General features: G+C 53.6%; 1 protein-coding gene across 4 annotated transcripts; it reads right to left on the reverse strand.

Moving 5' to 3' along the window:
• Positions 1 to 16,183: 16,183 nt before the first annotated feature.
• On the reverse strand, positions 16,184 to 100,805 carry LINGO1 (leucine rich repeat and Ig domain containing 1). Of its 4 annotated transcripts, none has more exons than XM_059879331.1 (3): positions 100,642 to 100,731; positions 85,640 to 85,737; positions 16,184 to 19,073 (listed from the first exon to the last, which is right to left on the reverse strand). In XM_059879331.1, the coding sequence occupies exon 3, from the start codon at positions 19,059 to 19,061 to the stop codon at positions 17,217 to 17,219; it is 1,845 nt and encodes a 614-aa protein (XP_059735314.1). In that variant the 5' UTR covers positions 19,062 to 19,073; positions 85,640 to 85,737; positions 100,642 to 100,731; the 3' UTR covers positions 16,184 to 17,216. The 4 variants fall into 4 exon arrangements, with proteins under 4 accessions (XP_059735314.1, XP_059735315.1, XP_024837807.1 ...); XM_059879332.1 differs by lacking the exons at positions 85,640 to 85,737; positions 100,642 to 100,731 and adding exons at positions 34,371 to 34,470; positions 34,670 to 35,242; XM_024982039.2 differs by lacking the exon at positions 85,640 to 85,737 and having other exon boundaries at positions 100,642 to 100,805.
• Positions 100,806 to 142,626: the final 41,821 nt, after the last annotated feature.

A 142,626-nucleotide genomic window follows, 5' to 3' on the forward strand; every position in this document is an offset into this window, starting at 1 on the left:
GTGTCTGACTCTTTGCAACCCTATGGACCTTAGCCCACCAGGCTCCTCTGCCCATGGGATTTTCCAAGCAAGAATACTGGAGTGGGTTGCCATTTCCTCCTCCAGGGGATCTTCCTGACTCAGGGATCGAACCATCTCCTGCTTTGGCAGGTGAGTTCTTTGCTACTAGCGCCACCTGGGAAGCCCTGCAGAGTGGGAATAAGTCTCAATTCAAATGCCTCCAGGGGTTGTGCTGAAGGTCAAATCCAAGGAATAGCCATCATGTGGACTGGATTCCCTTGGAAGTTTAAGATGGGTCTTTAAGAGTCAGAGGTTGCTCAAGACTCTCAGTCAAGATCCCAGAGAAGCAGGGCTGCATATTAACTCCTTTCACAGGCTCGAAACCAGTGGTCCAGAAAAGTGGAGAGATTTGACCAAGATTACACTTGTAGGTTTCTAAGCCCTGTGGCCTTGCCCTGGTCAACTTTAGGACCCTGCACAGGGCTGCTCTCCCCAGCCTAGGCACTTATGCTGTTTCCTGTCACTCCATCAGGGCTTTCTGAGCCATTTGTTTTTATTGTCTGTATGTTGGGTGGCCTGCAAGAGGGACTGGCGTCTGCCTGTGAGTATAAAACTGACAAGAGGCGCTGGCGGAGTGTGGAAACTGTCAGCAGAGCAGCCGCCTGTGAAATTAACATGATATCGAAAGCGTCAATGTTTATTTACTGGAAATATCTGGACAGGATGCAAAACAGGCCTGCAGCTGCTGCCTCAAGGGTGAGGATGAGGGTCACCTGGCTTGTCCCTTCTTGCCAGCTACTAGGCCCTGCTGGCAGAATCAGCTGACTCCCTGGTTGAAACTCCCATCCTCTTCTTGACTTGCTGAGGAGCACGCTCTCAGGGAGATGGTGCAGCTTCATTTAAGGTTATCCAAAAGTGATCTCCCTCCTGTCCCAGAATTCCAGAGATGGTATATCTTGGATCTGGTGAATGAGGGTGGGTCCTTGTTCCCACAGCAACCTGCCCCAAGCCCCAGCTGATTGGGCCAGGTTGAGGTCACCTGACTAAAATGTGGCCAATCACAGTGTGTCTCATGGGAATTTGAAATCGGGGCACAGAGATTAGGTTAGCAGCAGGGAACTGAGACTGGAGATTGTGTTGGCTCCAGGCAAGGGCTACCATCTCGGAGTGGGTGGTCAAGCTCAGCTAAGAGCAAGCTGATGAGTGAGGGGAAAGCTTGGTTACCGAGAATGAGGAAGAGAAAAGAGCGATATATGGAGGCGAACAGAGATGGGAGACCTCCTAGCTCCTGGTAAAGATAGACACAGACACGTGGTTTTCAGCTCAGAGTAGGGAAGCCTGTCATTTCATTGTGCATTTGTGCTTCTTCCCATTTCTCTGTAACCCGACATTCAAAGTATACTTTTGGGGGGAAAGGGCCGAAATCTCCTGAAACAGGCCCTAAGACAAGATTGAGCCTTGGACTTGTGGCAAGAAACACACCCTCAGGTAAAGTGTGGGATTAGCTAAGAAAGCATGAAGGGGAGATCAGTAGTCCACAGCATGTGGTAGCAAAGCTGCTAATTATTATAGTTATCGGGATCCAGACGTGGGGACCACTGAGAGCCAGGCTCAAGGGACCACAGAGAAAAGCAGAATCAAGAACACTCCCTCTAGCTTGCCTCTGCTCTCGGCATCCTCTGTGTCTTGGACATATGGCTCCTGGTAGCTCCCAGGCTCACATTTATGAGCCTCAACTCCAGAGAAAAACCAATATTGGCATTCTCTAGTTCTCAAATTCAAATATCCTAAGGAAGGGTTCTGATTAGCCACACTTGGGGCAAATGCCAAATTCTTGTCCACTCACACCAGCAAGGAGCTGTGGGTTGGGTACAGATTGGCCCAGCTTGTGTTGATACCCTCTGCTAAGCTGGGCCATGTCCAGGGGGCGGGTCCATAAGAAGACAGAAGTTCCTAGTCACACCACATGGTTGGGGGTGTAGGCACCTCACACAAAGCAGACAGAACAATTGAAATCCACTCCATTCTTTGAGCACAGAAATTTGGGGCATCAGTGTTAGCAGAGAGGTCTGGAGACTCCTTCTCCCATGGGCCTCAGTTCTTGGTAAGGACACAAAGAAGAATCTGAGGTCTTACCTGTTGCAAGAAAGTTTACTGAAGACAAGGAAAGAAAGAACAGAGAGAACACTTCAAGAGAGAGACGGGCCAGGCCAGGGGAGAAAATGGCCCTGGAGGGCCTGGGTATAGAGTTTTTAAGGCAAGGTCATTTGCATAATCCAGGGAGTCATTGATTGACAACTGCAGGTTATATAACAAGATGCTCTACTGTGCATGTCCTTCCCATAATTCAGTCTCAGATATATGTATTCATGTAATATCTATGAGCAGTTAATGAGTTCAGTGGCCACCAAAGGTTACTTTAGTACACGATAGTGTGAAGTGTGAGCATGTGCTACAGGGAAAGTCCTGCCAGTCGGCCAGTGGGGAATTCTTGCAGCTCTCCATCTATTTTGGAGTACTGATGGGGGCACATTTGGGGCAAGGCTGGTAAATTGCTTGGTGGGATTAGGTGGCCATCGGATGTTTAGCTGAAGGGGCTCTCACTGCTGTCTTCTAACTTCCTGCCGAACATCAGGCCTGCTCCCATCACCTACTTCTCTCCAGAGGACACGGGTCGGCATCAACTGATGACAACTGTGCAGCGTGGGACTGAAAGCCTTTTTCTACTTCCCTTTTGCTACATGCAAGTTTTCATTGCACTTAAGCTGATTTCCACGCCCTCCCCCCAACCATGATGGCATGTCAGGAGCATGGGTAGGTGGTATATTACCATTCAGCCCAGTGCTCCCAACTTGACTGGTGACAAGAATCAACAGAGCACCATCCCAGACATTTGGATTCAGTATGGCTTGACTGGGTCTGGGAATCAGAATTCTGACTTCGTCTTATCTGGAGGATGACTTGGGAAGCACTGATTTAGGCCACGCAGGGTACATGTCTCACCTGGTCTAAAATGAGACCAAAGTAGAGGGATAGATGACACCATGGTGTGGACCCACCCTGGGAAGTCTTGTGAGTGGTGGTCTGCATGCTGGCTGCACATGAGAATCCCCTGGGGAACTCGAGAATCGTATTACTCAGGCAGCACCCAGACCAATGAAGTCAGGATCTCTGAGAGCAGGATGTGTTTCTTCTTTCTTCTTTTTTTTTTTTTTTTAGTATTTATTTATTTACTTGGCTGCATTGGGTCTTAGTCGTGGCTCATGGGATTTTCGCTTCAGTGTACAGTCTTTTCTCCAGCTGGACGTGGGCTCCAGAGGATGTGGATATAGTTGCTCCTGTGGAACGTGGGATCTTAGTTCCCCGACCAGGGACTGAACACGTTGGAAGGCAAATTCTTAACCACTGGGCCACCAAGGAAGTCCCTGAGAGTGGGAGTTAAATAGCAGTTTAGTTGCTTTTAGTTTTTAAAGGTCCCCTGGTGATTTCAGTGTGCAGCCAGGGTTGAGAACCACACTGATCTAGAGAAAGTCACCATTTCACTGCACTCACACTCTTACTTACAGACCCCACCCCGCCCATAGCCTAAAAGAGGTGGCCTTCCCTATCTTCTGGCCCCACCTCAGCTGATTGGACCAACGGTGGACACCGCATGTAATCCTGGCCCATCATAGGCTCTCTTGGGAATTTAGAATTGAACGCAAAGGCTGAGTGAGTGGCCATGGAGAGCTGAGGTTGCCCTCTTAAGGGAGCTGTGCTCAGTCAGACACCCCCTGGTTGGGCAGCAGAGCAAGGAGCAGGTGACCTGAGCCACTGTGCAGCCTGAGGCTGAGCCAAGAGGAGAGAGAAGCGGTTTCCTGTGATGAATTTCCCTTACGGCAACTCCTTTATTAGACTCCCTTATGGCAATCCTGATGGCAACCCCCTTGTTAAAGAACATCTTTAAACGGACTTCTGTTCATTGCACTCAAACTGGATACCCCAGCCCAAGAGCCCTCCACCCCCCTGCAGCCTCCATGGATCCACCCTGGAGGCCCAGGCAAGGGCAGCAGCTGGCACCTACTGGGCACATGCCACAAGCAGGTACTTTCCGTGGGTTTTGTCTCCAAGCTTCCCAGCACCCCTGTAAAGTGGGAATGATTATCACTGTTCTAAGGGGAAGTGCGGTGTTGTGCCCCAGGCTGCCTGACTGATTAGTGTGGAGAGGAGACATAAAACTGGGTGTGCCAAACCACTTCCAATGCATCTCGCCGGAAGCCAGTTATGCAGAGCAGGGCAGAGTGGAGGTCTTGCTGCAATAGGGAGTGGGGGGGCTGCTGCTTGCCCTCCCCCAGAGCAGGGACAAAGCATGAGAGGAGGGGGGCTGACCACTTGAAAACAATCCCACTGGGGCTCAGGCCCTGAGTTACTGTGGGAGATCTGAGACCCAGGGATTCACAGAGGACACTCACGGTAGCTGAAGCTGTGACTGCTCTCATCACCACTGTGGCTGTTGTCACACAGGCTGCAGAGTGCTTTGTGAACCAGCTCACCCTACCCCATTCCATGTGAGTCCTCATAATGTCTGGTCCCTGTTGCTCTGATCACAATTTTAAAATATGTATTATATGAGTGATTGGCTGGCTGGAGTCTGCTCCCCCATCAGATTCTAAGCTGGGCAGGAACTTTCCTCCGAACATTCCTGGTGCCTAGCCCAGTGCCTGGTGAGAGGAGGTGCTCAATGAATATGTTGAGAATGCGGAAGAGAGAGAGTGCTCAACAGCAAGAATTATGACTCCATTTTCTAGATGGGGTGTGTGAAACCCAGAGAGGGGAAACCAAGTGGTCAGGATCAGACAGGAAGCAAGGGATGGCTAAGCTGGGCAAGGACCTGGCCCAGAACAGGGAGGGAGGCCCAAGAAGACACAGCAGAAGTGAGATTTCAGAATGGCTGTAGGCATGAACAATCCTGGACCAATGAGTGTGGGACAGATGCCAAGAAGGGCCCCATGGGACTCCTGGGCATGAGACCTTTTTGTCCCCCATTCTTTGTAGACAAGACTCCAGCAGTTTCCATGACCTTCTCTGAGTTCCAAAGGGAAGAGCAGTTGCTAATCAATCGAGGAACAGCAATGAAACCACCTGAAGCAGAGGCTCATCAACATTAGGTGACAGTCCGTCCAGGATCCTTGTTGTTGTTTAGTTGCTCAGTCGTGTCCAACTCTTTGCTACCCCATGGACTGCAGCACACCAGGCTTCCCTGTCCTTCACCATCTCCTGGAGTTTGCTCAGACTCATGTCCATTGAGTCAGTGATGCCATCCAACCATCTGTTGCCCCTTCTCCTCCTCCTCTCAATCTTGCCCAGCATCAGGGTCTTTTCCATCGAGTTGGCCCTTCACATCAAGGGCCAAAGGATTGGAACTTCAGCCTTAGCATCAGTCCTTCCAACGAATATTCAGGACTGATTTCCTTTAGGATTGACTGGTTTGATCTTCTTGCAGTCCAAGGGACTCTCAAGGGTCTTCTCCAGCATCACAGTTCAAAAACATCAGTTCTTTAGTGCTCAGCCTTCTTTATGGTCCAACTCTCATATCCATACACGACTACTGGAAAACCTGGGACCCTGCACACACCCTAATCCTATTAGCAACCCCACCCTATTGAAACTGCAGAAGAAAGAAGAATGCAAGACTGTTACTGCCTTGATCCTTATCACATACTCCTGCTTGATTATATAACTTTTCCTGACTCACCAAGGAGAGGGGTATAAGTCTTGAGGTGTGAGTCTACTGTGTTCCCCCTTTGCCTGTCAAAGTAATAAAGCCACTTTTTCCTTCTCCCCCATAATCTGTCTCCGTGTTCCTGTTTGGCATCAGTGCACAGAGAGCCAAGATCTTGGCAACAAGATATAAAAGTGATGGTGGGGTCCTGAGCGAAGCCCCTTCCTTGGACAGAGACCTCCCTGATGGGGAACCATCCCTTCCAGCAGGTGGAATGAGCAGCTCTCTTGGCAGCTCTCTCCAAGGCTGAGAAGCACAGGCCTGACCCAGAGTGAGCAGGAGGTGGGCCACAAGCTGGAGAAGGTGAAAGGCCTGCAGAACCTCACTACAAGGCCCATTAGAAAACATGCTTTTTTTTTTTTTTTTAATGTGGACCATTTTTAAAGTCTTTATTGAATTTGTTACAATATTGCTTCTGTTTTTTAATGCTTTTTGATTTTTTGGCTGCATGTGATATCTAAGCTCCCCAACCAGGGATCAAACTCACAACCTCTGCATTGGAAGGCGAAGTCTTAATCACTGGACCACCAGGGAAGTACCTATCCTTGTTTTTAATGTTCCTAAACAGAGAGAGGGAGAGAGCTGAGCTTGTCTATACAATCGGGAAAGACAACTATGATTGGTTGTCACCATGGGCTCTTAATTTCTATCCTGATGGAACAAGTCTCCCTCTTGGGCAGGGCACCCGGTATTGGAATGGGTCTGGCTGTGTGTCAGGGACAAGCCCTGCATAGCTCACCATCTGTGAGTCTCCTAGTCCATGGCCCCATGCTTGTTCTGAATGTCCTGAATGAAGGTTGGGGGCTGGAAGCTGAGTCGAGAAGGTGCCAATATATATATTGGGGAGTCCATAAGAATAATAACAGTAGAAGCAAACACTCACTGGTCACTCACTCCATGCCAGACACCATTTGAAGTGCTTTGCAGGCATGATCTAATTCAATCCTCACAAGTTACATGGGCAACCTGCCCAAAGGCACACAGCTGGCATGTGGCAGAGCCAAGATTTAGACCCAGGTCGTCTGGCGCCAGATCTCATGCTCTTAACATCCTACACTTGCCACTGTGACCAGCCTTCACCTCTTGGTATGCTTTGTGTTTCAATGTGATTCAAATATCCAGGGTATGATTTTGCCTAATCCCAGTGCTGGCAGGCCCTAGGCCAGGGGATTGATTCAGAACTGGGGATTCAGCAATGGTGATGAGCAAAGGACTGTTTGGGGAAGTGACCTATATGAGCCAAAGGTTGCCAGGGGAAAAAAAGTGGGCGTGTGTGTGTGTGTGTGTGTGTGTGTGTGTGTGTGTGCGCGCGTGCAAGCATACATGATTAGAGAAGGGTAGGGGGATAGGGAGCTTCTTAAGCAGTGGGAAGAACATTTGGGGAGGTCTGGAGGGGAAGGAACTTGTGCATTTCAGGAAAAGGAGGTCAATGCAAGCTCTTGGGAACCCTCTGGAGCGAGGTAACCATACTGGGTCCTAAAAGCTCCCCCAGAGTCTTTGAGCCAGGTCCCTTCACAAACCTCCCGGGCTGAGTCCCACAAGGCACTTCTGGCCAGGATGCTGGCCTGCCGCTCCTATCCAGGTGGCCAAGCACCACTGCGGTTTCTCTTGGGCTCGGTATCTGGGTGCCTCTGAGGAGCCCCTACCATTCCTGCCCTCAGTCTAGTCCTGCCTTCTAACCCTGTAACGAAGAGGGTCCGGGCACAAGGGTCCGAAGTGGGGGGTGGGGATAAAGGGAGGGTCCCTCGGCCAAGCTCCTCGCGGACGGCCCCTCCCAGTCCTAAGCTGGTCGCCTAGGAGACAGCTCCCGGTGCGCTCTCATTGGCCGGCCCGGCTCCGAGGGTGGGAGCGAGGCTCTGGGCTGCTTTCCGCACGTGCACGTGTGTGCGCGGGCTCACGTGTGTGTGCAGGGTGCGGGAGCCTTGAGCACCGAGCGGGTCTGAGTGCCCTGTGATCCCATGAAGGAGGGAAGCGGCGGGAGGGGGGCGTGGACCCTCGGGAGGACCCAGATAGTCAGAGCTTGATTGGTGGAGGCTCGGCCAGGGTGCACCTGTGAGCTGCGGGAGGGGGCTGTCCTGTAGATGTGTGCGTTCGTGTGAGTGCTCGGGTGAGAGGAGCCAGTGTGGTATACCAGTGTGAACAGCTATTATCAGTACCAGAGTGTACACTGAGGGTGTCTGCTTGCTTCAGGGGAAAGGCTTGTGTGTGGACACGTAAATTGCTGCCTGTGTAGGAGAGTGTATGGGTCTGTATAAATGTGAGCTCTGCCGTGTGCACGTGTGCCCACTGGAGTGCGTGTGCGTGTGTGCACGTGTGTGGCAGAGAAGTGTGCATCTCCCATGCCTCAAATCTTTCCTCCATAGGCTCTGAGACGTCGTGTCACTCTCGTGCTCAAGCGCCCACAGTAGCTCCCCACTGCCCCATGGCGCCCTACAGAACACCCACCGCAGCTTCCCCAGCCCCGCACGCTCAAGTCTGCCCTCCCTGCCCCAGGAACATGGAGAGTCACCAGGGTCAGGGCTTCTGCCCCTGGTGCAGGGAAGGCTTCAAGGGCAGCTGTGAAGTGTTCAAAGCAGATTTTTCTAAAACTAAGCCATGGGGGCCTGGAGCTGAGGGCCTTGGGACCCTCGAAAAGCTGGGACCTACCTTTTCTCTCCCCTGCTTGCTCTCTTTACAGGAATGGTAACCTTCCCTTAGGTCCCCACTGCCTGTGGGACTCCGGACTCCACAGCTGTGGGGTGTTTACAGGTGTTATTCCCTCAGCCACCTCCCTGCCCCATCCTCCCCTGCCTGCCAGTGTGTTTGGGGAACTTCCTTTTTTGGGAGGAGGGCTGGGGGCCAGCTAGGACCTGGGAGTCCATCATGGCCTCTTCAGCCCTCTGCCTCACCTCAGAACAATCTCCCATCTAGCGCACCCTTCCAGCAGTCCTTTCTACCTCTGGGCAACTGCAGGAGCCCATCAACCTTGCCATGTCCCTGTCCCTTCCAGCTGCCCTGCAGGACAAAGGAAACAGCTGTTCTCCTGGCTCCTGGCCAGCCAGGTGCCAGCCAGTGGCCGACCAGGCAGCCCTGCCTGGCACTTCGGGTGGCAGAGACTTCCACCAGTCCTTCTGTGGTCCGCCTAGACTCTCTGGCAGAGGGTCTTGTCCCACTCCTCCTGGGCTGTCCTGCCTAGATAAGCTCTGGGGGCCCATCTGGTCCAACCCTAGCTGTGCAGAAAGGAAGGTGACGCAGATGGACAGGGGCGCTCCCCAAGTGGCAAGAGACTGGTAGGCTCCCCAAGGAGGACTTCAGTTGATCTCCAGAGTATGTGTGGGGAATGGGTGCTCTGATGGCTGGGCCTCTGGGGGCCTTGGCTGTCCCAGCTCCAGACTGAGAGGCACCTGAGGAAGGCTGGGGGGACTGGGTAAGTGGGCCTGAGGTGGCCAGGGTCAGGGCAAGTGGAGGGGCCAGCAGGCCCCATGGGCCTCTGTTCCAGGTGACTGCGCAGTCGGTATGGCGCATGGCCAGGGGGATTTATGGGCCCAGGCGCAGGGCTAGGCAGTAAATGTCGTTGTGCTAGAGGGCTGTAACTCTGCTTCGCCTCAGCAGCAGTGTGGGGGCAGGGAAGTGAGACAGGGGAAACCGCTGAGTTCTGGGGGGAACCCTGAAGCTGGAAAGAAGTGGGGAGACCCAGCTGGTATTGTCCTCTCTCAGGCACTTGGGAGGGTCGGCCCAGGGACTGGTGCAAGTCTTCCCCTCCCAGTGCTGGGCACTGGACAGAGCCCAGCAGACAGACACACAGAAAGCCTCACTCTAACCCAGCTCCATGCTGCCCAGGGCAGCCGCACACCCCTTCCCAGATGGGGCTACTCCCTGTGCCCTTGGCGTGACCCGAAAGAGGCTCCAGAGCTGGCAGGCGATGGAAAGGGAGAGGGTTTACTGTGCCTGTGTCTCTCCTCTTTACGATGCTGTATTTTTTTAATGAGCTATGTAAATCTCTGCTGGTTGGAGAGTGAAAGTTACAGCCTCCAGCTGCCCCCCTCCTCTGGTGCTGGGTGCCCCTGGGGCCAGCCTGACCTTGTGCTTCCCATGGGTAAAGCTTTCTGGATGCTACGGTGGTTGCCACCCTCCAGCTCAGCTGAGTCAGAGCTGGTGCTACTACTGACTCATTTTGTGACCTTGGACCTGTCATTCCCCATCTCTGAACCTCAGTTTGCTCATCTGCAAAATGGGAGCACACACTGTGCCTTGTGAGATGCCACTTCTTAGCTGTGCAACTCTGCACAATGGCTAAGGCTCTCTGAGACTCGTGTTTCTGATCATCAAACAGGGAGACGGTCATGCTGATCACTGCTCTGGGCTCAGCTCTGGACACTAGGAGTGAAGGACCATTGAGAGGGTCAGCAGTCCTCTCACCTGCCTGGCTTTCTCTTTCCTCTGCTTCCAGCTTTATCTCCAGCTTCTTCCCCCTCCTCTGTTCCCCCAGAGCACCCTGTCACTCCATTCCCAGGCCCGGCTGTCTCCATCGTGGTGTGTCTCAGCCCAGACTGGGAGTGAGGGGGTAGGGCCAGAGTGGAGCTGGTGGGAGGTACAGGGACAGCCATGCTCTGTTCTTGCTGGGGTCACGTCCAGGGCATGACTTGGCACAGGGGTTGGGGTGTGAAGGAACTGGGAGAGGAGGGGGCTGGGGCTGAGACCCTGGAGCATCCCTCAGTCTCCATGGCCCTCAAGTCCTCAGCCTAGCCTTCCCAGACCCAGAAATCACCTGGCCTGGGCTGGAGTATAGAATGAGCCATAATAGGTTTATGAGGAGTCTGTAAATCCCTTTAAAGGCTAAGCAATCAGTTCCCTGAGGCAGTCAGAGCCAGGGCTTAGCTACATGGCCACTTATCTCAGACTCCTGCCCTGTAGTCTCCAGTTGCCTGGCAGGTACCAGGGCCAAATTGCTGGGCCTTATGTATCATGCTCTCATCTCAGGAGCCCACAGAGATGTCTAGTTGACTGGGAGCCAGAAGGCAGAACTGATCAGCAGAAGCTTTGATCGTGACCCCCTCCCATGTACTCACCCACCTGTGCCAAAGCACACTCTCCCTCACAAATCATTCCTATCCCACAAAGGAAAGGGGCTGGAGGAGGCGATGGGACTGTACCCACTTCACAGATGAGAAGCCTGAGTCTAGAGTGGCTCAAAGTAGAGACCTGCTTTCTTTTGCCATGAAGTACTTGTGCCCTTGAGTACTTGAGTATGAATCCCGGCTTTGTCACCTACCTGGTGGTAAACCCCAGGACCGCTTTTCCTCCTTGAGCCTCAGTGTTCTCATCCAAAAGGCAGCACATGGGAACATTCTCATGAAAGGATAAAATAAGAAATGTGGGTAAAATGTCTGACCTGGTGCCTGGCACAGGCCTTGAGAAACAACAGCTCTTACTATGATTGCTGTATTACCACTGGTGTCCCCGCCACCTGCTTCTGTTTGAAAGCACAACCCACCAGGGGCAGCAAACTTAGGCTCAAGTCCTGGCTCCTACTTACCAGCTGTAGATCCATCTATAGGTCTGTAGCCATCACTAAGCCCCCTGTGCTCAGTTGCTTCAGTCATGTCCGACTCTTTGTGATCCTATGGACTGTAGCACACCAAGCTCCTCTGTCCATGGGATTCTCTATGGACACCAGAGTGGGTTGCCATGCCCTCTTCCAGGAGATCTTCCCAATCCAGCGATCAAACCTGCGTCTCCTGTGTCTCCTGCCTTGCAGGCAGATTCTTTACTGCTGAACTACCCAGGGAAGCCCCCTAAGTCCCCTGCTCCTGGGTAAACTTGTAGAGAGATCTGTGCACCAGTGAGTGGTTCCTGAAAGGGAAAAGGCACCGTTTTCCATGGAGGTTCCTGGGGAGGATGACTTCCATCGGTGGCTACATTGACCCTCGCATCCAGCATGCCCTTTCACCATGTGACTCTGCAGCACCTCCCACCCCTGAATCTAGGTGGGCCTTGCCTTAACCAATGGAATGCAGTAAAGGTGAAGCTGTGGGACTTCTGGCCTAGGCCTCAAGAGACCCAGCACCTTCCATTTAGCCCTCCTGGAGCACTAAGCTACCACAAGGAAGTCCAGCTAGCCTACTGGAGAGACCGTGTGGAAAGAGAGAAGCCTGCCAGCCTCCGGTCCTCCTAGCCTCCCCAGATGAGACAACAGACATGGCCAGAAACCACCCTGGATCTTTCAGCCCCAGTCGGGGTTTCCTAGCTAACACCAGGCAGAGCAGAGATGAGCGGTCCTGACCAAACCTGCCCAGCTTATGAAGCTGGGAACAAATGAATGGTTGCTTGGTTTTGGAGAGCAACAACAGATAACTGATACAGTCCTTTAGCGCTTTCTGTATGGTTTTTACCCAGATTCGGTCTGGATGGGTGGAGCTCCCTGGCAGCAGTTGATTGGACAGCAGATGAGCACCTGACTCAGAGGCCGCTGAGGCATTGGCTGGCCACTGACCAATCAGATTTTTTTTTCCCCCTCTGGAGCCATGAATGAAGAGATCAGAGATCCTAGCAAGGAAGATTATGAAGGCAGCTGAAGCTGGATTTTGGAATGGGAGCTGAGGATGACTTTCAGCCCTGTACAGGCTATCATGTCATCAGGGGACACCAAATGGGGGAGAGCTGCAGTAAAGCTGATAGACCGTGGAAGCAGGTTCTGTGAAGGCCCCAATAAATCACTTCACTCCAGTTGGTCTGCTCTGACCTTGCTCCTGGGACCTCACGACCCATGACTTCAGGCCCTGAGTTCCAGGCTCAAGGTCCCCTGGGCCTCTTTAATAGCTGCCCAGGGTCTATACTGCTCCTCTGGCCACTCTTTTTCTATCCTGGGAAGTCAGGGGTGAGAGCTTAGAGTCTGCTACCACCCCCCTCACATGGGGCCCTAAGCCTCCAGTGGCAGATCAGAGGATATGACCAGGTTTGGTTTCTACCCCAACCCCACTGGAGTTCCAGCTCTTTGGAATCCCCATTGTGTTCCCCACACAGTAGTTCAACCACCACTTCTCTGCCTGTCCATAATGACATCATGCTGATAAAAGTGGTCACTATTGTACACCACACAGGTGCCACACCTGAGATGGTGCTTGAACCAAGGTCTGCCTGACTCCAAAGTCCATGCCCCAAACACCACTCTGCTGCATGATTCTAGGCAGGTTATTTTCCATCTCTAAGGGGTACACTGGGGTTGGGATTGGGTGGGGCATAGCTTTTGCTGCTCCCTCAAATACTCACCCTGCTCAATGCTATCCTTGGCCCAGTCCACTTGCTTGTCCAAGGGGAGGCTCCCAGTCTTACCACCTCTTATCTTTATGGTATGCTGTCTCTTGCTGGAAGCTGTCTCTGGTCTTGGTCTTCTGGGAAGCAGGCTAAACTCTCAGGATTCAGTATCTTCCCTTTTCCCCAGTAGCTTGGACCCAGGGTGAAACGTGAGGAGAGCAGCAAGTATCCTATAGGACTTGATGAGAAAGGACACTCTGAGCCCACACCCCCACTGGGTCTGAGGCAGACTAGGACCATGCAGTGAGTGGTATCCATTCCTACTCTTTTTCTGTCGGAGGCTGTCAGGTCATGGAGAAAGTAATCCCTCCAGCCTGACATTCCATGCTATTCCACCTAAAATCTCAGGATTTTCAGCAGTTGAGTTCAGTCTTCTTTAGGTGAAGGTCCCATGGTTCAGGAAGGGCCATGCCTAAGCCTAGGTTGCCGAGCTCCCAGCGTGGACTTTTACCAGTGTCCAGGTTCCTTTGCTTGGGCCAACCCAGTCCCTCGACCCAGAGTGCTCACATTCCCCTGAACTGACTCTCTCCCCCATCTGAAAACAACCTCACAATTTTCCCATGTCCTGAATTTCCTCAGGGGTCCAGTTCCTTCCCAATAGCCAAGACATTAGCCCTGCTCTTACCAGAACCTCGTGAGGCCCCAGGGATCCCGGAACCCCAGATGGGTTAAGTAACCATCCCCTGGCTGCCTTCTGCGTGAGGATAGTGTCCACCAGGGAATCAGGGCTGGGGTGACGGAGAGCCTGCACTCTGGTCTCTCTCTCGAGATGGATAAGGCTCCTGGGTTCTTGAGCCTCATGTGAGACCAATGGCCTCTTGTTGCATACATGCTGCCCACCATGTTCAACGACTCGTCTCCCTCCCCTTGGCTTCCCCAAAGTTGTCTCCTGCCAGATGGGGGTTGCCAGGCCTGGTCCTGAGAAGCCCTGAGCCAGGCTTAGAAGTCTGCAGCTCTAGAACTTCCAGCACTGGTCCTGTTACTGAGAAGCTGTGTGACTTTGGCCAAGCTCCCACTTTCTCTGGTCCTGGCTCATCAGCAGAGTTGGACTCAACAGTAATGATCATCCCCACCATTGGCAGTGGGTTTACTGAGTGCCAGGCACTACATAGGTGGCGCTAGTGGTAAACAACCAACCAGCCAATGCAGGAGATGCAGGAGACCCAGGTTTGATCCCTGGGTTGGGAAGATCCCCTGGAGGAGGGCATGGCAACCCACTCCAGTATTCTTGCCTGGAGATTTCCCATGGACAAATGAGCCTGGCAGGCTAGAGTCCATGGGGTTCCAAAGAGTTGGACACGACTGAAGCAACCTACCACAGCACAGGCACTACATCACTCAACAAATATACCTATGCTCCCTCATTTCACCTCCTAATGACCTGTGTAAGATTGTCTTTATGCTACAGATGAGAAGACCAAGAGGCTCAGAGGGGTTAAGAAACAATCCAAACAGCTAGTAAGTGCTAGAATAGGACCTCAAACTCAGATCTGACCTCAAACCTCAGAGTCTTATCATCACTAGTCTAGGCTGCCCCAGGTCCCCCAAGAACCAGCCACCTTTTCCGCACCAACATCCTAGGATCCTATATATAGAGAGGATCCTATTTCTTCTCAGGGATAAAACCACAGTTCAGAGGGCTTGAGGCTTCCCCAGAGCCAGGGACAGTCTAGGGTGGTGGTTGGGAGATGTGGACAGTGTACAAAGACCACACTGGCTGGGAGCCTGGAGCAGAGCTGGCTTTTGGGAATGTCTATAAATTGAATGAATGAGTGACCAAGTGTTGCCTCCATGCCAGACTCTGCTCACCCTGCCATCCCACCAGAGGCTTGGTTTAGAAGTTGCTAGGCATACCCTTGGGCTTCCCTGGTGGCTCAGATGATAAAGAATATGCCTGCAATGCAGGAGACCTGGGTTCAATCCCTGGGTTGGGAAGATGCCCTGGAGAAGGGAATGGCTACCCACTCCAGTATTCTTGCCTGGAGAATTCCATGGACAGAGGAGCCTGGCAGGCTCCAGTCCATGGGGTTGTAAAGAGTCGGACACAGCTGAACAACTTTCACCTTCACTTTCACCAGGCATGCTGCGACCTAGTTCATGCCAGCTTGGTGGTGGGGCAGGGGGTGAACCCAGGAGGAGCTCTGACTGGAGGAGCTGCATTCTAGAAGTGTCTTGTTGTAGAAGGCTGACTTGTCTATTGCTTCCCCTCACCCCCAAGTTCAGCTAAACCTGTGCCTATGGGTTCCTGCGTTGCTGGATTCTCCCCTAGTCCGAGGGTTAATCGGCAGCAGGGTCGCCCTGAGCCTACCATGGGGCGGAATCCAAGGAGTACCTGAGGAGAAAGGGGAAACTTGGAGGGGTGAAGGCAATCATCTCTGAACCTGGGGCCCCTCCCTGTCCAACAGAGGTCGGGGGGTGAGCACGTGGTCTGCAGGAGGAGCTACTGCCCCAGCTTCTCGAGCCCATGGATTCTGGGAAAGTTACAAGGTGACCTGCCTGGCTCTTCGCACTTCTGTCTCCAAGAACATCCCTTTCCAGAGATGAGGTTGGAGCACCTTGGTTTGGTGTGAATGAACAGGGCACTTCTGACTCTCCTGGTCAGCTCACATGCAGGTGGATCCCAATCCCAAACTGGGAACCCTTCAAAGCCCAGGGTAAGCTCAGAGTAAAGCCTGGTGGAAGATGAGGCAAGACTTGGGTGGTGACCTGGGTCCAGGCAGTCCTTAGGACAGCCCTAGAACTGCCTTCTCCAGCCTCAAAGCCTGGGTGCTCTACATGAGAAGTGGCATAAGCAGGCATTTGATAAATGCTTATGGAAAGAAGGCTTGGAAAGAGATGGTGTTCCCAGTCCCTGGATAGGTCCAGGTCAGTTGCAAGGGGCTTCTGGGGACCGGACACCAGAGTGGGTGGAAGTGATGATGCTCATGGGCTTAGTACTCCCACGGGGGTCTAGAGCCCCAGCCATCCAGGCAAAGCTTGTGGTCACTGCTGGGCAGCCGTCCTGGGAAAATCCTCTGGAAGCCCATGGAGGTGGCCCACCCCTGGCATGCCCCCAACCCTGACCCCATGGAGATCGCTTAGAAGCCCTGCCCCCCATAATAATGAGATAATAATAATGACCATAATGAGAACAGTCACCCACACATGTGCACAGCGCTTTACAGGTTACAAAGTGTTTCACATACATCATCTCATCAATTCCTCACAACAGCCCTGTGAGGTAGGCAGGGCGGGGAGTAGCGTTTCCATTTATACAGATGTGGAGGCTGAGGCCCAGAGAGGGTTGATGACCTGTTCGAGGCCACATAGCAAGTTGGCAATAGAGCTGGGACCAGAGTTAGGCCTCGGCGCCCGGCTCTCTCCACTGACTGCGGTATCCTCCAGAGGACCCCAGCCCCTGTCCAGAGTCTCAGCCACACCCGAGCCAGGCCCCCCTGCCCCCTGGCAGTAGTGCTGCCTGGCAGCTCGGCAGACAGGCCCTCATCCCCACTGGGCAGCCCTGTCCCCTCCACCCGCTCTCTGCAAACAGCCAGCCCAGAGCTGGGCCCAGATCCACCACCCAACCTGCTCCTGGTGACCACCCTGGCAGGGTGGGCAGGCAGGCGGGTGGGGCTGGAACCTCCTTCCCTGTTTTCCTGAGTGATCCCTCCCCACAGGGGAAGAGAAGAGAAAGGAGGAAGAGGAGGAGGAGGAAGAGAAAAAACAAGAAACTGAGTTGGAAGAGGGCCCTGGAGCAATCAGGACGTCAAAAGTTTGCATTCCGACTAGCTATAGGAAATAGCTTTTTTTTTTCTCTTTTTATTATTTCAAGTTTTCATAAAAATCCATAATTATTGAAACCCAAGTTACAGAGGAAGTTCGTAACTTTTTTTTATTGAACTATTGACTGTGCCGCATGTTGGTTTGTCAGCTTCTGACTCCAGTCTGTCAACGAGTGCCCCTGTGTAGGTGGGGTCCCCAGGCCTGGACTTCTGAGGTCCTGGTAGGAAGAGGGCAGGCGGTGAGGGCCGGCGGGGGCAGCAGGGGACGGGGTGGGAGGGAGAAAAAGTGTGTGTGCAGAGGGGTCAGGAGGAGGTGGGAAGGACTGGGGAGCCCGCGGAGGGCGGCCAGGCCCCTCCCCCTGCCCAGCGCGCCCTGGGGTCCCTGCACCCCCGCCCCATCCTCAGATCATCTTCATGTTGAACTTGCGAGGCGCGTCAGCGGAGCTGATGCCTGCGTCCGACTTGCGGGGCACATACTCAATCTCGATGTTGTGCTTTGTGTTGCCCTTGCCCCGGCTCCAGAGAAACAGCAGCACCAGACAGAAGAGGACGACGCCCAGGAAGGAGATGAAGCCCATGGTGGTGGCGATGATGAGGGTCTTGATGTCGAAGGGGAAAGGCACGGTGGCGCGGGTGCTGTTGGCCTCTCCCTCGCCCGGCTGGTTGGAGATGAAGGCGAAGGTCTTGTTGGGCTGATGGGGCCAATCCGGCGAGTAGCTGCGCACATGCAGGTGGGCAGGCATGGAGTCGTTGCCGCCCGCGTTGGCCGCGATGCACAGGTACGTGCCGTTGTCCTGTACCTGGGCGTAGCGCACCTCCAGCGTGCCGTCGGGGAAGACCGTGAGCCGCCCGTTGCTCTTGGCCGAGACCAGGTGCTTGCGCGGCGAGAGCCAGAGGATGGCGGGCGGCGGGTCCCCATCCGCCCGGCACACGAACTGCACCGTGTGGCCCTCGTCCACGAACACCTGCTGGGCCTTGCGGTCCCGGATGCGGGCGCGGCGGCAGGTGAAGTAATTGGGCAGGAGCACGTCGGGGAAGTCCTTGAACTCCTTGCCCTGGACGAACTCGGGCGTGGCACACGTGGGCTGCTGCCGGTTGAAGTTGAGCCGCCAGCGGCGCCGGAACACCCACAGGAGCCGGCAGTCGCAGGCCAGCGGGTTGGAGTCCAGGATGAGGGTCTCCAGGTTGCCCACCGAGTGGAAAGCCGACTCCTCCAGCGTGGTCAGCTGGTTTCCGGAGACGTTGAGCACGCGCAGGTAGTTGAGGCCGCGGAAGGCATAGGGCTCCACCACGGCCAGCTGCCCGCCCACCAGCTGGATCTCCTGCAGCCTGAGCAGCTCATGCAACATGGAGCCCTCGATGGTGCTGATGGGGTTGTAGGAGAGGTTGAGGAAGCGGAGATAGACCAGGTGGCGCACGGCCAGGTAGGGCACAGCGGTCAGGTTGCAGTGCGTGATGGACAGGGACGTCAGGTTGAGGCCGTAGAGACAGTTGGGAGTCATGGTGTCCAGGTAGGGCCAGTGCGAGATCTCCAACACCTTGAGGCGGTACAGCCTCTTGAAGGAATAGTCCCGGATGGCGTTGATGTTGAGGTGCCGCAGCCGCAGGACGATGAGACCGTGCAGGTGGGACAGCGCCTCGGTGGGGATGGAGGTCAGATTGCATTTCTCCAGCGTCAGCTGCTCCAGGCTATTGAGGCCGCTGAAGGCTCGGTGGGAGATGTAGACGAGGTCGTTGTCGCCAACCTCCAGCGACTTGAGGTTGTACAGGTCCTGGAACATGTAGTCCAGCAGGATGACGATCTTGTTCTCGCTGATGTCCAGCTTGGTCAGGTTACTGAGGCCGGTGAATACACCCAGGGGGATGAGCTTCAGGCGGTTGCTGCGGAGCCCCAGCGTCCGGAGGTTGAAGAGGTTGTTGAAGGCGCCGGGCTCCACGGCGCTCACGATGTTCTCATTGAGCTCCAGCTCCTCCAAGTGCGGGAAGCTGGCGAACTCGTCCTGGTTGAGCGTTTTGATGCGGTTCTTGCCCAGGTCCAGCAGGCGGGTCTCGGTGGGGATGCCTTCCGGCACCGCCACGAAGCGCTTCCGGTGGCAGAGCACCGCGCGGTCCTGGGCGGAGCACTCGCAGCGGGGCGGGCAGCCCGTGGCCGAGCCTGACAGCACCGAGCCCAGCACCAGCAGGAGGATGGGCTGCCAGCAGGCCAGGAGGGGGCTGGGCATGCTCCTTGCGCCCCCCGCCAGCATCCTCTCACTCACCTGCGGCCAGGAGAAAGCACAGGACAGAGGAGGTGGTTAGAAGACAGTGTTCGTTGGTCCCCTGCCCGGAGCCCTGTGTGCCCCTGTGCCCTCCTGCCCCGTCAGGATGTCCCTGACCCAGAGAGAGACGCAGGGGTCCAGAGTGGCATATGACACCTGTCGGGGTTGTCAACACAGTGAGGTCCAGATACCCAGGCCAGAGGAACTCCTGCTGATTCCTCCTTGCCCCTTACCCTGCCCAGAGCCCTTCTAAAGGACTGTCCTACATCCCTGGGATCCAGTGGCTTCATGGAAGGGGTGAGGTCACTTCTGGTGATCCTGGAATTGGCACCCTAGGCTGTATCCACCTCCTTTTCATTTTACATTTATAGGCAATGGGACTCCCAGCATGCATCCCACCCCCCACCTGGCACCCTGAGCTTCAGCTTCCCCTGGTGCTCATCAGGGATAAAGCTAGACCTGCTGAGCTGCCCTCAGGGCTCAGAGAGGGGATCAAAGGGGCTCAAAGGCTGAGCCCTCTAGGAATGGCCAACAGAGCAGCACATGTGGGACCCAGTTGGGAAAGGGCTTTTGAGGCTACTGGGGTCCACCCTCTTGGCCTTCAGCCTGAGCATTTCCCAGCACAGAGACCATGACCCCCTCCCTATCAACAATGTGCTGACCCCAAAGCCAAGAACCCTGGGCAAACAGCATACCCAGTGGTTCCTGCCAGTGTCTACGAGTCTGCTCCCCATGGGGTTTCTGGATCAGTGGAGGGCACCCCCTTTCAGAAAGCCAGGACCCAGCCCTGAGGCCTCCCCATGGAACCTCTGCAACTCTCACAGTCCTCCAGGTCCCCATGGTGACCCACCCAGGCTCCTGAGCTCAGGATCCTGCTCTTCTTTCCTCCAGGAATGCCCCTCCCTCACCTGTGGAAACCCCATTTTCAAGGCCTAACTGAGTCCACTGCTCTGAGAAGCTTTTTCTGATGCCCAGTTGGAAGTGTACTTCCCTCCAAAGAACACACCCCACCCCCAACCAGGCTTCATCTGTCTGTCTCTCCAGGTTCCAATCACTGTCTTCTGAGTACCAGGGTCCTGTCTGATGGGGGAGCAGTCAGACCCCCAGGGCCCAGAAAGGCACAGGCAGCCCCACATTGTAGCACTGGGGATGGGAGGCTTCTTACAGTTGGGTCCCGAGGAATGTGGGGACTTGGGTGGTGGTGACTAGGGAGATCCGCTTGAGGACAGGCTGCAGGTGGTGTGAGTGAGGGGTGTGCAGGAACTCACCCCCTAGACACAATTACTCTCTCCTCATGAGTTCAGAGGCCATTTGCTCCCACTTTTGCCCAGAATGCTCCTCCCTCCTCCAATGTTCCACTCCATGGGAAATTGGCCCAGTGGAGTACTTAGGGGGTTGGGAGGACTAGTCTGGAACTCCCTGAACAAGAGGTTAGACCAGATGGTCTCTGGAGTCCAAGCCGAAGCCCTTTTGTTCATGGGGTGAAGATCCATCCCACCCAGCCTGGAACCCTTGGGGCTCTGCTGGCATCCACACAGCCCACACCCACGACCCCGAGGGGGCCTCACTGCAGGAAGGGGATGCTCTGGCAGGAAGGGGATGCTCCGGCAGAGAGGATCCCATCCCTCTGCCACCGCTCAGGGCCCTCTCCCATCCCTCCAAGCTCCTCCCCACGCCTGCCCACAGCCTCCACTTCTAAAGCTACAGGTTCTGTCACCCACACTTCAACACTTAAGGCAGCTGGGGCTTGGAGAGCTTGCGGCTGCCCCAGGACACCCAGCCAGCTGAGGAGGTAGACTGGGGACCAGGACTCTGCTCTGTCAGACTTCAGTGACACCACCCACTTCCCAGTGCTCCAGGGTCTCCCAGGACTGATAGGTGCTCCCTAGTTGTTGATCGACTAAGTGACCGATTAGCCAGAGAGGGTTCCTGGTGTCACCGACATGTTACGAAATCTGCAAGGTTTTGTTATTCTCAAGGGCTTTGTCCACCACCCCCACTTCCCTCATCCGCTCTCATTCTCTCTCCAGAGTTTTCTGCGGTTTGGCCTCTCCCACCCACTCCCATCAGGCCATTTTCCACAGTCACACACGCTCCAATGACCCACCAGAAAAGCAAACATCCTGGCAGACGATCAATAAATAATTGGGATGGCAGCTGGGGCTGGCGTGGTGTGAGCCTGGGGACCGGGAGAGGTAAATAGGACTTTTAGCACCCGGCTCAGGCTGGGCTGGTTGGGGGGGGGGGGTGGGGGTGGGGGCTGCTGGAGAGGATGCCAAAGAATGAGAATTGGGGCAGTGAGTGCACAGGGTCCGTTGAGATGTTGGTAAGACCCTCATACAGACAAGAATCCAGCACTGAAGACCCCACCGCCTTGTCTCAACCTATGCATCTCCCTCTTCTTCCACCATTCCCCCCAGTGAAGCCACCCAGGCATCCCAGCCTCATCCTGTGCATTCCTGCCTCTAAGCCAGCTCCTTTTGGAGATCTCTCCCAGCCTCGCAGCCCCAGCAGCCTTTGTGACATCCACCCCAAAGGCCATCTCCTCCATGAAGCCATCCTTGATCTACTCAATCAAAAATCATCTCTTGCCCACAACTCTGAAGCACCTTATATTTATCAGTAATGACATTATGTAACTGATGTATAACACATCTCATTCTAAAAATGATTTAGCCAATGGCCAGTAAAATGATATTACAAGATGATAAGAAGATAAAGCTAAAGGAGGCAAGCCAGTCAAGAAAGAATGCCACAAAATCCTGTGTAATGGTAAAAGGTTGGAGCTTCCTAGTGACCTGGGCCAAGAGGGAAATATGCTACAAAGCTTCAGCACTTGACACCTCTCCTGTGTCATATGTTTAACACTGGGTCAAACCCTCACGGGTGCATTTGTCCCACCTGCTAAGACAGTAAGGTGCGTGTGGGAAGATGGTGTGTCTACAGCCTCAGGCCAAGGTGTGGCACGGAAAAGATTCACTGAATGTTCTCTGGAAGGAAGTGTGTGTGCATGAGAGAGTTTTTGCAGGGGTTGAAGTCACTCTGATGAGGCTGACCCTGGAGCGGGTCCACTGAGCAAAGAGACACCTGGGGGATTCAAATGTTGGTAAAAAGCAGGTCAGCATTGCTCTGGGTGGCAGGCCCAGCAGCTACACCCACAAAGGAATGGACAGTTCCAGAAAGACAAATCCTCCGAATTGCCTCTTCCCTCACCTTTTATGTGTGACTGTCCTGGAAGTTGGGGACACTGAGGCCTAGAGGGGCTAAGACGGCTTCCCACGCTGGCACAGCACACTGGGCCTGGTCTCCCCATCTAACACCCCTGCGGGGTCCCTGTCATCAAGGGATGCTGACAGGCTGGTGTCTGAGGGGGTCACCAAACCTGCTGAGTGAGCAACATGCTGCTCCCGTCTGCCCTGGCACCATCAATCCTGCTGGTTACTCCTGCAGCGGCCCAGGAGAAGTGTTTTATATATTTTAATCAGTGTTTTATTTTGGATCCTTGCCCCCTGAAGGGCTTCCCACAAGGGCAAGAGTTTAAAAATTGGCCCAATAAATACAAAGGAAATGAACATGGAAGGCTGGCAGGTGGGCAGACAGAGGAGAGCCATGCCTGGGCCACAGCGCACAGAGCCCACAGCAGCCTGTCTGTGTCCTCCCAACCCCAGAGCGGTAGGGGCAGCCGCGCCATCAGAACTGTGCTGTAGAGGGCCGCCTGCCACTCACGTCGGGGGCAGATGTGCCCCGGCTCTCTTGCTCCCCACACCAGCCACTCCACTGAGTGTCCTGGAGGACTCCTCCCCTCTCTGCCTTTTCCCCAGCTGTGCAGCACGGGGGTGGGGGGCGAGGGGTGGATGCCAGGGTTCCCTCACAGAAGTTGGATCTTCTCCAGCTAGAAAGTCAACAACATCTTCAAACCCATGTAGGGAATGAAGAGCAGTAGGGCCTCAGACCCCAAAATGCAGCTCTATAGGGGCTGGAAGGATCTATCTGAAGGTGGCATCCCTAGCTGGGGCCTCCCATTGGGGCTGTTTCCCTGGGGCTCCCTGCTAGCTCAGCTGGTAAAGAATCCACCTGCAGTGCAGGAGACCCCATTTGATTCCTGGGTGGGGAAGATCCCCTGGAGGAGGGCATGGCAACCCACTCGAGTATTCTTGCCTGGAGAATCTGCATGGACAAAGGAGACTGGCGGGCTGCAGTCCATGGGGTTGCAGCGAGTCAAACACAAGTGAGCAACTAAGCACACATCCTGGGGCTTAGGGTTGGAGGGAGCAGCTGATGGAGACTGAAGAGGCATGGGATGACCCATGGGTGGGCTTGGAAAACCCCTGAGGGAGGTCAGGGGTCATTCTGTCTCCTAAGGCAGCATCTGAGGCCCTTGGGGGTGTGGGCATGCCACGACCACACACCCAGCCCGACCCATGGAAAATGATCAGACGCCCGCACTTAGGGAAGGGGTGGTACTAGCAGCTGCAGGCCACCTGCTACAGGCCAGGTTTAGGCTTTATCCACACCGTCTTAGAAACCCTCACCCAGCGTTCAAAGAGATATTTCTTGTCCATTTTACAAATGAGAAAGGTGGAGGCTTCCAAAAGGGAATACATCTGACTTTAACTCGGCTCCAAAGCCAGGAGGCAGCAGAGCCTCCTGTTCCTGCGGGTCAGGCTGCCTGTGCCAAGTTACCATGTGAAACAGGACTTCTTTCAGACACACAGGCCAGGCCAGAGCCAGAGGAGGAGGGGCGTGTCCCAGCAGTGCCAGGCCGAGGGAAGGCACTAGAACTTAGGTAGCTGAATACAGGTACATCTGTGTCCATGTGTCGTGTGCTTAGTCACTCAGTTGTGTTAGACCCTTTGCAACTCCATAGACTGTAACCCGCCGGGCTCCTCTGGCCCTGGGATATCCCAGGCAAGAATACTGGAGTGGGGATCTTCCCGACCCAGGGATCAAATCTGGGTCTCGTCCATTTTACCCGCTAACCCAGTGGGGTATGACCTTGCCCCTTAAATCAGACAACTTTCAGAAAATGGTATGTTGAACACACTGAATTTTTTCAGTGTTTCCCCACCATACCATTCTCCTTTGCCTGCTGCCACTGTCTATGCTACAATCTCACCGAATTTGGGGTCGACTGCAGCAAGGAGGGAAGGTTCAGTTATTTTTGGTTTACGGTATCAATATTTCATGGTGTTCCCACTCAGTGTTCCTCAGGGACCGCAGGGAAATCCCCAGCACATGCAGACATGAGATCCCTCACCACGGAGGCGCCCACTGCCTCCCCAGGATGCGTGGCCCCCTGGGTCCTCAGCCTGGCTGTGTGACCCGGGGCAGCTGTGACAGGTTGCTCCCTCACTGCGGAATGAGGCTGTTTTGTACCGTCTTGTCTTGTCCTGCCACCCTGCGTTTCTCAGGCTGGGTCTGCAGCGGGAGGGAGGAGGGAGACAGACCTGGGACAGGAAACTGAGGGCTTCAGAGAGTCTGCCTTGGGCCCCACTCAGCTCTACTCCCCTTTCCTGCGTGCGTGCTAAGTCATGTCCGACTCGGTGCAACTTCATGGACTGTAGCCTGCCAGGCTCCTCTGTCCACATATTGTCCAGGCAAGAGTACTGGAGTGGGTTGCCATGCCCTCCTCCAGGGGATCTTCCCCACCTGGGGATCAAACCTGCATATCTTACGTCTGCAGCATTAGCAGGCAGGTTCTTCCCTGGTGGCTCAGACAGTAAAGCGTCTGCCTGCAATGCTGGAGACCCAGGTTTGATCCCTGGATCGGGAAGATCTCCTGGAGAAGGAAATGGCAACCCGCTCCAGTACTCTTGCCTGGAGAATTCCATGGACGGAGGAGCCTGGTAGGCTACAGTCCATGGGGTTGCAAAGAGTTGGACACGACCGAGCGACTTCAATGTCAATGTCAATGTCTTTACCACTAGCGCCACCTGGTCAAAAGTCCTGGGCCATGAGCACATCCTGTTCCCACCACCACACCTTGAGGTGGGTCAGTTACTCAGAAAGGGACTTAGGCAGGGTCACCGAAGGTTGGAGGCAGGTCAAGGTCTAGCTTCTTTGTGACTTGCCCTGTCCCCAAATCCCTGCCTCTCTGAAGTCCCTTCTTTGCTTTCAGCTCCAGGACAGAGTAGCTGGATCCATGTCATGAAATGATAGAGCACGTTTGTGGTAAGTGTGCCTGTTCAGAGGCAGCCATGACCACGTGGCTCAAAGTAGGGTAAAGTGGGGCTGCAGTGAGGCCCGTCTGGAAAGCCCCTGAGGGCCGCACCATCCTGGAGTCTTGTCCCACAGCAGTGGTAAACCATCTGCCTATGCCTGGAGGTCTCCCGCTCAGCCTTCAGAATCCAGCTCAGGGGTGTTTCACGCCAAGCTGCTCTTTGCAAGTCCCCAGGAAGAAGGGATCACTTCCAGGAGGAGGGGGTCCCTCTGGATCTTGGGTGCCCCCACACCAGACCCTGCTGGTGTGCTGACCTCTGTCCCTTTCTCCCTCTGCTGGAGCTTCTGCTGCCCCCCCCCACTTCTGGGTCCCCCAGATGGACAGTCCACAGTGCAGGGCTGAGGCTGATACAGCTCAGGAGTGCCAGGCCCAGCTTCAAGGGACAGAGGGCCTCCTGCCCCCACCACAGCTGCTGGGCCAGCTTCCCAGGACAGCTCCCAACTCCTGGTCTCGGCTCTTTATAGAGGCCTCAGGGAGGAGGTGTCAGGCTGAAACCCAGACACATTTCTACCGGCCAAGCGCGGAGCAGAAAGGGTGGCATTTTCAGCCAAGAGAACGGTGAGGGCAAAGATGTGCAGGGTGGAGGCGACTGATGTCCTGGAACCTTTGAGAGCATCTGAGGGCTCCTAATTGCTTCTCTCCTACCCCAAATCCTGACCCAGGTCCCTGGACTCCTTTTAAAGATCCTCCATTCTGCCTTTCCAGGGCTAATCCCTGCTGAGGTGTGAATGGCTGATAATGGCTTAAGGTGTGAGCTGCTAATGGGGGGAACTTGGTCTTCCCTGGCCAGTCTAATCCTGCAGGGCTCTGCTGAGAGCCAAGGGAGGGCAAGGGTTGCCTCCCGGCACAGGGGGGTGGGGACACAGGAAACTCTGAGAGGAGGGGTGAGCACCCAGGCTGAGTTCTGGCAGGAGAAATCGGGACGACTGAGGCTGGCGGGCAGGCAGCTGAACCTCAGCTGTGCATCCGTCCATCTGTCTCCTCTGGGGCTGGTCAGCCCACCCTTTCCCTCTCCCTCTCCTCTTTCAGCTGCCACCCCCCTGGGAGAGAAAAATCAACCTGAAAGAAAATTGAGGTCATGTCCTTTGTCATGTGTAATTCTTTATTTTCCTCTAGCTCTTGGTTCCAGCAGAGTTGCTGGGCTCCCAGGATGTGTGTGTGTGTGTGTGTGTGCGTGCGTGTGTGTGTGTGTGTATGTGTGTGTGCGTGTGCGTGTGTGTGTGTGCGCGCGTGTGCAGGCACCTGGGTGGCCTGTGTGGGTGTCTGGGCCTGTAGTCTCTCCTCCCGCCACTGCCACCAGCCCCATCTCCCAGGTACGCTCCCAAAGTTGCTCACCTGGCCTCTCAGCCACGGCTGGGCTGGAGGGTGCTGCCTGGACACAGTGTGGCTGCCCGCCCATTTGCTAGGGCAGCTGCCCCTGTACGGCCCTGGGCAAACACTGTGCCACCTAAGGGAGGGACGCTCCTGCCCACCCCATCACCTACCCCTCCAAGCACAGCTGGTCTCGAGAGCTGCCAACCTTCCGGCCAGCTCGCAACCCCAGGCCATTTGTGGGATAAATTATGAATTTTAATTGTCAGAGCATCTTAGTGTTTAAAGGCTTCTATATATAGGCTTTGCCATCCTGGAGCTGCTGGCTGGGTGGGGAGGAGCCAGGGTGAGGCAGGGCCACTTCTGGGTGGGCAAACGGTCCTGGGCTCACAGGTCCCTAGCCGGGTCTCTGGCCAGGGCAACCTGCCCTACCGTGTGGTCTTGGGTGAGTCCTGGACCACTCTGGACTCTGCCTGTCCTTCCACAGGGTTGTTCCGAGGTGAGAGAGCTGGCCTGGGGGAGGCAGGAGGGAACCACTGACTCTGGGAAGCGTCCGTGTTGTCTGCTGCGGGCCTGCCTGAGTGGACAGCACTCCCGGTTGGCCCGGTGCTACCCCAGAATTGAGGAGGGGCAGGCAAGCACCCATGTGGCAGCCTGATGGGGCTCAAGGAAAGTGCAGGTCATTCACCCCCAAACCTCCCTTCCCATCTCTCTCCAGGCCTGGATGCCCACTCAGACCTTCAGGGACAGGAAGGTGCCCCTGAAGGACTTGGGCCCCCTCCACCACCCAGGCCAGGGGCCCCTTGGGAGGTGCTTAGCAGACACACCTGCCTCACCTCCCCTCAACGCCGCCCTCCTCCTCCAAGCCGGCTTTGTGGGGCACCCAGGGCCCTCTCCCAGTGCTCCAGTCTTGGAGGCTCATCTACCTTGGGAACTTCTCAGGCTGGCGCATTTCAGGCATTGGAGGTCTGAAAATCAGCCAGTCCCTCCCTGGGAGGGTCACCAGCCTTGGGTTTGAGAGAGTGGGCAGGTCACAGCCTGAGAAACCCAGGGTGGAGACGGGGGAGTGGAGGGAAGTGGTGGATCTAATTGTGGGGTCTGAGGGTCAGAGACCTCATAAAAATGATGATGATGATGATGATGACGACTAGAAAAACCCTAGGAGAGGGCTTTTGGTGTGCTGGGTATTATTCCACGTACTCTACCTATGAAAATTAACTTTCCCTCACCACAACCTGCTGAGGTAGGTCCCATTATTGTTCCCATTGTGCAGATGGAAAAGACAGAAGCCCAAGGAAGCTGTGTAACTCGCTCAAGGTCACAAAGAGGTTCTGTTGGTCCTGACCATTCTCATATACTGCCTCTCTCCAAATCAGGTTCAGGGCTGCTGAGCTACACAGTCGCAGGCAAGTGGCTTTATGTCTTGGGGCCCTAAACTCCTCATTTAGAAAAGGGAAGGGCAGGGGTGAAACTGCTCTCACAGGGCTGGGGGCAGAGAATTTGAGGAGAAGGAAGGGAAGAGACATTTATATGCAGCACATTAACTAAATGCTTTGCAGACTGACCCACCAACCCTCATCACATACCCTATGATGGAAGTACCATAAGCCCCATTTTACTGATGAGGAAACTGAGGCTCCAGGCCATTAATTCACCTGGCAAAGGTCTCTGAGCTTGTCTAATTCAAGAGGCATGACAACTCTAGAGACCATCACTCAAGTGAGGAAACTGAGGCCTGAGAGCATCAGTGACTTACAGCACCTCGCGGTTGGGATTAGGGAAGAGGCCCGGCCTCCTAACAGCGGCCACCTTCTCTCCCCAACACCTTAGCCTCTCCATTCATGGTGTGGCCGTCAGGGACATTTGAAGGTTTTCGTTTATTCTGCCCTGGAAAAGACTTAAAAACCACCCCCTAATACATCACAAACCAAGGTCCAGTGAGGTATTTATAACATGGGACAGGCAAACTATAAATAAAAACCCTTGCCTTGTCTTGGCACTGACTGTTCAAAGCCCTCTCTGTTCAACTGAATCTTGGCCAACCTCTTGCCAAAGTCTATTTTCCCAACCCAGTATATATACTAATTTCAGTATCAAGTTCTGCCTAGTCACAACTGATGCCATCACCTGGCTGTGTGTTCACGAGAAGCCCAAACTTGGGAGGGCCTGGGCATCTCTGCAAATCTCTCAGGTTGCAAAGCAGAGGGTGCAAAGGGCCCAGTGCAGGCCCATAAGGCAGAGCCAAGACCCTGCATGGAGTCACAGAGGAGGCCCATTCAGTTCAGTGCATGAGCACTAGGTTACTTCAGTCATGTCTGACTCATTGTGACCCTATGGACTGTAGCCCACCAGGTTCCTCTGTCCATGGGGATTCTCCAGAAAAGAACACTGGAGTGGGTTGCCATGCCCTCGTCCAGGGGATCTTCCCAATCCAGAAATCGAACCCCTGTCTCCTGTGGCTTCTGCATCGCAGGCAGATTCTCTACCTCTGAGCCACCAGGGAAGCCCCATTCAGCTCAGTACAACGAATCAAATGGAAGATCAGAAGGCTCAGCCTGGAAGATGTGCCTCGAGAGATAATGAGTGAGCAGACTGTCATGAGAGGTATGCAAGCAGAGACTGTGGACCAGAGACACTGTAGAAGTCTTCTCTGCTGGGCCCACACTTCAGCAGCCCCTCTTAGCTCTGAGATACCCCCACCTTCCACCCTAGTCAAGAGAGCTGACATGGCCAGGTCCCCAGCCTCATCTGCAGCCCCATGCTGGACCAGACAGAGGGAGCCTGCTGCCCAGGCCCCCACCCACTCCACTCCCAGAGCCATGAGCAGGTTCCCTGCAGAGGGAAGCAGAGGAGGTGGTAGAGAGAGATTAATTCCCCGAAATGGGAAAAAATAGAAAAACACACACACACCACACACCCTAATAACATGTAATAAGAGGTTGGAGATGAGGAACAATGCCCTGGTAATGTCACCCTGGCGGCAATCAATTTGGGTGTCACATGAAATAGGCATAATTATTCCGCCAGCCCCATCGCTCGTCTCTAACCAGCTCCAGGGGCCCGGGCCCAGGCGGGGAAAGCGGTGCGGAATCAATTGTTGGTGCACCAGGCTGGTAGAGGGAGCCGCTCCAAATTAGCTTGCCGGCCCCGCGTGGCTCAGCCCCTGAGGGCAGGCAGGGGCTTGGGGGCCTTGCAAATGCCCAGGAGCCACCTTGTTCAGCCAGCCCTCACTTGCTCAGTGGGCAGGGGCAATCAGGGAGGACTTTCCAAGGAGGTGGGAACGGAGGAACACAGATACATGAGTTCACTCCTCGGGTCACCAAACTCTTACTGAGCACTCAGCCAGGCCAAGCCCCACACCAGGTGCCAGGGGTTTATCAGGGGGCTCTGCATTGTTAAAATGATGAAGCAAACTCTCCCTCTACCTCCCAAGCTGGGACCACCCTGCCCATCCGGTGGGTGAACACAGTGCTGCTAGGATTCCTTTGGCTCTAAATCTGCAGGGACTTGAGCGCTCCCTGTTCCTCCTTCATTCTCACCCACTGGGGAGAACTCCCTGACTGTTCTTCCCCATCCCTGAGCTTGGGGTTTGTATGGACAACATCTCAATACCTGGGAAAACTGAGGTGCACAGGGAATGACTGCTTAGTGAGCATCCATTACCCACTGGCGGTTGCCTATCTCAACCCCCATTTCATACACTAGAAACTGTGAATTTCAGAAATGCAAATCAAGGCCACAACATAAAATCATTCTACACTCATTCAGTCAGTCAAATTCAAGATGTCTGGGACGTCCCTGTAAGAAGGCCTGTGCTCTGCAACAAGAGAAGCACCAGAGTGAGAAGCCCTCGCGCCGCAACGAAGAGTAGCCCCCACTCACCACAACCAGAGAAAAGCCTGCACAAAAGCAATGAAGACCCGGCGCAGCCAAAAATAAATAAAAGATTTTTTTTAAGATGTCTGGCCATATCGAGTGTGGGTGAGTGTGGGGAATAATGGGGATACTCATCTCCTGCTGGGGGAGGCATTAATGGCCCAACCAATTTGGGAAGCGCTGTGGCACATTTCCTAGTGAAGCTGACAGTGAACACGACGTGTAGTCCAGCAATTCTGCTCCTAGCTGTGTGCCCCCAGAGATGCTCTGCATGTTGTCTCAGGGAAGGGACCAGAAAGTTCACCGTGGTATTGTTTGTAAGAGCAAAAAGGGAAACAGCCCACATGCCCGTTAATAGAAGAAGGATAATATACTGAAGAATAAATGCAAATAACAGAACATTATGCACCAGTGAAAATGAATGAACTACACCTATCATTATTTGCAACAATATAGATGAAGCTTAGGCATACAACATTGTTCTTCAATGTTTTTTCTTAAAAGCAAATTCCAGAGGATGGCACAGTTTCCTGTTCCTTTTACAGAGTTCAAAAATAACTAAAACGGAACAATTTCTCTATATTAAACTATGATTTTTAAAAGGTAAGGGAATACTAAATAGATCATTTAGGGTAGTGGTTGCCAAGGGATGAGGGAGAAGAAACACACAGTAGATGTATATTGCTATTAAAGTGCTGGTGTTCAGGTTGGGAGGAGGGTCATGATATTCATTATATTAGTAGTAGTAGTAATACTAAATATATTAACTAATTAACAGGCCATGCCTGCACCAGTGAGCAAGAGTCCCAGACCAGAGGTCAGGAAGAAGGCATTCTAGATTGAGCCCCATGCTTGTAAGCTGGGGATTTGGGGGAAAGTCATTCTGCCTCTCTGGCCCTCCATTTTTTCTTAGCTATAAAATCAAATCTCTGTACCACCTACAAGGCTAAGACAGAGAGTACATCACTGATACTAGGAGTAATAGCAGTTCTGGAGAATTTACTGTGTACTCTTCTAAATGCTTTGCACATATGAACACACAGTTTTCATAATGGCCCTCTGTTATCCTCACTTTATGGATAAGGAGGCCAAGGCCCAAAAGATTAAGTATCAATAACTTGCTCAGAGTCACAGAGGTAGGCAGTGGGAGAGCTGAGATTTGAACCCAGGCATCTGCTTCCAGGGACCAAACTCAACAGCCTCACTCACGATAAAATGACATTGAAGGAACTGAATGCACACGAGGAGAGGACTGTTGTCAGAACAGCTCTACTGGGTCCACAGAGCCCAAGGATAGTCACTCAACACAGAAACAAAGGGCAGCATGCTTCAAATGCATTTGGAAATGAACTTGCCTTCCCACACTCTTTCTACCAAAAAACAGTCCCTGGTTCTAGAATCCTGCTCTTTATGTCTCTGCCAAATCTTCTATTGCCTCAAGAGATACCCAGCCCCTCTGTCTTCCTAGAGGAGCCCTGACTGCCGCAGCCCCCCAGGAACAAATCCCATCCTTCTCTGAGTACCCATGTGTACTACTGAATACCCTGCCGGGGCCTCCCCAACCCTGCCTGGGGCATCCTTGATGTCCTCCACCTCTGCCATCCACAGGCTGAAGATACTGTGTCTCCTCCAGGTGGTTTTAGCCACCAGAACCAGCTGCTCCCTGGTGCTTCCCAGAATCTTCCCTATCCTAGAGGCCAGGCAGGGGAGCCCTGGGGCTGGGTACAGGATTGCCTGGAGTGTTCAAGGCAATCCATGGGGGCCATGGGAGGGTCTAGTCCAGGGCAGAGCAGGCATCTCAACCGGGATGTGCAGAATAAATGTATGGATGAATTGGTACAATATTAGATGCAAACCAGGTACTGTGGGTGACTGGGGGAAGAGGGTCAGTGACGGGGAGCAGTCAGGGAGGCTTCCTAGAGGAGGAGCCAGGAGAAGAGAAGACCTTCTAGGTAGAAATGCTGAAGCAAGCCAGGTGATGGGGGGATATGTAAAGGGACTGTTGAGAATGGGACAGAGAGCCATCAGTAGGTAGCCATCAGGAGGCAGGAGGTCCCTGAGGAGAGCTAAACTAAGAGACCCCAGCCAGCAAAACCAAGGCTCTGGCTCTGAAACCACACACCTATGGCCTCCCTGGCCCTTCTCTAGCCCCATAGGACCCACTTCCTCAACCCCATGTCTGACACACTGCCTCACACTTCCTCGGGACCCTGTGCAAATCACTGCACTGTCTCATTTCTCAGCAGGAATGAATTTCCCCACCCTCCAGACCCTGCTCACCATTTGCTTTGGTGGCACCCAGAGAGCAGACCAGATGAACCATCACTGGTACCAGGCATCCTGTCTGGCTTTATGCTGAAAAATGACCCACCCTCACAAGACTTTTTTTTTTTTTTGGTATCCTGCTGGAATTTGGGTCTTAGGAAATAATATCTAATATAGGAAAAATGGGTACTCAGAGGCAGGGGATGGAGAAACTGATCTCTAGGATCAAAGAAGATTACTGCAAGGGTAGGGTGGTCTCTCTATTGCCCTCGGCCCACAGACTATGATGCCTTGGCCCTGAGCACCCAGCCATCCCCCCAAACCTGGCCCCTTGCACTGGGAACCCACTCTAACTCCAGGCACGGGGGAGTACTGCCGCCTTGACCAAGCCCTACCCAAAGCCCACCTTACACTTAAACTGGCAGGGAGTGGGAGAGTGGGCGGAGACAACAAGAATACCACAAGGGGACCGCCCTCGCCTTTGCTAAGCCTCCTTCCAGGAGGGGCCGCTGGGTGCTGCCCAGCGCCCCTCTCTGGGTTCCGAGGAGTTCTTGGCCTCTCCCTCCTGCCCCCTAATCCCTGCCTCCCACCTCAGGCCATGGGGAGAAGGCAGGAAGGGCAGGCAAGAGCTGTCCCAGCAGACTGGGTACTGGTGCCTTCCCAGAGGTGTGAGCACTCTGCCCCTCCTGGCCACACAAGGACAAAGGGTCTGGGAGCAGCTGACCCTCCCTTCCCGCACAGCACTCCTCGCTGGGTGTGGGGAAGCCTGGATGCCCGGGCTTATTGCTCCCTGGGCATGGGAGGCACCGGTGCTGAAGCCATCGGCACAATGACCAGCAGGGCTGAGCCGGAGCCACGGGCCAGGCAGGGCTGCGCACCCTCCGGCCCCGAGAGCACAGGAGGGCTGAGGGAGGGCCGGCTGGCAGAGAAGGGGCTTGCCCAGATGGTACTGCCCCCACCTCAGGGCTTCCTGCCCTTCCACCCTCCAAGGCAGAGCTGCTGCCAACCTCCCAGATGCCCCAACTCCCCTACCCCAACCCCAGGACCTTTGAGAACAAAGAGGAGATGCCGGTACAACCAGGGCTAGATGGAGCTGGGCTGAGACTCAGGGCAAGAGACAGGAGGGGACTGCCCACTGGGCCTGGCCCCACCCCTCTTCTACGCGGGATCCGCCTGGAGGTGCCAGGGGAGTAGGAAGCCCACAGCCCACCTTACAGAGGTGGGGAGAGAGAAGGAGTCCCCTTCCTTCTCAGCCGGGTCCTACCTGCCACCAGCTGTGCTTCAGAATGAAAAGTGGGGCAGGGGGGAAGTGAGAAGCTGGGGCTGAAGACAAAGGGGAGGCTCCTCAATGGTTCCTGGGTCCCCCTCAACCCCAACTCCCTCTCCTCCATTCCTCTAACCCCCGGTTTCCCCTCTCCTCCCCCTCACGGGCAGGAGCTGGAAAGGGGCTGCTCCTAACCATTAGGGGAGCCAGGAGGCGCCCAGCCCCGTACCCGTGAAGAAACCTGGTCCCTGACCTGCATCCACCGGCATCCACAGGGGTGCCTGGAGCAGATTTGGGCTGCCTGGGGGTGTCTGGGGTCTATGGTAAGAGGCAGTCACCCAATGCTGAGCAGGGGGCTTACCTGCCAGGACGCCCAGTGCTCAGGATGGGAGGAGGGTCAGAGGACGAGCAGGACGGGGACCCCTCCCCAGCTCCGGGGTCCCAGCTAGCCAACCTGGAATCTGTTGCGGTGGGAGGAGCGGGAAAGCTTCATTTCTGAGGCTTCAGGGGGGCGGTCAGATCTGAGACCCCGAAGCGGGTCTGGGAGACGCCAGGGTGCCCCACAGACCCAAGAGGGCACAGCCCGGGCCGACGGCGGCCCCCAGGGGCGCTCGCCGCGGGGCTGCCTACTCGGGGCTGGGCCTCGGCCGCCGGGCTCACCTGCATTTCGGGCGCGCCGTCCGTCCGCTCGGCTCGGTCACCAATCGCATGTCTTCCTTGCCGGGCCCCAGCCCCTGCCCAGCCCCCTCCTCCGTCTCCTCCTCCTTGCCCGACACCTCCGCCCGGCAGTCCGCGCGCCCTCGCGGGGCTAGCCGTCCGTCTGTCTGCCCCACGCGGGCGGGAGCCAAGCCGGGGCCGGGCAAGGGCCCGGCAGTGGGGTGGCGGGAGGCCGCGGCCCCCGCGGGCGGAAGGGCGGGTGCGCTCAGAACGCGCGACGCGGGCTCTACGAGTCTAGTTCTGCGCCCCGGGCTGGCCTGGAGCCGCCGCCGCCGCCGCCACCTCTGCCGCTGGGGCCGGGGTCGAGGCCGGGCGCGCTCCGCAGCGGGGCCGGGGCCAGGGCTGAGGCCGGCGGGCAGCGGCCGCGCATGCTGCTAGGAGCCCCGCGTCTGGAGAGGAGCCGGAGCGGCGCGGGTGGGGACTCCGCGCGCTCCGGGACCGGGACCACGACCCGCCGCCGCCGCCGCCTGCGCTGTTGCCGGCCGCCCGCTCCGGCTCCCGCGCCGGCTCCCGCCCGGGCTCCGCGCTCTGCCGCGGCGCGGGGAGGGAGCGCGAGCAGCGAGGAGCGAGCCAGGGAGGGAGGAGGGACCGAGGGAGGGAGAGAGTGAGCGGCGGGAGCCGGGCGGGGGAGGAGAAGGCGCGGCCGCAAAACCTAGGGAGGGGGGAGGTAAGGTGGGGAGCTCGGCTCCTTTCAGAGAAGGGGGCGGAGAGCGAGGAGCGCCCCGACCACCGCCCTGCTTGGATGGGGCAGCGAAACTGGCAAGGGGGAGCGAGCTAGGGACGCGTCAGCCTTGGGCTGGGGGACGGGGGTTGGGGGGGGGGGGAGTTGCGGAGGCGGGCAGCGTCCCCGTGCTCCAGCCCAGCATACGGCCGCGCCCCTCACGGTCCAGGCCAGCGGGCCCCGGGGAGTCCCATCTGTGGTCCTCTTGGGTATGTGTGCGCACCCTCGCGTGTGGCTACTTGCGTGTACTTGGGAGCGCGTGAGTGTGTTCACACGTGTTCACTGGGGTCATTGCACACTGCCATGGGGAACCGACACACGCACGTGAACCCGCAAGGTTCCCCCAGACCAGGGTTGTTTGGAGGACGGCGTGGGAAGGATCAGGCCAGGAGCCTCAGTCCTGCCTGCGCCTTGTCCCCTCTTCTCGGAATTGTCTGCGCATCCCCGGAGAACCTACATCCTGGCGGCCGGGAAGCTCTGGGAGACCCGGGAGAAGGCGCTCTAGCCCCGCGGCTCTACGAGGAGCTAGGTCTCGCGCCCTCTTTTGCAGCCTGGGTCCCCGCCCAGCCTGTCTTCCTGTCCAGCAGAGGGCAGCAGACCGCTGGGCCGCGGGCACTGCACCCAAAGACCAGCAGAGGGCAACGCCGAGCCTCAGGCTTGTCTTGGCTGTTCCCCGTACTGCTCCCCAAAGGTCCAGGGGATCCTGAGTTGAGGCGCATTCTCGAATAGGCCCAAGGAATGGGACCACTCCTCAAAGATCCAGGTCCTCCTCGACCGGCAGATACAGAGAATCGGCTGGTGGAAGTGTCTAGGGAAAGCCTGTAGAGTGGGCTACGACCCTTGGGACCTCACCTCCTTCCCCATAGATCCTGACATTCACTGCAATTACCTGTCTAGCACGGTAGGGCCACCAGTGTCCCCCTACTCCCAGCACCATCTTGCTTCTCCACTGTTCAGCCTCACACACAGCCCAGAGAGTTGCACAGACCTGTTCTAGCTAAACAGAGTTTGGGTCCTTCTCAGGCTCACGGCCACACCACAGCTCTGCAGTCCTGTCTGCAGAACGATCTGCTGTATTCCGTGTCCATCCAAATCCTAAGCCTAGCTGAAGCCCCTCCTAGCAAGTGAGGACGCTGTGCTGTGCACTCTGCATTCATCCTCCAACAACCCTGGGAGGAGGCGCTGTGGTTCCCCCTGTGACATAAAGAAGGAAACCCAGGCTCAGAGAGGTTCTGTCATTTCCGTGCGGACGAACAGCTAGTGAAGCCCGGAAAGGGAATCTGAATCGCCTTCCGGGGCTCCGAGTAAACCAGCAGGGGGCAGGCTCGGCAGAGGGACCTACAAAAGGCGGGAGGGGAAGAGAGGAAGCGACACATGAGTCGCCGCCTTCCCTTCAACAGCCCAGCAGGCGACTCCCCGGCCCCTCGACTCTGTGCCGCCTGGACCCCTGTCCCAGGCTCCCCAGCTCCCCCACCTCGGCTGTTTGTGAGTTACCCGCGAGCTCCCGCCTCCCGCGCCGCCTCCTCCCACAAGCCCGACAGGAATAGACGCGCTCTAGCTCCTGCGTAAAGGCTCTGCCAGGCACCCGGCGGGCGCTCAGACCCGCTGCGGGGCGGGGGCGGGGGCGGGGGCTATTCCTGGTGCGGCGACTGACGCAGACACCGCGCGGCCAAGGCTTCTATCCGCCCCCGACTCACCTGCTCCCCGCCTCAGTGATCTCGACGGGGAAATGGGGGAGAGCCCACCGCTCCCGCCCCACCCCGCAGGTACTGGCTGAGAAAGTTGGTGTCCTGGGATGAGGTCTTCTGGGGCCCACAATTGTCCCTCTAAACCTTGGAGGCAGCAGGGACGAAGAAAGTGCTGTATATCTCGGAGAAACTGCCCCCAAAGTCTTAGTTCTCCACGTGAACAGTATCCAAGCCTTTTACCCCTCCGTTTCGCTCAAAGAACTGACCCCTCCCAGCAGTCCTTATCTTATTTCACCAGTGGAAATGATGAGGAAGGGGAGGCTCTGGGGGGAAGTATTTAGAAAAAGACATTATTGAAGGTCTAGCCTGGACCTGGTGAGAGTACACACCCCTGGCTTTGTCACCAGAGACCCTATGGGGTAGGGGGACTGTCACTGGGAACAGGTATCTTTCCGCTCCTATCTCGTGGGGTGATCCCCAACACAGTCCTCTTAAGGACCAAGACCAGGAAGAATGTGGATTAGGAAGGCCCAGAGACCATGCCCTGTAGCTTTAGCTGAACAGTGTTCACCCGCACCTCCAAGCCTTGGTCCTTACTGGCCCACCTGCTTGGCATGCCCTATCCCTGGTTCCCACCTGCATTGCAAGACCACACTAAGACCATTTGCTTCTATTCCTCTCCTCCTCTGGCTAAAATGCCCTTAGAGGCATGAGTCCAGTCTCCTCCCTCTCTGTCCTCAGGCTAGGAGCTCCCAAGAGCAGGCCTGAGACAGCATATCTTACGGGTGGGCACACAGCAGATCTCAGCTTCGGGGTGAAAACTTGGCAAGTCCAAGTCACGCAGGAATTGATGGCTGGAAGGGGTCAGCCTGCTGATGCCTGAGTGCTCCCAGCAAAGTGGAGAAGCTGGGGATTTGTCAGGGGACTCAGGAGGAGGGGCAGGGCCTCTAACATTTATAGAGCTCCTACTGTGACCCAGGGTCTGCTGTACTTTATCTCACTTCAAGATGGAGATTGCTATCCCCATTGTACAGATGAAAAAACAGGCTCTGGGAGGGCTGGTCACTTGACCAGGTTTATTCTGTATAAGAAGTAGAGCTGGGCTTTGAAGCTTTGTGTGTGTGATGTCAGAGCACAAGCTCTGCTCTCCCCACTCTGGGAAGCTGAGCAGACAGGACCTAGTCCCCCGTGGCACAGGCAGGAATGGGTGGCACATATTGGTCTGCCAGCACGCCTGCTTTGTGCTGGTCCTGCCCACTTGCATCCCAGCAGCTCTCAGGGTTTTACGATGATGATTATTTCTGAAGGCACTTGAAATTAATGACAGCTCTAAAATGGCTGGGACAGTGGAGTCATTGCTGAGACCTCTAATTAGTAAGAAAAACGGAGGAGACCAGGAGCTGGGGAGGCAGGTGGGGGCTGGGCAAGTGGCACTGGGCATGAAGCAGGGCTGGGGAAGTGGTTTGGAGCCAGCTCCTAGCCGGAGGTCCCTGTGGAGCAGGTGGACACTGTATCCCATTTGAGGCCACAAATTTGATTCTGAGCACTCATTCATTTGCTGTGTCACCTTGGAGGGAGTCATCGCCCTCTCTGGGTGCACGTCTCCCCAATTACGCAATAAGGAGTTGACCTGGGGGGGTCTCTAAGTTTGAGGGGTTCTATGGGAAGAGTGGAATGAAGCTGTAAGAGGGGGCTCCTTGAAAGACGACCCTGAGTCCCTGGAAGGCTGAAGCCCAGAAGGTAGGGGGCCCTGTAGCCTCCAGGAGCCACCTAGAAAGCCTTCCATGTTGGGATTGCCAAGGCTGCTGGTGTAATGAAGTCCTGAAGACTCAGGCTGGAGAGAAGTGGATCAGGAAGTGGCAGAAAATCCATAGGTCAGAGCCCTGTGCTGGAGCAGCTATGGAGGGGGTGAGGGATGGGGTGACACCTGAGGGGGCTGGCAGGAAAGTTCTCTTTAGGAGGTAGGCCCGGAGCTGGGACCAGGGCTAAGACCTTCCTGCTCTCTCCTCAGCCCTTCCCTAAGAGCCAGAAGGGACTCGGGGACTCCAGGGTCCCACCTAGACACGTAACAGAAGATCTGGCTGAGGTACCTAAAAGGGAAAGGACTTACTCAAGGTCACTTGTCCAGGTGCGCCCTAGCTCTCTGTCCTGCCTGGGGCAGCTGGCACGCAGGGAACTTATTTATACAGTGGCTGGCTCTGTTGGATGAGGAGATGTGCTGGCTGACACGGAGGGACACCCACCGTGGGTAGAGGCTGAGGCCAAGACTCCAAGGGCAGGAATGTGAAAAGCCCACCCTCCCTTCCTTGGGGCATCCTCTTATTTATCATTAACAGCTTTCCTAGATCCTTAGACCTGAGACCATTTCCTTGAATCCTTTCACCCACTCCCCTTCCAAGGCAGGGCACTATGTGGCCCCCTCCTTCCAGAAGCCTGCTCTGAGCCCCTCTGTCTCCTTCTCTGAGCTGGCCTTTGTATCCTTGGGCACCTCTCTAAGCCTCAGTCCCTCCTCTGTAAGACTGGGCGGATCAGTAGGACCATTTCATGGGCTGGTGTGAGGATCTCATGACAATACGCAGATACCCAAATCCGCAGACGTCCAAGTCCCTTACAGCTGGCCTTCTGAGTCTGTGGATGCAACCTGTGGATACGGAGGACTGAATGCACACCCTGTACTTGCCGCTGGGCCTGGCACTCAGTAGGTGGTTGATAAATTTAGGTACTTTTGATAGTTATTATACATACTGTTATGGCTGTGCTTTGCCTCCTGACCCTGCAGCACGTCCTCTGTAAAGACAGGGGCCTACCTTCCTCCTGACCCTTCAGCCCATCCTCTGTAAAGACTGGTCTACCCTAAGGTTCCTTTCACATTCCCATCAGGAGAAGCCTGGGCCGAGTTCCTTATTCTCCGAGAATCAGGAACACCCTGAAAGCAGAGATTGATCTTGTGTCTCCTCCAGTTTCCTCAGAGAGCCTGAAGCCCGGATTCCAGAGAGTCTGGGGTGTGCAAATTACACTCAACTGAAATCCATTCATCAGGAAGAAGCCATGGGTTCCTCTGGAGAAGGGGGCCAAGGCATGGAGCGGGGTGGGCATGGATACTCTTGAATCCCCAATTCTCACCTCCCCTCATCTCAGGGGCCTCCATAACCCACACCTCCTTTGGAAATATTCCAGCATCGGCGACATTCACTTATCTAGAAACAATGTGGGCAGCAGCCTCCACTAGTTGGAATTGCACTGAGAATTGGGGGAGGCCAAAGCCTCCTGGGGAGCCCACAGCAGCCCACGGCAGGAGCCCACGGCAGGGATGAGGTCCTGGGACTGCCCCTCCTCAGTCTGCTGAGCTTGGCGCCTGGCTGCTGCATCCATAATGACTGAGATGCAGGAAATCTGTCTGAGGCCAGTCGGTGAAGGGGCTCGTCAGTCCACCCTGAAGTCCCTCCAGGGGAATAACTCATGTTCCTGACCTTGAAGTTAGCTCTCCTTGAGAACACAGGGAAGCCATGCACTCCATTAAACACACACACACACAAACACACACACACGATATCCAAATGATTAAATTGAGAGCAAAAACAAAAAGCAAATATAAAAAGTAGTTTGTATAAAGGGGCACTCCCTGGCTCTTTGGGAATCTAGGCTCCAGGCTTGGCAGAGCGACTTCTCCCAAGAGCCTGGGCTTGGCTGTCCCCACGGATCATGTCAGGGGGAACTCGAGCTAATGTGTGTAAACAGACAGCACTATTAGCAAATCCATTTATTAAGCACTTGTCTTGAGTTCTGTTGTGCAGGAGACTTGTTTATTAACTTAAGTCGGAACCTGTTATTAACTTAAGCCAAAGGCAGCATGGCAGCTCGGAAGACATCCAGCCCCAGAGCCAGGCAGCCTTGAGTTCTGGTCCTGGCTCTGTCTCTAATCGCTGTGTGATCCTGGGCAAGTCACTTTGCTTCTGTGAGCTTCAGCTGCCCTGTGATAGGCAGCTCCTAATGTCCCCCAATGGTCCCTGTATTCTGGTATTCCCCAGTCCTTGTGCAGTCTCCTCCCCTTGATTGTGGGCTGGACTAACTGACCCACTTCTAGTGAACAGAATATGGCCGAAGGGATGGGATGTCACTTCTGAGATTAGGTTACAGAAAGACTGTGGCTTCCATCTTGGGTACCCTCTGTCCATCACTTGCTTATTCACTATGAAAAAGGCCAGCTGCCATGTTATAGCTGTCCTGCTGAGAAGTGTAAATGGAATGAAACTGATGTCTCTAACCTAACACTCCAGGAGGGCCTGAGACTTGCCAATAGCCACACAAGTAAGCTTGAAAGCAGACCCTCCCCAAGTCCAACCTTGAGATGACTGATGCTCTGGCGGACATTGTATCCTTGTGAGAGATTGTATCCTTGTGTGTGAGAGACCTTGAGCCAGAGGTACCCAACTAAGGCTCACCTGGATTCTTGACCTACAGAAACTGTGAGAAAATAAATTATTTGTTGTTTTAAACCTCTGTGTTTTGGAATGATTTGTTATGCAGCAAGTGGAGATAACTAATACATGCTTCATCTGTCAAGTGGGCATACAAATTCCTTCCTCCCAATATGGCTGGGGGCATTGAGATAATGCAGGAAAAGTGCCTGCTGCCAATCGAGGTGAAGGATGACACAGCAACCAGGTGGTTATCTAATACAGTTGAGGAGATGCACGTTCTGTGACCCAACAATCCCCTCCTGGGTATACAGCCTGGAGAAGCACTTCACAGAAGACAAGCACAAGAATGATCCTAAGGGCAGTGTTTGTAATAGTGAAGAATCGGGAATCCCCTGAAGGCCCATTACAGGTAGCAGGCATGAACAGAGTGTGGTATACCATGAGTGGAATACTATGCAGCGTTCAAAGTGGACAAGCTAGAGCCACATGTGTCAGTGTGGGTACGCTCACAAACACAATGTTGAGGAAAGAAATCAAAGATGGTACCACTTATAGAAGGTTTAAAAACAAGCCCCAAACCCTGTAAGTGATGTATGGATACCTCTATATATTTTTAAAAGCATAAACACACACATAAGGATGATCAAGTCTGACTCCAGGGGAGTGTTACCTCCAGGGAGGAAGCCAAGGGAGGTGTAGAGTTGGCCTGAACCCCATACTGACCACTTACCATGAGCACAGTGGATCTAAGTCACTCACTGAATCCTTTCCACAACCCCATGGGGTCCATTCTATTATTCTGTCATCTTACAGAGGGGAACACTGAGGCACAAGGTCCTCAGGGAGATTTTCCTGGAGTCCAGTGGGACACCAGGACTTGGTTCCTCACTTTGTCACTAAACGGAGGGAGGCCACATTACCTCTCAGGCCTCAGTCTGTTCTGTAGCTTGGGAGAGACTTGCCCTCTGCCTCCCCCTTCCTAGGTGTGGATTGAGATGTTGGGAAAGTCTTGATTAGTCAATCTGAAATATTTGCAGAAGCCCCCATGAACCAAGTCTGGGGCTGGCTAGGAGAGACTAAAAACAAGGAGGTGTGGATAAGAGGGGGCTTCCCAGGTGGCACAGTGGTAAAGAAGCCACCTGCCAATGCAGGAGATGCAGGTTCAATCCCTGGGTCAGGAAGATTCCCTGGAGTAGGAAATGGCGACCCACTCCAGTATCCTTGCCTGGAAAATTCCATAAGCAGAGTCCCCCTAGCAGACCACAGTCCATGGAGTTGCAAAGAGTCGGATGTGACTAAGCACACATGTATGCACATGGACAAAAGGAGGTGTGAAGAATATGGTTCCATTCAACACAATTCAGTTCCGTTCAATTTTGCACAGACTTCATTCACAGACAATTGTTGAAGTTAAGGAATATTGCTTGAACACCTACAATATGCTGGGCCCTATATTAGGTGCTTTCCTAAATTAGCTCATGCAAGCCTCAACCACAACCCAGGAAGGTAGGAACTATCATCCCCATATAATCAAGGGGGTGAGCAACTTCCCCAGACCACACAGTAGAACTGGGATTATCAGGATTTGTCCTCCCTCCACCCTTGACCTGCCCTCTGTTTGGTGTTAGGGGCATAGATGGGAAGGGTCCAGGCCTCATTGCCCTCTGGGGATCCTGGCCCCGACCAGGAAGGTCTGGAGGAGTTGGGAGGAGAGAGAGATGTGTGTGGCTGGGGCAATCAGGACAGGTTTCCTGGAGGAGAGGGAGGGACAGTTGCTTCAATGGGCTCATTAATGGTGAAACAGGTGAAGGCATTCATCCGTCCATTCTCCCATTCATATCCTCAGTTAATGCTACAGCTTTCTCTGTGCACCAGAGCCCATGATCTCCTGCACAGGACAGCACAGCGCCATCTAGACTGAGGTGAGGGACGCATGGGGTGTCGTGCACACACAGAGCAGGGGCTAGGGAGGCGGGATAGATAACCAGGAGGTGGTGATAGCTGAGCTGAATTCCAAAACGTAAGGGGTCAACCGGCAGACAGAAGGTGGGGGATGGGACTCCAACAGAGAACACCAGGGGCAAAGGCAGGGCCCTGGGGCAGTGGGGACAGACAGCCGACCCCATGGAAGCCAACAATGACCAAGGCGGTTCCAGCTCAGCTGAGAAGGGGCTGGGGGGCTGAGGCCGCCACCATCTCTCTACCAGGTAGGGACAGTGTCCGCGTGCTGGGTTCTCTAACCAGCTGGGTCCCCATGCCAGCTCAGCCCTATTGGGCAGGCAGGGCCCCTCTCCAGAGGGATTAAGAGCAGGCGAGTACGAACCATAACGGTGCATGTAATTATGTGCAAAAATGAAGGAGAGCGTCTTAATAATTGATGGTGGGAGAGAGTAAATATCAGCAGAGGAACCCGGCTGTATCGCCACCCCGTCCCGTCTGGCTGGGACCCAGGGCAGCGCCTGGCCGCTAATATGCCCATAAATTATTGAAGTTATAAAGAAGAAAGCAGGTGTCATGTCGCACCCATAACAGCTTGTTAGCTAAGACTAACGAAGGGGCAGCCTGCCGCTTGGCATCGTGTGGGCTCCCCCAATGGCCTCCCTGATTGCAGAGGGAAGATGGATGACGGTGGGTGTGGAGAGAGAGGAGGAGAGACTGGCCGCCCCCTCCCTGCCCCCATCCAGCATCCTGACCCACTGTGGAGTCAGGTGGTCCTGGGAAAGAGAGGAGGCCCACAGACGTAAAGAGCCCCAAACGGGCTGTGAACTCCCCTCACTGCAATGTACAAGCAGAGGCTGGACCAAATGTCCAGAGGGCACAGAGGAGCCAGAACTCTGAGGTCCTGCACAGTCTGACACACTGAGGCTGACTGGGGTTACTGGGAAGAACCGGATGCTAGGGCCAGACACGCAGGGTTCACATCACAGGAGAGCCACCTGCTGGCTGTGTGACCTCGGACAAGTCACCCACCCTCTCTGGGCCACTTCCCATTCACACTACCTGGGTCTAGCCATGCCTGTCTTGGAGGATTGTGAGGAGGATCCTAGGAGCATATGTATGTGATACTCTGGGTGTGCATAGGAGCCCCCTCTACCTCCCTCGTCCACCCCCACCCTCACAGGGGCTTCTAATTAGATCAGGCCTAATGAGGCTTCCCTCTGCCAGGCTCTGTTTATGCTTCATTTAAGGCCTGCAGGACATTAGGAGGAAGAGAGAGACAGCTGAGGAGGGGAAAGGAGTCCAGCTGCCAGGGCTTGGCCACCCCAGGCTCCACCACACACAGGGCATCCCCGCCCCAGGGAACAGAGGAAGAAGATGGGGGATACTCTGGAGCCAGAGAGAGAGAGAGAGACCTCGGGGTGGAGAGGGGAGTGGGAGGGTAGGAGGGAGGTTGGGAAGGCAAGCATTTTGGCTCCTGGATGATAAAGAGCTTGAACCTCACTGTCTCTCAGGCTGGGAGACCTGTGGTCTCTAGAATGCTTTCCTCCAGGGGGTGCAGCCAGTCAGCCTGAGTGGGGCACTTGGGTACCCATGTTGTGGTCAGCTCTGCGAAGGGCCACACAAGACAAGAGGGCCTCCTTCCTGGGCCTAGGGAGGGTGCCCAGGAGAGGCAGCCAGATCCCCCTCCATAACCTGCATGAGACCACACAGGGAGCTAAGGGCAGGCCTGACACCTGGGCTTGGCTTCCAGCAGCAGAAATACCCCCAGGAAAGCATTCCTTCTGTCTGTGGTTTCCTTCTTCTGGGGGAAAGAAAGGAATCCTGATAGTTTCTATCAGTTATGCTTTGGGCTGGGCCTCTCCTCCAGGGGTCCCCTCTGCACCCCTTATCTGGTGCAGGACTGCTCTGTCCCACCATGGCCTTCTTTGCAGATGCATAGAGGCATCATCACTGCCCAAGGTCACACAGCAAGTCAATACTGATGCCTAGAGCCAGGCCCTCCTGCCTCTTCCCACACCTGCTGGGCTCAGCCCTGGAGGAAGTGGGAGGCTTGAACTGTCACACTGGCTGCTGGGCACTGTGCTGTGACTGTTGGGATGTGAACACTCTGACAGCCATTGTGGTGTGGGGTTCCCAGGAGCACTCCTCCTGCCTGAGGACTCCCAGCCCCAGGCACCTGCTTATCTACCTACCACCTGCCCAGTGGGATGACAGCCAGTTGGCCTGGACAGAGAGGAATGGAGACATTTTGGAGGGACGGCTCTTGGGGCTGGGTGCTCACTCAGAACCTAAGGACACCTCTCCCTACCCCTGCCAGGAGAGGGAACATCTTTTGCCCAGGATCACAAAAGTCAGATGTGGGGGAGCTGGAACATGTCTATCTGGTTTCAAAGTCTGCACCAAACTAAAAAGGCAGAGCATATAGAAGGTGCATAGAGTGGTTACAGGCTGGTGTGCACTTTTGGGGGGGGTGGGTTGATCAGGTCAGCCCCTCATGGCTCCTGGAGATCCACACTGGTCCCTCCTTGACCGCTAGAGGGTCTGTCGCTCTATCTCTGTCTCTCTCTCCATCTCTCTGGCTTACTCTCCTTCTCTCAGAGGGTCAGGGAGAGAAAGGCAGGCCAGACTCCTGGGCCAGTGACAGGTGGACCTGACCATGCCCCTTGGATGGCGCTGGGAGCTGAGGAGTGGAGAGTAGGGAGGTTGCCTGGTCTGGATCGGTGGGGGAGAATAGGGCTGTCCAGGGGGTCAGGGGAAACACAGGGCCCTGGGGGTAGGACTGAGGGCTGGGCAACCCTTGAAGGTGAGAAGGACCCTCTCTCCTCCCTTAGCTAGGTCAGACCTTGATAAGGACTGCTGGACTATCAGCAATCGTCAGGTTACACGGAGGGGAAGAGAGGCTCGTTGCGGAAGGCTGGAGGGTGGACACATAGGGAGGACAGGAGCCTCAGGTCCATGGCACCTCCTCGGGTCTCTCCTGGTGACGTGAGCTGCACCCCCTTTCCTGCCATTCTTGAGTGTGCTGTCCACCAGTCATAGCACTGACGTCAGGGAGGCTGGGCCCCTGGGAGGATGCACCCCAAGCTCCATGGTTGAGTGTTTCCATCCCAAGAGGAGCCACAGCTCTGGCCCAGAGGCAGCTAGGACCAGAGGAAGATCACAGGCAGGGATGTGAGAAACCCAGGCATCCTTTCTGAGAGTCTGGACCACCCACGGCAAGACCCCTGGGCCTTTTGCCCTCTTGTCTCCTCTCCCTCTAGTATGAGATTGGGCAAGCGGATGATGTATCTGCAAACAGGGATATGGGTGAGTGTGATGAGTGGGATAACCTTCTGGAACAAGGAGCCCTCTGGGCAGAGCACTTAGGCAAGTCCTTTCACCTGCTCCAAAGTATTGTGAGGATTTAATGACATAACCCATTCAGAGCCCTGGAATAGGACCCAGCGCCACGATCGGCCTTCAAGAGAGTGCACCGCTGTGATCATGAGTCTAGTTGGTGCGGCAATGTCTGCTCTGTGTGTGTATCCAGTTTTTTGTGCTATGGTCTTATCATCATCATTATTATAACAGTGCTATGTTGCAAATCTGTTTGTGTCATTGTTGAACGTGATGTGTCATTTCGGTCACGTATGTCAGGGTTAAGTGACCTGAACAGGACTTTTCTGCATCTCCCCATTTTCAAAGCCCCGTCAGTCCACAGATGGAAAACCCAAGTCCCCATTCAGGATTTCCAGCTGTGCTGGAGAGGAGCAAACTGTGGTCTACACCTAGATCATGTCCACCCTCTCAATCCCCTCTCTGCCCATGTTGTCCTAGAAGCCCACCTCCCCCAACTGGCTGACAAGAGCCTGAAGGGCAGATGAGTGAGGGGCGCACCCTGGTTCCAGGAGTTCCAAAAGCAGACCTGAGTACCTATCTGCCCCTTCCGGGCCTGCTACCTAATATGGCATTTCTATAACCAGTGAAATGAGGGTGGCACTGATAGACATATGAATGACACCAGGAGGGCAAGAAAGAACCCAGCACAGGAGAGGGGCCCCAAAGCACGGCTGAGGCCTGGTTGACTTCTCACTGGTCACTCCTGAAGCTGGTGGACACAATGCTGGACGGTACCCTCAATTCCTTCAGCAACATGTACAGAGGGCACTACTGTGCCCATTTCACAGATGGGGAAACTGAGGCTCAGAAACAGGAAGTGACTTGTCCTAGTCAGTGGAGCCAGGAATAGCAGCCAGGTCTGGCCCTGCTGACAGTCACAGAGGTTTGGGAATGGAAGGAGGACACTCCAGTTGGAATCTTTTCCAAGGGATAAATGATGTGGCTCAGGGCAGCCTGAGGTGGAGACATCTAGAAGGCCCCAGACAAAGGGGGGCCCCCACACTGAACCAAAGCATGGGCTCATACACTCAGATGCAGTGTGTTCACACCACCTGCTGGGGTGTGAAAACCAGCCATAAATACCTGCATTGTCGTGGTGCTCATCAGGCAAGTGGGAAGAGAGGCCTGGTGTGCCCTCAGGAAATTTCCCAGTGACTCACAGACTTGTGGACCCCCCCCTCTTGGCACACCCAGACACTCCTTGCATAAGCACATCCCCTAAAACTGGCTAGTGGGGAGCCTCCTTCTCCCCCCCGCAACACTTCCCAACTCAGGGGACTGAGGGGTCCACAGGGCTGAGCGGAGGGTTGACCCCGAGGCCTGCTCTGTCTCACTGCCTCACTCCCCAGAGGCAGCCCAAGCAGCAGGTGGGGGTGGTACTCATCACCACACATCCCGCCAGTGCCCAGCGCTCTCTCCCCACCCTTGAACTTGGCAGGGACAGCTCCACATTTAGTTAACATGCTGGAGGAGTGTGTTGGGGTGGAGGGGTACCTGCACAGCTCATGGCTAAAGATAAATGCCAGCGAGCGTCTGAAGTGTGGGAAGCGCCGTGAACAATTTCAGGCCCTCCCATCCCCCGGCAGGTTGGTCCCTCCAGCTGCCTCCCTGGCTTTGCCCACACCTGCGCTCACTACACAGCTTCCCGGTCCCCCTAGAGAGCAGGCTCCAGACCCACTTTAGAAAGGCCAGCAGCCCTCCCTTAGCCATCAATTAGCTCTGGGAAATGGAGAGTGAAGAGAAGAATAGTTCAACATCTTGCTGCTAATTCTCCCCTCGTGGCGGACATTAGCCTGTCCTCCTCAGTGGATCCCAGGAGCACAGGATCCCAAAGGCCTCCCCCGACACTTCCTCTGCTGCAGGAGCCAGGAGGCCCCAGAAGAGCCTCAGCATGGCTGACGCATGAGTGCCTGAGCAAGCCTCAGTTTCCCCATCTGCAGATTGGGGATTCTGCCAAGCCTGCCTGCTTCATGGAGGGGACAGTGACACCAGAAGGGCCTTGGGGGTGTGACGGGGCGGACACCCATCTCCTGGAGGGGCAAATGTACCTACGCCCTCCGTAGTCAGTTAAGGCACAGCTGGTTCCTGTCTCTGCTTCAGCTACACGTCAGGGAAGCGTGTGTGAACCAGGGACCCCACCCAAACACATGGCCCCCACCGCTACTCCAGCACATGCCAGTGTGCCGGCGGACCCAGCACACGTGTACACAACGGCACACCCCAACCTCCACCCCTGGTATACATGCTGGCAAACTCTGGTTCTGTCCCCATAAGGAGTCCTGCTTCCCAGCGCCCTGTTGTCATGGCAACCAAGAGAGCTGAGTCGGGGGCAGGAATGAGGAAACAGGAGCCTGGGGGAGCAGACTGGGCTGCAACTCACAATCCATGGAGAGGTCAAGGACTCCTTCCCGCCTCTCACCTCTCTCTCAGCGCTCCCAATACAGGTCACACGGCTCTGAGCACATGGAGCCCAGGCAGAAACCTGCAGTTTCCCCCACACCCCGGTGGACCAGAGCAGAGCCCAGCGGGCCATCTCTCCTGGAAAGACCAGTAAAACCTACATTCAGGGCAGGGTCTGAGGGTCAGCCCCTGGCTCAGATATCTCCCCATGCTGAGCTGCCATGACCCTTCTCCGTCTCCATCCCCACCGCCTGCGGTTCAAGCATCGGGTGTCCTCCCTGGGGTCTCTGACTCTTCTCTGTCCTCAGGGGCACCCAGGAAGGGCAGGGACTTTGACAGTCACAAGAGATGGGGCTGGGATTGGCAGGCAGCCAGGTACGATGTGCTCCTCTAAATGAGGCCCAAAAGAGAGGCAGGCCCCACCACAGATGGTGGAGAAAAACAGAAATGCCTAATACTTCCTGGGCGTTTACTCTGTGCCAGGTACCAGGGCCCTCCTGTAATCTAGGCATTCACTTATTTCCCACTCTCAACAGCTCCAAGAGGAAGGTGCTCTGAGAGAGTCTCTGTCTTACAGGTGAAGACACAGAGGCACAGAGAAGCACAGTAATTTACCCAAGGTCATAGGGAAGGAAGTGGCACCCGGGGAACATTCCAGCATAGTGTGAAGACTGGGGAAGGCTCTCAGCTGGTTGGGTGTGTGGTGGGGGACCTGGAATTCATTTGTCTAACTGCCTATTTTACAGGTACTAATGCTGAAGCTGGGAGGAACGGTTCTCTTGTAGCCTCCCTCGTGGGAGTCTAGGGCCAGGTGGGCGCCTGGCTGAGAATCAAGGCCCCTGGAGCCTCCCAGACCAGGCCTCTGCTATGCCCCCTGTGCTGTCTTGCCCCCCACAGAAGGCACTAAGAAGCCAGAGCTGAAAGGGTTCCAGTTTGTCTGCCAGGGCACAAGCCAGTGGAGAGGCAGGCCCAGCTCACGAGAGGGTCTGACACAAGATGATCAGTGATCAGAGCAGGAAGGGAGGAGAGAAGAACCCCAGGGAAGGGAGGAAATCCCAGGGGTCTCCCTGGACGAGGCAGTCTTTCAGAAGTGGTAGGATCCTGACCTTTAGAGAATGGGACAGACATTCTAGGAGGAAGGAACAGTAGGTGCAAAGGTGTAAAGGTTGGACAAGGTGTACACAAGGCCCATGGAGTAGCCACAACTGCCCAGAATGAGGTCAGAGTCAGAATATGATCAGAGGCTGAGTAGGGGCCTGGGAATTCTTCTTCAAGTCCTTCCTCCTCAGCACTGAGGGCAATGTTTAACTCATTGATGAGATGTGTCCTTTTCTAAAAGGCCAAGGGGCCCAAGGGGCTCCCTGAAATTGAGCAGGAAGACTCACAAAAAAATCCCAGTGTTAGAGATCAGAGACGGCTTCTTCCATTAGAGCCTGTGCTGGGGCGATGACAGCCTCGCTGAAGGCCATTCCAGGCAGCCTGAGACAGGCACTGGCCAAGCCTCGGTCCCCTCTCTGCTGCCATGCCCCAAGCCCTCTCTCCTTTATCTGTTTCGCCTACCACTCCCTTCCATCCCCCCCCTCCCCTCTTTCCTTGTGTCTTTCTATCATTGTTCCTTTATTTTCAGCCCTCAGCACTTTTCCTGAAAAAGAACAGCTGGGCTGCTGGAGTCACAGAGGAAATATTTTTTTGACTACTTTGCAGATTCCCCTTCTCTATGAAAACTGACGCCACCATTGCTAACTGACAGGTGGACGCTGAGATATTTATTTCCTTGTCTCCTTCTTTCCTCTCCCTCTCTGGGCTCTGTTCCGGGGTATATGGGAAAGACAGGGAAGTCACACAGCAGTGGGAGGAAAAGGGTAGTAAGGGGTAGAACTTTGGCATCAGGTGGGCAACTGGGGCCCTCAGTAGGATCGTTAATCCCATTTTACAGATGAGGAGACTGAGCCCCAAGACCACCCAGATACAACAGTAATTACAGTACTAACACTAAACACAGAGCTGGCATTTAAGGAGCACTTGCTGCGTGCCAGGTACTGTGGTAGACCTTTCGCATGCAATGAACCAATGAGGCGGATATATTACCGAGCCCATTTTACAGAGGGGAAAACTGAGGCTCACAGGGAAGTCACTAGGCCAAGGCCACAGAGCTGGACCAGTAGAGTGGAATATCCCCCCATACAACCATGCCCATGTTCATTCTGCCAGCTGCAACCCCCTGTTGCCCTCCAGATGGCTGGTAGTGGGAGAATCAAGATTTGAAACCACATTTGTCTATGTTCTCATTCCAAAGCTGGACTCTACTCCATGCTGATTGCTGTTGCCAAGAAAACATTAGACAGAAGTTCTAATCAGAGAATGACCTGGCCTGATCCTGACCCCAGTCTGATTCCTGAGGCTAAGGGGTACAGACCTCCAGACCAAGCCTGGCTCAGCCTCTGACCTGCCCTCTCTGGACCTCAGAGACCCTGCTAAGTGGGGGAGACTGGAGAGGCTGAGCTCCAGGTAGCAACACAGGAACTGGGGCCGAGGGCCCCCAGGACCATGCTGAGCGATGCATGCCTCCTTCCCAAGGGTCCCTTTGCTCATCCTCTTCTCCAAGGCTGGAGAACACAGGCAGGCCCCTGCTCCTCTGGGATTCTAATCTGCTCCCTGTGGCCAAAAGACTCAAGGAGGGGACAACAGGAACCCTGGCCTGGGCCACAAACCTGCTGGTACACACCCCAGCAGCCATCAGAATCTTGCACACACACACCCTGGGGCACCCCTGTTAAGGCCAGGAGGCCTTCAGCTCTGTATGTGTTATTGTGGGTCCTGATCTGTGCACCCTCAAGTCCAAACTTAGGGACAGTGCCTTTAAGACTCATCCAAGGAATGACGATCAGTCCTGCAAGCTAAGAAAGGCTGTTTGGATCAGAGCTGGCAGTAATATAGGAGAGCAGCCTGTGTTATCTGCAAACCCGCGGCCCTCCTTGGCCGTCCAACATAAATGTGTTTAAATAGCAACACAGATGTACATGTCAATGGGAATGTTCTAAGCTAACGTGTGGCTCGTGTAAATGTTCATGACTTCAAAATAAACATGATAGGTGGCGATGCTGTGTTCAATGCACACATCCAGTCTTCGGTAAGAGAGAGGGCTTCGTGAAAAAAACGTCTAGTTGACGTGAGATGCACGTGTGGGACCAATGGTAATGCGTGTGTTCACACAGATGGACGGTTAAGGCAGATGGAGCGATCAGAGACGGAAATCATGGTAAGAAAGGGTGGTACCGTGAGAGCAAAGCCCCGGGGCACACTGGGGAAAGGAGAGAAGGGTTCCAAGTGGGGACGAGGGTGCAGAGAGAGGCTGGGCCAGTGGACTGTAGCCCTGGGGTCAGGGTGGAGAGCCTGCTCAGCTGGGGTCCAGACGTGGCTGGGGAAGGTCTCCAGCGGAAAACAGAAGCCAAGGGAGCCAGAGTGCACTGAGGGGACCTTGGAATCCATGTGCCCAGGTGGACCCTGGACCTGGCCTGGGCTCCCACAGGCTGCCCCTCAGAGAAGAGCAATTCCCAAGACTGCTCATGACCAGGCAAGCGAAACCACTCTACTAAAGGGAGAGTGGGGAGGATAAAAGGGGGGCATCCTTCCACCACCACCCCAACTCTATCATCCCAGGAGGTCGATGACAGAAAAATAAAACTAGACTGTCAAGAAGCCTTAGTTCCAGCCCTAATCAACCACCAGGTAACACTGGTCAATGGACCTAAGATCCCAAGTCTCGGTCTTCTCACATGAAAAATGGAGGTTGACAATTTATTTAAAATATCCAAAACAGGCAAATCTACAAAGCCAGAAATTAGATTAGTTATTGGTGAGAGACAGGGGTGTCAAAGGGAGTCAACAGATTTGTGGTTTCTTTTGGTAGGCGGGGGGGGGAGGGTCAAAGATGTTCTAAATTTAGTTTGTTGTGATGGTTGCCCAACTGTATGCAATACTAAAAGATATTTAATTGTATACTTTAGATGGGTGAATTTTATAATATATGAATTATATCTCCAGAATTCACATGCAGTAGTAAATAATTCACACACAGTAATTCACACATAATTCACACACGGTAGTAAAGAATATGCCTGACAATACAGGAGACGCAAGAGACATGGGTTCAATCCCTGGGTCAGGAAGATCCCTTGGAGAAGGAAACGGCAACCCAGTTCAGTACTTTTGCCTGGAGAAATCCCATGGACAGTGGAGCCTGGTGGGCTACAGTCCATGGGGTGGTGAAGAGTCAAACATGACTGGACACACACACAAAGATAGTTTAAAATTGATTGCATAAACAAATAAATGGACAAATTATTTCTAAAAACAATGTTATACATTGAATATATTTTGTAATAAATATACTAAAGAAAAAGAAAAACAATGGAGAGTGTGAAAATACCACCTGTGTGGCTCCCACATGAGATAGGGGCTTTGCCAACTGTAAAGTGATGCGCAATGTGAGGTGGAGGAGTCCTGGTCCCTGGGGCTTTGCTGTTGATTGACAAGCACCAGGGAGGCCAGTTTAATGTTTCCATGGTGTGTAAGCATGTGCACAGCATGTACACGCATGTGTGTTTGTATGTCTTTAAGGCCTGAGGCTCTCTGAGACTCTGCCACGGGGTTTTGAAGTGAGGGGGAAGAGAAGGAAGTAAAATTTCAGGATAATCTTAAAAGCGGGAAAAAAAAATTATTACGTGTCAAAAGGAGTGGAGAGGCTTAAATGGCTCCCAGGTGGGACACAGAATAAAACAGTCTTTGCTTTTATTTTTCGATTGTCTCCACGCAGGGAAGACAGGCAGAGGGTCGTCATAGCAACCCTGGGCATCCGGCAGGGGGCGGCCTGGACTCCGCAGGTTTGTCTGGGTTGAACAGGGTGAGTCAGCTCAGCAGACCCTGGAGGATGGGGCTGGGTCCAGCCCTGTACCTGTGTCCTAGAGGCCACCAGTTCCTCCTCTTCTGGGGGCCAGCACAATGGGAAAAGGACAGACAGGAGTTGCCTCATGGTGGGGCCAGTCCAGGTTCAGCCTGGGAGCTGAATCTGAAGGTGGAGAAGTCTCAGGATGGGGATGGGATGAGATGGGTGGCTGAAGGCTTGCCGGGGCAGTAAGGGAATCCTATGTGGTAGTTACAGAGGGGAGAGGCCATGCATGGCCAACAGATGATTGAACAAGGATTGGAATAAGTGTTGGAGGGTCCACCCTGGGTGCTGGAATGGACAGGTGGCTCTGTGTGGAATGGTGTGGAAGCTGGTGGCTCTCCCAACCACCCCTGAGCCTGTGTTAATGGAGAAGTTATCATTTTAGAGGCTAGGTCTAGAGTGAATTTGGCTCCAAAGGTAAGGGTCAGACAAGAGAGAAATGGGGAGAAGAAAAATCCTGATTGGAGGGACTTCCCTGGTAGTCCAGTGGATAAGACTCTGAACTCCTAATGCAGGGAGCCTGGGTTTGATCCCTGGTCAGAGAACTAGATCCCACATACATAGCAACTAAGACCCAGTACAACTAGATAAAATTTTTTCATTAAAAATGAAAAAAAAATCCTGATTGGAAAAAAAAAGTAGCTATGGAAGATTCATGCATCTGGGTACATACAGAGGCCACTTTTAATGGAAATTTGAATTGGGGGATAGAAAGAGTCCTACATTTGTGAAAAATAGCTGGGAGTTCACTGCCCCTTTCACTGTGTATTCCTAGCACTGACATTCAAGGAACACTTTTTGAATAAATGAATGAATGGCAGAGGTCTGACTGAATGGTGTTCAGAGCACTACATGCGAGCTCTAAGGAGGCAGCTGACACCTTCTCTCTGATCATTTGCAGGCTGGTATTGAAAGTTAAGCAGCAAAAGAAACCAAGCTGACCTAAAAATGCAAATGAGGAGGTTGCTGGCCCAGGAAACCGGAGGAATCTGAGCATCACGTGGCCCAGGGCACACCCAGAGCGTCTGGCAACCTAAACTGGGAAAAAGTGGTCACCGTTCCTCTTAACGCCAAATGATAAAAACCTGCATTTGTATCAAGTGTGATTGATAAGAGTCCATTCCTACCAAGAAAGTACCACATTGTGCCAGGTGTTCAGGCTTCCTTAGGTCCTGCTTGGACTTAATAAACCACGATTCTGATACACATGCCAACCTCACAGTCTGACATCCTGGAAGTTACACTTGCCAAACAGCTTCAAATGAAGAGCAAACACATAGGCAGTGGGAAGTCTTTGATGGGTAAGCAATTCCAGCTAGTGGAAATGTAGATTCTGGGGCATGGTCAGGGCAGACCCCTTCACCCATCAACTTTTGCTGCAGTCTTGTTTCAAAGGAAAGAGGGTTTGCAATAGTTTGGGGCTTGGTATCTTTGGATCTCCGGGTTCGGTCAAGCCCTCAGGGACTCTCAACTGAAGGCTGAGCAAGGGTAGCCTTGGGAGAGAGTCCTTGGGAGACCAGCAAACCTTGAGAGACCTTTCAAGTCCAAGAAGTCAAGAAACTCCTCAGAACAAGACACCTAGAACCCATTTCCCATTCACGACAGAACCCTGCTCCCTCTACTCACCAAGGAACCGTTTCCCTGGTAAAGGCCCACATGGCTTCTGAAAAGCAGGCAGTATATACATCATGGGGTCAAAGGGCATGAGCACACCTCACGGACCAACCAGCTTTGGCCAAAACTTTTGTTTTCTCTGTGAATCAGGGACTCAGTGGGACAAACCATCCTTCAAAAAGCCACTGTGAGGACTGAATAAGACAATGAATACTCAAGAGCTTCATTCACAGTAATATGAACCAAAGAATTACTAGTATTCTTGTTGCTGTTATTGATTCACTGGGTAGAAGGGGGTCCCTTCCCACAGTCCCTGGAGATTCAGAAACCTGTCTGGGCCTTCCAGCAGCATCCCTGCTCTGAACTATGAAATCTTGGCTGACAGCTCTTCTGTCTTTCTGATCAGCCCCAACAGCTCTTGCCTGTGGCAGCAGCTGGGGAAATTGTGTGTGTGTGTGTGTTGCTAGAACATGGGGAAATCACATTTCTCCATGCAAATGTATACTCCAGATGACATCTGTCACTCACATCCACACCAGACGCACCCCACCTCTAAGCCATGTTCCTGCTGTTCTCTACCTAGAACCTGCTCCAGCTGAGTGGTTTGAGGTCCAGCTCCAATGCCTCTTTTATCAGGGAGTCCTCCTGGATTTCTCCCAGCCCAGCAGTGGTCAATGCCAGGATCTGGGAGGAGAGGACAAGAAATCAGGCTCAACCTATAGCCTGTCTGGTTTGTGCCATGATTGGTAACCAATGAGACTCCCTGGAGGGAGTGTGCCTCTGTCACACCACCTGGTCTTTGCCCGCTTACCTGCCTGTCTCTCCCTCTGACTGTGAGCTACTGCAGGGTAGGGCAGGGTCTGACTTGCTCAGTGAATATAGGGTGAGGAGAAGGGGAAGGAAAAGCCAGCTCTTTCCCCAGTATAGGGGGAAACGCTGGTTGGTAGAGAAGCTCTCAGAAACCGGATGTCAGAGGTAGGGGTTGGGACCTAAGTCAATCCCTTCATTGGAAGAGACTGAGCCAAAATGAGAAAGGGACTTGCGTAAGATCACACAGCCTTATGTGGCTGTGACTTATGTGACTTAGGACTCAAGCCCAAGTCCTAAGTCACTCTGTATGCCTACTGTCCCCGCCTTGCCCCAGGCCTTGGACTCTAGGGCCTCCAGCCAGGGAGGGTGGCACCTTTCTGTGTAATGAGGGAAGGTGCTGAGTGAGAGGAGGGGTCCTTGGCTTGGTGGGCCACCCAGACCACCCCAGGCCTTCTCCATGTCAAATGCAACATTTGTTGAACAGAATTGAATTTACTATTCGATTGTAGGAGATGTAATTTGATCTAGGTCTTATGAAGCCCTTAATAAAGTCAAGGTATTACTGTTATCTCCTGATTTTTTTTTTTTTTCATGTGTTAAGAGGCACGCCATATGCCCTGGAGAAGACACCCCTCTGCTCTGTCCTGGAAGCAAAGGTCTTCATCTTCAAGGCAGGGACTGTCCGTCAGCCCTGATGACATCAGAGGAGATGGCCAGGAAAGGAAAGGGGGTTGATTCCCTAGGAGTTGGAAGTGCAGAGGAAGACAGCTAACACTAACTAGGCACCTTCTGTTTGCCAGGGTCTCCATCCCCTGTAGCATATTGTATGCTCCTGGCATCCTTGGGGGACAGGGTCATCAGTAAGGAATGTTTGCTAAGATCTCAGTTTTCTTCTTTCAGGCATGTAGTAAGGCATTGGACTTCCCTGTTGCCTTTGAAGACGGACATGGCCATGTGACTTGCTTTGACCAATGAACTGTTAGTGGAAATTACCCATTTGGCTTTGGAGGGAGCGTCAGAGCCAGTGCCCCAGCTGGGCCATGCCTCTTCCCATTGCTATGGTATCGTGGGCACACGTGTTGAAATGGGGAAAGCTCCTTCAGCCTGGTGTCCTGAGTGACAGTTAAGAATGGACTCTCTCGCCTCCAGTTCCAGTTGCACAAGAAATGCAACTAAGATATCTTAAGTCTCTGAGATTTTTAAGGCTGTTTGTTATTGCAGCAAAACCTACCTAGCCTGACTGATACAGTGCTGCTCTGGACCAGTTTTCTAGATGAGGAAACAGAGGCTTAGTGAGGTTCAGTAACCTGCTGGGGAACCAGAGTAAGTAGTTCACTCAATCTCTATATACCTGATGCCAAGACCACACTCTTCCTAAGCTGGGGTTCTGCGTCTGCCAGGCTGGCTAGGGATGGTCAGACTCCAGTCAGTGGGGATGGGGGCCCACTGCTCAGCATCCAGGTCTCCTCATTTTCCATTCCACTGAGTGTAGTGTCCCTGTAACCCTTCTGAGTGGCCCGTTGGAATGGCCAGATTAGGGTCTTTCAGTCTGTGAGGGCTGGTGGAGGTCAGAAGCGAGAAGTTTGGGGAGGTCATGGATACAGTCCAGAGTTAGGCAGACCTGGATTCTAATCCTGGTTCTGCTACCCTAGCTGGGCGAACTTGGGCAAGATATTCTCCTTCTCTGAGCCTCAATCTTCTCAACTGTCAAGTGGGAATAATGCTACTTCCCTAGATACCGTAAGAATGAAATGAGATGCAAAGATCTTGGCACATGGTAGGACCTGCTACTTGGGCTCCATTATTACTGGAGGCAACATACAGGGCTGAGGCCGCTTCACCCTCTATCCCTGCCCTTCCTACCTCCTCAACAGGAATAAAGGCAGGCTTCCCTGCTCTGATTTCTCTTGTTATTGTTGTTGTTGTTCAGTCTCTCACTTGTGTCTGACCCCATGGACTGCAGCAGGCAGGCTTCACTGTCCTTCACTATCTCCCAGAGTTTACTTAAAGTCATGTCTATTGTCCTGTTTCCTCTAGACACATCCTAAAGGAAGTTTGCTCCATCATCTTACAGGGCCCTTCTCAGCCCCTGGGGGAGTGAAGGAGAACTCTGTGACTGCATTTACAGTCAAAGGGGAGAGGCTTTCCCAGCATCACACATCAGAAGGTGCTGGTGGAGCTGGAGTCACTGTGCTGGCCTCCTTGTTCAGTAGCCCCATTTTCCAAAGGTCTGGAGGTGGCTTTCCAAGAAGGAAGCCTGGCTGCCCAGACATGCCAGGCAGGGCTTCCAGGAAGAGGAGTTGGGGGAGAGCTGCAGATTCAGCGGAGGCAATGGTCCTACTTTAGAACTGCCCATGTGGCCCCGTTCTACCCCAGCCCCAACCTCTTCTTCAAGTTGCCATCCCAGCTTCTTTTTTAAATGAATCAATTCTAAAGGAAATCAACCCTGAATATTCATTGGAAGGACTGATGCTGAAGCTCCAATACTTTGGCTCCCTGATGTGAAGAGCCGACTCATTGGAAAAGATCCTACTGCTGGGAAAGATTGAAGGAAGGAGGAGAAGGGGATGACAGAGGATGAGATGCTTGGATGGCATTACCGACTCAATGGACATGAGCTTGAGCAAGCTCCAAGAGATAGTGAAGGGCAGGGAAGCCTAGCGTGCTACAGTCCATGGGGTCACAAAGAGTTGGACATGACTGAGCGGCTGAACAACAACACAGCCTCTTCCTGCCAGCCCACTCTTCTTGATCCAGAGAGCCCCTCAATACAGTGCTGCTTCTCCACAGCATGGCCACACTGGGTCAGGCCTCTGCTTGGGGCAGTCCCTCCTCCAGAGTCGGGACCATACGAACTCATCCCTGTGTCCCCAGTGAATGCCAGGGATCACGTCCAGAATGACCACACCAGTGGCAGCTGCCTTTAATGAGATCTGCTCTAGCCCCTGGGCTATTTGCACATCACACAAATCCTACAGGGGAGGGATTATGAGCCCATTTTACAGAATGAGGAAACTGAGGCTCAAGAAGGCTCACTCGGCAGAGGTACTACAGGCAAGAAGAGATGGATCTGGATTCACAGCCAGGTCCCCAAAGCCTGTATTAACACACTCACCCCTCACTCCCTGATCAGATGGGTGGGTGGAAACCATCCTCTCCTTTCAGCTCCCCCAACCCTCCCAAGCCTAATCTCCCACCTCCTGCCTCTGCACCATTTCCTGTTCTCCAGGCAGCCCTCCACACCTGACCAGGCAGTGTGGAGTCCACCACCACCCAAGGAGTCTGTGATGCACTCAGGTTAGACGGATGCCTGCCCCTGACCAGGAGTGGGGCCTGAGTCTTCTGCCCATGTCTGCCCCAGTGTACCTGTCCACAGGGGAAGGCTTAGCAGACAGGGATAAGGGTGAGGAACCCAGAAAGGGCCAAAGAGTTGACTTGAAAACTCGAGCCGGGCACAGGGTTCCATGTTTTAAGGACAAGGTTTACCCAAGGCCTGCACAGGGGGTCGGAGGGCACGCCAGGCCTCCTGTGGCCCAGGGACGAGCTCTGCAGGACACAGAACCCTGATCAACCGTCCGCAGGAGCTCCCACCCTCTTGCTGCTGCCTCTGTCTTACTCCATCTCTCCCTCCTTGCCTTTCCCACCCCCTTCCCCTGCCCTTTTTCCCTTCCTAAAAAACACAGAAAAAAATGGGATTCAGAAGCCTACACCGCCTGCAAAGTATGGTTCAGCCTCCCCAAAAGAGGAAATGCCAGCGTGCGGGTTCTCATGGCAACCCCAGCTCCTCCCCGCCCAGCCGCCCTATGCCCATATGGTGAGATGCGCACGGCGCTGACTCAGCTGGGCCTTGGGGTCCCGGGCCTAGGCCTCAGTGTGGTCAGTGTTGGTTTATTCGGCTGCCTTGGCCACAACCTACCCTCCTGAGCAAACAAGACCACATCCTATAGGGACTCTTTGGGGGTGCTAAGCCCTACCCAGGATGCAGGCAGGTGGGGGCAATGTTCAGGAGCTGCTTCGGCCCCGAGAATGGGAATTCTGTGATCTGATGCAGGCTTTGAATTCTGTCTTTCAACCTTCAAGGCAGAACAGAGTGGGCTGGTCAAACAGGGTCAGAGGGAGCTCCCCTGCCTCCCCTTCCCTCTGCCTTTGCTCCCCATGCCGTGGACGTTAGGATTTCCATGTCGGGTGTGGAGGATTGCAGGAAGCAGGATGACCTGGAGAGGGTTTCCTTGGTCCTAGCAGCCGTGCTCCAGCTACTTGCCCCCACCCCCTCCCAAGCCACAGCACGCCTGCTGGTCTCGGAGCTGTGGAATGAGGAACCAAGGCTTGGGCCCTTGCCATGGCTAAGCTGCCCCAGGGCGCTGTCTGCTCGTGTGTCTAGCTGTTCCCCATGCCCAGAGCAGCTCCTACCAGCCTCCTGTGTGGACTCCTAGTTTTCCAGGCCAGTTGGCATTTTCATGGCTAATGAAACGGAAGCTAGTGCCAGGCAGGCTTGGGGACAGCAGGGCTGGCGGCTGAGAAGCAAACCTTCCAGGGCCTGGCACCCACGCTGCTTCCTTTTCCAGGGCCCTGCAGGACTAGACAAGCACAGCGGGGCGGCACAGGGATGTCTAGGTCGCTGGTACTGCCTGGATCCCCACCTGACTCGGAGCAGCTTTCCAGACCTCTGTCAGCCCTAGGTCACCTTCAAAGATCCACCCTGGGTGGGTTAGGTGCAGTGGGAGTCAAGTGGGGGACCCAGGCCCCAAACCTGAGGGGAGTGAAGGTTGGGACCCGCTTAGTCTGGCTTCATGTACGTGGTTCCCTCTGCCACTGTGGGGCCATCCTCCTGGAAGCTCTAAACGCAAAACTTGCCTTCCTGTATCTTTTCATCTCTAATCTCTCTCCCTATGTCATACACATGTCTATGAGTGTCAGAGTCAGGACACCCAAAGGGGGTGCACCTGACCCTCAGGTGCACACAGGTGGGGCCTAGAGAGGATCAGAAACCGCACAAGTTCACACAGCAAGTCTGAGGTCAAGTTAGCCCTGAAATAGGGCTCCTGCCTCCCTGCTCAGGGTCTCTTGGAGTATCAAGCTGCTTTCTCTGATTCTCCCTCTCGGCTGATGGAGCAAAGGGAGGAGGGAAGGATGGATGGATGGATGGATAGGTGGATGGATGGATAGATAGATGAGTAGATGGATGGGGGGTGCTGTGGGGAGTCGGGAGCAGGGATCCAGGAACAGATGGGCTTTGAGGCTCCTCCGCAGGGGCTTGGGGGAGGGGGAGGAGGCCTAGAGAATCTGGAACTGTTACAAAGTTGCGAGTTAAAACATTCTTCACACTCCCGCCTCCTTTACTGTTCTGATGCACCAAGACGTGACAAAAATGTGTCAGATTTTTTAAAAACCACACACATACACAAATGCCAGTCCCCATCTCTGCCGCCCGCCCAAGCTTGGGCCATCTGTTCCCCGGGGGTGGGAGGGGAGTGAAGCTTGGCAGTCGGTGTCAGCATTCTGGTCACCCCCAACCCTGGGTCTGGACCAACAGCCTGGCCCAGAAATGGCCCTCCGGTAATGGCAGGACATCTAGGAAGGTGAGGGCTCGGACACTTGGCTCATCCCCAGCCATGCTGGCCCACCCTACTGCCAGACCACTGTCACCTCTGCCCACCCTGGGGTCCAGTGCACGCACAGCCCCTCACTGAGCTGGGCACTGCCCCTTCTCTCCAATTTGCTGTGTTTGTGTGCACAAGGTCTGGGAGATCCCCTCATGATGTATATAAGAAACTGAGGCCAGAGAGGAGGAGAAGCTTGCTCAGGTCCGAGTGCATCCCCTCATTCATTCATTCAATGAATGAGTGTCTTCCAACAGAAGGGTGGCGAGGATAAGAAAACAGGTGGGCTTCGTGGCAACGGCTGGAGGGGAATCAGTGAGATCAACCATCGTGATGTGTCTGGGACTGTCCTGCTTTTGGCACTAAAACTTCTGCATCCTGGAAATGCCTCGGTCCCAGGTAAACCGGGATGACTGGTCACCTGATGGCCACTTTAAGATGGGCATACGTGCGTGCGTGCGTGCATGCTCAGTCATGTCCGACTCTTTGTGACCCCCATGGACTGGGGCTCCTCCACCAGGCTCCTCTGTCCGTGGGATTTCCCAGGCAAGAATACTAGAGTGGGTTGTCATTTCCGTCTCTAGGGGATCTTCCCCACCCAGAGATCAAATCTGTGTCTCGTGTCTCTTGCAGTGGCAGGTAGATTCTTTACCACTAGCGCCACCTGGGAAGCGCTGGGCACGTATGCGCTGAGTCCAAACGTGGGGACTCGGTGTGAGGGTCTGAGACTCTGAGAAAGAAGGGGCAGGCTCTAGGGGTGGGGGAGTAAGTAGGCCCTGGAAGGGAGTAGGGGTTTTACTTGGTCACAGAGTCAAATTTTACTGTGGTCATAGAGTCAAATTAGGGAGCAGTTGGTGCACAGGTTAAAGCCTGTACGGAATTTTTTAAAAAATTCATCAAAGGAGATTTCCCTGGTGGTCTGGTGGTTAAGAATCTGCCACCAATGCAGGGAACACGGGTTCAATCCCTGGTCTAGGAAGATCCCACATGTGGGTGGGGGGGAACTAAGCCTGTGCACCTAATGCCTGTGCTCTGCAACAAGAGAGGCCACTGCAATGACAAGCCTGCGCACCTCAACGAGGAGTAGCTCCCACCTAGAGAACGCCTGCGTGCTGCAACGAAGACCCAGCACAGCCAAAAATAAATAAATGTTTAAAAAATTCATCAAAGCTGGAGACACCGGCTCGGGTATGTGAAGCTGGCAGGGACTAGATCTTGCCAGGCCTCTGAAGCTTCCCGAGGGAGTGGGGACTTTAGCCAAAGAGCATCAGGGAGCCACTGAAGGGAATGAAAAAGTGAAAAAATGTGTTAGTTGCTCAGTCGTGTCCAACTCTATGTGACCCCATGGACTGTACCAGGTTCCTCTGTCCATGGAACTCTCCAGGCAAGAATACTGACGTGGTTAGCTGTTCCCTTCTCCAGGGGATCTTCCCAACCCAGGGATCAAACTCAAGTCTCTTGCGTTGCAAAGTGGATTCTTTACCATCTGAGCCACCACAGAAGGGTATATATAATGTGGGCTTACTGTGGTCAGATTTCCAAGTAAGAAATCCAAAGGCCACAGGTTGGTCAAGCCTCTGTGGAGGGCCCCAGAACACCATCCATTGCTGTACCCACCCCCAAATATAGGAGAGTCTGGTCATCCTTCAGGGCCCAGCCCAAATGGACCTCCTCTGAGAAGTCTTCCCTGATTGCTGAGAGAAGCAGGGGCAATCATGCCCTACTCTGGTCTCCTTCAACCTGAGGATCCGCAAGTCTGGGTCCCAAGGGAGCCCTCATCACAGTGGCTACCCTGCCAGCTCCCACACTTTGTCACACTAGATCCTCAAAGCCATCTGACCAGATCCATTTCCAGGTGTGGCCACGGAGGCTCAGAGAGGGGAAGTGGTTTGTTTAAGACCATACAGCATTTGATGGTTGAGGTCAGTTCAGAACCATGTCACTTCTGTCTAAATTCAGAGCCCCTGGGGCCCTGCCCACAGCAGTGTTGTTGGCAGGGGGCTGGGGGAAAGGGGGGAAACAGAGGATGATCGGCTGTCTTCCCCTGGAGGAACACATGAGTGGTCATCACCAGGGTAAGCTGGATAGAATGGGCTGTGGGGCGTAGTAGCTGGGTATATGGGAAAAGCTGGCCACGGCTGGGAGATTTATAATGGAAGTCTCCTAGATCAATTACTGAATTACCAGGCAATCTGACCTTGAAAGCTTGCAGGCAAGAAAGGCTGGAGTAAGGTGAGGAGGTAGCCTGGGAGCAAGAGCTCAGCCTCCTCCAATAGGGGAGGGCGTGCCTGGGAGAAACAGGAGACCGCCTGGTAGAGAGGGAGAGGGGTAAGGACTGAAATGTCACCACCATCTCACGCTCGTCTGTTGAAAGTGGCGAGGTCTCTGTCAGAATGCAGTCAGCTCTCCTCGCCCCTCACTGCAGAGCTCATCAGGGCATCCTTCTAGATAGGAGGAGTCCTCAAAGTAAGTTTCTCTTCTCAGAGCCTCTGTCCCCCCACCTACAGAATGGGGATCCTGTCCCAGCTCCACTCACCTTATAGGGTTTGTCTGAAGCTCATGTTAAAAAGTCCAGCTTATAGATGGGCTCTGGGGCACGTGCAGCCTACAGTAGAGTCAAGAGTGGAGCCATGGGAGACGTGGAGGGGTTCAGAGACCATAAAGGACGTTGCATTTGGCTTCTCAGGGGGCCCTTGTGATGACCCTAGGCACCAAGGGCCCTTCTAAGGGGTGCTCTGAGGTTCCTGGGGGAAGGCTGCCAACCCTGGAGCACCAGCCTCCCAGCATCTCCTGGGAGAACCCGGAGCCCCCAGGGAGCAAAGGAGACTCTCTTGCCCTTGCAAGGTGACCCCAGGTGAATGCCTGACACAGTCTGCAGTGCAGACAACTGGACTCTCTTCCGTGTACTGAGTGGGAGGTAATCCCTGTGCAGTGGAGATGCACTGGTACTTCTCTGTACAACTGGATGGGGGTTTGGAGGCGGGAGAGGTTTGCTCCCACTCCCTCATTCTCCTCCTGCCCCTCAACACTGTTCCCTTTTCTTCCTACCAACAAGAAATTCATTTGGGTCCGTAGATTAATTATTAATAAATGGCTTTATACTGCTTTTTAATACTCATACAGTGTTAACAATAGTGCCTGACCCACAGTAAAAATTGAGTGTTAGTGATTATTATTGCTATTATTATTAATACAATTACTGTAATGCTCTTCTGTTCAAATCCAAATACCATAGGCAGGATAAACTGCTATCAGTCACTCACACCTTAGTATGAATAAGTTAAAAACCATCTTGCTAAAAAAATAAATAAATAAAAAATAAAAACCATCTTGCTTTCCTGCTCACCCATCTAAGATCAGCTTCTCTTGGGATGAGGGTAAATGTGAAGCTTGTTGGGAGGGGGGCACATAATAAGAAACACCTGGGCCTTGAGCATCAGATTTCAAGGTGAAGATGTCCAGGTCTTCCTAGCCTGGCTAGGGGAAAAAAATTGAGAGTGAGGGGTGAAAAGCCCTCAGGGGCTGAAGAGTCTGCCCCCTAGTTCTCAACTAAACAGGGCACCTGGTCTGAGAGCAGGAAGACTCACAGAGGAAGGGGTGAAATGCTGCCCAGAGCACAAGTCTCTTCCCAAAACAGGCAGGGGGGAAGATGGGGGGCTCTGAGCTGTGCCCAAGCCTGGCTGCCTGCTCACCACCACTCTGGGCACTGCAGGGGGGGATTGGGGAGATGGGGATGGGTTGGGGGGGTGATTACAGGCAACAGAGTGGAAAATGAAGCCCTTCAGATGGCAAATGAGTTTAATAGAAATGAGATGGGCAGAGGCTGTGATAAGAATGGCAATGCTGGGCAAAGGTGAGCTGATTCTCAAACAGGCCCAGCTAGGAAAACAGAGGGTGGGGGAGGTGATCAGCTTCACCCCTTGCCCTGAGGGGTGGCCAGGCTGCAGGAGGCAGGGTGCATACCCCGACACTCACCTAGAACCAAGAAGGCATAGGGACCCACAAGTGGTGGGGTGAAGTTAAAACATGAGTGACTGTGGTCAGACTTGCAGAGGAAGTTCTTGGCCAGCAAAAGGCACCAACTGGGGAGTCCAGTGTCCTAAAGACAAGTGTCTGCCTCTCTCAGAGGAGCTGGTCCCAGCTCTGCCTCAAGGCGTGAAGCAAAGCCCGCTTTGCTGAGAGTGTTAACCTGTGGGAGACCCCTTACCACGGGCAGGTCTCTGTCCCCTATGGGCAGGCACTGCCCCTCCTTATCCATAGGTCTTGGGAAGGCTTCCTTTGGGCCTCAGTGTGTGCATCTGTGAAATGGGGATAACAGTGTCCTCCCTGCCAGGCTGTACGAGAATCCGAATGAGACACAGTGCAGGTCACTGTCCGTTCCCAGCTGGGCCTCCATCCCTGAGGGCAGGGTGGAGACAAGCCCTTCCCTGGCCCAGGGGCTTAGACATCGTTTGCCAGGTGAGCTGGTGGTCACATCTTCACACCTCTCTAGATCCTGCACCCCCTCCCTGGCTGACTTCCCCACCCTCTGCTCCTTTCTTCCTCCTGCCCTTCCTGAAGCGGGCTGAGCAAGCTGGCACAGGGCAGCCCTCACCACACCCGGGCACGAGTTGGCCCTCTACCTTCACTGGGGCTCAATTTCCATCTGTACATGCTGACCCAGAGGTTCCTGTAGACACTCCAAGGGCTAATGGCTCTGGACAGGGAGAGGTTGTCCCAGATTCTGCCTCAGTCTTCATGGGTCATTTTGACCCGGGACACGGCACGCTGCCCAGCTCTCCTCCCAGCCGGATCCTGCTTGGGCATCTGAATGGAGGTGAGAGGAAGAAGGCCACGGAGGACCAGAAGCTACTTCCAGCACGATAACTATTAACCGGGCTGGCAGATTGAATTATACCTTTTCCAGTTCCTTACCCTATTGATCCGAGAGGACTCACATGTGTGAGCAGGCGTGTGCACCTAGCTCGCAGGGCTCTGGGGGCTCCAGTGCACGCGCTGAGTCAGTCAGCTTTGCAAACAGATGGTGTGCTGCCAGCTCAGGCCCTCCAGGAGGGAGCTGAGCTTGCCCCCAGCGCCCCACCCTGAGGGGTCCTGAACATGTGCTTGCGGCTTGGCCTGGCCAGGGCCACAGGGAGCAAAGGAAGGATGGGCTCCGGCGTGGAAAGAAAGGAAGAGAGATGGGACTGGCTGGGGCCCTTGGGAATGAAGGAGGAGGAAACTCCTCTCACAGTTTCTCAAGGAGGGGGCAAGTAGTCCAGGAGCCTAGATGAGGCCACAGGGACCCCAGTCTGAGAGAAAAAAAAAAAAACAGTCCTGCTCTGGGGCCCATCTGAAGAGGCCGTGCATGACCCTGCTCTCACCTCTACCTCTCAACACCCCCTGCACTCCATCCTCTCTTTCCTGACTCTCCTTAACTCCTCTCACAGCCAGGCCAGTGTTCCCCTGAGTCCCCCTGCCTGGGAGGCTTCACTCCACAAGGGGCTGGTGAGTCAAGGGAGGCCGACCACCCTCTCTGTGGCCTCAAACACAACTCCTGGAGCTCCTAAAGATGGATGGTCTCTGGTTCCATATTTCAAAAGAGGTTCTAAGTCCATGAAGCAACTCCTGAGCCGTCCTGTGCATACACATCCAATACAACAACACCAGTGACACCAGCATTTCAACAGCCAGCCCCCACATGGGACACATGTGTGCATGTGCGCTCAATGGCTTCAGTCATGTCCGACTCTTTCAAAGCCCATGGACTGTAGGTTCATCTGCTCATGGGATTCTCCAAGCAAGAATACTGCAGTGGGTTGCCATGCCCTCCTCCAGGGGATCTTTCCAACCCAGGGCTGGAACCCGCATCTCTTATGTCTCCTGCATTGGCAGGCGAGTTCTTTAACACTAGCTGCACCTAGGAAGCCCACGTGGGACACACGTGTACACTCTGAAAAAGACAAGCAGTGTAGCAGGCTCTGGGCCTGGAGGCTCTTAGATGAGCTGAAGCCCCTGCAGGCAGGCCGCTTGCTCTCTCCCCACACCTGGTAGGTTAGGAACTGGCCTCAGCGGGAAGCTGGGGGTGGCTGGGGTCCCTCCTTCCACCTGACAGCCCTTTCGAATGTCTCACCTGTGTATGCATCACATCTGGAGGCTAAGGCTGACTCAGTGGCATTAGGAAGTCCTTCCTCCATCTAGCCTAAATCAAATCAACTGTCTATCCTTTCACTCAACAGATATTCTTGGGCAGGCGCTGAGGACCCAGTGGTCATGCCTTGGCAGAAGGAAGGAAAAATCTCCCGGGTCACCTGAGAACTGTGTGCTGGGTGCACTAAGGAGGAAGCGGCCTTGGTGTCTCCAGGGGTGGAGCGGGGAGAAGGTGTCCCGAGTCCCTGGGTGACTTACACCACGGCAATTCCCAGGATCCAGTTTTCCCAGCTGAACAGGAAATCCCCCTCCATCACTCTGCACCTAGTCCCAAGAATGTCTCTCTGAGCTCAAAGGGTGTGGCAACTTAGGTCCTGTCTCAGACATTGACTAGCTGAGTCCATCCTGAAACGGCAGTAATATTCTTGGCTGTTTCTCTGTCCACTTTCTCTTGGAAACTCCTTTCTACCCCTGAGGCATCCTACTCAGACTCCAGATCCTGCAAATTGCCCCAAATTCTACCACTAGGGTCCCTCCTGTGTCAGGCATTCTCTACATGGGGTTGCGTGCATCCTCAGTTGTGTCTGACTCTTTGTGACACCCCGGACTGTAGCCTGCCAGGGTCCTCTGTCCATGGAATTCTCCATGCAAGACTTCATTGCGTGGTTGCCATTCCCTTCTCCAGGGGAGCTTCCCAACCCAGGGATTGAACCCAAGTTTCTTGTGTCTCCTGCATTGGCATGTGGATTCTTTACCACTAGTTACCTCGGAAGCCCCCTACATGGGGTTGCTATTAGATGAGCCCCAGCTCCAGCCAGGCCTCCCCGAACCACTCCTCCCCTCATCCCCAGACCCCAGGGGCTGAAGCTGGAGAGTCAGTGGGAGATGGGAGAGCTTCTGCCACCCTCCATGCAATCAGCAGAGGCTGGCAAAAATGAATGTGAGTCCCGGGGCCTGGCCAGGGAAACACGGAGGCTAGAACATGAGGTCACCTGGCAGGGAGGCCCAGGGAAGGCCCACAGGGCCTCTGGGGCAGGACTGAGACAGGCCTCGGCCTTCAGACCACAGTCTTGAGTTTGCAGAGCTGAGCATCTGCTGGGGAAGGTGGGGAGATGCCACGGAGCTCTCCCTAGGAGACTGACCCAGATTTCTCTCCCTCTCGCCCTGCCACACAGGAACACCGGGTATGAGCGTGTGTGTGTGTGTATGTGTGTGTGTCTGTGGTGTGTGTGTGTGTGTGTGTATTATTCTCAGCTCTGGCAGGCGGAGGGGTGGGAAGGGAGGAAGCTTGTTGAAAGCTCTGGGAAATGAGAGAGAAATCCTCCCCAAATCCCTTGCTCTGTCACTAATAGCTAAAATATGCTCTTGACAACAAGGTGAAAGGCCCAGAAGACTCCGGCCTGACCTTGCCCCCGGGAGCTGCTGGCGCCCCAGGCCCGGCTGTTGAGGGAGGGCCCAGGCCTTGGGTGGTCAGAGCTGAGCCTCCACGCCACCCTCTGGCCTTCCTTTCTGGGTGGTGTCCCACAGGTCCCACGGATGCTGCCCTAGAAGGCAGTGAGCTCCTCGTCATGGGGTCTGTACAAGCGGCAGCGGGCAGGTACCTACCTGTCAGGAGCCCGTGACAGGCGCTTAGAGATGGGTGGGGAGGGAGCAAACACAAAAAAGAGCTAGATGGCCCCTCCCAGTCTGAGCTGTCCCCTTGATGCCACGCCTACCCACAGTGCCTGTCCCCAAGGGATTGGACCTTAGTATCTGGGGGCAGGCCTTGTGAGGGGGAGGGCCTTGTGAAGGGGCGGGCCTTGTGAGGGGGAGGGCCTTGTGAGGGGGAGGGCCTTGTGAGGGGGAGGGCCTTGTGAGGGGGCGGGCCTTGTGAGGGGGAGGGACTCGTGAAGGGGAGGGCCTTGTGAGGGGGAGGGACTCGTGAAGGGGCGGGCCTTGTGAGGGGAAGGGCCTCGTGAAGGGGCGGGCCTTGTGAGGGGGAGGGACTCGTGAAGGGGCGGGCCTTGTGAGGGGAAGGGCCTTGTGAGGGGAAGGGCCTTGTGAGGGGGAGGGCCTTGTGAGGGGAAGGGCCTTGTGAGGGGGAGGGCCTTGTGAGGGGGAGGGCCTTGTGAGGGGAAGGGCCTTGTGAGGGGGCGGGCCTTGTGAGGGGGCGGGCCTTGTGAGGGGGAGGGCCTTGTGAAGGGGCGGGCCTTGTGAGGGGGAGGGCAGAGCTGCCCCCAGGCCTCCTAGACCCAGCCCCCGCGGGTTGGGGAGCTTTCTGGCTCGGGAGTGAGGATGAGGGTCGTGGGGGGCTGCTGGTTGTGGCCGGGGGCACTGGTGCACACATACACAGAATTATCCTGCCAGGGTCACACTCCTTCAGACACACACACATGATGTACACAGAGACCTGAGTGTACACACAGAAGCAGGCTGTACACTCAAGCATGAGCTGGTAAACCCGTAGACCCACCAAGGATATGTTTGGTTCCCTCCTGGCTATGCTGGGCCCCCTGAGGCCTGTGAGAGAAATTTTCCCCAGAGGCTACTAGGGGCTCAAGCTAAATCCTTGAAACCCTTTCCATGGTAAGACTCGAGACAGAGGCCTCCTCCTTGGCCACATTCTAGGCTCCCTACCTGACCTCTGACCTCCACAGGCCCTGCATCACCTCCTCTCCAGCCAGGCCTTCTCTGTGCCAAACAAGGAGGCCACCCTGGCTCCATCCTGAACCCTGAGAGCTGGGGTGTCTGTCCTCCTCTCCAGCCAGGCCTTCTCTGCACCAAACAAGGCTCCATCCTGAGGGCCACCCTGGCTCCATCCTGAACCCTGAGAGCTGGGGTGTCTGTCCTTGCCAAGAACCCCAACATCCCGCTGAAGCGTGTTGTTGCTGTTCAGTCGCTCAGTCATGTCCAACTCTTTGCCACCCCACAGACTGCAGCACTCCGTCCTTCACCATCTCCCAGAGTTTCCTCAAACTCATGTTCATTGAGTCAGTGATGCTGAAGGGTGAGAGAAACGCTATGCTCACCTACTGCTTGTTTGAAACCCTGGGTGTGGCCTGCCACTGTCGGGCCTCAGTCTCCCTTCTGCCCATTAGGACTGACCAGCCTGGAGGGGCTGCTGGGAGGTCTGGAGATGTACAAGGGTGGATGCCTCCATGGTCATGGGCACCCTCCAGGCCAGCCGCAGCCCAGAGCACCTAGTTCCTGAGCCCGAGGCGACCTCCCAGCATGGTCAGGGGATCCTTTGTCCTCATACACACCCTCCATCCCCTCACCACGCCTGTGTGCACCACCACCCCTGGATGCTGACCCAGTCCACGCCTCACCCTGCACCAGGACGGAAAGGAGAAACGCTGAGCCACCCTGAGGCTGGGACCATCTGCAGAAGCCCTGGCCTCCGTCCTCACGTGCCCTGCCGTACATCTCCCCAGCATCTGCAGGGGAGACAGCGTGCACCCCTCCTTCCAACAGCGAGCCCTCCTCCGTCTCCACAGCCAGGCCCACTCGGTATTTTGTAATTGAACTCCTCGCCTTTTCCTGAATCTGCCCTGCTCTCTCAGGCTCACAGCCTCCACACAGGCTGTTCCTTTGCTGTGATGACCTTCCCTCTCTGTGAAATGCTTCCCTCTCCTTAATGACTCTTTTCAAATGTTTCCTCCTCTGTGCAGCCTTCGTGCCTCAATGTGCTTATACCCCCATGACGCTCTGGCACTGCCTCCATGGGACAAGTTTCACCTTGCACTGGTCAGATGTGCCTAAGCTCTTGTCCTGACCAGGCTGTGGGCACCCCAGGGCATGGCTGGGACCTGCACTCAGCATGCTTAAGGCCCTCCAAAGGGCCTGGCATTCAGTACCCAGGACCCAGCAAGTATTTATTGAATAAATGAATGGACAATGCGAGCATGTGAACATCCTTGCCAAGGCCCAGCATAAGCTGAGACACAGCTTTGAAGGTCTCTTTCGAGGGGGGCAGATTACTTTAGGGAGTCTTGCAGTCAGACACTGGTCCCTCACTCAGCAGACACCACCAGCAGGGCATACGATGTAGGAAGCTCCATCCTCAGAGAGTGCACAGTGCCCTTGGGAGCACCAGAGAGCCTTGGAGGGGAGCCATCTGCACGACGCAGAGTTCAGAAGAGCGTGTTGTTGCCACCACTACCCTCGTTTGCCGACTATGAGCACCTGCTGCAGGGCCAAGGAAGCTATTGCCCCTGCCTGCCCTAGGAGCTCATGAAGTAGAGATGCAGGTAGAGGAAATGACTTGATGGGCTAAAACTCGAAGCAGGAGAGGGTGGCTTGGGAGCCACGCATCCTGGTTCATGCTGTCCACCACTTAGCAAGCCGTGATCTTGGGCAGCTAGCTTAATTGCCTTGCATCTCAGTTTTCCTCATCTGTAAAATGGGGATGCTATGTGTATTTATTCCATAGGGTTCCTATGAGGATCAAATGCTTACAAGCTGCTTTTAACAGTGCCTGGAACAGAATAAGTACCCAAGGAACAAGAACAGCCACTATTGTTTGTTTCATCATTAGTTAGATGGCAACCCACTCCGGTACTCTTGCCTGGCAAATCCCATGGACGGAGAAGCCTGGTGAGCTACAGTCCATGGGGTCACAAGAGTCGGACACAACTGAGCATGCATGCAGACTAGGCATGCAGAGAATGGGCAGGCTGGCAGCAATGGAGTTGGAGAGATGTCTAGGGCTGAGGAAATCAATCTGTTCAGAGGATGTTTGGTGTGGCTTTTTCTGCTCAAGGAAGCAAAGGATCTAAAGAGATCTGGGCAGAGGGACCCTGAGGGAGGTAAAGAGGGGATGGTGTCAGCGGATGGATAAGGAGGTTCCTAGGGGTCTGGGAGTCCTCACGTCAGCCCTTGTGTGACATACATAGATGAGAGGAAGTGTGCCAGGCCCTGCAGGAAGGGGTGGTGCACGCCTTGCCTAGGAGGCCAGCATAAACAGGGAGATGCAGATCTGAGTGTGGCAAGGCTCGGGGTGGAAGTAGGGGGCATTTTTCCACCTGGAGGAGAAGGGCAGAGGGCTGAGGAGCTGGTCTCCCACCTCTGGCTACCTGGGAAGTCCTCCTGGAGGCTTCCTGAGCTGTGAAGACATTAGGCTGAAGCTATAGGTAAAGGGTTCACATACAGGGAGGAGAAGCTGGTGATCTTGCTTGAAGCCCAGGTTCACTGTGCAACTTCAGGCATGTCTTTTTAGCCTCTCTGGGCCTCAGTTTCCTCATCTGCCAAATGGATACATTAATTTCCCAGGAGGTGTAAGCCACTATATCCTCCTAGCCGTCCTGGTAGGACAGGGAGGGGCGAGGGGCCATGGGGTGAAGGGGGCAACCTGGAAAATGAACTGTCTTGGGATACACAGGATAAGGAGTACTCTAACAGTCTGTGCTCAAGGAGAACAAGTGCCTGGGGAGGAGAGAAGAGCTGTCGACCTTCTGCTCAGCCCCCCTTCTCCTTCTCCCTACCTCAGACCCCCCCCACAACATCAGCCATGTCAGTGTGACATTAACTGGCTGACATAAATAAGCCAGAGCTCCTCCACTTGCCTGCCAGACTGAGCCTCAGCCGTGGAAGAATTGCTAATTACAGCCACAATAAGGAAATATCAATGTTGGACATCAATATTATTGCCTCTTGCGTCCCTTCCTGTTGATTTGAGATATCCAGGGCTGACAACATTGAATGATGACAGAGAGGAGGAGAACTCCATGTGGAGAAGGGAACACCCTTCAGTTTGATTCATTCATGAAACCAGGGCCCGTTTCCTCTGAGCAGGGTCTCCTTTACCAAGGACCAGGGCCAAAGCTGCAGGTAAAGGGTTCATACACAAGGAGGAGAAGTTAATGATCTTGCTTGAAGCCTGGGTTCACTAGGCAACTTTAGGTATGTCCTTTTGCCTCTCCAGACCTCAGTTCCTTCATCTGCCAAATGGGTACAATAATTCTAATCCTGCCTACCTTGTGCAATATGGAGGAGTGACTGAAGCGCAAAAGCAAGGCTTTAGAAGGGTGCCCTTCAGTGCAAACACAGAGGCTTCATGGGCCAGAGGAGACAAGTGAGACGAGGGTTAGAGGCTCAGGGGCCCGAACAAAGAGACAGACGTGTCCCAGTTCAACGAACTCTCAGAAGCAAAGGTGCTCCCCTGTGGCCCCACTCAGAACTCCAAACAGACAATAAGCCAGAGAAAAGAGAGGCAAAGCTTGACTCATGTGCGGCGCACCAGCTGCCACCTCTGAGCCCCTGAGCTTGGGAGGACTTCAAGGCTTTCAGTGCAATCCCAAGACCCTGAAGACTCCCAAGGTGGGTCACAGACAGAAGTCACACACAGGGTGGACTTCCACCCACCAAGAGGGTCTCCTAGGCAGCCAGCCTGGAATCAGAGAACAGGGCACAGCAGAGAAGCACCTTCAGGGACAATCCAGACAGTGGTGTGAAACGCACTGTCCGTGCCAGGGTGCATCTCAGACACAGGCGTGTGTAAGCACACACACTCAGAACACACATGCACGACCAGGTTCACCAATGAATGTGCAGAGGCTAAACAGGCAAACACACTCCATGCACACCACAGACACACACGCACGCAGCCTGTCTTAGGCGCAACACCAAGCTTCTTCCTAGTCCATGGAAACCTCTCCCTGTAGAGAAGGAAATAAAAAGCCCCATGTGGCCTTCCAGGCTCATGTGGCCTCTCAAGCTGTGGCCCAGCCAAGCAGCAGCGATTAGGTGGCTGGGAAGCGAAGCCCAGCATGGCCTGAATATTTCACGGGAGATTTTGCTTCACAGAAAATCCCTTCTTTGCTCCATGCATGTCAGGGTATAATTACCCATTAGGTAGTGGAGCAGAAACCTGGGAAGATGTGCGTGCAGCTCTGAATCTGGGCCCCTCGGTTTGCCTTGCCTGCGGGCCTGGTTCCAGCCTGGTGGGGCCCAGCCCCCCTCTCACCCGCCCCTGAGGAATGCCATTTGGGACACAGGGTGTCCTGGCTCAGGGTCACCTCTGTCCTAAGTTCTCAGCCTCTGTCCCTAGCTCAGAAAGGGACAGATCCTTTTGCCCACGCACTCCCCACCCCCAGCTCTCTCTGTAGGGGCTTAAGACTGTCTGGCTCATCTCACTCCCTCATCTTTCCCCTTCTCCTCTCAGTCCATCAAACTGTTTCAGCTCCCTGAACAAACAGAAAAGACAGAAAGGAAAACGAAAACAGAGAACAGAGAAGAATGAGAAAGAGAAGATGGAGGGGAGGTACACACTAGAGGAAGAAGAGTGGGCCCTTCTGCTGCTCCCTGGAGTTCTCATCCATCCCCTACCTCACGAAGGCTCAGCCAACAAAGGAGAGAAAGGGGAGGGGGCTTCAAAACTCCAGACTTTTGCTTCCCACAGGGAGCACTCTTCCTCACTCCTTTTCCCTAAAAAAAAGGTCCACTCAGCTTAAACTAAACTCAGGTGGCATCTCCTCCAGGAAGCCCTCCGGAGTCCTCCCTAGGTGAGGAGGCTTCCCTGGCTCCTACAGCCCCTGCGTCTCTCCATCACTGTCCTGTAGCAAGGGCTGGAAGCCTAGATGCCTACAGGGACCAGAGGGGAAATGACAGTGAGTAAAGGGGTGTAAGTCATGCAGTCAGGAGCTGGGTTAAGACTCGAGAAGGGGAGAGCTCGTGGCCTGCCTAAGGCATCAACACCAGGTCACTTTATGGCCCAGTGATTCCACTCCTGCGAGAAACCCAAGAGAATGGAAAACATGTTCCCACAAAGTCTATGACACAGATGTCCACAGTGCTAGTATTCCTAATTGCCCCCAGGTGGAAATACCTAAATGTCCATGAGCGAATGAATAAACAAAATATGGAATATCTGCAGACTGGAGTATTATTGGGCCATAAAAGGGGTTGAAATACCGACACGCACTACAACATGGATCAACTGAAACCATTCAGTTATGGGCAAGAAGCTAGTCACAGAAAGCCATCTCTTGTATGATTCTATTTATATCAAATGTCCAGAATAGGCAAATCCATAGAGACAGACAGAAGCTTAGTGGTTGCCAGGGCTTGCTGGGTGGAGACAGGAGGAATGACTGCTAATGGGTACAGGGTTTCCTTTTGGGGTGAGGAAAATGCTCCGGAATTAGTGATGATGGTTGCATAATCTTATGACTATACTAAAAAAGACTGAATTGTACACTTTAAAGTGGCCCGTTTTATGGTATGCGAATTATATCTCAATGAGAAAAAACAAATGGTTTAAAATGGAACAAAACATATCCATCAGCCACATCCCTGGCTGGGGCCTCCAGTTTTCAACTTCTAGTTTATACATCTGTCTCCTCTGCAAGAATGGGGAGTCAGCCCTACCTGAGGCCAGCCCCTCAGTGGTCCCCAGAGCTGGCATTCCACAGGCAGGCACTTGAGCCACAACAGTGACCATGGCAGCATTTGAACGCAGGCGACATTTCATGTTTCACACAACCTCCCTCAGAGGGCCCTGGTCCAGTAACTCAGGCAAGGACCCCTGAGGCCCAGGTTCAGGGTTGACTGAAGTAGGGTCACACGACAAGCTGGAGGCAGAACTTTGAAGCCAAGCCTCCCAAGCCAGCGCAGGATGATCAGGGCCGCTGGTAACCAGCCTCTGGTGGACAGAGGAAGTTGGACACAAAAGCATGGGCATTTCTGCCACTGTGTCCTGCCCAGGCCTCAGATTCAAGCCTAGCCGCCAGATCTGGGCACTGTGGTGAGCCCCTTGCTCCTCTCTCCTCTGTCAGCACCACCCCCAGGAGCCCACAGTTACTTCCCACAAGTCCCAGGCATGGCCAGCACCATGACCTAGATGTCCAGCCCTCAGAGGCCTGGACACGTAGGTTGCCAGGGGCAGAAGCTGAGCCTCTTGTAGAATGGCCTTCTGGTATGGAATGACCAACGATCCCCGGACTGAGAAGTGCTAAACTGGACAGCCCTGGGCAAAATGGGACGGGTGGCCACAGTGCCTGAGAGGTCCATCTCCTTTCTCAGGCCCAGGGCAGGCCGCAGAGTATGGGGGCTCCTTTCTTCAGAAGCCTTTCACCCCTTCCTCTCACACTCACTTTCTCCTCATCTTGGTCATCCTTCCTTCTAGAACCATCCATCAGCAGAAAGGAGCCCTCTCTCTCAGCTTCCCCTTCAGGTCCCTCAAGGGCAGCAGGTTCCTGGCACTAGCCCCATGAGCCCCTGTGTTTGTGAAGACACCCTGGGAGCCACTGACTGGGTGAACAAGAGGAGAGGCCGGGGTGAGGCCGTTTACTGCTCCTTCAGTCACGGCCTCCCTGTAAATTGTCAGCTCCCAGAGGGCAGGAACCTACCTCTTGTTCAGTTCAGATGTGCCTAGTCTAGATGACTAGGTGCCCATTTGCTGAATGAATGACTGGGTCTATTTTCCATTCCAAGCATTCCTACAGTAGGTTTGAACTGCTAAAGAAGGCTTCAGGTGGCCATGAAGGCCTCCTCCCTCTGACCCCTCATACCTCCCAGCCACCCCTTAACTCACTGACAGTCCCCATGCCTGGCACCTCCAGAGACCCCCAGCCTTCGCTCCCATAGGACACCGTTCTGGAGTCTCTCTCAGGCCTGTTCTTGGGCACCAAGCTCAGTGAAGTCTGACTTCATCACTATCTGTCCCCTTCCGTGAGGCTCTCTCCCCAGCTGAGCCCTGGAACACCTTAGGGAGGGTGTGCAGGTGAGAAGGAGGGAAGAGCTGGAGTGGGCCCAACTGCAGGTTGCCCAGGACCTGGGTCATCCTCGAGATGGAAGGGTGTCTGGGTGTCTCGGGGTCTGTCGGCAGCACCTGGGTGCGAGGCCAGGGCTAGCAGAGGAGAGGAGGGGAGGGGAGGGAGGGGAGGGGAGAGAAGGGACAAGACAGGGAGGAACAGGGGGGATGAGGGAGAAGCTACTCTCAGCCCCGGAGTCCCAGGAAGGCCGAGTCAAAGTTCAACACAGTGATGAACGCGCAGGACAGCCGGTCACACTTAGACACAAATATCCCCCAGAGATGCAGATCACCGCCCCACGGTTCAGAGTGATAAAGGGGGAGAGAAGGTCCTCCTAACCCTGTTCAGACAGTGACCTTGAGCCTGGTCACACACTGTGTGCCCACGCTGTTCATACAAGGAGCCCCAACTGTCCTCCCACACGAAGCCCAGGCCCTGGTCCCATAACTCTCCTCACGCTCTGAGCCTGAAGCCTGTTCACACGCTGAGCCTCGACCCCCCTCGCACACAGGGATCCCCCACCCTCCTCACACAAGGGGCACCAACCCTGGTCATACACTGAGCTTCGGCCCTCCTCTCACACTGAGCCCCGACATTCTTCAAGTGGAGAAACCAGACTCTGGCCACAAATGGAGCCCTGACTCGGGTCACACATTGAACCGTGGCTTTCCTCATGCATGGAGTTCTGATCCTGGTCACACAGGGACCCCCCACCCTCCTCACACAAGGAGCACCAACCCTGGTCACACGCCGAGCACGGCCCCTCACTAAAAGCTGACCCCTGAGCCTCCTCACACATGGAGCCCTGACCTTGATCACAAACTGCACTCTGACCATGGTCACACTCCAAGCTGACCGTCATCACGTGCTGAAGCCTCTACACAAATGGAGTCCCAGCCCTCCTTACACAAGGAGCACCAACCCTGGTCACACACGGAGCCCCGACACTAGTTACAAATTGAGCCCTGACCCTCCTCACACATGGAGCCCGGACCTTGTCCCACATGGAGCCCTGACCCTCGGGGCAGACTGACGCTCAAAGATACGGAGGAGGTTCCAGCAGCATCAGCCTTTCACCTCCCCCATTCCTCAGGCCTGGGTGACAGACACCGTGTCTGGGTGTCTGAGACAGAGCTCAGCTCTGAGTGACTGTTGGCAGCTGGTGCCCAAGGTGGCTCATGGTGGCTGATTTCTTGACCTTCTCAAGACCAAGACTGAGCAGGTGACAAGCTCCTCTGTGTCCAGGACACAGCATGTGTCTAGTAGACACCAGGTCCTCTAGGAGCCCCAGCCCCAGGCTTCCATGGCGAAGCTGCCATGCCCATCCCTTCCCCTCCCCAGCCCAGCAGAGCTTGCTCCCTTGCTCCTCCTCATCCCTTCCCCTCTCCACAAGGATCCAGCTCTACCTCCCTCTCTTCCAGGAAAAAGCTGTGAATTCCTAGGTAACTGTCCCCTCTGCCTTCCCCCTCCCCCCCCCTTCCCCTCTCCTTAGTGAAGTTGCTCAGTCGTGTCCGACTCTTTGCGACCCCATGGACTGTAGCCTGCTAGGCTCCTCAGTCCACGGAATTTTCCAGGCAAGAGTACTGGAGTGGGTTGCCATTTCCTTCTCCAGGGGATCTTCCCAACCCAGGGATAGAACCCAGGTCTCTCACACTACAGGCAGACGCTTTACCATCTGAGCCACCTCTTCCAGGAAAAAGCTGTGAATTTCTAGGTACCTGTCCCCTCCGCCTTCCCCCTTCCCCTCTCCTGGCCTTCCCCAGCCCACATACACATGCAACAGGCCCCCATTCAGTGTCCTCAGCTGACTGTCAGTTAATCCCTGCAGAGGTGTTAGCTGATAATTAAGACGTTAGCTGAGAACTTAACATGTGATTCCGTGCCAGGAGTATTTTGGTTTTAACAGGTTGCTCTTTGAAATGGGAAAACCTTCAAGACCCAGCCAAATGGCAGACGGGGGATGCTGGGGGGGGGGTTGGGGGGGGAGGATATTTTGTGCCTGGAGCCCTTCCAGCCTTCCTGAAACCCACTCTGTCTCACCTCCCCTGTCATGGGATGGACAGAACTCAGGCATCGGAGCTGCCTCCCAGGCTTTCTCCACCTCCTTAGAGTTGATGCCACTGGACACGTGATGAAACCTCAGTGAGCCTCAGTTGCCTCATCTATAGATGGGTTTATAGAATACCAGCCTTGCAGGACTGTAACAGCACACAGGAGGCCCTCCACCCTTCAGAGCTCCCACCATCTCCAACTTCCCTTTGCTTCTTCCTTCCACACCTCTCACCTCCTCACACTCTACCCCTAATCAATGGCCAAGTCTATTCTCTGAACCCCCTACCATCTTTCCCCAGGCCATGATCAATGGAATCAAACAGCAAGGCCTGGACAGACATGAGATTGTGGGGACACTTTTCAGATGATGGGAAAGGAGCTTCAGAGCAAAGAGAAAGGACAGCTCACTCAGTAAACAGTGTCCAAACAACCGGCTAGTCATTTGGAGGGAAACTGCTTAGATAGCTATCCTCAAACCACACCCATAGAAACATTCTGAATGAACCAGAAATTTAAATATTTTTAAATATTATGCGTGCTGCATGCTCAGTCGCTTCAGTAGTAACTGACTCTTTGCAACCCTGTTGACTGTAGCCCGCCATGAGAGCTCTGTCCATGAGATCCTCCAGGCAAGAATACTTGAGTGGGTTGCCATCTCCTCCTCCAGGGGATCTTCCCGACCCAGGGATCAAACATGCATCTCTTACATCTCCTGCATTGGCAGGTGGGTTCTTTACCACTAGCGCCACCTGAGAAGCCCCTTATATATCATAAAGAAGTAGAAAACAACATAAGACAACTTTTCAAAACTTTTCGGTGGGTAATGCCAGAAACTCTAAAGGAAAATAGTGATGGACTTGACCGCAGGACCATTTCAAACTTTTAAGGGGTTTTTAAAAAAGCTCTATAAATTGAAATGACCAAAAAACAGCCACAAAACTGTGAAAAAAATTTGCAACATATGGCAGGTAAAGGGTTAAATCTCTCATCCTCTTATAAATCAATTTGCTCTTGCAGGTCAATAAGATGCATTTCACACACTCTCCCACCAAACAAGGTTGCCTGTGACCTCCCCACGGCTAATGCATGATCAATGCTCAGTCTGCATTGTACTCGACCTCATGCTTGAAACATGCCTCGCCCTTGGCTTCCAGGATAGCATACCTGGCTTTCTTCCACCTCACTCATTGCACCTTCCCAGTCATCTTTTCGGTGCCTCCTCAGCTCCCTCACTTCAGACCAAAGGAGGCTCCAGGACCGGGCCTCTGGTCCTTCTCTTTTGTACCTCTGTGCTGCATTTAGTCGCTCGGTTGGGTCCCACTCTTTGCGACCCCAGGGACTGCAGCCTGCCAGGCTTCTCTGCCATGGGGATTCTCCAGGCAGGAATACTGGAGTGGGTTTCCATGCCCCCCTCCAAGGGATCTTCCCAACTCAGGGATCGAATCTGGTCTCCCACATTGCAGGTGGATTCTTTACCATCTGAGCCACCAGAGAAGCCCAAGAATACTGGAGTGGGCAGTCTATCGCTTCTCCAGAGGATCTTCCCAACCCGGGAATCAAACCAGGGTCTCCTGCACTGCAGGCAGATTCTTTACCAGCTGAGCTACGAGGGAAGCCCTTTGCACCTATACTTACTCCCTTCATGCTCTTATCCAATTTCATAGCTTTATGCTGATGACCATGTATTTGTATCTCCAGTTCAGACCTGGGCCCTGAACTTCACCCTCATGTCCATTTCTACTTAGATGTCTACTAGCATCTCACACTCTACCTCTCCACAGCCGGGGCCCACCTGGGCGGTGTACCAAGCCCCACACTCAGCAAGGTCCCAGGCTTAGTTTAATGCTCTACTCTCAGAACTTTGAAATTCTTAATATTATTTTTTAAACAAAAAGCCATACATTTCATTTAGCTCTGGCTCCCATACATCATGTAGCTGGTCCCGTCCATAGCCGAGCTCCTCTCCTCCCCTACATCAAACCCACTCTTAATCAACTCACTCTGCTCTGTGGATGGCAGCAGTCCCATCCTTCTCCCTACTTGGGCCAAAACCTTTGGAATCACTGTTATGGATTCAATGTTTGTGTCTCCCAAAATTCGTACTTTGGAACCCCAACTCCAAATGTGATGGCGTTTGGAGGTGGGATGTGATGTGGGTTAGATGAGGTCATGAAGGTGGGGCCCTCATGATGGGATTGGTAACCTTATAAGAAGAGGAAGAGACACCAGGGCTCAGTCTCTCCGTGTGCACACAAAAAAATCACATGAGCATACAGTGAGATGGTAGTCATCCACAAGCCAAGTAGAGGGTCCTCGCCAAGAACTGTGTCTGCCAGCACCTTGATCTTGGACTTCCCAGTCTAAAGAAGTGTGAGAAATAAATGTGTGTTGTTTAAGCCACCCAGCCTATGGTATTTGATTATGGCAGCTTAAAATGACTAAGACAGTAATCTTTGGCTCTCTCTCTCTCTCACATACACACACACACCACCTCATCCAATCTGCCAGCAAATCCTATTGGCTCTACCATTAACATATACTCAGAACCTTTTCACTTCTTCCCACTTCCATCAAGACCCCCTAGTCCAAACCCCACCATCTCTTCCCTGGATCATCACAACCGTCTACCGCCTGATCTGCCTGCATCCATTCTAGCCCCCTTCAGTAGCCGGAGCGATCTGGCTAAAATGAAATTCAGATTGTGTCATACCATTAGTCAGAACCTTCCATGTCTCCCTGATTTCCCCACTTCATTCCGAGGAAAAGCCCAGGCCTTAGGGTGCCCACCAGGCCCTGTGAGGTCTGGCTCTTGATCCCTCTCTGGTCGCACACTCCACTCTCTCCCTCCCTCACCCTGTTCCAGCCACACTGGCCTTCTCCCCGGGCCCTGAACAGGCCAGGCCTACCCCTAACTCAGGGACCCAGACATCTGTATGACTCATTCTCTCGCCTCCTACAGGTCTTTTCTTTACTGCCGTCTCCCAGCGAGGCCTTCCTGACTGCCATAACCAAGTGTCCCAACACTTCTCATCCCCACCCTGCTCGCTTTTCTTCTCATTAGCACTTAGCACTCATACACACACTAGATTTCACTTGATTATCTGTTTTTCCTTGGCTGTCTCTCCTTCACAAGAGCTTAAGTTCCACGGAGCAGGGATTTTGTTTTGTTAATTTTGTTCACTGTTAGGTCCCTAAACAAAACAGTATCCAACACGTGGTAGATGCTCAATTAATGCTTACTGAATAAAGGGACAGATGAATAGACGAATAAGCTGAGGATCTGACATGAATAAGCACTTGATAAACAGGCAAACAAACTGAAATGGCCAAAGAACACACACGAATATGCCCAATCTCATTGGTGATCAAAGAAATGTAAAATCAATCAGCTTTACCTACCAGGTTGGCCCGGATTTAAGTGTCAGGCTGGCAAGGGTGTCTTGTATGTGACAAGTCAGCACAAGTTTCTGGAAGTTGATCTGGCCTGTGGGTCAAACCTGGAAATGTGCGTGCCTTCTGACCCAGGCAGTCCACTTCCAGAAACACCCTCAAAGGACCCGTAGCACAAGTGCACACAGATGTAGGAACTGGGAGTTTCCCTGAGTGAAGTTTATAAATAACCAAACACCAGAGACAATCTAAATGGCCCCGGACAGGATTAATAATTGATAACATAACTTAAAGACTATCCATACAATGGGCGTAAAAGGAAGGGAAGAACACTAGAATGATCTGTACAATAATATTAAGTGAGAAATCAAGCGACAGGGCAGTATAACTATAGTTTTTCCTTTTAAAATATGTTTCTAAGCACATAGAAACAAATCTGGAAGGATATGATATATGGAACTAGTCAGCAGGGGCTAGCCTTGGCAAGGAAGAGATTTTGGGAAGAGCGTGAACTGCATACTTTAGATACTTCTACAGGGACTTCCCTGGTGGTCCAGTGGCTAAGACTTTGCCTTCCAATTCAGGGGATGTGGGTTTGATCCCTGGTCAGGGAGCTAAGATCCCCATGCCTCACAGCCATAAAGTAGAAAGAATACTGTAACAAATTCAATAAAGACTTTAAAAATGGTCCACATTAAAAAAATCTTAAAAAATAATCTATCTACATTCTTAGATCAATAGGTAGATATAGGGAACATATGACCTTAATAGTTGGAAAAATTATTCCACCTGAGGAGAAAACACATCCCTTGTCTCCCCAGTGCTGAAGGATGCAGAATTAGGACATTCTAAGCCCTCATTATCTGGCCCTGCCTCATCCCTGTTATCCCACCCACCTCCATCCCCAAACCCCAGCACTCTGGGTTCCAAGCTCACGAAACAATTTTCTATTCCTGGTTCCTCTCACAGCTCCACACCTGTCTCACAGCTCCGTTCACAGGCACAAAGGCCCAGCCGACCCTGCGCAGTGACCCCCTCAGCCTGAATTCTGCTGTCAGAGAGCCAGAAGGGGGAAAACAAGGACCCCAAGAGCACCCTTCACAGCCAGCCCTGCAGCCTCTAGCGGGACCCCCAGGTCTCTGCCCCAGGGATGGCTTGCAGGATCTATTTACTGTGGCCTGAGCAGGCTTGACCGCCCCTGGCTCCAGGGCTCCCTCTGTAGGCCATGGACACAGCTGCTCTGAGGGTGCCAACATGAGCCCAGCAAAGCGGGGACTGAACAGAGGAAGAGGGGGCTGGGGTTTCAGCTCCCATTAACATCGCCACATTGAATCAATAAAATCACAGGTCCCATGCAATATTTGGGACATACTTACGATGAAAAATGATCTGTTGTCTTTCTGAAGTTCACATTGAGCTGGACATCTTGTATTTTTTCTGGCAAGCCTAGCTCCCACCGCATCCCAGCTCTTGACCCCAAGCAGAAAGCCTCTACTGGGGCACCCAGGAGCAACCGAGAAATGTCCTCTCTCGGGCCCAACGCAGAGGGATTAAAAGGGATTAAAAGTGAGCAGGGCTCTTCTCGGTGCCAGAAACAGCGCCTCTGCCCTGGGGGTGTCCTGTAGACAGCAGGGACCTTCCAGAGTAAGAGCCCCCACTCACAGAAGCACACACACCAGGCGAGTGAAGACGGCAGCGCCGGCAGGGAAAAGCCAGTGACAGCAATGGATGAGAAACCTCATAGGCAAAAGCTCCCACCGCTGAAAGAGCTTGGCAGGTGTGTACCACGAAGGATCCTTAACCAGCTGCAGACAGCGATATGTGGGAGCCACACGGGGGCCTCTCCGTGTCTCGGGGATGAGGCCTGGTTTGCAGGCGTTGCTGCTGAGGCGGCCTGCCTCTTGGAGGTCTGGAACTCCTCCCCAGGAGGCCCTGAGGGGGCCTGGGGGCTTCAAACCCCACGCCATGTGCCCACCCCCCCCAATCGTCCAAACAGGGGCTCATCCACCCAGTGCCCGAGGACCCTACTCTTAGAGTCCTCCCACCCACTGCAGAGACACAACGAGGGAGAGCCTACCTCCATCTCCCCCTACCTGGGTCAGACGGCTCCGGGAGGCAAACAGCCGGGCCTCTGGGGGCCGGGGGCGTGGCAGGGGGAGCTGCGGCCCGTCCGTCTCGGTCCCAGCATGCACTGCGGGGAAGAGCAGGGAGGTGAGTGCGGACAAACACTGGGCCTCTGCAACCTGGGGGTGCCCAGCTCAGCATGCGCCCCCCGCCCCCGAGCAGATCCTGACCCTCTGCCCCCGGGGGCTCAGTGCTGCCTCCCACTTCAGCGAGGGGCCTTCTGCCACCTGTCTCCCTGCTATCTCCTGGCTCCCTCGAATAGCCCCCCAGGTCTGGCATTTGAGGCCTTGTCCAAACCCCTCACTTTTCATCATCTCACACTGTCTTCAATAGGTCAGGCCCACCTCGGCAAGTTTTGTTCACCACACACACACACACACACACACACACACACACACACACATAGACAGTTCTACCTCATTCTCTCTAAGATTCCCTCTGCCACCCAGCAACCCTTTCCCCTGCCTCCTGGAAGCTTCAACTACATGTCCTCACCCCTAGCACCTCACCCCAGCATGGCTGGCCTCTGCCCCACCATTGCACACAATACTCTCTGCCAGGATCCCCACTCGCCAGGCCAGTCCTCCTGCCCCAGCTGCTGGGCCTCTGGCCAACTGGCCTCTCCCTCCTGTATGAGGCTCCTGACCCACACTCCCCTCATTTTCACCATTCCTCCTCACACATGGCCCCCAGCTGCCATGTTCCCTCCTTTCTCCTCCCTGGACCACTCACCCACACCTGTGTTTCAGTAACCCTCTGTCCATGCCCCCCAGGGGATTCCATCATGCCTGGAGGAGAGTCGAGGCCCCTGACCTGTCTCCCGCCCTCTCCTCCCTCCCTCAGCTCCAGCTGCAAGGCCCGCCCTGCAGCACACCCCACTCCAGCTCCACACAGGCCTCGCTCCCCCTCAGCCAGGTTCAGCTCAAGGCACCTCCTCAGACAGCCTTCCTTGACCACGCTGCACAGGAACCGTTCCTTCCCCGAGTCACACTACTCTGAGTGACTAACGTGTCATTCGGTGTTCCCTATCTCAACAATCCCACGGCGAGCTTTATTTCCAGTCAGGTTAATTGAGGTACAATTTACTTGCAGTAAAATTTACCCTTTTTTAGATAAAGAATTCTAGTGAGGATGTGGAGAAAGGGGAATCCTTATGCACTGTTGGTGGGAATGGAAATTGGTGCCGCCTATGGAAAACATTACGGAGGGTCCTCAAAAAATTAAAAATAGAACTACCATGTGATTCAGCAATTCCACTTCTGGGTATATGGCCAAAGGAAATGAAAACACTATCTCAAAAAGATAGATGCACTTCTGTGTTCACTGCAGCATTATTTACAGCAGCCAGCATGTGGAGACAACATAAGTGTCCATCAGTGAATGAATGAATGAAGAAGGTATGAGATATATACATATACATCTATATGATAAAATTATTCAGTCAGAAAAAATAAGGAAATCCATTTGTGACAACATGGATGGACCTTGAAGGCATTATGCTGAGTGAAATAACTCAAAGACAAATACTGTATTGCAGAATCTAAAAAAATAGAAATAAAAAACTAAACTCTTAGGAAAAGAGATCAGACTTATGGTTACCAGAGCCAGAGGGTGGGTGGAGAAGGAATTGCAGGAAGGGGGTCAAAAGGGCTTCCCAGGTGGCACTAGTGGTAAAGAGCCTGCATGCCAATGGAGGAGACTTAAGAGACTCTGGTTCGATCCCTGGGTTGGGAAGATCCCCTGGAGGAAATGGCAACCCACTCCAGTTTGCCTGGAGAGCCCCATGGACAGGGGAGCCTGGTGGGCTACAGTCCATGGGGTTGCACAAAGTCGGACACGCCTAAAGCAACTTAGCACGGCACAGCAGGGTCAAGAGGTACAAACGTCCAGTTATAAGATAAGTACGTGCCAGGGATAAGCACAGCATGATGACTATAGTTAGCACTCTGTTACACACGAAAGTTACTAAGAAAGTAGATCCTCAGAGTTCTTATTACAAGAAGAAAACCTTTTTTCTTCTTTCTTTTCTTTCTATATATCTATATGAGATGATGGATATTGGGCGGTAATCATTTCACAATATATGTAAATTAAACCATAGTACTGTACACCTTAAATGTCTACAGTGATGTATATTGATTATTTCTAAATAAAACTGGAACAAACTTTACACTTTTTAGTGCACAGTTCTGAGCTTCGATAGCTGTATATAGCTTGTTACCACTACTGCAATTAAGATAAAAAACAATTCTATTAACCATCCATATCTGAAAGTCTCCATGAGTTGTCCCCTTTGTAGTCAACTCCCCCTATCCCTGCCTCTCATAACCACTGATCTGCTTTCTGTCTCTATAGTTTTGCCTTTTCCAAAATCTCATACAAATGGAATCACCCATATGTAACCTTCTGAGTCTGGCTTTGTTCATTTATCAAATAATGCATTTGAGATTTATCTGTGTTGTTTCTTGTACCAGAATTTCATTCTTTTTTTATTGCTGAGTAGTATTCAATTGTTTATCCATTCACCAGCTGAAGGACATTTGGATTTTTTCCAATTTGGGGTGATTATGAATAAAACCACTATAAATATTCACATACAAGTGTTTCATGAACATAAGTTGTTATTTCTCTTGGGAAAATACCCAGCAGTAGGATTCCCCGGTCATACAGTAAGCATATTTTTAACTTTATAAAAAATAGCCAGACTTTTTTCCAAAGTGACTGTGCCATTTTTCATTCCCACTGGCGACATACGAGAGTTTCAGTCACTCTGTACCCTCACCAGCAGTTACCATTGTCAACTTTGTAAAAGTCAATGTTAGAGATAAGCAGTGGTATCTCATTTTTTTGGAGGGGGTGGCTATCAAATCCAAGTTTTTGGGGGGCATTTGTAGAATTGCTTTAACTCTCATTGTCATTTTGATTTGCATTTCCCTACTGACTCATGAAGATGAGTGATTTTTTTTTAATGTACCTGACTTGTTTTAGTACCATCACTATCTGAAAGTACATCTTGATTTAATTCTGTTTATTTTCCATTTCTCCCATCATATGTGAGAGCAGGGACCGTGAGATCTACTCCTGCAATATCTGGAACGGTACCTGGTACTGGATAATGGTGATGATGCTGATGCATTTACAAAGTCCTGATCATACGCCCAGCACTATTCTGAGTGCTTGACAAATACTAACTCATTTAATCCTGACAACCGCCCTAAGAGAGTCAGATGCTATCCCCACTTTAAAGAGGAGAAAACAGAGGTAGACAGAAGTAATTAACTCAGAGCTAACAAGGCGCTGAGCAGAGCTTCAGTCTCTGGTGCGCTGGAGTCAAGAGTCTGGAGTCATGATCAATACAAGAACATGGTCCATAGCGGTCACATTTGCTGAAGGAATGAAAATGTGGAAGAAAGACAACTCAGTTCAGCGTGGCATAGACTGAATATCTGTGTCCCTTTCAAAATTCATAGTTGAACCCTAATCCCCAATGTGGTGGTATCTGGAGGTGCAGCTTTGGGGAGGTGATTAGGTCATGAGAGTGGAGCTCTCGTAAACAGGATTAGTGCCCTTATAGAAGAGACCCCCGAGAGCTCTCTTGCCCCTTGTGCCATATGGACACGTGGTGAGAAGAGGGCATCTATGAACCAGGAGGCCAGCCCTCACCAGACGCTGAGTCTGCCAGCACCTTGATCTTGGACTTCCAGCCTGCAGACTGTAAGACGTCAACTATAGTTGTTTATAAGCACCCAGTTTCTCTGGTATTTTGTTACATAGCCCAAACAAAGACACAGAGGCTCCTAGATGCTACCTCTTGGATATTTCCCCTCCAAAGGTGAATTCATTCTCACTCTCGATTCTACTTCACCTCCTAAAAAATTCATTTTATGTTGATATTGCAAGCAACCAATAGGGACAAGTGGGGTGAGGTTGAGTCAAACCTGGAGCCTGGCCGTGAAGGGCCCAGGCCTGCCAAAGGGCTTATTCCTTTACAGGGACTCTTCCTCAAAGCTTTTCCCACCACTCCCTCCCACACACTCAAGGCCTCCCCAGGCGGAGAGAATGAACAGGAAGTCATGGCCTCAGGAATTCAGAAACATCGCTCTGAGAACATCCCATAACATAAAAACCCTTTGTCCAGACTTCACTTCTCACTGCTCACTGAATGTCTGGCACATTTCCTCCATGCCCTCTCCCCAACAAAATGTCCCCACATTTCCTCGGCCCGTTTGCAGGGAGTTGAGACCATATGAGAAGTTCTAGCCAGTGGGCTGTGAACAAAAATGGTGTGTCACCTCTGCGCCAATGCATTTAGGAGCCCGTGTGCACCTCTACCATTTCCCCTCCTTTGCCACTGTGGCCAAAGAAGGCTGTGAGTTCCAGGGGGCAGCTGCCACATGGTTGAGCTTCAGCCTGGGTCCCTGTGTGACTAAATGGACCAGCTTCTGCCACCCTCTCCACTTCCCACATTGGTCATGTAATGTGAATTCATATGGTAAAAGAAGGGAGCCTTGTCACATTGAATCAGGAGTCCCCAACCTCCAGGATCTAATGCCTGGTGATCTGAGTTGGAGCTGATGGAATAACAACAGAAAGAAAGTGCACAGTAAGTGTAATGAGCTTGGATCATTCCCAAACCTTCCCCCACCCTCACCCCGGTGGGAAAATTGTTTTCCATGAAACTGGTCCCTGGTGCCAGAAAGGTTGGGACTATGGCATTAAATCACTGAGAGTTCAGAGAGAGCTTTTTAGGGCAGCACTTCACCACCTTCCCCACACCCCCACCAGCCACATGGGGGCATATGGTTTAAGAACAGGTTTGGATAGCTTTCTGGGTGACAGAACAATAGGATCCCCAAAATAACTAGGATTCCCGTGAGAGATATGACTTCAGTTCCCAAGTTGAAGGGTTCCCTATGTTTACAAGGGAAAGGGGGGCAGTTCCACAGGATCCACTAACAGGACAGTCCCCACCTGGTGAAGGGAGGTGGGAGCCGAGTCAACTGGGAGCATCTTTGCAACAGTGAGGGCCTTGGCCCACGTTCGAAGACTTGAACTTGACTTTAGAATAAAGGCTGGTACATCTTGAGTTTTATCGCTGACTCAGGCCTGGGACCAGCTCCCAGAAAGTCCCCTGAACTTCAAGCTGATTTGTCCTGGATGGACAATTTGGGGTGGGGGAAAGCGCAGGAAAACTCAACCAGGGCCCTGAAGCCACAAGCAACAGTGGGCCACAGGTTTAACTGTAGATTTATGTTTTGAACTTATTGGAACTCTACTTTGGCAATTATCACCTTAAATAGTGTGTACTCCTATGGGACAACACAGGGAACGGGGGAGGAGGCAGCCCTTCAGGATGACAGCAGGAGGCCGGTAGAGGACCTGGGGGGAAATCCCTTAGTTTATATAGGGTCCCTGTGACTTCTTGCCTTTTCCAAGAAGTGAGATTTGGCTGCCGTAAAATACACTGCCTCTGCTACTCACACTCACCCCAAATTGGTGCAATGCAGCTTCTTTGAGGCCAGTAAAAAGACTCTTCTTGAGAATGAGTGCTGGGTGCTGGTGTCAGTACTTGAATGTGTGCATCCAAAGGCCCGTAGTTTTGAACTGACGCCAGGGTAGATGAAAACTGCAGCACTGCGTGGCACCCTACGGAGATGCTGGGGTGGGCTGGGGGTGGGGACTTGGGTCAGAGGTAGGGGTGGGGTTGTTTAAAGTGAAGAAGCCCCTGGAGCAAAGGCAGGCTCTGTGGAACCTGGGGACCTGGGGACTGGGGGCTTCCAAAGGAGCAGTCGTGAAGAATCCTCTCTTGGAGGCTTTCGGGTTGGGGGCCTGCAGTTTTTGGTGTAGCTGGTCTCTGGGAAAAACTTAAGCGAGTTTTGCCATCCTTTTGGTTAAGAATAAAAGGGTGTGACTGATACAGTATAACTGAAAACTAAACCTACAAAGAAACAGGCAAGAACTGCTCCATTCTTTACCACAAGTGTTTATTTACTTGGGGGCTTATTTTGATGATGAGAAATTCATAATGATAAGTTCGGTGATTTCGGTGAGCTTTTTGGCTTAGGAGAAAATTTAAATTGGGTGCAGACCTGAGGTTTTAACCCAGTTTGCATACCTTGCCCCGGCCCTGATGGCCACAGGATTTGCTTAGACATGCTAGCGCTAAGGAACCATGCCCAGAATGTGCTGCGCTTTCTCCTTTTGTTTCCTGGAGGCAAGTTTCCTGACCAATGATGCTGAGAATTACTCATCCTGGGGTCAGGGCTCCAGTGATGGCTTGTGGTGAGAGTAGAGATTTGGCTGAGGCGGGGTTAGCTCAGCCCCCTGGCTCGAAAGTACACTCGGACATCCCCACTCAGGGACGAAGGGGTTTCAGGCTTGGACATTATGGTCTGGTACCCAGGGACCCAGGCAATGTTGGGATGGATGCACTGGCTCATGGAAAATGCCTGACTAGAACTGCTTGGGGGAGGATTCCCTGGGCACAACATGAATCGTTTTCCCCTGAATGGTTTTTGCTGACTGACTGGGCTTTAATTCACTGTCTGCTAAGGGTTTGGGGGCTGAAAACAGAGGATGAAGTTTCAAAGGCAAATAAGAGACGTTCCTGTGGGGGATGGAGGGAGAGCTGGCACACAGGAGAGAGATGGCAGGCAGAGGGAGGGTGGGGGGTGGGAGAGGGTAAAGGGCACGGACACCCCCATCTCGTCACCGTCACCACAGTCAGCCTCCCCGAGAGCTCAGCCCTCGCTGTGCTAGGTACTTCCCACTCGCTGACACATTCAGTGCCCACCAGCACCCCAGGAGATGCAGACTGTCACTGTCTGCGTTTCTTTTATTAATTTTAAAAAATATTTATTTATTTGGCTGTACCAGGTCTTAGTTGCAGCATGTGGGGTCTCCAATCTTTGTTGTGACATGTGGTATCTTTAGTTGAAGCATGTGGGATCTAGTTCCCTGGCCAGGGATCGAACCTGGGCCCCCCTGCATTGGGAGTATGGAGTCTTAGCCACTGGATCACCAGAAAGTCCCACTGCCTGCATCTTCAGGGTGGGGAAACCAAGGCACAGAGAGGGGTAGTAACTTGCCTTATTTGGAATGGGGCTACGTTTCAAACCCAGGCAGTCAGGCTGTAGCACTCATCCTAAGAGTCCCTGATGAAGCTGGGTTGGTCAGGTTAGACTTGAATGAAAGGCTCCTCAGTGCCACTGACAGGAATTCTGTCTGTGTGTGGTCGGATCCAAGTTGTCAAAAAAATCCACTTTCTGCCCCTAGCTCTGTGACTTTGAGTGAATTACTTACACAGAGACTGGCTCCTTACCTATAAAGTGTATTTCATATGACAATAGAGATTACAGAGCACGTGTGAGTGTGTGTGTGTGTGTGTATGCGTTTTGCCTTGTACAGTACTTGGTAGAGAACAAAAACTCCACAAAAAGCAGACACCACCCCCCTATTGCCTGCCATGGAGCCAGAGCACAGATATGCCCATCTTCAGAGCTTCCAACCATGTACATGGGCATGCATGTACTCACGTGTACACATGTATACATGTGTGTATACTCGTGTGCACATGTGTCCCTGTCGTGTGTATACTCATGTGCACATGTGTCCCTGTCATGTGTGTACTCATTGCACATGTGCCCCTGTCATGTGTGTACTCGTGTGTACATGTGCCCGTCATGTGTGTACTCGTGTGCACATGTGTCCCTGTCATGTGTGTACTCATGTGCACATGTGTCCCTGTCATGTATGTACTCGTGTGCACATGTGTCCCTGTCATGTGTGTGCTCGTTGCACATGTGCCCCTGTCATGTGTGTACATGTGCCCATCATGTGTATACTCATGTGCCCATATGTCCCTGTCATGTATGTACTCGTGTGCACATGTGTCCCTGTCGTGTGTATACTCATGTGCACATGTGTCCCTGTCATGTGTGTACTAATTGCACACGTGCCCCTGTCATGTGTGTACTCGTGTACACATGTGTCCCTGTCATGTGTGTACTCGTGTGCACATGTGTCCCTGCCAAGGGGAGCACTCACGTTCATGTGCACACATTTCCCTTCCTCTCCCATCCTTAACTCAGGCTGGTGGCGGCATCAGCCACGTGGTCCCCAGCCAAATACCCAGACATCACTCATGAGTCCCTTCTTCCCCTCTTCACCCTCACGTTCCCTCACCATGGTCAGCCAATGCCTGAATATTTCTCAATCGCATCTTCTCCCAGTTCTCCCTCACCCGCACCCCAGCCAGCGTGCAGTTCCCACTCCACCCACCCTCCACACAGTGGCAACCAGAATGACTTTTCCCAGTCGCAAGTTTTACCTCACCCGCACGCCACTTAAAACCCTCCCAGGAAGCCTAATCAAGCAGGATGTAAAACTTCTGCTGCTGCTGCTGCTACTAAGTCGCTTCAGTCGTGTCCGACTCTGTGCGACCCCATAGACAGCAGCCCACCAGGCTCCCCCGTCCCTGGGATTCTCCAGGCAAGAATACTGGAGTGGGTTGCCATTTCCTTCTCCAACGCATGAAAGTGAAAAGTGAAAGTGTAGTCGCTCAGTCCTGTCTGATTTCTAGTGACCCCATGGACTGCAGCCTACCAGGCTCCTCTGTCCATGGGATTTTCCAGGCAAGAGTACTGGAGTGGGTTGCCATTGCCTTCTCTGAAAACTTCTGAGTTTCACATAAAGCCCTAAAGAGAAGCCTGACAGATTTGCCTGAATAAAGATCTAAAGCTTCTCTATGGCTGGAGATACCATAAACAAAGTTAAAAAGATAAATGGCAGACTAGGGGAAATATATCCAACACACATAACAGACAAAAGTTTTAAAATCCCTAATATACTAAAAGCTCCTTCATACCCATAAGAAAAAGGCAGAAAGAAAAGAAAAATAGGCAGCGGATATGAACAGTCAATTCACAGAGAAGAAAATACAAATGGCCAATAACCACATGAAAAGCTGCTCAGCCTCGCTGGGGAGAAAGAAAGTGTGTTGAAACCACAGTGAGATGTTTTCCTGGACTGGCGAAAATTAAAAAGCTTGATAATGTTCAGTGTGGAGGGCAACTGGGGAAATGGCTCCCCGCAGATATCAAGGGTGGGAGCAAAAACTAGTCCAACCTTTTGGAAGAGCAATGTGACAGTACCTATTAAAATTTAATAAGCATACCCTGCGCCAGGGCAACTCCACGCCTAGAAGCCTATCCTACAGAAAGGCTTACATGTGTTAGCCAAGATATATATACGAGGATGTTCACTGAAGCATTATTTGCAAGAGTGAAAAATTGAAGGCAACCTAAATATCCATCAACCCAGGCCTAGTTACATAAATTTCGTTACGGCCAAACAATGGAATATTAGGCAACGATTAAAAAGAACACGGGAGATCTGTATTCCGTGACACTGACAGATGCCCACAGCACACTGGGAAATGAAAAATGGAAGTTGTAGAATAATGCACATAATATGATTCATTCCTTTTCTTTTTTTAAAGATAACACACAATAAACATGTTTATAAAGGCACAGAAAAAGTTCTAGAAGGAAGCACACCAGATCAACAACAGTGGGACCTCGGCAGAATGAGATTTAAGGGCAAAGAAGGATATTTCTTAACAGGACGCACTTCTGTATTGTTTCAGTTTTTACATGAGCAGATATTGCTTTTGTGGTTAAGAAAGAAAAAGAAAAAAAAATGCCCCATCCACAGCCGCTCAGTGGCTGTGAGACAAAGTCCAAACTCCCCAGGCGGCAGCTGAAGTCCGGGACACCGCCCTTGTGCGCCGCCAGCCCTGGGTCTCCCACACTCCCTTTCAGGTCCCCACACCAAGCCTTGGTCCCTGCAGTTCCGTCTTCCCGCAGCGTCCTTTCCTGCCTTCCACGTTTCATCTTTCAGGTGGCTCCTCACGTATCGCCACCTTCTGGAAACTCTCCCTGAACACTCCCCCACACCCTGCTTCCACTCTCCCGGCAACGGTGACAGCCAGCATCCAGGGAGCATGTGTGTGTCTGTGTCGGGGCTGTGCTGTATGCTTTACTCTGTATCGACTCCTTCGATCCTCACAACAACCCTAGGAAGGTCTGCCATCACCTTATTTAATGCATGAGGAATCTGAGGCACAGACGGGTTAACCAACTTGCTCAAAGTCACACCACCAGCAATCAACAGAGCCAGTGAGTGGCGGTGCCAGACAGAGCATGCGTGAGGCCCTCTGCCAGCACTCAGCACCCAGGACCTATACCTTCCAGGCTCCCAGACTTGCCTAGGAGTCCCGAGTTGGTAGGTGGGTGAGATGGGGGTTTGCCTTGTTCCTGCCCCCAGAACCTGGGTGGGTAAGTGTACACAGGGAAGTCTGCTGGGGCAACAAGCCAGCTCCCAACATCAACCATCCAGTGCTAAAGGAAGCAGCTGGTCTCCCCAGTGGGGAGAGCTGGGACCAGCTCAGCTGGAGGCCAGCGGACCTGGGACTGCTGAGGAATGGCATGGTTTGTGGAGGTGCAGCCCCTCCCGGGGCGAGGACCCAAGCGACTCCCTGCACACCTACTGTGAGCCAGGCCCTTAGGGGTCACGGGCCAGGGAAGCCAGGGGCCAGGAGACTGCTCTGCCCTCCACGTGCTGTGAGTCAGACACATGGAAGCCAGGAGCCAGAGAGGGGGACAGTGGGATGGTGCTCAGAGGAGCAGGGGCCTGGCTTCCGATCAGGACAAAGCAGACAGGGGTCTCTGTGAAGTGGCATCTGGGCCCAGCCTCAAAAGACGAAGGGGGATCTGGGCAGATGGAGCAGGGAAGGGAACTCCAGGGGGCTGGAACAGCTTAAGCAAGGGCTGGAGGTGGGCAAGTGTGGAGAGCTCTGGGGAAGAGTCACTGGTTTTGGCTGGAAAACAAGATAAGTAGGGAAGCAGCAGTGGATGTGGGGGTGCGAGATGCTGGGGCCCTTGGAGGGAGCAGCTGCCCACAGCAAGGAGGGGGCAATCTGAAGCACGTGGACTGCCTAGGACTGGAACCTGTCAGGCAGATCCACCTCCACTGTCAGCTCGTGACAGTGGCCTAGTTCCCCACCTCGGTGCCCTCACCTATAGAAAATCATGCAACTTCCAGGACTGGTGAGAGAATTAAACAAGACGGTGGTTTGCAGCACCTTGAACCTGGGGAGGCAGGGGAACACATCTGGTGGGGGCACCGTGCTGGAGGAGACAGAGCGGCTCGCCGGGGGCATCGGCCTTTGTGATGAGAACTGGTGTGGGCATATGCCCCTCAAGGCCCCCCAGCCCAGCAAAAGTACTCAAATACTAGCCTTGTGTTTAAAGTACAAACTCCAGACAATGTGATTTCAGACTCTCTTCTTTCTTAAAGAGATGTGAAAGGCAGAGCCTCACGATGTTGAGCAGGTCTCTACCCCTCTCGGGGCCTCAATCTCCCCATGTGGGGGGTAGGTGACAGGTTGGGTGGTTTCTCTAGGCCTGGTTATTCAGAAGGGGCTGAGCCGTGGAAGGAGGGAAATGGGCCAAGGGTGATGGCAAGGAGGTATGGAAACCCAGAGGGATGGGATTCAGAGAGAGGAGGGTCGGGGATGAAGGAAGCAGAAGACGCTCCTTCCTGGGTTAGTCCCCTAACTAGCCAAGGGCCTCCTCACACCACCTACTCCAAGGCCCACGGCCCCAGTCAGAGCCCAGGGTGTATTCACTCAGTTGTGGGTGGAGAAGCTGAAAGAAGTGGAGCTCCATCCTCCCAGGGCAAGTTCACTCCTGGGAACAGCAGAAACAGCGATGGGTGGGCCAGGAGGCAGGTAAGACCGGGGGTCATGCCCCACTGGGCTACTTCAGGCTGAGTGCCACTAGGCAAGTCCCTGCACAGTTCCATTTTCTCTTCTATGAGATGAATAAATATGCTTTCCTTGCAAATAACATTATTACCCTGGGGCCCAGCGCACCAGCAACCTGCCTCATAGGTGAGCCCTTTGGTTCACCAGGAGCTGAGGAGGACCTGGGGGAGTCTCAGCCAGCTCTGGGAGTGGGGGACAATCACTCACCCCCAGGAACCCACATGACCCCCATGGGTGCCATCCTCCTCATCGCTCACAGGGACCCCATCTTAGCCTCCCCACTGGCCCACCTACAGCACTGCCCCCGCCCACTTGCTGCCAGAAGAACTCTCTAAGTGAGGCCCACCTCAACTCTAATCACTCGGCTGTCACTGTTTGCTTGTCACTTCCCCCACCAGCCCCGTGGGCAGGAACTACATCTGATTCATCTTGGCCGTTGCAGAGTGTGGGGTCTGGCACGAGAGTCCTGCCCACAGGCAGCAGAGCTCGCAGTGGGGATGAACAAGCACGACCATTCACCCCTCCCACCCCAGCACCTGTTGCTCTACTGAATATTCATGACAGTGCTGGGTTCCACGTGGGGCTGGGGGCAGAGCTCAGTGTGGGACCACGATTCAGTCTGTCTGGGATCAGGGCTCAGTGGGGCTGGGGTCAGGGTTCAGTCTTCTGGGATCAGGGCTCAGCGCGGGGCTGGGATCAGGGTTCAGTCTGTCCAGGATCAGGGCTCAGTGGGGCTGGGGTCAAAGTTCAGTCTTCTGGGATCCGGGCTCACTGCGGGGCTGGGGTCAGGGTTCAGTCTTCTGGGATCAGGGCTCAGTGCGGGGCTGGGATCAGGGTACAGTAAAGGAAGTTTTCTGCCCTCTACCATGAAGGGCTCAGGACTTCTCCCAGCCTTACCCCCTGCTTTGAAAATAACTTCTCCTGCCCCTGGAGTTCTGGGGCCTGTCTTGAGTCCCCACCCTGCCCACGCTCTACCCAGGCAAGGCCTGACCTATGCTCCACTCCAGGCAGCCATGGAGTGGAGGCAACCCATACTCACTGTGCCCAGCCACCACCTGACTCCCACAGAAGGGGTTCAAGGTGGGAAGTGCTTCCTTGCATCCCTAACTGGCCCTCAGAAACACAGCAAGGACAGTCAGCCTTCTGGCCTGAATGCGTTCCCAAGCCAAGGAGAAGTCGTTTCGGGTTAGCTCTGGTTTTTCTATTAGCCACCCCACTGTCCCCACTCTATTAGCCTAGATGATCCAGTGCCAGTGGAGGTAAATCCAGTCTGGCTGAACATGCAGGCAAAGGTGTTGGCTGGTACGTGGCAACAAGATGTGCCACCCAAACAGTTCCTCCTGTCACAGTGCCTGAAATCCTCCTTTGTGTTCCTTGCTTGAAGTCAATCTTGTTGACCCTCCTCTGAAACCTCCATCCGGAATCAGTTTTTAGCTGGGCGTGGGGACTGCCAGATCCCTCGGCCCTGGGTGACTCATGTCTAACCCAGGTTTGGCACTCACAGGGCTCAGAAATGGGAGCTGAATCAGGGACTGACCTGAGTGCGTGTCAGAGTTTGGCAGGAGGCTGCCCGCGCCCCTCAGCACTCCCACCCACCCAGCCAAACCCTCCACTCCCTCTGCCTGCTACTCCCAAGCAGAGGGTCAAGTTGGTTTGCTGGAAAGACACATGGTTCTCATTTTAATTAATTAAAGAAAAATCTAATCACTGCATTAAACTTCTCATTACTCCACTTGAATACCCGTTAAGTAAATTTAATTACCAGAGGATTGGGTTTCCCAGCCTCTTTCATTAGCTTCTGATAAGATGGGGGAGTTGGGAGGGAAGGAGATGGGAAGCAGAACAATGCCATTCTCAACCCACAGAGGGCAAGATGGACAGTATACTGGGGCTACTGTGGTCAGGCTTTGGTGTCTCCCTGAGGACAGGCTTGGCCCTGGGCATAGGGAGACCCTCCTCCCAACTACCTCTAGAAAGGAAAAGGCCTAGAATTTGGATACAGTCAGTGCTGAATGCTTCATTTACAGCCACTCTTGGTTATTTATACCCCACCTCCTTCTAAAAGAGTTTGAGGTTGCTAAGAACAGCACAAGCTGAAAAATAACAGAAGAAATCAGAACAAGGGAAAGATGTGCAAGAGAAGAAGAGGAAGCCAAAGCCAAGGCTACTGAGCAACTACATGCCACAGCAACCCAAGCACTTATCAGAAAGGGGCCACAAACCAGCTATGAGCTTCCTAGCAGCCAAGACAAAGAGAGCAACACATTTCGGCACTAAGGTCATAACCAACAGAGTATTCATAAGGAAATGCACACCAAACCTTGGTCTTTCCATCTATAAAAAGGGCGGAGCTTGAGCATGAACTAAAGGAAATGACCATTGGCGGAAGCAGTCAGCAAAGGTTTCCTAGAGCAGGAGGGATCTAAACTAGGCCTTGAAAAAGAGGATGGGGCAGACTCCATCTTTAGTAATCATTTATTATTTGTCTTCCCCAGTCAGAGGCATCTCCTTTCTGCCAGCAGGACTCTGAGATTCCTTTGAGCTTCTCAAAGGAAGCTTCTCTCTCATTCCTGGTCACATGGTTAAGGAAGGACAGACCCTTACCCCAGCCCACCCTCATTTCCTGTGTACCCAGTTAAAGGATCAGGATTATCTTAACCCTGTCAATAGGGCCCAAGAGATTTACAGTCACCTGGGACTACAAATCCCAAGTCCCAACTCCAGGACTTTTATTTGTTCTATCAGAAAAGCAGGTTGTGTCTCTAGCCGAGACCCCAGATTTCAACCTGGTAGCCAGTAGCCCCGGAAACTGCTGGCACATCTTATGATTACATCATGTGAAAAGCTACTAGGAGGGGAGCCATCACCAAAAAAAGAGAAGCAGAGAATTACAGACAGAAAACAGTCCTGGTCACATTGTTGAAGCGACTGGATCAAGCCCTGCCTGAAGCCCAACTTACCCCTAGACACTTCAGTGTCATGAGTTGATAATCTCATTTTATTGGAATAAGATTTTTGTTACTTGCAACCAAAGGGATCCTCACAGACACAGTGTTCAGAAAGATATCCTTCCAGTTCCAGAGATGTAGAAGGCTAAGGCATTCCCAGGAGCCAGGGAATGGGCAGGGTGGGTGTGACACCTACCGTGACTGCCACTGTGCCCCACTGAGTCCTGAAGCTTGAGGAGTCACTTCGGTGCAGGCTGGGGTGAGGAATAGGCTGGGGAGTGGGTCCAGGAGCTGGGCAGGGACAGAGCCCCAAAATGCTGGCAGGAGGCAGGCTCAGTGCAACCAGGACATGGCTGTGGAGTCCCTAGAAAAGAGGAAAAGCAAGAATGAGCAGTATGGTTCACATGGGGGACATCGGGGCACAGGGCATCAGGCAGACAGTGGTCACACCTTTACCAAGGTGAGGCCGGAGTCAGCCAAGTCTATCTTCACTTCCTCACCCCTTGTATGTTGCCACTTACCCCTTTACTGCACCCTCACCTGGAGTACCTCCAGGCTGCAGAAGAGCATCTGTAGGAGCCCTTCCCTCTGAAGAGAAGGGAGGGTGGGGGAGGGGCGTGCAGGCATGGCTGGAGTCCATGTGCTGTTGCCAGAGTGTATGTGCCTGGTGGCAGGTGGAGGGCAGGGGAGCATCCCCCTCAAGACTATGGGCTTATTTCTCACAGTTCCTCTTCCAGTGAGTGCCCAGAACCGGGCCCAGGGCCTGAGGCAGCCAGAACAGGACAAAGGTGAGTGAGGCAGCTATCTTCTTTGATCACTGGTCTGGACTTCTAAGTGGCTTCCCTGGTGGCTCAGATGATAAAGAATCTGCCTGCAATGCAGGAGACCCAGGTTCAATCCCTGGGTCAGGAAGATCCCCTGGAGAAGGGAATGGTAACTTACTCCAGTATTCTATGGGCTTCCCAGGTAGCACTAGTGGTAAAGAACCCACCGGCCAATGCAGGAGACATAAGAGACAAGGGTTCAATCCCTGGGTCGGGAAAATCCCCTGGAAGACGGCATGGCAATCCACTCCAGTGTTCTTGCCTGGAGTATCCCATGGACAGAGGAGCCTGGTGGGCTACAGTCCATGGGGTCACAAAGAGTCAGACATTGCAAGTCTGATTGAAGAGTCAGATTGAAGTGACTTGGCACATGGGACTTCTAAAAGAATTCTAGAGAGGACAATGCTCAACCTAAGGGAATGAATGGTGGTGTTCCAGGCATGGGCAGAGAACAATGTAGCGCCTCTGAGTGCCTTCCCATCTGAAGAAGCAGAAACCATCTACTCTGCCTTCACACCAGCCTCCTTTGGGCACTGATCCAGCTTGGGGGGGCCACCCCTCAAGGGGGTGATAAACACAGTCTTCCCCAGCTTCTCTGAGGCCAAGTGGCACCTTTGGGGAGGGACAAAGGGTGGAGATATTTCAGACTCAGGACACTGCCTGCAGTCCTGGCCATTGGAAAGTCACTAAGCCCCTTTATCCCTTCGTGAGTCCTCTGATCTAAGGGATACTGGCTTGCTTCTTGGCTCCATAAAAAAGGCACAACAACTGAGATCCTGCGTCACAGACACTCGGCTGGCTGGGTCTCCAGAAACGTCTCTAGACCGGTGCAGTGGAATTGAGCTTTCTGCAACGATGGGTGTGTTCGATACCTGTGCTGCCTGATATGATAGCTGCCAGCCACATGTGCATGTTGAAATGTGGATACTGACACTAAGAATCTGAGTTTTCTTTCCTTTTATTCATTTATGCTATGCTATGCTAAGTGCCTTTGACTGTGTGGATCACAATAAACTGTGGAAAATTCTGAAAGAGATGGGAATACCAGACCACCTGATCTGCCTCTTGAGAAATTTGTATGCAGATCAGGAAGCAACAGTTAGAACTGGACATGGAACAACAGACTGGTTCCAAATAGGAAAAGGAGTTCGTCAAGGCTGTATATTGTCACCCTGTTTATTTAACTTATATGCAGAGTACATCATGAGAAACGCTGGGCTGGAAGAAACACAAACTGGAATCAAGATTGCCGGGAGAAATATCAATAACCTCAGATATGCAGATGACACCACCCTTATGGCAGAAAGTGAAGAGGAACTCAAAAGCCTCTTGATGAAAGTGAAAGTGGAGAGTGAAAAAGTTGGGTTAAAGCTCAACATTCAGAAAACGAAGATCATGGCATCCGGTCCCACCACTTCATGGGAAATAGATGGGGAAATAGTGGAAACAGTGTCAGACTTTATTTTTCTGGGCTCCAAAATCACTGCAGATGGTGACTGCAGCCATGAAATTAAAAGACGCTTACTCCTTGGAAGGAAAGTTATGACCAACCTAGATAGCATATTCAAAAGCAGAGACATTACTTTGCCAACAAAGGTTCGTTTAGTCAAGGCTATGGTTTTTCCTGTGGTCATGTATGGATGTGAGAGTTGGACTGTGAAGAAGGCTGAGCACCGAAGAATTGATGCTTTTGAACTGTGGTGTTGGAGAAGACTCTTGAGAGTCCCTTGGACTACAAGGAGATCCAACCAGTTCATTCTGAAGGAGATCAGCCCTGGGATTTCTTTGGAAAGAATGATGCTAAAGCTGCAACTCCAGTACTCTGGCCACCTCATTCGAAGAGTTGACTCATTGGAAAAGACTCTGATGCTGGGAGGGATTGGGGGCAGGAGGAGAAGGGGACGGCAGAGGATGAGATGGCTGGATGGCATCACTGACTCGATAGACGTGAGTCTCAGTGAACTCCGGGAGTTGGTGATGGACAGGGAGTCCTGGCGTGCTGCGATTCATGGGGTCGTAAAGAGTCGGACATGACTGAGCAACTGATCTGATCTGATGCTAAGTCACTTCAGTCGTGTCCGACTCTGTGTGACCCCATAGACGGTAGCCTACCAGGCTCCCCCGTCCCTGGGATTCTCCAGGCAAGAACACTGGAGTGGGTTGCCATTTCCTTCTCCAATGCATGAAAGTGAAAAGTGAAAGTGAAGTCGCTCAGTCGTGTCCGACTCTTAGCGATCCCATGGACTGTAGCCTACCAGGCTCCTCCGTCCATGGGATTTTCTAGGCAAGAGTACTGGAGTGGGGAGCCATTGCCTTCTCTGTTATTCATTTATATTTAAATCTAAATAGTCACATGTGGCTAGCTGCTACCATATTCGATAGTACATCTCTGGACCAACCCTTGCCTAGCCCCTGGCCCCAGTGCTATGCATGCTCAGTGGTGTTGGACTCTTTGTGACCCCATGGACTATAGCCTGCTCAGCTCTTCTGTCCATGGAATTTTCCAGGTAAGAATACAGGAGTGGGTTGCCATTTCCTAACCCAGGGGATCTTCCCAACCCAGGGGTAGAACGCGCGTATCCTGCGGCTCCTGCATTGCAGGCAGAGTCTTTCCCTCTGAGCCATTGAGGAAGCCCCCCTGGTCACAGTACCCAGAGACAACTGAGGTCCAGAGAGGAGATAGGATTTGCCCAAGGTCACACAGAGAGTGGCAAAGGCAAAATCTAGAACCTAACTCTTCGGACTCCTAGCCCCAGCTCTCGATAGCGCCCACTGCCCTTCCCATATTGGGCTCATGTTCTCCCATCCTGATCAGGCCCGTCACACAGAGTCTTGCTATCCCACAAACCGTGCTACTGCTCCCAGGACAGGGAATCAGGCCACCTTTGAAGGGATCATCTCTCCCAGCCACTGCTGCTGGCCCATCTCTCAGGCCCCTAGTCAAGCAGCCCCAAAGAATATAGCTGGGGAAATCATTCATCAGAGAGGAAGTGCTCTGGGCACAGAGCTGTTCACTGCAGGGTTATTAATAACAGCAAAATGCTGGAGGCTGCCTAAACATCCCACAATAGAGATGACGCAGTGCATCATGACACCGCTGTTTGATGGAATATTATACAACCACTAAAAATGATAAACACAGAGGCTAGTAGCAGCACAGAGCAATGTTTACCTAACAATATTGAACAAGAAAACAGAAAACGGATGAGGGTGGGGTGGGGTTGCAGTGGTGTACAGCACCCTGTGCTCACTGAGCCCACTTATATCTGTTATCCCAGCCTGCACTGCAGCATAATGACATCCAGAGTTCATACCCATTCCAGAGATGGAGGAGCTGAGGCTTCAATAAGCCACCCACAGCCCTGGCCACATGGGGAGGGAGGGCTCGAATAGGGCTTGAACTCTTGATTTCTGACTCTATGGACAGACTTCCACAGCTGTTTCTTTGTGCCATGATGGGGACGTTAACTTTTGTCCTCTCCTTTTTATTTATTAACTCATCTTATTTAACAGATACATTCTAAGTGCCTTACAAACGTGGGCTCATGTGATCTCTACAATAGCTGTAAGAGGGAGAAGTTGATACTCATTTTTTTTGATCAGGAAACTAGGGCACAGAGGTCAAGGGTCACTTCTACTTCCCACATTTCTACAAGCCTTCAGCGTTGTCTTCACAGGAGGAGGGCAAGGTGACAGGGAGGGAAGAGCTGCTGACTTGGAGCAGCAGAAACACAGGTGTATGTGTGCAAGCACACACGTGTATGTGCGTGTGTGGCCTCCCTTTCTAATTGCATGGAAATTCTTTCTTGTAGCAGTTGAAAGAAAAAAGTTCCAGAAATAAAATATTGTACCAAAAATTCTTTACAAAACAAGCACAAACACAAAGATGAAAACCTATTCAAAATTAAAGCTACTGATACATCCAAGAGACTGTGAACGCAATCTAGCCCCTGGCAGCCAAGCTCATGTCTCCAGGCTTTCCTGCCAATTTCCTGACCCCGGACTCTTCCCTCCTGCCTGGGTGAGATCCTCACCTCAGAGGGCAGCGAGGAGCGGCCCTGCGTGCGAGTGGACTTCAATAAACACCTCCCAGAGCCCTCGGCACAACACAGCAGGCCAGCAGACAGACTTCAGAGCCCGAGCTGCTGCGGCATACTGTCGCTGGCCAGGGCTGACCTCGAAAGGCCAAGTCATCCAGGCCTCTGCCTCCAGCCCCAGGCAGCCCTGTTCCACAAGTGGAACAACCGAGGCCACCCAAAAGGTAAAAGACCTCATCAGGGGTCACACTGGTACTGAACAGGGGAGCGTGTGCGTCCACGTGCCTATGCGTGCATACAACCCACACGAACATGTGTCTACCGTGTTTGCTAAGTCGCTTCAGTCGTGTCCTACTCTTTGCAACCCTGTGGACCGTAGCCCTCCAGGCTTCTCTGCCCATGGATTCTCCAGGCAAGAACACTGGAGTGGGTTGCCATGCCCTCCTCCAGGGCATTTTCCCCACCCAGGGACCGAACCCTTTTCTCTTAAGTCTCCTGCATTGGCAGGCGGGTTCTTTACCACTAGCAGGACCTGGGAAGCCCTGTGTGTCTCTCATGTGTGCGTATAATTAAAATATCCGCTGATATTCAGCTTATACACTACCACACACAATGATGATTATGTTACTAACTGCTACCATATCCACAGTGGTGTTTCTATTTCTCCTTTACATTTTTCTGTTATTTTTCATTCTCTGTCACCAGATACTTACGAGCACTTACTATGTACCAACTATATTATAGGTGCTGGAGATTAATTGGGGTGCCCCTCACAGGGATGGGGGGTACAGACGATAAGCAAATAAAGAAACAAGATAGTTCCAAAGAGTGACAAGTGCGATGAAGATAAGCCTGGGCACATGAGAGAGAGCGCCTGGGATGGGGCTCAAGGGTCCCTCGAGTGGGACGATCCGAGGAGGCCTTTCTGCAGAGGCCACATCTGAATTTACATCTGGACAATAAGAACTCAGTCAACCTAGAGCAGCAAGAATGGGGGAGCCTGGTGGGCTTCCATCTATGGGGTTGCACAGAGTCGGACACGACTGAAGCGACTTAGCAGCAGCAATCTAGAGCAGCAGGAACAGGGCAACGAACAGAGTGGGGAAGGAGACTGGTGTTTCTGAGGAGCAACAAGCTGTTTGGCTCCTAGAATGAGACGGGCAGAGGTGGGGCAACTGTGGAAAGGAGGCCACAGAGGGAGGCTGGGCCCTGAAGGCCAAGATAAAGCTTCGGCCTTCATCCCTAGTGCAATGAAGAGTCACCTGGGAAGTGCTGGGACGTCTTGCTAGTCGTGAAAAGTTCCTCTGGGCTGCCGACTGGAGACTGGATTGAAGGGGAGCAGGCCCAGGAGCAGGGGACCCGTGGGCTGGCTCTGGCACTTGCCCAAGACAGGGAGATGTGCCTTGAGCCAGGGTGAGGGAGGGACTAGACAGATTGAGGATATATGCTGTTACAAACACAGCTCATCAGCAGTTGGTTGATGAGTTGGATGTGAGGAGGTGGGGGTAAGAAAAAGGAATCAAGGATGACTCCTAGATCTTCTACCACGGACACAAACTGCTTTTACCACCAGACCCCCCACGAAAAAATTTTAAATAACCGTTAAAAAATAACAGCAGATGAGCCACCATGAAGACCGCCACCCCACACACACTGAGTCTCACACACCCCAGGGTGCATCTTTTTTTCCAAGCCCCTGCTGTGTTCTCTGGTCCTGCATGTGGCACACAGGGCGGGGAAGAGATTGGATCCCACCCTCAGGCTGGCAGGAGACAAGATTATCCAAAAAGACAGGACAGGGCAGGATGGGGGAGGGTGTAGAGGGGCTGGTCCAGAGCAGGTTTTAAAGAATATGCTGGCTGAACCTGAGAAGTTCTAGCATGGGGCATGGGACTGGGGAGGCAGGGCGCAGCATCTGGGAAAAGCATGAGTTTGAGGGTAAGACCATCCTGGGTTTAAGTCTCCGTTTCACCCCCGGCCCACTATGGGACCCTGAGTTAGTTCCTTTGCTTCTCAAGGCTCAGATCCCACAATCCTCCCATTCAACGTTGTGATGAAGACTCAGTGAAGTGATATATGTCAAGAACTGACATTTATAAATATTAGCACCTTTCCCCTTTTGTTTAAAAAGGGGCTAAAGAAATCAATTTAAGCTTAGACAGGTAAACTTACATCTATCCCAATCAAGATTCTGGAAGTGCTGCCGAGAATGCAAGGAAAGACGATGGTAAGTGTCCGAATCTCATGACCAAAGAGTCTTGTGGGATAACTGCACGTCCTCTCTTGGCTGCTCAAAAGAGTGACATGCACTCCAGCCAGCCAAAAGTGAGGCCCTCATACATCCTTGTCCATGAGACAGAAAACTATGGGCTGGACTTCTCAGTGGTTAGCTATATAACCACGTCCAAGAACGTGGGATAGTGAGGAGGACTGGCCCCTGGGATGGAATCTCACCAGCATCAGCAGGGTTGGTCCTTGGCCCTTCCTGGAACAACCTTTTTTGCCAGAGACTAGAGACTAGGATGTGGGCTTCCCCAGTGGCTCAGTTAGTAAAGAATCTGCCTGCAAGGCCGGAGACCCGGGTTTGAGCCCAGGGTCGGGAAGATCCTCTGGGGAAGGGCATGGCAACCCACTCCAGAATTCTTGTCTGGAGAGTCCCATGGACAGAGGAGCCTGGTGGACTACAGTCCGACTCACAAAGAGTCGGACATGACTGAGTGACTTTCAACTTCAGAGACTAGGATGGAGCTTCGAAGGGTAGCCTGAAAGGGTCAATTAAGTAGTCAGGATCCCCTGTTCAAAGCCCTCTACTTAGCCAGGAAGGGGCCAAAGTGGACAAGAGAGGGTTACTAGGCTCTGGCGGAGTTCTGTGAGTAGCTCCAAGAACGGCCAGGGAGTTGTGGCGTCTGTGGATCCTGGTGGCCAGGACTCGCAGGGCCTGGGTAAGCCAACCACTCCAACTCTGGAGATGGTGCAGCCATGCTCCGTCATCAGTGTACCTGTCGAGATGATTTTGGATAAAGTGAGGTCTGTGCACAGGGGCTTGACAGGAAGAGGTGGGCCTGAGCCCCATGTTCCCCGGGGAAGCCTCGAGGGCCTGGTCAGGACTTCAGGCCCCTGGCATTGGCATTTATGGGCCCAAAAAGCAGTGCTAGGCCCAGTGAGAAGATTCCAGGAAGAGAGATCTCTCTTCAGCACGAAGAGTAGTGACCTCTCTGTCCCTGGGGGCATGCAAGCAGAGGTCTGGAGAACATATATGCTGGATAGGGATTGCACTAAATGTGGGGGTTGCTTTCAGCCATGGGGTTCTTTAATTCTATTCACATGTGAATCAGGACTAGATTATGTGGATCAAAGAAGGTGTTACAGAGAGTGAAGGGAAGGCAAGATAATGCCCAGAATAATAGTTATTATTATTATTATTACTACATTATAGATCACCAAACATTCCCATCTATTCTCTAACTCGATCTTCTGCCCATCCCAGAGGCACAAAGGATGATTAACCCCATTTAGCAGACGTGGAAACTGAGGCCCAGAGAGGGAATGGCACTAGCCTGAGGTCCAACAGCACGTCAGCCCAGACTGAGGGGCCTTCCCCTCCTGAATTCCAGTGGTCATCCCACCACTCCTGCTGCAGAGGAGGGAGCAGGAATCTCCCCTCCAACCAGGGCTCCTGTCCGTTCAAGACTCCCTATCCCTGAAGGTTAGAGGCTCTCTTTGTGCACCCCCACAAAAGACCTTGGAATGGAGTCCCAGGCCAGAAGGTGTCTCCTCCCAGGTTACACGTGTCCTGCTCCCCACCCCTTTCCTCTCACTCCCCTATGGTCCTGGCACAGCCCCTTAGGTTGGTTCCTTCAGACCAGATTGAGGACCAGACACTAGGCTTTGCCCAGGAAATGAACTCAAGGGGAAGTGTCCCTCCTGCTCAGCCTTATTCTTCACCTCACACCTACACAGGCAGCTTGAGACAGGAGAACCAGAGTCCACCTTACCAGGTATCCCTCCAGAACACCTTCCCTTTTCCAAGCCAGAGGGTCAGAGAGAGGGCATCTGGGCAGGAGATGTGACGGTGTCAGTGAGTGGGGAGACTGGGACCACCGAGGCAGGAAAGCTGACACCTTCAGTACCACCCCATGCCACATCATACATCGAACCCCCGGCTACTCTTGTGAGCCAAGGAGCAGCATCTCACTTTACAGGTGATGGAATGAAGGCTCAGAGAGATTAAGAATTTGCTCAAATTCAAAATACTAAATTGAACAGAAACAGCCTGTAAGTTCTAGAGCCAGGATTTGAATCCAGGACTGGCTGGTTCTAAATACCCTGTGCTTTCCCAGGCTCCCTGCTGCCTCCACAGAAGTGCAAGGAAGCTCAAATAGGCAGCCTGGTGAGCAGATGAAAGGGGGGCAGTGGTGGCAGAGAGAGAAGACAAGACAAAGACAAGACAGAGATCAGCAGGGACAGACGAACTGACAAGCGGACTCTGCAGGGGCCAGAAGGAGGCAACTACAGAAGCCCCAATCTTGATCAATGAAAAGCCCCCAAGTGCCACCTCTGCAGCCATCTGCTGCTCCAATTTAGCTACTAGTCTTCCCTAGGTCCTCTGCAGGATGCCCAGGTCCAAGGAGCAGAAGAAAACTCCCATCCTGGGAGCACCCCATCAGTGAGGGTGTCAGGTCAGATCCCTGGGTCAAGGAGGTGGGCAGAGAAAGAGAGGGGCCAGTCTGTCCCTGGGCAAGGCCCTCAGCCCAGCTTCTGTTTGCCCATGCCAGGCTGGAGGGTCCACCTGCCCCGACCGCCCAGCAAGTACAGCATTCCTGCCGGCCCCATGCGTCTGGAGGAGCATTCTGGGCTAGCCAGGTGTTCCCGGGTCCCGCTGGCAGCCGAGCACAATTGGTCTTGTCCCCAGAGTATGCAGGGTTTAGCAACAGCCTCTCAACTGAATATTTAAGAAGAAAATTACCCCTCCTGTTTTTTTTTTTTTCCTTAAGAGAGAGAGAGAAAGGGAGGGAGCAGGAAGCCAGCAAAGGAGGGAGAGGGAAGGAGGGTGGGAGAAACCTACCGCATCACTGCAGTCAAGGTCACAGGCATCGTTGTGGGGCAGTCGCGGGCAAGGAGCCTTTAATCTGGGAGTTCAGGCCAAGGAAACTAAACGCTGGAAGCTGGAGTACATTACTGCCCTGAATGATCTGTCGGCTTCTATTAGGCTAAATATCTCTGGATAATAGGGAATTATCCTCTGAAAAGGCAAACTGCCGGCCTCTCCAGGGAGGGGGGCGCGGTGGGAACCTCTCATCGTGAGGGCTCTCCCACGGCGGTGGGGGAAGGAAAGAATAGGCCCAGCTAGGAAAGCCGCCCCCCACCCCACACCTACTCCCGGGAAAGTCACAGTCACCAGCTATGCGAAGCTTGTGGCGGGTGCCAGCACCCCACCCCCTCCTCCCCAGACTCTCCCTCCACTAAGGAGTCTGAAAAGATGCTAGATGTGGGGTCGAGGCCAGACAATCCTCCATGACAGCAGGTGACCCTGGGTGAGTCCCTGAGCCCCTCTGAACCTCTGTTTCCCCGTCTGCTAGATGGAGCTAATAATACTCACCCGAAGGCTGTGCTGTGGGGAGGATGACTGGCGCCCAGCCTGGCACAAAATGGGCACCCAGGACAATTCTGCTCACGCTGTTCTGCCCACTGGTGAGGACCTCCTCTTCCTCCCCTCCGCCTCATCCTCACTGGCCCCCACGGGGCATCACCCCCTCCTCCCCATTCTGTCCACTGTGAGGACCTCTTCATCCCCTTCTTCTCATCCTCACTGGCCCCCGCAGGGCATCACCCTCTCCGCCCCATTCTGCCCACTGTGAGGACCTCCTCTTCATCCGCTCCTTCTCATCCTCACCACCCACCATGGGGCATCACCCCCTCTGCCCCATTCTGTCCACTGTGAGGACCTCTTCATCCCCTCCTTCTCATCCTCACTGGCCCCCGCAGGGCATCACCCCCTCCACCCCATTCTGCCCACTGTGAGGACCTCTTCATCCCCTCCTTCTCATTCTCACTGGCCCCCGCGGGACACCACTCCCTCCGCCAGGAAACCCTCCCTGACCGCCCCCCCTTGGGTATCTCCTACAGCCAGAACCCCACCTCCTGGGTTTCTGGGCTGTGCCAGCTTCCAGTGGTGGTTCACACGTGGGCCCTTCACCTTCAGGGGTTCCCTCTGAACTGGAGAGTATTTCCGCCTTCCCATCCTCCCCAAGCCCTCTCACCCACATGACTGGCACTCAGGACTCTTGCTAGATGTGCAGACTAGGGCTGGAGGAAGCCAGGACCAGGCATGGAATGGGTCCATGGAAGGGCATCACTCGTGGAAACACATTCAGCACCAGGGAAGCTGAGCTAGGAAGCCAGACATTCCAGAACATGAGTCTGCAATGGCAGCCAGACCATCTGCAGGCTGGCCAGGGCACAAGGCAGGGCTCGGCCAGGTCAGAGAAGCATAGCGGTGGGACTTAGTACTGGGTTCCTGGCCCAGTACTGAGGCCCTGGAGGTGCTCAGGCCAGGAAGGGCCTTACGTGTCAAGAGGGGCATGGCTGACCTGTGCGGGGAGAGGAAAGGGTCAAATGAGTAGCTGGGTGTGGAGCAGCGATATCCTGCTGAACATCATGGGTGCTCATGTCCAAACAACACTGTCCAACTTTGTCAATTCAGTTCAGTTCAGTTGCTCAGTTGTGTCCGACTCTTTGTGACCCCATGGCCTGCAGCACGCCAGGCCTCCCTGTCCATCACCAACTCCCAGAGTTTATGAGTTGGTGAAACATGAGTCTCTGCCCATGAGTTTCACCAACTCATGTCCATTGAGTCGGTGATGCCATCCAACCATCTCATCCTCTGTCATCCCCTTCTCCTCCCGCCTTCAGTCTTTCCCAGCATTCAACTTTGTAAAGTCCTTTAAATCCACTAGTTCCTTTGATCTGCACAGCCTTCAGGTGAGGGGACAGATTGTGCAAGCATGCTAAGTTGCATCTAACTCTTTGCGACCCTGTGGACTGTAGCCCGCCAGGCTCCTCTGTCCATGGCATTCTCCAGGCAAGAATACTGGAGTGGGTTGCCATGTTCTCCTCCAGGGGATCTTCCCGACCCAGGGATTGAACCCACGTCTCTTACATCTCCTGCTTTGGCCGGCGGGTTCTTTATCACTAGCGCCACCTGGGAAGCCCGGGGGACAGTTCAGGGATTACTGTTAGCAGTTCCTTAGTTCGTTCATTCAACAAGAACTTGTGGAATGCCTGCTTTGTTCTAAGCATTGTTACGCCTCACTCAACAGAGGGGAAACTGAGGCCCAGAAGTGCTGCCCAGGAAGTTCCATGGCCCCATGGAGCGGGCGGAAGTCCAGGCTACTGTCAGTCTCCATTAGTGAGTGGGGCCACAGGGCCTCTGCTATAGCCCCGGAGACTGCAGGAGTGATTGGGGATGCCCATGGGCTGGGAGACCCAGATAGCCTCCGGAGATGGGGAAGGAAGTGGGCCAGATGCCAGACAGGAGCTGTGGAGAAGGGAAGCCCAATGGTGGGTGAAGGGGGATCATGGGCGGGAGCAGGGAGGGGCCTCAGTCTGGAGTGAAAGCACCTCTTCCTTCGAGGTGGGGTGGGAAGCCAGAAAGTATGAGGGGAAGAAGGGAAGTTCACGGTGGAGGGTGCTGATCTCTGTGGGTAAAGGCTGGGGACAGGGCGGCAGAGGCACAGGTGAGGAATGACCATCAGCCCCACCCAAGGAGAGGAAGCAGCACGCAGGCAGGGCCAGAGGGTGGGGGTCAGGGGTCAGAGTGGGCCCATCAGGAGGACCCAGAGCTGAGCTGGGTCCCCTAAGGTGTCTGAGCTCTAGGGGAGGGGCAGAGGGCAGGGAACCCCAGCAGGGAGAAACAGGCCTCATGACCGCCCTAGTGGGTGCCCCACCCAGTAGCCTCAGGCTGCCCTGTGCCCCTAGGGGACTGAGAACCTCCCTGGGGTGTGGGCTCCCAAGGGCCCAGGCATGGGAAAAGCCCAGAGCAGGCTACATGCCTCTGGATTCTCCCTGCCACTGAAGGGAGCCCCTGAGTCAGCTCAGGAATGGCTCTTCCCTCTCAGTTCCTCAAGCCAGTCCATCCACTCTGAGCTGTCGCCAGCAGGCTCCCCACTGCCCTGGGCCCTCCTCTCCTCATGGGTAAACTGAGGCAGACCTCACCTCTCAGTGGCCAGTCAGGTCAGGAGAGCACTGCCCAGTGCCCGGATGCACACACATAGGTGTGCACAGATGACTGGCCCTCCTGTCCCCGGCGGTGGAGCCTCTCTAGTCCTCATAGCATCTGCAGTGCCTCGCATGCACTCTTGCTCAGTTCACTTTTATTGCACTTTACAGCTAACCAGCTGGTAGCAGTGGAAGGAGGTCAGAATTCTGCCCACTGGACGCAGTGGGTAAGGGGCTGAGAGAAAGCAGGACAGCAGCGGGGGGACGTGGAGACACCCTGTGGAGCAGACGTGAGGATGCCCCAGAGGCCAAGGTTGCTGGGGCAGCAGAGGCCCCTGCTCTCACCACACGCATTAGCACTCCTTAATAATTCAGCAGGCAGGGGGGCCAGGGGAGGGGAGTGAGGGCGGCAGGGAGGGGGGTCCACCCAAGGGGAGAGTCCCAGGGAAAATGGGCCTCGTGGGCCCCAGGCCTCCTCATGACCCCCAAGCCTTGTGAGCTGCTCCGCCAACTCACCCTGCCCACCTCAGAAGCCAGGCCCCGCCCAACCAACAAGAGCATTGGAGAGAAACTGACACAAGTCAGAAGGAAGGAAGAGCCACTTCTGGGAGGAGGGGCAGAACCTGGAAGGCTTCGCAAAGGAGGTGGCTTTTCAACTGCTCCGGGTCTCACCTGGCTTTTCTGTGAAATAGGACTGTATACTCCTCCTCCTCTTCTTACTGCTGTAACTACTACTAGTAATAATAATGCCTTAAGTATCTGGGGTGCTCACTTGGTGCTAGGCCCAAGCGTGAACACTTTGTTCCCAGAGAGATTGAGGTGGAGCTGAGGCCAAGCCCACCCCCTCCTAGCCTCCCTTTGGCTGGACCAGCTGGTGGAGGGTTGACTGAGGTCTGAGCCTTGGGCCAGCTGGAGGGAGGTCGGTAGGCAAGATGCCAAGGTCTGCGAGTTGCCCCATGTTGTCAGCATAACTCCAAGTGAGTTGGGTGGGGGGAGGGGGTGGGGGAGGGAAACTTCCAGAGCCAGGTCAGATGCAGCAAGATCAGAGGTTATGCAATGACCATGGTGGCAGCTCAGTTTGGCCCTCCCAGTGTTTAAAACACTGGTGATGAGTACGGCCTCTACCTGCCACTTCAGCCTAACCATCTCCCACAGGACCAATCTCACCTACATGCCAGCTTCCAGAAGTTCTCTGTTCTGAAGAGGCAGGGCAGGTAAACTGCACTATGATGCTAGGCAGTAGGTATTATTGTTGCCACTTGATGAGGAAACAGGTTCCGGGAGATTATGTCCCTTGCCCAAGGTCACAGATGGGAATGGCCAAGCTGGTACTCACACCTAGGACTATTTCTAACAAACAAGGAGATGCCAAAGGCTAAAAGGCTCATGGGGCTGAAGTTGGAAGGTGTCTCAAGCACAATCAGTAGGCCTGGGAGAGGCCTTTGGGGGGTGAAGTTTTCCTGGCTCCCCTCCCAGTGGCTTCAAGCTGTCCACAACCAGGACTCAGATGGTCTGGCAGTTTGAGAAGATGAGGAGCTGAGAGGCAGGGGACGGTGAAGGAGACCTCTCATGGTGGCTTCCAGCAGCCCTCTGCCTCACCCCAACCCTGCCTGAAACATCCATCTCCCTGGTGACCTGATGTTGCCAAAAGGGCTTGAGAAGGACTTTTTTATGAGGCTGGGGTAGGGGGCAAAGGGTGTGGTTAAAGAGAGATGAAACTCAGCCCAAAGATAGAACAAGACCACCTGTGGACTAAAACTAGTAGCAGGGGATGGGAAGGGATGGTCAGGAAGGCCCAAGGGAACAGGTCTCACAGTGCCTAGACTCCCACTATTAGAGCATAATTCCTTTGAGTTCCCAGAGGTGTTTGGTTTCCATAAGGCTTTGAACCAGGGAGAGGCACCATCTAAGAATACCGGCAGTGGGGGGTAGGGCTCTGAGGTTATGGTCCCCCTCCTCTATTGATATACTGTGTTTCTTGGCACACGTGTCTTTCCCACTCTACTCCCCAGCTGCCCCATCTGTAAGATGCCCAGGCCTGAAGGCTGGGGGACACGGAAAGGGAGTGGAAACACCCTAGACAAGCAACCCCTCCCAATGCCTGTATCAACTAGACGCAGGCTCCATGCTCAACATAATCCTCTGTGGTCTTTCTTTAACCTCTCAACAAGGCTATGACTTAGATATCGGTACTCCCATTGTCTAGGGGAGCAAACTGAGGCTCACACAAGAGAAAGGGCACTCCGAGCCTCCAGGAAGAGCTTCAGACAGGTCCTACCAGTGCTGTTTTGTTCAGCACACTGGACAGCTCCCAGCCACTGCCTTCCTTCCAGGCCACCACCTGTCACCCCCACCTCTCTCTCTCACACACACACACACACTCTTAGATATGTCTGCTTTTCCCAACTCCCTCATCCTATATAAACTTCTCCTAGCTTTCCCTTACTGCTCCAGCTTAATTGATCTCTCCTGAACTCCTGGCATGGCCGTGATCTGTGCACACAGCACTGGGCCCTAGGTCAGTAGTTCTTGCTCCCTTTTACTTCTCTGACTTAAATCTCATTCTCTCAGCAGCAACCTGAGGGCAAGGAACTATCTCCCTCTCTCCTTTCTCTGCCACAGTCTGGGCACACAGAGGGAACTTGTGGAAATCCACTGACTTTGGATTGGATGTGGGTGAGAATAGGCTGATAAACTCTAGGCTCATCATTTTACTTCATTCACTGAGTTTCAGGTTCCCCAGCTGGGAAAAGAGCTGATCCTGTCCATCTCACAAACCTACTGTGGTTTACACAGAGCACAGATAAGCCATGCGAGGAGCTGCTACCCCCATGACAGTGTGACTACCTGCTGACACCCTCTTAAATACCTTCCTGGGACCTCATTCAAGTTATGGACCACTTCCCCCCATGAAATATTCCAAATGATTCATAAATAGGTGGATTCTTATCACTGAGAAAAGTCTGAGCCTAGCAGACAGGTCAGGGAAGCCCACAAAAAAACAGCTGGTACAGTGTTCGGAGTTCCACTATTAGAATTGATGCCTTTGTGGGCTCATGAGTGTCCAATTGCCATAGTGGCTTTGAGCCTGAAAGCAGAAACACCTAGGAATATTGACAGTGGAGGTGGGGTCCTGGGGTTCTGGTCCCTCTTCTCTACTAACATACTATCACTTAGTAGAAGTGTCTTCTCCTCTCTGGCCTGCAGCATGCAGTGTCCAGGCATCCAGGAGGTGAGATGGCCCTCTCTGCACCACTTCCAGGAGAAAATGCTTGCAGGAGTGACGTCAGAGGCGCTGGGAAGGACCTTCTGAAGCTCTCAAATCCAGGACCATGATGTCCAAATGCCTCCACTGGGATTGCCACACTCCTTTATCCTCCAACAAAGACCAAAGTCAAACTCTTGGTCTTTAGGGGACCCAGCAGACGCTACCCACTCCCAGGCCCAATGAGGACAGGCCTGCCTGCATGCCTTGGACCTTGGAGAAGGGTCCCCTCATTTATCCTCAGGCCCAACTGACTTATACAGGGAGCTTCAGCCTGAGAAAGGCTGAACTTACACCCCCAATCTAGATGGAAAAGAGAATAAGATTCCATGGGAAGCCTGGGCAGGAAAAGCTCTGCTGAGGCCCCTTCTCTGGACCAGGAAGGGATGCTGAGGGAAAGAGGGGAAAGAACAGAGTTCTATCCTGGCTCCACCATTTAACTAGCTGGCTGACTCCAGGATGTTGCTTTACCTCTTTGAGTTCCACTTTTCTTATCTACAAAGTGGCAGAATAATCACACCATATAGTGTCCAGTAGTGGCAAGTTCTGGAGGAACTGTGATCAGATTCCTGGCCAGGGTTTTGGGTTTTCTCATATCAAAGCCCAGAGTGGGTGACATCAGCTATGGACAAGTAAATAGCATGCCCCATGGAGGAGATGAGCACTGAAAGCTCAGAGGAAGTATGGATAAGGTGGGTACCAAAGCCACCCCAGCAGGGTTCTCCCTAGAGAAACAATCTGAGTCCTGACCCTGGACACACACTGGGCCCAACCCTGGTTACGCTGAGCCTTGAACCAGAAACCAGCCACTGCAGGCAGTCACCACCAGAGACCAGTGTCATAGCTTGCCCTAGTGAGGACTATCAGACTCCCATTTTCCTGTAGAAAAGCTGCTGATAATCTTCCATTGAATAAATTGGCTCATCCCCAGTGGGGAGGGGGCAGGGGCCTGTGGGCTCAGTGTGTGTCCCTGGCCTTTTGCCCCTCTGTTCACACCCTCCTCACCCCTTTGCCCTATGCCACTGGCTTCTGTCTAAAGATGTACCCCACACACCCCAGACCTGCTTCCATCACCCTGGCCATGTTTTCTAGGCCCCCTGACCAGTTTTGTCCCCTGACCACAGCCCCACAACCCAAGCCCTTGGTATGTTTTGCCACTCTGACCTCAGATGGTGGCGATCCTAGGATGCTTGTGGGGAAAGACCCCTGGTCTTATCCACTCACTGGGCTCCCTATCCAGGTGAGGACGCTGAGGTCACTGAGGGTGAATGGCAACCCCGGGATTTCCATCCTGGTCCAGAACTTTTTTACCTGGCCCTCTGGCTGCCAAAGGCCTTCCCTTCTCTCAGTGGCCCCCCACCCAGCCATCAGAGGAGGGGCCCCAGCAGATGGGGGTCAGGCAAACCCCAAACCCCCTCCCACATCCAGGCGGGCAGCAGGAGGCAGCGAAGCATCATGGAGCCACCCTGTCCTGGGCTCCTCTGTCCTCAGAAAGCCCTAACTCAAGGTTAATTTTGGACATCTTCTCAGGCTGAACAATTGAAGAACTTTTCCAGATCCTCCCTGGCATAATGGGGCCACAGGGGTGAGCTGCCCCCACCCTTCCCAGGGCAGCTGAGGCCTCCTGGCCCACAAGACTACAGTGTGACACTAGGCGGGAGTGTGCATCTGAACGCAGACCTGGCCCCAGGGGAGACCAAGGTGGCAGTGCGGGGAGACAACCTGCCCACCCAGGCTGACTCATCCTTTTGGGTAAAGCACTGCCCTTCTCGAACACAAGACTAGGCAAGGGTGGGGGTCCCCTCTAGAGGTGATGGCTCTGGGTTCCTATCCTGGCCCTGAGTACTACCAGCTGTGTGGCTTTCTGAGTTTCAGATCATTCATCTGTAAGATGGGGATGATAAGATGTCAGTCACCTGGCTGGTACCACGACGATCCTGACATCCTTGCCATCTCCCTCAGGGTGTCCCACAAACCCCTCGTCCTGCATCTTCCTCCAAGTCTGCTCCCCCTGCTCTTGAGCTATTGCTTCTGTGAATGTCTCCACCATCCACCCAGCTGTGCATTCCAGAAACGTGGGAGCCCCTGTGACTCCTCCCCAACTCTCACCACATCCCAGCCAGCATGAGTGCTCAACGTATCTCCAGTCCAAACTCCTCTCTGCACCTCCATCCCAGGCAAGCCCATCACTGTCTGCTGGGCTCCACCCTTTGCCCTTGTGCCTCTCCCCTCTGCTCCCCATCTGCTGGCAGCCAGTAAATTAGATTATGTCCTTTTCCTGCTTAAAACCCTCCAGCAGCTTCCACTTTCTCTTAGAACAAAACCTGCCCACCCTCCTGGCCATGGTCCACAGACTCTGCCTGACCCACCCCTGCCCACCTGCCCTGACCCACCTCCTCCAGCTTTCTTTCTCCTACCCCGTAAGTTTCCTCCCAGCTTCTCAACACACCAAGGTCCCCCCCAGCTCCCACCAGCATGGAATGCTCTTCCCCGATCCTTGCACACAGCCCACTCCTCTTCATCCATCCAATTAAGGGATGAGACACCTCCTAAAGAAGCCCTCCCGGATTACCCTGTCTCAGGGAGCCTGGAGCCTTCCGCATCTCCGCATTCTCTATTATTCTCTTGTACCACTTGTCACAATTTGCAATTATACATCTATGTGTTTGTTTACTTGTTTATTATCTGTCCCCCCCTCCAACAAAAGCTGTGAGCTTCACAAGGGAAGGGGCCAGAGCTGCCTTGCTCAGCCCTGTATACCCAGAGTCTGGGCCTAGTTAGATGCCCGATAAATAGGAATCCCCCCTGAGGCCCATCACCCCAGAGCCAATCAGAGAGTCCACCCTCCCAGCTTCCTCAGCCAGTTCCAAAAGCCATATCTGGAGTCTCAGAAGAGGACTTGGCAGGCACAGACACCCAGAAAGGCAGAATTCTGCCTCCCTGGCTGGTGCCCATGACTGCAGCTATGCCAAGACACCATGCAGATACCCTGCAGGGAACAGCACAGTGAGGGACACAGCAGGGCAGGACCTGCAGCTGTTGAGACTGTGCCAGGGGCTGGGCATTCTCACGGCAAACCATCTCAGCAGGCAGCAAGCAGTGGGCAGGCATGTGCCCACATCTGATGCTCCAGGATACACAGAGATGAAAAAATAATCCAAGTTCACCCCTCTGACTGTGCCTTCTCAGTGTTGGGCTCTGGCAGGTCTCTGAGCCTGGCCCCACCCACAGCAGCCTAAGGCAGGTCAGCCCTCCACGGGGCACACCCCCCACAGCACCCAGGCTCAGGACAACTTGACCTGGGTTCAAGGCGAGCAGTGGCTACGTATGATTGGGTCTCACACACAGGGTTCTCAGGACTCAAATCATGGAATTAGATCAATGTGAACTCTCCTGGAAGTGCTGGCAGGGCAGGGAGTAAATGGCATCTGTGCCCAGCATCGGGGATCAGCATCTCCCTGATCCTTTCAACATCCTCCTACGTGGGTCCTCCCCCAAATTCAGATTCCTGTCTTCCTGCCAGCAGGCCGTCCAGTCACACTTTCACATCTTCCTTCTTCATCATCTCTCTTTCCAGATCTCATCTTGATCAAGTCCCACTTCACACAGGAAGCACTCCTGGACCCCCCGGGCCCAGGGAACCCCTACAGAGGCAGCCCTCTGCTCCCATCACTGCTCCTGCAGGTGAAGGTCGGCACCCCTAGGAGACAGGGTGGAGACCCGGTGAGCAAGGTGGAGGGCCGGCAGCAAGCAGGGCCAAGTGTGTGCTGTGAGTCCAGCTCTTCCTGCTCCTTAGCCAGTTGTGCCCTTCTGAAAGGAGAGGGGGCGGCAGGCATGATCCCTGCCCCCAGGATGCACTGGTCTGATGAAGGAGACCTAGCTACAAGGTCCAACCCTCCTGTCAGTCAATCATTGAGCAAACCTACACCAGGCTCTGGGCACTTCTTGGGTGCTGGGGATACCAAAGTGAATAAACCCAGCTCTGTTCCCTGGGCGACTACCGGCAGAGAGGACCACACAGTAACATTCCTGCACGCTTGCCTGTTCAGGGCCCCCGAGGTCCTGGGTGGTGCACCGGCGCGTGGAGTAAGCACTCTGTGGTTGGCAGTCCAGGATGCTGAGGGGGCCGCCTAGCCTAGACTGGGAGGGCTTAGGGATCCTGGAGACAGACTCCCTGGAGGACAGTGTCTGTGCTGAGATGCAGTGTGTGACAGAGGCTAGGCAAGTGGTGCAGGGAGGGTCTCGGGCAACTGTCACTAAACCCCAGGAGCCCTGTCCTGGCACTCAGGGGCCTCCACACACAGACTCTGCCCCCCAACTCCTGATCGCCAGGCCTATCAGGGGAGGGAATTTGGTCTCTTCAAAGATGTCCTAACACTGGTGCAGCAGGCCCCCTCCCCAGAGAGCCACGGTGCCAGGCTCCACGACGCCACTGACATTTCCGCATGCCGCCATCTCCCGGCCGTGGCCCACCTAACTAGTCAGTGGGGACCAAGGCGGTCCTGAGAGACTCCCAGAAAGCTGAGAACTGAAAAGTTCAGGCTGACACAAAAGCTCTTTGGGGGCGGGCATCTCCAGTGAAGGGCACCCTAATGGTCTCTCCTCCCCTCCCACTGCAGCTCCTCCAACATGGTGCCAACCTCAGGGCAGGGTGAGGCTGGACGAGTGGTGAAAGGGGGAAGAAAGCATCCCTGAAACCACCCCTCAACGTGCACACACACCCCCCCGCCCCAGGCTGGAGGTGTATGAGAGAGGAGAGCCACCCCCACCAGGACCACTGAGCGATGCGCAGAGCCGCTCTTTAAGTCAGCAGGGTGACCACTCCGTCTGGCATTAAGCAGAGGAGAGAGAGAGAAGCCCCCACGCAGCCTCTTCTGGGGAGGGAAGCAGTGAGGATTCACTCCCCACTACACACCAACGCCAGGCATCCACATGGGCAGCCATGCCCATCTCACCACACCCTGAAGCAGAAACAGTGCTGACCATTCTGCAGGTGAAGAAATTTAGCTCAGAAAGGTCATGTGACTTGCCCACCATCACACAGCCAGGAAGAGAGGGGCTTAAAATCAGGTCAACATCAGCAGAAGGGGTTTTAGCCAGACACAGAAGAAATCCCCCAAGGGCTGGAGAAAACTTCATCCCAGGAAGATGGTCCCAGGAAGGCTGGAGCCCCTCTCAGGAGGCTGCTGAGGAGGACTGGGTGAATGGCTGAGGGCAGGGTCCTGCCCTGCTATTGACCCTGAGGGTCCCATTCCACTGTGATTTTCTTGGACCACAAGGCAAGTTCCATCAACCTCCTGGAGGGTAGGCTCGAGAAAAGCTGGGAAGCTCCTGAAAATGGCTGGGGGACGCTCTGAGCACAAGGTACACACCCAAAGCTGCCTCCCCCAGCCCTGGCCACTCTGCAGCTCTGCTCTCTCCATGGGAGGCTCTGACCCCCTGAGGCCTGGCCACTCTGCAGCTCTGCTCTCTCCATGGGAGGCTCTGACCCCCTGAGGCCTGGCCACTCTGCAGCTCTGCTCTCTCCATGGGAGGCTCTGACCCCCTGAGGCCTGGCCACTCTGCAGCTCTGCTCTCTCCATGGGAGGCTCTGACCCCCTGAGGCCTGGCCACTCTGCAGCTCTGCTCTCTCCATGGGAGGCTCTGACCCCCTGAGGCCTGGCCACTCTGCAGCTCTGCTCTCTCCATGGGAGGCTCTGACCCCCTGAGGCCACCAACGGAGACAAGGGTGCCCAGATCCCAGAAGAAAAGGGACCAGAAAGGATTAAATGGGGGAAAGGAAGAGCTCACCCCTAGTGGCCAAACCAGCCAGCGGTGAACCCTGCTGGGCGGTTCTGACAGTGCTGGGCACCAGCTCATCCAGAACCTCCTTCTCATGCAACATAATTACAGTTCTCCCTGTGTAATGAGACGGTTTTTAAAGGCCATTCAAAAGAAATTTCCTATAATGAGGTGAAGGGGTTTATAGTATTATACATCAAAGCGGCTGCTAATTGGTGGGACCTGGGCTGTGTCCTGGAGTGCAGCAATGGGAGTTCCATGTCTAAAGACGAGGAGAGCAGGGGGAGGGACGCCAAACCCGGGGAGGCAAGATGGACACTTTCCCAGAAACATGTCTGCAACACCAACAGGTGTCCTGGAAGAGCAGACAAGAGCCTGGAAGGCTGACAGAGCTGCGGCTGGACAGGGGAGAATCTCTGGGGTAGGGTCACAGGGGTGGGTTCAGGAGAAGGAAAATGAAGGTCCTGGTTGAATTGTGTCCCAGATTCATGTCAACCTGGAACCTCAGAACATGGCTTTATCTGGAAACAGGGTAATTAGCCACTGCAGACGTAATTAGCTAAGATGAGGTCATGCTTTATTATGGTAGGATCTTGCCCAGTGACTGGTGTCTTTATGAGAGGAGGGAATTTTGGACACAGACCCACAAACAGGAAGAATGCCCTGTGAAGATGGATGTAGAGAGTGGAATGATTTTTCTACAAGCCAAGCAATGCCAAACAACCATGAAAAGCTGGAAGAAACAAGAAATTTCCATCCCTAGAAACTCCAGAGGGAGCAGAGCCCTGCCAACACCTTGATTTCAGACTTCTAGCCTCTCAGTTCAGTTCAGTCGCTCAGTCATGTCCGACTCTTTGCAACCCCATGAACCGCAGCACGCCAGGCCTCCCTGTCCATCACCAACTCCCGGAGTCCACACAAACCCATGTCCATTGAGTCGGTGATGCCATCCAACCATCTCATCCTCTGTCGTCCCCTTCTTCTGCCCTCAATCTTTCCCAGCACCAGAGTCTTTTCAAATGAGTCAGCTCTTAACATCAGGTGGCCAAAGTATTGGAGTTTCAGCTTCAACATCAGTCCTTCCAATGAACACCCAGGACTGATCTGCTTTAGGATGGACTGGTTGGATCTCCTTGCAGTCCAAGGGACTCTCAAGAATCTTCCCCAACACCACAGTTCAAAAGCATCAATTCTTCGGCGCTCAGCTTTCTTTATAGTCCAATTCTCAGAACTCAGAAAATAAGTTTCTGTTGTTTTAATCCACTAGGTTTATGGTACTTTGTTATGGCAGCCCTAGGAAATTAATATAATGACCATTCTAATAACTGCAACTATCCAGCGATTTAAAAGGCAGCCTCAAAAGGTGATGAGCACCCAGCCTCTAGAGCTGTACAAGCAAAGCCAGGAGTATCCCCATCTCCCCCCTGCACTCTGAACAGATGCTGGGGCAGGTTCACACTTAGTCCCCCATCTGACCTCACTGTATGAAGTCCAGAGTGCTGGAGGAAAGAGCTATCATTCCCGTCCCCAGATTTGGAAACTGAGGCTGAGAGAAGGTAAACAACCTGCTCAAAAGCACAAGGTAGCCAGTCAGTGCCGACGACAGGTCTGGAATCCTGGAGTCCCCAGTGCCAGTCCTGGGCTCTTTCAGGCTCATGACCCTGAGTCTTCCTTCTGTGCCTCCCCTGCCTCTAGATTCAACTGCAGTTCAACATCCTGAAAGGCAGAGAAAAACCCATGGTTTCCCAGGACCCAGGTGTTCCAGACTGAAAATGGAACACTGCTGAAAGCCTAGCCCAACTCTAAACAGAGGCTTCCAAGCAACACTGGCTGCCTACTGCGTCCTGGTACAGTCACCAGCCCCTCACAGCATCTGGCTCAAGGAGGCGCTACCCTGGCCCACAGACCCTTACTGAGCACCTACTATATGCAAGGCCCTTGGCACAGTGTGGGGTGGGGGTGAAAACCAGGGAAGGCGGGATATTGCATCCCCTTGGGGACCCAGAGTTCATGCGGATCAGACCACCCAGCAAGATCTCACAGGGTGTCCCCAGACCAAGTGTGACCTCGGGGTAGACATCCTAGGCCCTCTCCTGGGGCCTCCGGAGAAGGCAGCTGAAGGATGGGAAGTGAGAGTGTGGCGTTCTCCAGCTCCTCCCAGGCTCTGAGCACCGGCAGACTGCACCACACTCCCACCTGCGCCTGGCACTTGGCTTGGCTCTGTTACCCCAGGAGCTAGAGAACGGCGCGGAGGCCCCCAGCTCTGGCACCAAATGGAGCGTGAGCACAGCCAAGCTCACCAGCCAGGGTGGCCCGCTCTAAATGCTGGCTAATTGGCGCTGCACGGCGGAGGGACAGAAGGAGTGGGCTTTGAAGTCACCTGGTGTGACTTGTCCAGCAGGAACAATGGGCCACCCAGCCTGGTGAAGAGTCTCGGCTCTTTCTAATTAGGCGTCGCTTTGAACACGGAGGCCTCAGATTAATGAGGTTTATGGTGCTCAGTTTCACGGCGTGGCAGGCTGCCGCTGTTCTCTGATCGCAGTTTGATGCCAAAACCTTGTTCTCTAAATCAAAGCTTCTCCCAAAACTCTGCTTTCTGACGTGCCTCGGGTTTCTGCAGGGTGTCTCTGCCAGGGAGCTAAGAGCCTTCACCTCCATCGCATCACTCCCAGCGCTGGCTTCTGTTTCGCTGAAGAAGACTTCACAGGGCCGTGACACCCCCCACAGCCCGCCCGGGAGGGTCAAGGAGCGGCCAAGGCTAGCCCCGTTTTGCACCGCTGGCTGGCCCAGCGCACCCCCAGGGGCCAAGAGCCCCCACTCCGGCCTGCAGGCCCCTCTGCCTCAGCTCTTGGCGGCTTCAGGCGTGCTGGGCCACAGAGAATCCACTGGCCAATTTCCCGCTGTTGGCATCTGTTCACAAGCCTCAGGGACATCTGGTTCACCAGTCTTGGAGAAGATTGAGACATCGTGGGAGCCGGCCTGCAAGGCCTCACCCTCCGCCTCTTCTCCTCTAGCAGAAGCCTCCTCCCCACCCCTGCTCTGGGCTTTTGCTCACAGCTCCTCTCCTCTCTCTCCCTGAGAAGGCCCCCTCTCTCTAAACTCATAGCACCCTTCAAATCCCAGCCCCGCCCCTTGCTCCTCCTTCACCACCGCAGTCACCAGAGCTTTCTTTCCCCTTCTGAGATCCTCCAGCCCCACATCCCTGTCACCTGGAGCAAGCATTTCTTGCTGTGTATTCCATTGTTTAATGCTACTTCCTTGGCTCATGGTTTTGTCCTGCCTCCCCTGTGACACTGTGGCATGGGGACTGGAACAGTGTCTATGTCACCTCGGTGTCCCTCCCACAGGAAAGACTGGCTGATAATACAGAGCCTACCCTCCCTGGGTGCTCCAGAATGCACCTAGAGAAAAGATGCCATCCTGCCTCAGTTTCCCCATCTGCCAAATGGGAACGAGGCCCTCACCCTGCTTCCTTCTAGGGCTGCTGGAGCATCCAGGCTGACCCTGACAGAACCATGTGTTTGGGGGAAGTGAGGCAGTGCAGTGGGTAGGATGTGCCTGGAGCAGGGGGAGGGGATCTGGCAGGGATGCCAGGGACCCCTGGGACTGGACAAGCAAGTTTCTCGCTCTGAGCCTCAGTTTCCCTTAATATTAACAAGGTTGGCTCCAGGACTCATAGGATGCACGTATTAACTCACTCAATCCTCATGACCACCTGTGGAATATATACTGTTATTAGCTCCATTTCACAAATGAAGCAAGGCCCAGGGAGGTTTAAAAAGCAGCTTATTGGTAGGAGGAGGCAGAAGAACTCAATTCTAGGCAGCATGCTAGCTCCTGAACCTGCCTTCTTCACCACCGCACTAACTTTCAAGGAGGCTTCAGCCAAGCTTCCACAGAACCCATCATTTCTGAACTTGCTTAACCTCTCAGGCCTCTGTTTTCCCATCTGGGGGATGGGCATACAATGACATTTATAGATGGCTTCTGCTAGACCATCTATCTGCAGGCTGAAGTGCTCCCTACTCCTCTGAGCCCCTTCCAGACCTCAGCTCCAAACCTCTCCCACCTAGAATTTTCCTGCCCCTTGGATGCTTACCCTGTCAGACTGCCTCCACCATCTCCTCCTTCCACCTTCCTGGCCACTTCTCCTCATCCGCTGAGAGGCTCCCATCTTCCTCTGAGCCTCAGCCCTTGTCACCCTTTAGGTGACCTCCCCACGCTAGGGATGACCAACGCTGTGGTTCCCTGTTCCCAGATCTCCTGCCTCCAGTGACCTTTGGCCTCCATGTCTGCCAGCTCCCATCCTGGGCCACAGCCAGGCCCTTGTCTCCAACACAGCTTCCAGTCAAGCCTCCTTGCCCAGCCCACCTGTGCCTCTTCTTAGCCCTCTTGCCACCAGTCTCTCATCACCCTGAGATCTTCACACCTCCCTCTTTCTCTCACTGCTCTTCTGTCCTCACCCTCTTTGTCTAGTTTGAGCTCCACGATCCATCAGTATAATAAATCCCTCAAACGCATTGCCTGCCTCTCTCCTTTGGCAGTACTTTCATGAAACCTGTATCTGGAGAAATCCAACTAGCACCTTCTGGGCACCTAACACTGAAAAGTCAAATGTGCTTGGAGAAAATGAGCCTGCCATGCACACCGTCCCCTCTGTGAGCTCAAAATCTCAGACCTAGAGTGGTCCCAGCACTGCCCAGCAGTCCCAGCTCAGTCATGGGCTGGCTCACTTCCTGCTCTCCAACATGACCATGTCTCCCCGTCCCCACTTGCCCCGTACCTCCCAGCTCTGTCTGACCTGTCATAAAGCACCAGATGTGAACTCCCTCCCTGCCCACTGCAGATTCCAGAAGCCCACTTTCTTCTGCCTGTATCCCCTCTTCCTGCCTGCGGAGGGGCCATGCTGCCTGTCAAGGGTCCATTGCTCCTCTTGGACTCTGAGCCCATTACTTCTGGTCCCAGGAATTTGGCTCCCACCACTACAATGTCTCCTGGCATCACCCATCTTATCATCTATTGGATCCACCATCCTCCCCCATCAGCAGTCATGTTCTGCTATCTCTTGTCCTTTAAAAACCCCTTTCTTAATTATGCTGAGTTTTTAAAAAATTCAATCTCAGACGATTCTGTAGTGTATGATTCCATTTATACAACACTCACAAAGTAACAAAACTACAGAGACGGAGGATAAAGTAGTGGGAGCTGCAGGGGAGGGACCGTGGGGAGGCGTGGGGTAGCCCAGGGAGCCTCATGGTGATGGAACAGTCTGAATCTTGACTGTGATGGTGGTTACCAAACTACACATGCAGTGCAATTACACATTGAACTGTAATGTGTAACGTTACAACGTGTAACTCATCAGTTACACAATTAACATGTAACTGATGCGCGCTCATACACTCACATACACATACGACTGGGAAATCTGAATGAGATCTATGACTTGACCAATGTCAGTGACCAGGTTTGATATTTGCTGTGTATTAGAGCTACACAGAACATTACCACTGAGGGCAGTCCGGTGGAGGGGTATCCGGGACTCACCTAAACATTCTTTGAATTTTCCTGTGACTCTCCCCTCTCCAGCCCCCACTCCATCCACTGTTTTTCCCTCTTCACAACATTTCTAGGAAAAGCCAACTACGCTCTTTCTCCCTTCTCTCTCCAGCCATCTTCAACCTACTTGAAGTTGGATGCATTCACCCCTTCATGACACTTCTCTCTTCCCATCCTGGCCTCCTATTGTCAAAAGCAACAGTGTCTCCATCTTACCCACCCTCACAGCATCCTCAACCATGGCTGTTTTCGTCCTTCTGTTTGGAACCCCCTCTTGGCTTCTGGGGCTTCCCTCGTGGCTCAGCTGGTAAAGAATTCTCCTGCAATGCCAGAGACCTGGGTTCAATCCCTGGGTTGGGAAGATCCCCTGGAGAAGGGAAAGGCTACCCACTCCAGTATCCTGGCCTGGAGAATTCCATGGACTAGATAGTCCACGGGGTCGCAAAGAGTTGGACACGACTGAGCGACTTTTATTTGGCTTCTGAGATGCCACCATCCTGGCTTTCCTTGCTCTCCTGGGGTGTGCCCTGTCAGCCTCCTATGCTGACTCTTTCACCTCCACCCACTCTCCATGCAGGAGCCTAGGCCCCAGACCTGGGTCCTCTCTCTCCACCATCCAGATCTCTTCCTGGGCGATCTGTGCCTTTGTCCACAAACTCCACCTACAGCCATTGGCCCCCGGATCTCCACCCCCTGCTCAGTCTCTCCCTGATCTCCAGCCCTGTGGACCCAGCTATCAGTGGACATTTCTGCTTCCGGAGGTAATCAAAACGAAACTCCCATCTGACTCCCGATCTCAAACCTCATCTGGTCCTCCCCATCTCAGAAAATGGCCACAGTGGCTCAAGTCATGAATCAAGGAGACCCCTTGCTTCCATCATGTCTTTCTCCCAGTTCTTTTTTTTGGGGGGGGGGGGACACCACATGTGTTGTCGGATCTTAGTTCCCCAACCAGGGATTGAACTGGGGTCCTCTGCAGTGAGAGTATGGAGTCCTTAACCACTGGACCAGGGAATTCTTCCAACTCTTAGTTCTGCCTCCACGATGGTCTAAAATCATCTTCCTCTCTCCATCTCCATGGCTACCACCTTGGCCCAAGCCTCCATCACTTCTCTGCCTTACCCTCCTACAACAGCCAGAAAGCTCTTTAAAAATCATAAATCAGATCTGTCACTCTCCGGCTTAACCCATCAGGAGCTAGCTGGTCATCACCCCCTTGGAAAACATCGCAGTTCCTCCGCATAGCCAGGGTACCAGGCCAACACCCTCATGTGAGATCCCCCTCCTCCTACCACACAGCTGCCTCTTTCACACTCGGGGCCTCACACAGGTGCAGCCTCACCTGAGAGGGGCCTGGGCCCCACCCCACAGGTGTCCCTATTCACCCCATCACTGCACCATCAGCGATTTCAGATCCCCTGTGTGCTGTTATTTTGTTCGTGTCTTCTTTTCCCGCCAGCCAGAGGGAGTTTGTGCATCAGTACCTGGCGCATAGTAGGCGCTCAGTCGTGCTTGTCAAGTGAATGAGCGAGAGCTCCCCGGTCTCTGTGCCCCCGGCAGCATCCTCTCTCCCCTGATGAGGCTGGCTCGCCTGTGCATGGGGAAAGGTGCACGTGCCTATAAATATCCACATGATCCACTCTCCCCAAAACAGTAACTGACACCCCGATGACTCGACGACAGGATAATTCCCCCACATCTTGCTGGAAGCTGCTTCCAGCGGTAAAAGTTTGCTGTTTTATGGCCCTGAGAAGACATCAGCTATAATGGGCTAAAATTATAACCTGGTACACTCATCTGTTTAAATACTCTTGGAAACTGAACACTCCAGGCTGAGCACTATTCCGGGTTGCCCTGGATGCCACTGAGGGGCCTGGCTGTGTGGGACACACAACGCCTAGGGCGGGGTACAAGCCTGTTCTACAGGGCGACCGTGGCCACAGGTGGAAGGCCACGGTGCCATGTACCACATCCGGTACGCTGCAGGCACTCACTGAAGGGCACTTCCCATTACTTTCCCACGTCCGTGGAACACAGGGAGGAAATGGTGCAGCCTGCTCTGTGTGGGCCCACCAGGCAGGGCGGGGCTCAAGGGGTGCGGGGTGCGTGAGGGATGACGTAGAGCAACTGGAGTTGGGCTGAGGCTGAACACCGTGGTTAGAGTGAGTGGAACCCTGTGAAAAGGGCATGAACTGTCCTGAAAGGCAGTGACCTCCTGTCACCGCTGGTGTCCAGTGGAGTAGGACACTGTAGGGAGATGGTGTGGACCGGCTGCTTTTCTCCAGTCTTGCAGCATTGGAACTGGAGCCACAAGTGGAGTAGCGCTTCAGGATTAAACGGACACCTATTCAAATCCTGCCTCTGCCGCAGTTCGGGTGACCTGGGGCGAGTTACATCTCAGGGTTCAGATGCAGTTTCCTCATCTCCACAGAGAGGTAACATGTACAAGATCTCTGCAGGCAGTTGGTGCCTACTAAATGTTTGTCCTTCCCCGCCCTGCTTCCCTAGAATCAATGTAAGCATAGCCATCTGGGCCCTGGGACTCTCCAAATATTCTTCCTGCCCTGGCCCAACAGGTGCTCAGGTCCACCCATGTATCTGGACCCCTAGTATCTACCTGGACCCCAGCACCGGCACCACCTCCTCCAGGAAGCCGCCCCAGGCTGCTTTGATAGGTGCTGGGCTCCTCCCCCCTTGCAGGCTGTGGTACCCACTGGGTGTTGGAGGCACGTGGGTCTGGGCACATGTGCCGACTGCATCACTGGTATCTCATGGTCAGTGGGTTGGGGGACGAGAGTGTGTTCTGTGTGTGTGTGTTAAACAATTACGACAGCAAACATTTATCAATACACTGCACTTAATATGTACCAGGCACTTTATAGGCAACTAACCCATTTAATCTGTACAACAAAGTTATGAGGGAAGCACTGTTTTATCTCTGTTTTACAGATTGGGGAACTGAAGCTCAGAGAGGTTCAGTGACCTATCCAAGGTCACACAGCACTAAATGACAAAGCCAGAATTGCACCCAGGCAGAGTCGGTGTGCCTAACCTCCGCCTGTACCATTCAGCCTCGCAATGCAGATGTGCGTTCCCCGCTGTAGGTGCTCTCACAAGTCCTGCAGAGGATCAGAAGCCATCCCAGGTGAACAGTGGTGGGGCCTCATGACCCTGGAGGCCAGGACACATACATAAATACTCTCACACAGACTTCCATACGGATGCAGGCATTAGTGAACACGTGCACACTCATGCACACAAAGGCATGAAGATCCATCTCTACCAGTCCCATTGCCCAGGAGTCTCTCATCTCTCCTCTCCCCAAGTCACCATGGGTGGGGCAGTCACAGACACTGCCCACCCCTGGTGTCAAGTCTATCCTAGATATTAAAACCAAATCCTGCTTGGTCCCTATGGTGAGATTTATTTATATTGGTGGAACCTGGGGGCTCAGAGAGGGTCGGACACTCCTTTTAGGTCACACAGCAAGTCAGGACAAAACTAGACTAGTGCCCAAGCCTAGAAAGCTCCCAACGAATGCTTTTTCACACCATCCCGGGGTCCCCTCCACAACCTCTGATTCCAGACATTTCTATTTCTGCTTGCTTTGAACAGGACAGAAATAACAGAAATGAAGAGAAGACAGAAGAGAAAGAGAGGAAACAGAGGCCAGAAGCAGACCTGGGAGAAGAGAGGAGAAGAGGGGAGCAGCAGGAAAGTCTGAGCAGCGAGCTGCAGGGGGCCAGGCTCAGCGCGCCAGCCCTCCTCGCCCGCCTGCCTGAAGCTGCCTGCTTCTGAGAGGAGCGAGAGGAGCGCAGCGAGGCAGGGGTTAACTCTCTGCCGTGGAGCAGAAAATGAGGTTCCAGTTATTAGTTGATTTATTGCTCTGTCCTCAATCTGCGCTCAGGTCCTGGAAGGAAATGTTCCACTCGAAAGCATTAAGCGTCTTCAAAGAGCAGAGGCATTAAAAATTGAAATCATAAAATAGACACGTAAATACAGTGGAGGTGAGAGGGGGGCAGCCCCCTAGGCAGGCTGAGGTGGGGGTGGCAGGCCCAGGTCCCAGCAGGCCTGTGGGGCCACCACACTTAGGCAGGAGCCAGCTGTGTCTACAGAGGCGAGGGGGTGTTCCTGCCCAGAAGGGGCACCCCCGCCATGGCTCACAGTGCCTGAGACCCCTCCATTAGCATACCACGTCCTGGGTCGGGGGGGGGGGGGGGGGCAGGGAAATCATCCTATCTTTGAAAACACATTCCCTCTTGGGAAGGGGACAGCCCCAGGATAATAGGGGGAGAGACAGGAGAGGTGAGGCAGGACTGAGCTGATTTCTACCATAGCCAGTGTGTTGGCAAAGGCAGGGGCAGCCCTGGGAGGCTGGGGCAATCGCAGCTCCTCTGGCACCAGGCTGCCCTGTGGGAAGGGAACCCCAGCAGACAGGCCCCAAGACAGGCCCTCCTCAGTGTCGCTCAGACCCCACTGCACATCCAGGGCTTGGCTGGGCCATGTGGGGACCAGCCTACCCCAGTCATGGCTGGGTCTCGGCGGGAATGGCCACAGAGGGTCCCTACTCTGTCCTCAGCCCTCCTCTGGGCAGCGGAGTCATGGGCCAGGTTATATAGCCCATGCTCTTTCCACAGAAGGGCAAGGGGGCCAGAGAGCCGCCAGCAGGGTCTGAGCCCCGCCTAGAAGGACAGTATCTCCAGTGTCCCCAGTGGGCCGGCTCCCAGCGCAGTCCACAAACACGTGTACACATGGGCCACTGGGGCAGATTCTGCCACTGACAGCCTTTGTGATCCTGATCACAGAGGAATGAGAAGGGGCCCTTGATGGCAGAAATCTGAGTTCTGGGCTGGGGTCCTCCACAGACGTGCTGTGTGACTCTGAGCCTGGCCTTGCTGTCTCTCAGCCTTGATGCCTCACCTCTGCTCTCCTGGTCCTATCTCACTCCCTTCCAGCTCAGCTTCCCTGGGGTGAGAGACAGGTGTCACCCCCACCTCCCCCTCTTCCTTCTCGTCCTCTGTCCCTTTTTCACTTCATCTCTCATCCTTGCACATCAACAACCACCCCCATCTCATTCGGGACCCTCCCCCTGCCCCTTACCCTCCAGCTCACCCCCCTTCCATACTCTCCCCACTCCCACCCACCAAGGCCAGGATGGGGGTCACCCCTCAGCTCACCCCTCAATTCGAGAACCACTCCTGGTCCAAGCACCTCTTTCCCCAATATGTAATTTTTCTTAATTGGGAGCTCATCAATTATCCCTATGTTTTCCAGAGGAAATAAACAGCAATTAGAGAAATAAGTGGTGTTTTTATTCTCCGGGATACTCAGCAGCACGGGGCCCCCATCATCCCCACCTAATGGCCAGCCCAGCCGCCTGCAAGGTCCACTCTCCCGCCCTCTCCCCACATCCATCCCCACATGTGTGTGAGCAAAGGGCCTGCCACCGGGCCACCCGGCAGCAGGTTGCCTCTTGGAATCTGCGTGAAGAACCATAAATCGCTGAGAAAGGGCCTCTTTCCCCATGCAACAGAAGGTTAGAGTGTTTAAAGAGAGCAGTGGAACTGTTTTTATTAATCAGAACTGCTATAAAGAAAGCATTTTAATTAACATAATTATCCCGATTGAGAAAACCAGTCCTTACTCCATAGATACTTTTCAGACTAAAGATGCAAGCTGTCACAATCAGTCATAATTAAGTAAAGCGAGCCTTTTTTTTTTTTTTTCTCTCGCTCCCTTCCCCTCTTGGGCAACCGCTCCTCCCTAGGTTAGATCTCAAAGTAGAGACAAGGCAGATGTCACGCCTTCCACGGGTTCATACTCTCACACCCCGGCTGCCTCTGGAGTTGCATTTCAGAGAGGGTGCGCCCCTGGTCAATGGGCCCTGCACCATGACCCCCTCTCATGCCTGACCTCAGAAGGTTCTCCCCACCTCCTTGGGAAGGAAGGAGACAGACCCATCTCCAGAGGCATCCACCTCAACTCCCTGCTGGATGACAAGTCCTAGAGCACTGCTCCTCCCTGACACTTGCGGGGACTTTCCTGGGCCAGCTGACCCAGAAGGAATAATGGAGGAGGACAGCCAGCCAGTGGGCACCCCAGACCACCACCCTGGTCCAAGCCACCTGGATGCTCAACCTTCACCTCCTACCTCTCCCATCTATTCTTGACTCAAATTCAGGCCATTTAGCCACATAACAGCTAGAAATCTGTTCATACCACAAATCTAAGTGTATAACTCTCCTCATTCCAACTTAAACCCCTTCTTGGGGACTTCCCTGGTGGTCAGTGGCTAAGATTTCAAGCTCCCAATGCAGGGGGCCCGGGTTTGATTCCTGGTCAGGGAACTAGATCCAGCATGCCACAACAAAGAACTAAGATCTAAGACCCAGCGCAGCCAAATAAATAAACTATAAATATTTAAAAAAAATCTTCGTGGACCTCACAGAGGCCTGGCCCAGCCCGCTTCAGCCACACCTCCCACCATGCCTCCCCAGTGTTTTCTCATCCTTCTCAGTTCACATGCCATGCCCTCTGCTTGTTGCCCTCATCCCTCCAGCCACCACCGCCCACGCTCTCAGCTCTCCTGTTCATCCTGCAGTGCCTAGCTCATGTGTCACCCCCTCGGTGAAGCCCTCCTTGACCTCCAGACCTGATCCATCCCCTCTTAAACCCTCTCACAGCACTGCATCCCCGCCCCTTGCTAGTGTGTGTGCGGTGGCCTTACAACAGTGCTGTGATTCTTTATTTAGCTTTAGTTTCCTCCGTTCAACTATAAAGTTCAGAAAGCAGCCAGACACTTTATTGTTTTGCTTTGCTTGACAGTATTCCTGTTTGTTCACTCTTGTGTCCCCAGTGCCCATGACGGTGCTTGGTTTGTGGTAGGTACTTAAGAAATACTCATGGAAGGAAAGAAGGAAGAGAAGGAGGAGGGAGGAGAAGAAAGTCCTGGCTCAGGGCACGCACCGGTAGACTGTCACAGCCCCTGTGTCAGATGAGGGCATTTCACGGAGGAGGTAAGGACTGCTGAGGGCATTTCGAGGAGGTAAGGGGTCACCCCAACAAACTATGAAATGTCCTACTTCCCTCATCCCATCTCAGCATCATTGCCACACTGTGCTGTGTGCTAGTCACTCGGTCGTGTCTAATTCTTTGTGACCCCATGGACTGTAGCCTGCCAGGTTCTTCTATCCATGGGATTCTTCAGGTAAGAATACCAGACTGGGCTGCCATGCCCTCCTCCAGGGGATCTTCCCAATCCAGGGTCGAACCCAGGTCTCCCTCATTGTAGGCAGATTCTTTACCATCTAAGCCACCAGGGAAGCCCTTCAATACTGGAGTGGGTAGCCTGTCCCTTTTCCAGGGGAATCGTCCTGACCCAGGAATTGAACTGGGGTCTCCTACATTGTGGGAGGATTCTTTACCAGTTGAGCTACCAGGGAAGTCCCTCAGCATCATTACTCTCCCCATTTTACAGAACTGGATACTAAGGCCTAGAGAGGCAGGATCAAGGTTGTGGTGAAGCAGCGCAAGAGTCTGGGCCTGTCTCGGGCTCTGAGAATGTCTGTTTTGAGGTGGGACAACAAGGGAGGAGAGAGATACAGGAGTACCCACTGTGGGTATAGTATTCCCCTGGGCTTGGGGGATTGAGAACTGCTAGGAGCACGTCTTAGGATGTGTGACTTTGGACTTCTCAGCCCATCTGAGCCTTAGCTTCTCCATCTGTGAAATGGACATTCTGGAGCAGGTACCATCCTCTGCCTTCTACCCACGACCCCTACTCCCACTCAGCTGACATCTAACACCCTCAAAGCTTCAGACCCACCCTCCTCCTTCCCCTGAAGAGCCGGAGATACTGACAAACACACCTGCTCGCCCAGGACGTGCCACCCTCCGTGGCCACCCAGGGAGGGTGACGCTGGGAGCCTGCTGCTACCCAAACCAACACCTGCAGTGTGACATGTGCGTAGGTGACACCACGGGCATATCTTACCCAGACATGCTGCCGTTTCCTCCCTGAAAAGGTGCTTATTTTTTAGTACCTCTTAAATAGGAGACGCAAAGTGTATTGTCAGCGCTTTTTAAATGGCTCGTTAATGCCCCCGTAAAGCTCAGCGCTGGCCAGAGGAAACAGCTCACTCCTGGCCCTGGTGTGGCCTGAACTCCTTGCAGTCTGCTCTCTGAGTAGCACCCATGCTACCGAGTCCACCTGCGCTGGACTCTGGCATTGCCAGGAACTAGACAGTTCCCAACAAAAATATGCCCAGATCCCTACTAGGGCCACAAGAATCAGTAACCCTTTGGGAATGGCTGTGAGCAGACTTGGGCCCTGCCTGGTAGAAAAACAGTGGACTGAGCATGGGCTTTGTAGTCAGGTATCCTGGGTTCAAGTTCCTTCTTGGTCACTTACCAGCTGTGTGACCTAAATCCAGTTACCAAATCTCTCTGAGCCCCAAGTTTCCTCACCTATAAAATGGCAATGCTAACTCCTGCCTCAGGGCTTTTTTGAAGAGCGAATCAGGTAATAAAAACCAAGTGCCGACTAACATTAGATTTTCAAGGTATGGTTATGGCTTCCCTGGTGGCTCAGATGGTAAGGAATCTGCCTGCAATGCGGGAGACCTGGGCTTGATTCCTGGGTGGAGAAGATCCCCTGGAGAAAGGAACAGCTGCCCACTCCAGTATTCTTGCCCGGAAAATCCCACGGACAGAGGAGCCTGGCAGGCTACAGTCCATGGGGTCGCAGAGTCAGACACGACTAAGTGACTAATACTTTCACTTTCTTTCAATGGCATTATGGTTATGTTTTTTAAAGAGTCCTTACCTTTTAGAGATATACCCTGAAACATTTATGGATAAAATTATACGATGTCAAAATAACCCAGTGGTGGCGGGGAGTGGGTGGGTACAGAGGAAACCAGTCTGGTCCTGAGTCCACGCTCCCTGATGAGTATGTGGGGTTCAGTAGTCCCTCCACTTTCAGATAGGCTGACATTTTCACACTGAACCATCACATAGGCATCCAGCCAGCACGTGTTCATTAAACCCAGGGACGTGCTCTCCCAGCCACTGAAGCCTTGGACCCCTTGCACAGCAAGGGCCAGCAAGACAACATAAAACACCAGGAAGGAGCGTGGGGTGGGAGCTGAACCTTCACAGGGATACCCCCAGAGGCTCCTGCCATCCACAGAAGGGGAGACAGGGAGGTGAGGGGCCCCAGTAATCCAGAGACTTGGGATACCCTGGGAGTCAGGCAGCCTCTGTTTAAGGGACGCAGGGACTATGGCTTTCCCTCTCTGAGCTCCAGATTCCTATCATCGTAAGGGGGTGGTAACACCCCACCCCACTTGACCTGTCTGACCTGCCCAGGGTAGCAGGGGCCCAGCCTGAGGCAGGTGCTTAATCACCCTTGGACTGGCCCCGCCTTACTCAGTAAATTTATATAAGACAGCCTTCAGCTACTGAAGCCTGGGGTGGGCAGGCCAGCTTCCTACTGGGCACAGGGATGCAGACCTGATAAGAGCCATTCCGCTCTCAGGAAGCACCCAGGGATAATGTCATTTTGTAAACTACACAGTACCCAGCAAAGCCTCAGGAAATGGGGCTGAGATGACTCTAGGACTGGGGGAAAAAGGGACTTGGCGCAGGAAAAAGGCAATCGTAATACAGTAGTGATGTACCTATGTGAGAGTTGGATCATAAAGAAGGCTGAGTGCTAAAGAACTGATGCTTTCAAACTGTGGTGCTGGAGAAGACTCTTGAGAGTCCCTTGGACTGCAAGAAGAGCAAACCAACCTGATTTCCTAAAGGAAATCAACCCTAAATGTTCATTGGAAGGACTGATGCTGAGGCTGAAGCTCCAATACTTCTGCCACCTGACTTGAAGAGCCGACTCATTGAAAAAGACCCTGATGCTGGGAAAGATTGAAAGCAGGAAGAGAAGGGGATGACAGAGGATGAGATGGTTGGATGGCATCACCCACTCCATGAACATGAGTTTGAGCAAACTAGGAGATTGTGAAGGACAAGGAAACCTGGTGGGCTGCAGTCCATGGGGTGGCAAACAGTCCAACAGGACTTAGCGACTGAACAACTCCAACAATAACAGCAGCAACAACAACAATAGGGCCTGACTCACTGCACTGGGTCACAGGCTTCACCTGCACCTCTCCCCACCCCCGCCCAGGTACCGGGTACCATTCTCCCCGCTGGAGCCGAGGACACTGAGGTGCGGAAGGAGATGTTACAGCAAGAGACGGCCGAGCCAAGCCCAAACCTGCCACCCAAGCCCAAGGGCCAACAGGGCGAGAAGCCGCTGGGGACACGCGATCACCCCAAGGGGCCATCAGCGGAAAGTGCCCGGGCCGGGAGCCTGTGGCCCCACTGAAGCCAGCCCTCTCCAGGCCTCCGTCTCTTCACCTGTGAAATGGGGGCAGGTCCCCAGCCCCACCTAGCGGGCACGAGGGGAAGGCGGCATGGGTTGGAGAGGCGGCCATATCTTGAAGGTTCCTGAGGGAGCCGAGGCGGCTGTGAGGTAAGTCGGGGCGCGGGGGCGGGAGGCGAGAGAACGAGACGGATCTCTCTCAGGCTCTGGCGCTGTGATATTTTCCCCGGGTTATATTTTTAGATGGACTACTTTCTGGCCCCTCCCCCTGCCTCAGTAGGAGGAAGAACACCGAAATAGCTGGGTGTGCGTGTCTGAGCAGCTATATATAGTGGGCACACACCCTTACCCAGGGCTTCTCCCACTCACTGCCCCCAGAGCCGGAGCCGGGCGGGGACGGTGCCCTCCTCTTGCCCAGGGGCCACGAAGTCTGCTCGACTGCTCTGGCTCCCTCCAGGCACACCCCTCACCCCAATACATGCCTGTGCACACATACACACAGCCAGACACACGTCCCCAGTGGCTGCCGGCTCGGACCCGTCTTAGGGGGTCGTTGGAGAAGGCCCAGAGCAACCGGCAAGCCCCCTCCCAGGGAGGGTGGGTTGGGTGAGGAGAGTATGATGATTTCCAAAAACCTAATTCTAATTCTCTCGGCCTGGGGTTTGCTGGTCTACACACCGCCATCAGGCTCCTTTCTTGGACTTGTCAAATCTTCAGACTCTGTCACTTAGCATCCTTAGTAGAAGATACATCTGAAGTCAAACATTCCCCCAAACACACCCATCCGAGTTCTCAAGTTTGGATGGGGAAACTGAGAGCTGAAGCTCACCAGCCAGTCAGAGCCACTTGCTAGCTTCAAGCTCACCTCTCTGAACTCAGCTGCACCATCAGTGAAGTGGGGCTGAGGCAGGCTGGCTCCCACCTCATGGGCTACTGTGAGGAGTGAATGGAGTGAGGCATATGAAGCCACCATTCTATAATGAGAAAGGGCCATGAGCTCCCAAGGGCCGGGAAGAAACCCACAGTCTCCCTTGGCCAGAGGCCCAGTGGGCCAGGCTCCAGCCTCATGGCCAGGGACTGGTCCATTTCCACCCCACATCCTAGCCTGGCAGGTCTCCACCCAGCCCACAGCAGGTGCTTCCCAGATGGCACGTGGACCCACTTACCACCTACCCTAGGAGAGCCTGAGATGGCACTCTGGCCTCCTCTCTGTCCTCCCACTGGTCACATAAGCCATGGTAGAGGGTCAGGGTAGGAGGACTCACCCTCATGACCACCCCCCTCCAGATAGTGGGGCTCCTCCTCAGTGTCTGAAGCTGATTTGGGTGTACCCAGTCCAGAGGCAGGCCTCACTGGACTTAACTGATTTCTTGTGCCAGGACCTAAGCAGGACAAAGAGCCCTGGATGGGGAATTCAGTGACTGGAGTCTGAGTCCTGGATCAGCCGTGTGATCTTGGGGGTATCAGATTCCCCATCTACACAGGGCAGGGAGTGGACTCATGGTCTTTGGGAACCTTGGGATCACAGTCCACTCTGAGCACAACTGACTCCCCACAGAGAGACTTGCAGCCATCATCTTGCTGAACTCTCAAAATTCCCCTAAGGGAAGGAAACAATGGTCATTTTTCAGATAAAGAAACTGAGGCCCAGGGAGGGGAAAAGGCGTGCCTGGGTCACACAGAAAGCTGGTGGCTCCATGGGCAGCCTTATCAGAGGTGGAGCCTACACGACCAAGCCTGGGGAAGCCAGGACACCTGGGATGCCTGTGCTGAACCACTGGCTAGCAAAATTCCCGACCGTGTGCCAACGAGAGGCGGTGTGTGAGCCGGCTCCAGCAGGATGGCACTACTACAATGTGTGTGAAAGCACCCTGTCCCCTTCCTATACCCATCCTCTAGTCATTGTGCCCAGGTTCAGAACTTCATTCTTCTATCTCTGAGATTCCATTTGGTTTGGTGGGTTTTTAGCCCAGAGCTTCCATCAGCTGAGGATCCAAAGTGAGAACCGCCTTTTGCTGGCAAATGTGGGACTGTGTGCCTTCATCTAAGTCATCAGAAGATTGGGGCAGAATGAGGCCAAGGCCCTAAATGCCCCCCCAACCGGGGACCTTCTTCCCACAAACCAGTATCTGCTGTGGACTCCTTGTGTCTCTGATCCTGTCCATTTCTCCTGAGTACACTACACCCATATCTGTCCCATCACAGAGCCCCAGAATTCACCCAGAGGCCCCAGCAGCCCTGAAGATGGGTGGGGAAGAAGCCTGCATCCCTGAAGGGACCCACACCACCCCAGTGGGGCTGTGGGTACCTGCCCTGCCTAACTGGGCCTGGGTACAGCAGAGCCCAAAGAGGTGAGGAGGAGGGACTCATGGCCAGGGCAACAGCCATCCCCCAGGTAGAAAGGACGTGGGTCTGATGGACCTGGATATATAGATATTGCACAGGAAAGAATTAGCTTGCAGAAACTTAATTCATCCTGCCTTAAGTTTCTGGATGAAAAGTGAAAGTGTTAGTTGCTCAGTCATGTCCAACACTTTGTGACTCCACAGAACATAGCCCATCAGGCTCCTCTGTCCATGGGATTCTCCAGGCAAGAATACTGAAGTGGGTAGCCATTCCCTTCTCCAGGGGGAATGACCCGAGGACCAAACCCAGGACTCCTGCATTTCAGGCGATTCTTTACCACCTGAGCCACCTGGATATCCACTTACAAAAAAAAAAAAAATGAGGTTGGACCCTTAAAGGTACACCATATACAAAAATTAACTCAAAATGGATTAAAAATCTAAATGTAAGCCCTGAAACTATGAAACTCTAAGAGGAAAACATAAGGGGAAAGCTGTATGACATTGGACCTGGCAGTGATTTCTTGAATATAACACCAAATGCACAGGCAACAGAAGCGAAAATAGACATATGAGGCTACATCAAACTTAAAAACTTCTGCATGTCAAAGGAAGCAAAGTGAAAGGGCAGCCTACTGAACAGGAGAAAACACTTGCATATTACATATCTGGTAAAGGGTTAATATCTAAAGAATTCCCAGAACTCAACATCAAAAACCAAATAATCCAATCAAAAAGTGAGCAAAGGACTTGAATAGACATTTCTCCAAAGAAGATACACAAATGGGGGGGAAATGAGGGGGCCCTTCAGACTGAGCCTCTTCAGAAATGACTCCTGGGGTCAAGGCTGTTTCTCCTCCCTCAGACTAGGCCCACTTCCCCTCTACCCCTGACTGCCCTTCCCCATCCCAGTCCAGCCAGGCCTGGTGGGGATAGATTCCCCACAGTGCAAGCATTTCAGGCAGCTGCCTTCTCCCGCCACCAGCAGTATGATTAATGTTCAACCTGCCAGGAGCCCATTCATCACAGCCACGCCACAGCCCCACAAGCTCAGGGCAGGTAGGCGGCACTGGGGCCTGCCTGAGTCCTGACCCTCAGAGTCTTCCTAGCTTCCCGCCAGGCCAGAGACCAAAGCCTCACTGAGGGCCAGGGCCTGAGTGATGGCCGTGTCTGGAGCTGGGCTTTCTACAGCCCTCACCACCTCACTCTGGCCCCTTCCTTTCAGCCTCCAGGGAGGCACGTCCAGCGGTGGCTCTAGAGGATCAGACAGAGCTAATAGGAACCTATCTTGTCTACTGCCTCCCAGCTACGTGGCCTTGCAGGCCTCATCTTCTCTGAGGCCCTGTTTTTCATGGGTAATATGAGTGTCACATTACTCCCTCACCAGCCCACAGGCTGGGTCAAATGCTTGGAATATAATGGAAGTATAATAAACAGTGGGCCCCACCCCTTTCTCTTGAATCCAGAGCGCCTGAGTTCAAATCCCCATTTGGCCACTTATGAGTTGTGTTACATTGGGCAAGTTACTTAACCTTTCTGTTTTCATTTCTTCTTCCGTGAAACAGCCTCATGGGTTGTGGTGAGGATTAAATAAATAAAGATTTGTAAAATGCCTAGAACAGCGCCAGGCACATAGCGGGCACTTAGAAAGCATCACTCTGTAATTGGTATGCTGATGGTGTCCTATTTCACAGGCTGCCTCACGGGGCTGGACATGGCTGAGTATAAGCAAGATTCTGCAAACTGGAGATCCCATCCTCTGTGACTGC

Source organism: Bos taurus, chromosome 21, assembly GCF_002263795.3.
Source record: "Bos taurus isolate L1 Dominette 01449 registration number 42190680 breed Hereford chromosome 21, ARS-UCD2.0, whole genome shotgun sequence".
Taxonomy (NCBI): domain Eukaryota; kingdom Metazoa; phylum Chordata; class Mammalia; order Artiodactyla; family Bovidae; genus Bos; species Bos taurus.